The sequence below is a fragment of the Oncorhynchus nerka genome, linkage group LG14, assembly GCF_034236695.1.
Source record: "Oncorhynchus nerka isolate Pitt River linkage group LG14, Oner_Uvic_2.0, whole genome shotgun sequence".
NCBI classification, from domain to species: domain Eukaryota; kingdom Metazoa; phylum Chordata; class Actinopteri; order Salmoniformes; family Salmonidae; genus Oncorhynchus; species Oncorhynchus nerka.
The window spans coordinates 23,103,537-23,247,715 of NC_088409.1; the positions used below are offsets into that span (position 1 = coordinate 23,103,537).

The 144,179-nt window shown below is 45.8% G+C and overlaps 1 protein-coding gene across 1 annotated transcript; it reads left to right on the forward strand.

The window, feature by feature from the left end:
- Nucleotides 1-34,354: 34,354 nt before the first annotated feature.
- On the forward strand, nucleotides 34,355-87,213 carry LOC115115001 (sorting nexin-27-like). Its single transcript, XM_065027786.1, has 13 exons — nucleotides 34,355-34,787; nucleotides 41,553-41,784; nucleotides 42,189-42,381; nucleotides 50,582-50,649; nucleotides 50,990-51,094; nucleotides 52,777-52,855; nucleotides 56,230-56,393; nucleotides 57,961-58,050; nucleotides 62,045-62,194; nucleotides 62,255-62,383; nucleotides 62,499-62,558; nucleotides 80,869-80,917; nucleotides 81,045-87,213. The coding sequence occupies exons 1-13, from the start codon at nucleotides 34,462-34,464 to the stop codon at nucleotides 81,110-81,112; spliced, it is 1,713 nt and encodes a 570-aa protein (XP_064883858.1). The 5' UTR covers nucleotides 34,355-34,461; the 3' UTR covers nucleotides 81,113-87,213.
- The last annotated feature ends 56,966 nt before the right edge of the window (nucleotides 87,214-144,179 follow it).

Sequence of the window (144,179 nt, forward strand, 5' to 3'; positions counted from 1 at the left end):
CAGGTAGCCATGCCTAAACACAGCTAATACAACACCCTTCTAGTGTAACAGGTCCATGTAGCCATGCCTAAACACAGCTATATCAATACCCTTCTAGTGTAACAGGTCCATGTAGCCATGCCTAAACACAGCTATATCAACACCCTTCTAGTGTAACAGGTCCATGTAGCCATGCCTAAACACAGCTATATCAACACCCTTCTAGTGTAATAGGTCCATGTAGCCATGCCTAAACACAGCTATAGCAACACCCTTCTAGTGTAACAGGTCCATGTAGCCATGCGTAAACACAGCTATATCTACACCCTTCTAATCAATGTAACAGGTCCATGTAGCCATGCCTAAACACAGCTATATCAACACCCTTCTAGTCAATGTAACAGGTCCATGTAGCCATGCCTAAACACAGCTATATCAACACCCTTCTAGTGTAACAGGTCCATGAAGCCATGCCTAAACAGAGCTATATCAACACCCTTCGAGTGTAACAGGTCCATGAAGCCATGCCTAAACACAGCTATATCAACACCCTTCTAGTGTAACAGGTCCATGTAGCCATGCCTAAACACAGCTATATCAACACCCTTCTGGTCAATGTAACAGGTCCATGTAGCCATGCCTAAACACAGCTATATCAACACCCTTCTAGTGTATCAGGTCCATGTAGCCATGCCTAAACACAGCTATATCAACACCCTTCTAGTGTAACAGGTCCATGTTGCCATGCCTAAACACAGCTAATACAACACCCTTCTAGTGTAACAGGTCCATGTAGCCATGCCTAAACACAGCTATATCAATACCCTTCTAGTGTAACAGGTCCATGTAGCCATGCCTAAACACAGCTATATCAACACCCTTCTAGTGTAACAGGTCCATGTAGCCATGCCTAAACACAGCTATATCAACACCCTTCTAGTGTAACAGGTCCATGTAGCCATGCCTAAACACAGCTATATCAACACCCTTCTAGTGTAACAGGTCCATGTAGCCATGCCTAAACACAGCTATATCAACACCCTTCTAGTCAATGTAACAGGTCCATGTAGCCATGCCTAAACACAGCTATATCAACACCCTTCTAGTGTAACAGGTCCATGTAGCCATGCCTAAACACAGCTGTGTCAACACCCTTCTAGTGTAACAGGTCCATGTAGCCATGCCTAAACACAGCTATATCAACACCCTTCTAGTGTAACAGGTCCATGAAGCCATGCCTAAACACAGCTATATCAACACCCTTCTAGTCAATGTAACAGGTCCATGTAGCCATGCCTAAACACAGCTATATCAACACCCTTCTAGTCAATGTAACAGGTCCATGTAGCCATGCCTAAACACAGCTATATCAACACCCTTCTAGTGTAACAGGTCCATGTAGCCATGCCTAAACACAGCTATATCAACACCCTTCTAGTGTAACAGGTCCATGTAGCCATGCCTAAACACAACTATATCAACACCCTTCTAGTGTATCAGGTCCATGTAGCCATGCCTAAACACAGCTATATCAACACCCTTCTAGTGTAACAGGTCCATGTAGCCATGCCTAAACACAGCTATATCAACACCCTTCTAGTGTAACAGGTCCATGTAGCCATGCCTAAACACAGCTATATCAACACCCTTCTAGTGTAACAGGTCCATGTAGCCATGCCTAAACACAGCTATATCAACACCCTTCTAGTGTAACAGGTCCATGTAGCCATGCCTAAACACAGCTAATACAACACCCTTCTAGTGTATCAGGTCCATGTAGCCATGCCTAAACACAGCTATATCAACACCCTTCTAGTGTAACAGGTCCATGTAGCCATGACTAAACACAGCTATATCAACACCCTTCTAGTGTAACAGGTCCATGTAGCCATGCCTAAACACAGCCATATCAATACCCTTCTAGTGTAACAGGTCCATGTAGCCATACCTAAACACAGCTATATCAACACCCTTCTAGTGTAACAGGTCCATGTAGCCATGCCTAAACACAGCTATATCAACACCCTTCTGGTCAATGTAACAGGTCCATGTAGCCATGCCTAAACACAGCTATATCAACACCCTTCTGGTCAATGTAACAGGTCCATGTAGCCATGCCTAAACACAGCTATATCAACACCCTTCTAGTGTAACAGGTCCATGTAGCCATGCCTAAACACAGCTATATCAACACCCTTCTAGTGTAACAGGTCCATGTAGCCATGCCTAAACACAGCTATATCAACACCCTTCTAGTGTAACAGGTCCATGTAGCCATGCCTAAACAGCTAATAAACACCCTTCTAGGTAACATGTCCATGTAGCCATGCCTAAACACAGCTATATCAACACCCTTCTAGTGTAACAGGTCCATGTAGCCATGCCTAAACACAGCTATATCAACACCCTTCTAGTGTAACAGGTCCATGAAGCCATGCCTAAACACAGCTATATCAACACCCTTCTGGTCAATGTAACAGGTCCATGTAGCCATGCCTAAACACAGCTATATCAACACCCTTCTAGTCAATGTAACAGGTCCATGTAGCCATGCCTAAACACAGCTATATCAACACCCTTCTGGTCAATGTAACAGGTCCATGTATCCATGCCTAAACACAGGTATATCAACACCCTTCTAGTGTAACAGGTCCATGTAGCTAAGCCTAAACACAGCTATATCAACACCCTTCTGGTCAATGTAACAGGTCCATGTAGCCATGCCTAAACACAGCTATATCAACACCCTTCTAGTGTAACAGGTCCATGTAGCCATGCCTAAACACAGCTATATCAACACCCTTCTGGTCAATGTAACAGGTCCATGTAGCCATGCCTAAACACAGCTATATCAACACCCTTCTAGTGTAACAGGTCCATGTAGCTATGCCTAAACACAGCTATATCAACACCCTTCTGTTCAGTGTAACAGGTCCATGTAGCCATGCCTAAACACAGCTATATCAACACCCTTCTGGTCAATGTAACAGGTCCATGTAGCCATGCCTAAACACAGCTATATCAACACCCTTCTAGTGTAACAGGTCCATGAAGCCATGCTAAACACAGCTATGTCAACACCTTTCTAGTGTAACAGGTCCATGTAGCCATGCCTAAACACAGCTATATCAACACCCTTCTGGTCAATGTAACAGGTCCATGTAGCCATGCCTAAACACAGCTATATCAACACCCTTCTAGTGTAACAGGTCCATGTAGCCATGCCTAAACACAGCTATATCAACACCCTTCTAGTGTAACAGGTCCATGTAGCCATGCCTAAACACAGCTATATCAACACCCTTCTAGTGTAACAGGTCCATGTAGCCATGCCTAAACACAGCTATATCAACACCCTTCTGGTCAGTGTAACAGGTCCATGTAGCCATGCCTAAACACAGCTATATCAACACCCTTCTAGTGTAACAGGTCCATGTAGCCATGCCTAAACACAGCTATATCAACACCCTTCTAGTGTAACAGGTCCATGTAGCCATGCCTAAACACAGCTATCAACACCCTTCTAGTGTAACAGGTCCATGTAGCCATGCCTAAACACAGCTATATCAACACCCTTCTAGTCAATGTAACAGGTCCATATAGCCATGCCTAAACACAGCTATATCAACACCCTTCTAGTGTAACAGGTCCATGTAGCCATGCCTAAACACAGCTATATCAACACCCTTCTGGTCAATGTAACAGGTCCATGTAGCCATGCCTAAACACAGCTATATCAACACCCTTCTAGTGTAACAGGTCCATGTAGCCATGCCTAAACACAGCTATATCAACAACCTTCTAGTCAATGTAACGGGTCCATGTAGCCATGCCTAAACACAGCTATATCAACACCCTTCTAGTGTAACAGGTCCATGAAGCCATGCCTAAACACAGCTATATCAACACCTTTCTAGTGTAACAGGTCCATGTAGCCATGCCTAAACACAGCTATATCAACACCCTTCTAGTCAATGTAACAGGTCCATGTAGCCATGCCTAAACACAGCTATATCAACACCCTTCTAGTGTAACAGGTCCATGTAGCCATGCCTAAACACAGCTATATCAACACCCTTCTAGTCAATGTAACAGGTCCATGTAGCCATGCCTAAACACAGCTATATCAACACCCTTCTAGTGTAACAGGTCCATGTAGCCATGCCTAAACACAGCTATATCAACACCCTTCTAGTCAATGTAACAGGTCCATGTAGCCATGCCTAAACACAGCTATATCAACACCCTTCTAGTGTAACAGGTCCATGTAGCCATGCCTAAACACAGCTATATCAACACCTTTCTAGTGTAACAGGTCCATGTAGCCATGCCTAAACACAGCTATATCAACACCCTTCTAGTCAATGTAACAGGTCCATGTAGCCATGCCTAAACACAGCTATATCAACACCCTTCTAGTGTAACAGGTCCATGTAGCCATGCCTAAACACAGCTATTTCAACACCCTTCTAGTGTAACAGGTCCATGAAGCCATGCCTAAACACAGCTATATCAACACCCTTCTAGTGTAACAGGTCCATGTAGCCATGCCTAAACACAGCTATATCAACACCCTTCTGGTCAATGTAACAGGTCCATGTAGCCATGCCTAAACACAGCTATATCAACACCCTTCTAGTGTAACAGGTCCATGTAGCTGCCTAAACACAGCTATATCAACACCCTTCTAGACAATGTAACAGGTCCATGTAGCCATGCCTAAACACAGCTATATCAACACCTTTCTAGTGTAACAGGTCCATGTAGCCATGCCTAAACACAGCTATATCAACACCCTTCTAGTCAATATAACAGGTCCATGTAGCCATGTCTAAACACAGCTATATCAACACCCTTCTAGTGTAACAGGTCCATGTAGCCATGCCTAAACACAGCTATCAACACCCTTCTAGTGTAACAGGTCCATGTAGCCATGCCTAAACACAGCTATATCAACACCCTTCTAGTCAATGTAACAGGTCCATGTAGCCATGCCTAAACACAGCTATATCAACACCCTTCTAGTGTAACAGGTCCATGTAGCCATGCCTAAACACAGCTATATCAACACCCTTCTAGTGTAACAGGTCCATGTAGCCATGCCTAAACACAGCTATATCAACACCCTTCTGGTCAATGTAACAGGTCCATGTAGCCATGCCTAAACACAGCTATATCAACACCCTTCTAGTGTAACAGGTCCATGTAGCCATGCCTAAACACAGCTATATCAACAACCTTCTAGTCAATGTAACGGGTCCATGTAGCCATGCCTAAACACAGCTATATCAACACCCTTCTAGTGTAACAGGTCCATGAAGCCATGCCTAAACACAGCTATATCAACACCTTCTAGTGTAACAGGTCCATGTAGCCATGCCTAAACACAGCTATATCAACACCCTTCTAGTCAATGTAACAGGTCCATGTAGCCATGCCTAAACACAGCTATATCAACACCCTTCTAGTGTAACAGGTCCATGAAGCCATGCCTAAACACAGCTATATCAACACCTTTCTAGTGTAACAGGTCCATGTAGCCATGCCTAAACACAGCTATATCAACACCCTTCTAGTCAATGTAACAGGTCCATGTAGCCATGCCTAAACACAGCTATATCAACACCCTTCTAGTGTAACAGGTCCATGTAGCCATGCCTAAACACAGCTATATCAACACCCTTCTAGTCAATGTAACAGGTCCATGTAGCCATGCCTAAACACAGCTATATCAACACCCTTCTAGTGTAACAGGTCCATGTAGCCATGCCTAAACACAGCTATATCAACACCCTTCTAGTCAATGTAACAGGTCCATGTAGCCATGCCTAAACACAGCTATATCAACACCCTTCTAGTGTAACAGGTCCATGTAGCCATGCCTAAACACAGCTATATCAACACCCTTCTAGTGTAACAGGTCCATGTAGCCATGCCTAAACACAGCTATATCAACACCCTTCTAGTCAATGTAACAGGTCCATGTAGCCATGCCTAAACACAGCTATATCAACACCCTTCTAGTGTAACAGGTCCATGTAGCCATGCCTAAACACAGCTATATCAACACCCTTCTAGTGTAACAGGTCCATGAAGCCATGCCTAAACACAGCTATATCAACACCCTTCTAGTGTAACAGGTCCATGTAGCCATGCCTAAACACAGCTATATCAACACCCTTCTAGTCAATGTAACAGGTCCATGTAGCCATGCCTAAACACAGCTATATCAACACCCTTCTAGTGTAACAGGTCCATGTAGCCATGCCTAAACACAGCTATATCAACACCCTTCTAGTGTAACAGGTCCATGTAGCCATGCCTAAACACAGCTATATCAACACCTTTCTAGTGTAACAGGTCCATGTAGCCATGCCTAAACACAGCTATATCAACACCCTTCTAGTCAATGTAACAGGTCCATGTAGCCATGCCTAAACACAGCTATATCAACACCCTTCTAGTGTAACAGGTCCATGTAGCCATGCCTAAACACAGCTATATCAACACCCTTCTAGTGTAACAGGTCCATGTAGCCATGCCTAAACACAGCTATATCAACACCCTTCTGGTCAATGTAACAGGTCCATGTAGCCATGCCTAAACACAGCTATATCAACACCCTTCTAGTGTAACAGGTCCATGTAGCTAAGCCTAAACACAGCTATATCAACACCCTTCTAGTGTAACAGGTCCATGTAGCCATGCCTAAACACAGCTATATCAACACCCTTCTGGTCAATGTAACAGGTCCATGTAGCCATGCCTAAACACAGCTATATCAACACCCTTCTAGTGTAACAGGTCCATGTAGCCATGCCTAAACACAGCTATATCAACACCCTTCTAGTCAATGTAACAGGTCCATGTAGCCATGCCTAAACACAGCTATATCAACACCCTTCTAGTGTAACAGGTCCATGAAGCCATGTCTAAACACAGCTATGTCAACACCTTTCTAGTGTAACAGGTCCATGTAGCCATGCCTAAACACAGCTATATCAACACCCTTCTAGTCAATGTAACAGGTCCATGTAGCCATGCCTAAACACAGCTATATCAACACCCTTCTAGTGTAACAGGTCCATGTAGCCATGCCTAAACACAGCTATATCAACACCCTTCTAGTCAATGTAACAGGTCCATGTAGCCATGCCTAAACACAGCTATATCAACACCCTTCTAGTGTAACAGGTCCATGTAGCCATGCCTAAACACAGCTATATCAACACCCTTCTAGTGTAACAGGTCCATGTAGCCATGCCTAAACACAGCTATATCAACACCCTTCTGGTCAATGTAACAGGTCCATGTAGCCATGCCTAAACACAGCTATATCAACACCCTTCTAGTGTAACAGGTCCATGTAGCCATGCCTAAACACAGCTATATCAACACCCTTCTAGACAATGTAACAGGTCCATGTAGCCATGCCTAAACACAGCTATATCAACACCCTTCTAGTGTAACAGGTCCATGAAGCCATGCCTAAACACAGCTATATCAACACCCTTCTAGTGTAACAGGTCCATGTAGCCATGCCTAAACACAGCTATATCAACACCCTTCTGGTCAATGTAACAGGTCCATGTAGCCATGCCTAAACACAGCTATATCAACACCCTTCTAGTGTAACAGGTCCATGTAGCTAAGCCTAAACACAGCTATATCAACACCCTTCTAGACAATGTAACAGGTCCATGTAGCCATGCCTAAACACAGCTATATCAACACCTTTCTAGTGTAACAGGTCCATGTAGCCATGCCTAAACACAGCTATATCAACACCCTTCTAGTCAATGTAACAGGTCCATGTAGCCATGCCTAAACACAGCTATATCAACACCCTTCTAGTGTAACAGGTCCATGAAGCCATGCCTAAACACAGCTATATCAACACCCTTCTAGTGTAACAGGTCCATGTAGCCATGCCTAAACACAGCTATATCAACACCCTTCTGGTCAATGTAACAGGTCCATGTAGCCATGCCTAAACACAGCTATATCAACACCCTTCTAGTGTAACAGGTCCATGTAGCCATGCCTAAACACAGCTAATACAACACCCTTCTAGTGTAACAGGTCCATGTAGCCATGCCTAAACACAGCTATATCAACACCCTTCTAGTGTAACAGGTCCATGTAGCCATGCCTAAACACAGCTATATCAACACCCTTCTAGTGTAACAGGTCCATGTAGCCATGCCTAAACACAGCTATATCAACACCCTTCTAGTGTAACAGGTCCATGTAGCCATGCCTAAACACAGCTATATCAACACCCTTCTCAATGTAACAGGTCCATGTAGCCATGCCTAAACACAGCTATATCAACACCCTTCTAGTGTAACAGGTCCATGTAGCCATGCCTAAACACAGCTATATCAACACCCTTCTAGTCAATGTAACAGGTCCATGTAGCCATGCCTAAACACAGCTATATCAACACCCTTCTAGTGTAACAGGTCCATGTAGCCATGCCTAAACACAGCTATATCAACACCCTTCTAGTCAATGTAACAGGTCCATGTAGCCATGCCTAAACACAGCTATATCAACACCCTTCTAGACAATGTAACAGGTCTATGTAGCCATGCCTAAACACAGCTATATCAACACCTTTCTAGTGTAACAGGTCCATGTAGCCATGCCTAAACACAGCTATATCAACACCCTTCTAGTCAATGTAACAGGTCCATGTAGCCATGCCTAAACACAGCTATATCAACACCCTTCTAGTGTAACAGGTCCATGAAGCCATGCCTAAACACAGCTATTTCAACACCCTTCTAGTGTAACAGGTCCATGAAGCCATGCCTAAACACAGCTATATCAACACCCTTCTAGTGTAACAGGTCCATGTAGCCATGCCTAAACACAGCTATATCAACACCCTTCTGGTCAATGTAACAGGTCCATGTAGCCATACCTAAACACAGCTATATCAACACCCTTCTAGTGTAACAGGTCCATGTAGCTGCCTAAACACAGCTATATCAACACCCTTCTAGACAATGTAACAGGTCCATGTAGCCATGCCTAAACACAGCTATATCAACACCTTTCTAGTGTAACAGGTCCATGTAGCCATGCCTAAACACAGCTATATCAACACCCTTCTAGTCAATGTAACAGGTCCATGTAGCCATGCCTAAACACAGCTATATCAACACCCTTCTAGTGTAACAGGTCCATGAAGCCATGCCTAAACACAGCTATATCAACACCCTTCTAGTGTAACAGGTCCATGAAGCCATGCCTAAACACAGCTATATCAACACCCTTCTGGTCAATGTAACAGGTCCATGTAGCCATGCCTAAACACAGCTATATCAACACCCTTCTAGTGTAACAGGTCCATGTAGCTAAGCCTAAACACAGCTATATCAACACCCTTCTAGTGTAACAGGTCCATGTAGCTAGCTAAGCCTAAACACAGCTATATCAACACCCTTCTGGTCAATGTAACAGGTCCATGTAGCCATGCCTAAACACAGCTATATCAACACCCTTCTAGTGTAACAGGTCCATGTAGCCATGCCTAAACACAGCTATATCAACAACCTTCTAGTCAATGTAACGGGTCCATGTAGCCATGCCTAAACACAGCTATATCAACACCCTTCTAGTGTAACAGGTCCATGAAGCCATGTCTAAACACAGCTATGTCAACACCTTTCTAGTGTAACAGGTCCATGTAGCCATGCCTAAACACAGCTATATCAACACCCTTCTAGTCAATGTAACAGGTCCATGTAGCCATGCCTAAACACAGCTATATCAACACCCTTCTAGTGTAACAGGTCCATGTAGCCATGCCTAAACACAGCTATATCAACACCCTTCTAGTCAATGTAACAGGTCCATGTAGCCATGCCTAAACACAGCTATATCAACACCCTTCTAGACAATGTAACAGGTCTATGTAGCCATGCCTAAACACAGCTATATCAACACCTTTCTAGTGTAACAGGTCCATGTAGCCATGCCTAAACACAGCTATATCAACACCCTTCTAGTCAATGTAACAGGTCCATGTAGCCATGCCTAAACACAGCTATATCAACACCCTTCTAGTGTAACAGGTCCATGTAGCCATGCCTAAACACAGCTATATCAACACCCTTCTAGACAATGTAACAGGTCCATGTAGCCATGCCTAAACACAGCTATATCAACACCTTCTAGTGTAACAGGTCCATGAAGCCATGCCTAAACACAGCTATATCAACACCCTTCTAGTGTAACAGGTCCATGTAGCCATGCCTAAACACAGCTATATCAACACCCTTCTGGTCAATGTAACAGGTCCATGTAGCCATGCCTAAACACAGCTATATCAACACCCTTCTAGTGTAACAGGTCCATGTAGCTAAGCCTAAACACAGCTATATCAACACCCTTCTAGACAATGTAACAGGTCCATGTAGCCATGCCTAAACACAGCTATATCAACACCTTTCTAGTGTAACAGGTCCATGTAGCCATGCCTAAACACAGCTATATCAACACCCTTCTAGTCAATGTAACAGGTCCATGTAGCCATGCCTAAACACAGCTATATCAACACCCTTCTAGTGTAACAGGTCCATGAAGCCATGCCTAAACACAGCTATATCAACACCCTTCTAGTGTAACAGGTCCATGAAGCCATGCCTAAACACAGCTATATCAACACCCTTCTGGTCAATGTAACAGGTCCATGTAGCCATGCCTAAACACAGCTATATCAACACCCTTCTAGTGTAACAGGTCCATGTAGCCATGCCTAAACACAGCTATATCAACACCCTTCTAGTGTAACAGGTCCATGTAGCCATGCCTAAACACAGCTATATCAACACCCTTCTAGTGTAACAGGTCCATGTAGCCATGCCTAAACACAGCTATATCAACACCCTTCTAGTGTAACAGGTCCATGTAGCCATGCCTAAACACAGCTATATCAACACCCTTCTAGTGTAACAGGTCCATGTAGCCATGCCTAAACACAGCTATATCAACACCCTTCTGGTCAATGTAACAGGTCCATGTAGCCATGCCTAAACACAGCTATATCAACACCCTTCTAGTGTAACAGGTCCATGTAGCCATGCCTAAACACAGCTATATCAACAACCTTCTAGTCAATGTAACGGGTCCATGTAGCCATGCCTAAACACAGCTATATCAACACCCTTCTAGTGTAACAGGTCCATGAAGCCATGTCTAAACACAGCTATGTCAACACCTTTCTAGTGTAACAGGTCCATGTAGCCATGCCTAAACACAGCTATATCAACACCCTTCTAGTCAATGTAACAGGTCCATGTAGCCATGCCTAAACACAGCTATATCAACACCCTTCTAGTGTAACAGGTCCATGTAGCCATGCCTAAACACAGCTATATCAACACCCTTCTAGTCAATGTAACAGGTCCATGTAGCCATGCCTAAACACAGCTATATCAACACCCTTCTAGACAATGTAACAGGTCTATGTAGCCATGCCTAAACACAGCTATATCAACACCTTTCTAGTGTAACAGGTCCATGTAGCCATGCCTAAACACAGCTATATCAACACCCTTCTGGTCAATGTAACAGGTCCATGTAGCCATACCTAAACACAGCTATATCAACACCCTTCTAGTGTAACAGGTCCATGTAGCTAAGCCTAAACACAGCTATATCAACACCCTTCTAGACAATGTAACAGGTCCATGTAGCCATGCCTAAACACAGCTATATCAACACCTTTCTAGTGTAACAGGTCCATGAAGCCATGCCTAAACACAGCTATATCAACACCCTTCTAGTGTAACAGGTCCATGTAGCCATGCCTAAACACAGCTATATCAACACCCTTCTGGTCAATGTAACAGGTCCATGTAGCCATACCTAAACACAGCTATATCAACACCCTTCTAGTGTAACAGGTCCATGTAGCTAAGCCTAAACACAGCTATATCAACACCCTTCTAGACAATGTAACAGGTCCATGTAGCCATGCCTAAACACAGCTATATCAACACCTTTCTAGTGTAACAGGTCCATGTAGCCATGCCTAAACACAGCTATATCAACACCCTTCTAGTGTAACAGGTCCATGAAGCCATGCCTAAACACAGCTATATCAACACCCTTCTAGTGTAACAGGTCCATGAAGCCATGCCTAAACACAGCTATATCAACACCCTTCTGTCAATGTAACAGGTCCATGTAGCCATGCCTAAACACAGCTATATCAACACCCTTCTAGTGTAACAGGTCCATGTAGCCATGCCTAAACACAGCTAATACAACACCCTTCTAGTGTAACAGGTCCATGTAGCCATGCCTAAACACAGCTATATCAACACCCTTCTAGTGTAACAGGTCCATGTAGCCATGCCTAAACACAGCTATATCAACACCCTTCTAGTGTAACAGGTCCATGTAGCCATGCCTAAACACAGCTATATCAACACCCTTCTAGTGTAACAGGTCCATGTAGCCATGCCTAAACACAGCTATATCAACACCCTTCTGGTCAATGTAACAGGTCCATGTAGCCATGCCTAAACACAGCTATATCAACACCCTTCTAGTGTAACAGGTCCATGTAGCCATGCCTAAACACAGCTAATACAACACCCTTCTAGTGTAACAGGTCCATGTAGCCATGCCTAAACACAGCTATATCAACACCCTTCTAGTGTAACAGGTCCATGTAGCCATGCCTAAACACAGCTATATCAACACCCTTCTAGTGTAACAGGTCCATGTAGCCATGCCTAAACACAGCTATATCAACACCCTTCTAGTGTAACAGGTCCATGTAGCCATGCCTAAACACAGCTATATCAACACCCTTCTAGTCAATGTAACAGGTCCATGTAGCCATGTCTAAACACAGCTATATCAACACCCTTCTAGTGTAACAGGTCCATGAAGCCATGCCTAAACACAGCTATATCAACACCCTTCTAGTGTAACAGGTCCATGAAGCCATGCCTAAACACAGCTATTTCAACACCCTTCTAGTGTAACAGGTCCATGAAGCCATGCCTAAACACAGCTATATCAACACCCTTCTAGTGTAACAGGTCCATGTAGCCATGCCTAAACACAGCTATATCAACACCCTTCTAGTCAATGTAACAGGTCCATGTAGCCATGTCTAAACACAGCTATATCAACACCCTTCTAGTGTAACAGGTCCATGAAGCCATGCCTAAACACAGCTATATCAACACCCTTCTAGTGTAACAGGTCCACGAAGCCATGCCTAAACACAGCTATTTCAACACCCTTCTAGTGTAACAGGTCCATGAAGCCATGCCTAAACACAGCTATATCAACACCCTTCTAGTGTAACAGGTCCATGTAGCCATGCCTAAACACACCTATATCAACACCCTTCTAGTGTAACAGGTCCATGGTCCAACACCCTTCTAGTGTAACAGGTCCATGTAGCCATGCCTAAACACAGCTATATCAACACCCTTCTGGTCAATGTAACAGGTCCATGTAGCCATGCCTAAACACAGCTATATCAACACCCTTCTAGTGTAACAGGTCCATGTAGCCATACCTAAACACACCTATATCAACACCCTTCTAGTGTAACAGGTCCATGTAGCCATGCCTAAACACAGCTATATCAACACCCTTCTAGACAATGTAACAGGTCCATGTAGCCATGCCTAAACACAGCTATATCAACACCTTTCTAGTGTAACAGGTCCATGTAGCCATGCCTAAACACAGCTATATCAACACCCTTCTAGTCAATGTAACAGGTCCATGTAGCCATGCCTAAACACAGCTATATCAACACCCTTCTAGTGTAACAGGTCCATGAAGCCATGCCTAAACACAGCTATATCAACACCCTTCTAGTGTAACAGGTCCATGAAGCCATGCCTAAACACAGCTATATCAACACCCTTCTGGTCAATGTAACAGGTCCATGTAGCCATGCCTAAACACAGCTATATCAACACCCTTCTAGTGTAACAGTTCCATGAAGCCATGTCTAAACACAGCTATGTCAACACCTTTCTAGTGTAACAGGTCCATGTAGCCATGCCTAAACACAGCTATATCAACACCCTTCTAGTCAATGTAACAGGTCCATGTAGCCATGCCTAAACACAGCTATATCAACACCCTTCTAGTGTAACAGGTCCATGTAGCCATGCCTAAACACAGCTATATCAACACCCTTCTAGTCAATGTAACAGGTCCATGTAGCCATGCCTAAACACAGATATATCAACACCCTTCTAGACAATGTAACAGGTCTATGTAGCCATGCCTAAACACAGCTATATCAACACCTTTCTAGTGTAACAGGTCCATGTAGCCATGCCTAAACACAGCTATATCAACACCCTTCTGGTCAATGTAACAGGTCCATGTAGCCATACCTAAACACAGCTATATCAACACCCTTCTAGTGTAACAGGTCCATGTAGCTAAGCCTAAACACAGCTATATCAACACCCTTCTAGACAATGTAACAGGTCCATGTAGCCATGCCTAAACACAGCTATATCAACACCTTTCTAGTGTAACAGGTCCATGAAGCCATGCCTAAACACAGCTATATCAACACCTTTCTAGTGTAACAGGTCCATGTAGCCATGCCTAAACACAGCTATATCAACACCCTTCTAGTCAATGTAACAGGTCCATGTAGCCATGCCTAAACACAGCTATATCAACACCCTTCTAGTGTAACAGGTCCATGAAGCCATGCCTAAACACAGCTATATCAACACCCTTCTGGTCAATGTAACAGGTCCATGTAGCCATGCCTAAACACAGCTATATCAACACCCTTCTAGTGTAACAGGTCCATGTAGCCATGCCTAAACACAGCTATATCAACACCCTTCTAGTGTAACAGGTCCATGTAGCCATGCCTAAACACAGCTATATCAACACCCTTCTAGTGTAACAGGTCCATGTAGCCATGCCTAAACACAGCTATATCAACACCCTTCTAGTGTAACAGGTCCATGTAGCCATGCCTAAACACAGCTATATCAACACCCTTCTAGTGTAACAGGTCCATGTAGCCATGCCTAAACACAGCTATATCAACACCCTTCTAGTCAATGTAACAGGTCCATGTAGCCATGCCTAAACACAGCTATATCAACACCCTTCTAGTGTAACAGGTCCATGTAGCCATGCCTAAACACAGCTATATCAACACCCTTCTAGTGTAACAGGTCCATGTAGCCATGCCTAAACACAGCTATATCAACACCCTTCTAGTCAATGTAACAGGTCCATGTAGCCATGTCTAAACACAGCTATATCAACACCCTTCTAGTGTAACAGGTCCATGTAGCCATGCCTAAACACAGCTATATCAACACCCTTCTAGTGTAACAGGTCCATGAAGCCATGCCTAAACACAGCTATATTCAACACCCTTCTAGTGTAACAGGTCCATGAAGCCATGCCTAAACACAGCTATATCAACACCTTCTAGTGTAACAGGTCCATGTAGCCATGCCTAAACACAGCTATATCAACACCCTTCTAGTCAATGTAACAGGTCCATGTAGCCATGTCTAAACACAGCTATATCAACACCCTTCTAGTGTAACAGGTCCATGAAGCCATGCCTAAACACAGCTATATCAACACCCTTCTAGTGTAACAGGTCCATGAAGCCATGCCTAAACACAGCTATATCAACACCCTTCTAGTGTAACAGGTCCATGTAGCCATACCTAAACACACCTATATCAACACCCTTCTAGTGTAACAGGTCCATGTAGCCATGCCTAAACACAGCTATATCAACACCCTTCTAGTGTAACAGGTCCATGTAGCCATGCCTAAACACAGCTATATCAACACCCTTCTGGTCAATGTAACAGGTCCATGTAGCCATGCCTAAACACAGCTATATCAACACCCTTCTAGTGTAACAGGTCCATGTAGCCATACCTAAACACACCTATATCAACACCCTTCTAGTGTAACAGGTCCATGTAGCCATGCCTAAACACAGCTATATCAACACCCTTCTAGACAATGTAACAGGTCCATGTAGCCATGCCTAAACACAGCTATATCAACACCTTTCTAGTGTAACAGGTCCATGTAGCCATGCCTAAACACAGCTATATCAACACCCTTCTAGTCAATGTAACAGGTCCATGTAGCCATGCCTAAACACAGCTATATCAACACCCTTCTAGTGTAACAGGTCCATGAAGCCATGCCTAAACACAGCTATATCAACACCCTTCTAGTGTAACAGGTCCATGAAGCCATGCCTAAACACAGCTATATCAACACCCTTCTGGTCAATGTAACAGGTCCATGTAGCCATGCCTAAACACAGCTATATCAACACCCTTCTAGTGTAACAGGTCCATGTAGCCATGCCTAAACACAGCTAATACAACACCCTTCTAGTGTAACAGGTCCATGTAGCCATGCCTAAACACAGCTATATCAACACCCTTCTAGTGTAACAGGTCCATGTAGCCATGCCTAAACACAGCTATATCAACACCCTTCTAGTGTAACAGGTCCATGTAGCCATGTCTAAACACAGCTATATCAACACCCTTCTAGTGTAACAGGTCCATGTAGCCATGCCTAAACACAGCTATATCAACACCCTTCTGGTCAATGTAACAGGTCCATGTAGCCATGCCTAAACACAGCTATATCAACACCCTTCTAGTGTAACAGGTCCATGTAGCCATGCCTAAACACAGCTATATCAACACCCTTCTGGTCAATGTAACAGGTCCATGTAGCCATGCCTAAACACAGCTATATCAACACCCTTCTAGTGTAACAGGTCCATGTAGCCATGCCTAAACACAGCTATATCAACACCCTTCTTGTCAATGTAACGGGTCCATGTAGCCATGCCTAAACACAGCTATATCAACACCCTTCTAGTGTAACAGGTCCATGAAGCCATGTCTAAACACAGCTATGTCAACACCTTTCTAGTGTAACAGGTCCATGTAGCCATGCCTAAACACAGCTATATCAACACCCTTCTAGTCAATGTAACAGGTCCATGTAGCCATGCCTAAACACAGCTATATCAACACCCTTCTAGTGTAACAGGTCCATGTAGCCATGCCTAAACACAGCTATATCAACACCCTTCTAGTCAATGTAACAGGTCCATGTAGCCATGCCTAAACACAGCTATATCAACACCCTTCTAGTGTAACAGGTCCATGAAGCCATGCCTAAACACAGCTATATCAACACCCTTCTAGTGTAACAGGTCCATGAAGCCATGCCTAAACACAGCTATATCAACACCCTTCTGGTCAATGTAACAGGTCCATGTAGCCATGCCTAAACACAGCTATATCAACACCCTTCTAGTGTAACAGGTCCATGTAGCCATGCCTAAACACAGCTAATACAACACCCTTCTAGTGTAACAGGTCCATGTAGCCATGCCTAAACACAGCTATATCAACACCCTTCTAGTGTAACAGGTCCATGTAGCCATGCCTAAACACAGCTATATCAACACCCTTCTAGTGTAACAGGTCCATGTAGCCATGCCTAAACACAGCTATATCAACACCCTTCTAGTGTAACAGGTCCATGTAGCCATGCCTAAACACAGCTATATCAACACCCTTCTCGTCAATGTAACAGGTCCATGTAGCCATGTCTAAACACAGCTATATCAACACCCTTCTAGTGTAACAGGTCCATGTAGCCATGCCTAAACACAGCTATATCAACACCCTTCTAGTCAATGTAACAGGTCCATGTAGCCATGTCTAAACACAGCTATATCAACACCCTTCTAGTGTAACAGGTCCATGAAGCCATGCCTAAACACAGCTATATCAACACCCTTCTAGTGTAACAGGTCCATGTAGCCATGCCTAAACACAGCTATATCAACACCCTTCTAGTGTAACAGGTCCATGAAGCCATGTCTAAACACAGCTATGTCAACACCTTTCTAGTGTAACAGGTCCATGTAGCCATGCCTAAACACAGCTATATCAACACCCTTCTAGTCAATGTAACAGGTCCATGTAGCCATGTCTAAACACAGCTATATCAACACCCTTCTGGTCAATGTAACAGGTCCATGTAGCCATACCTAAACACAGCTATACCAACACCCTTCTAGTGTAACAGGTCCATGTAGCTAAGCCTAAACACAGCTATATCAACACATTTACATTTACATTTAAGTCATTTAGCAGACGCTCTTATCCAGAGCGACTTACAACACCCTTCTAGTGTAACAGGTCCATGTAGCTAGCTAAGCCTAAACACAGCTATATCAACACCCTTCTGGTCAATGTAACAGGTCCATGTAGCCATGCCTAAACACAGCTATATCAACACCCTTCTAGTGTAACAGGTCCATGAAGCCATGCCTAAACACAGCTATATCAACACCCTTCTAGTGTAACAGGTCCATGTAGCCACACCTAAACACAGCTATATCAACACCCTTCTAGTGTAACAGGTCCATGTAGCCATGCCTAAACACAGCTATATCAACACCCTTCTGGTCAATGTAACAGGTCCATGTAGCCATGCCTAAACACAGCTATATCAACACCCTTCTAGTGTAACAGGTCCATGTAGCCATACCTAAACACACCTATATCAACACCCTTCTAGTGTAACAGGTCCATGTAGCCATGCCTAAACACAGCTATATCAACACCCTTCTAGTGTAACAGGTCCATGTAGCCATGCCTAAACACAGCTATATCAACACCCTTCTGGTCAATGTAACAGGTCCATGTAGCCATGCCTAAACACAGCTATATCAACACCCTTCTAGTGTAACAGGTCCATGTAGCTAAGCCTAAACACAGCTATATCAACACCCTTCTAGTGTAACAGGTCCATGTAGCTAGCTAAGCCTAAACACAGCTATATCAACACCCTTCTGGTCAATGTAACAGGTCCATGTAGCCATGCCTAAACACAGCTATATCAACACCCTTCTAGTGTAACAGGTCCATGTAGCCATGCCTAAACACAGCTATATCAACACCCTTCTAGTCAATGTAACGGGTCCATGTAGCCATGCCTAAACACAGCTATATCAACACCCTTCTAGTGTAACAGGTCCATGTAGCCATGCCTAAACACAGCTAATACAACACCCTTCTAGTGTAACAGGTCCATGTAGCCATGCCTAAACACAGCTATATCAACACCCTTCTAGTGTAACAGGTCCATGTAGCCATGCCTAAACACAGCTATATCAACACCCTTCTAGTGTAACAGGTCCATGTAGCCATGCCTAAACACAGCTATATCAACACCCTTCTAGTGTAACAGGTCCATGTAGCCATGCCTAAACACAGCTATATCAACACCATTCTGGTCAATGTAACAGGTCCATGTAGCCATGTCTAAACACAGCTATATCAACACCCTTCTAGTGTAACAGGTCCATGTAGCCATGCCTAAACACAGCTATATCAACACCCTTCTAGTCAATGTAACAGGTCCATGTAGCCATGTCTAAACACAGCTATATCAACACCCTTCTAGTGTAACAGGTCCATGAAGCCATGCCTAAACACAGCTATATCAACACCCTTATAGTGTAACAGGTCCATGTAGCCATGCCTAAACACAGCTATATCAACACCCTTCTGGTCAATGTAACAGGTCCATGTAGCCATACCTAAACACAGCTATATCAACACCCTTCTAGTGTAACAGGTCCATGTAGCTAAGCCTAAACACAGCTATATCAACACCCTTCTAGTGTAACAGGTCCATGTAGCTAGCTAAGCCTAAACACAGCTATATCAACACCCTTCTGGTCAATGTAACAGGTCCATGTAGCCATGCCTAAACACAGCTATATCAACACCCTTCTAGTGTAACAGGTCCATGAAGCCATGCCTAAACACAGCTATATCAACACCCTTCTAGTGTAACAGGTCCATGTAGCCACACCTAAACACAGCTATATCAACACCCTTCTAGTGTAACAGGTCCATGTAGCCATGCCTAAACACAGCTATATCAACACCCTTCTGGTCAATGTAACAGGTCCATGTAGCCATGCCTAAACACAGCTATATCAACACCCTTCTAGTGTAACAGGTCCATGTAGCCATACCTAAACACACCTATATCAACACCCTTCTAGTGTAACAGGTCCATGTAGCCATGCCTAAACACAGCTATATCAACACCCTTCTAGTGTAACAGGTCCATGTAGCCATGCCTAAACACAGCTATATCAACACCCTTCTGGTCAATGTAACAGGTCCATGTAGCCATGCCTAAACACAGCTATATCAACACCCTTCTAGTGTAACAGGTCCATGTAAGCCTAAACACAGCTATATCAACACCCTTCTAGTGTAACAGGTCCAAACAAACAGCTATATCAACACCCTTCTGGTCAATGTAACAGGTCCATGTAGCCATGCCTAAACACAGCTATATCAACACCCTTCTAGTGTAACAGGTCCATGTAGCCATGCCTAAACACAGCTATATCAACACCCTTCTAGTCAATGTAACGGGTCCATGTAGCCATGCCTAAACACAGCTATATCAACACCCTTCTAGTGTAACAGGTCCATGAAGCCATGTCTAAACACAGCTATGTCAACACCTTTCTAGTGTAACAGGTCCATGTAGCCATGCCTAAACACAGCTATATCAACACCCTTCTAGTCAATGTAACAGGTCCATGTAGCCATGCCTAAACACAGCTATATCAACACCCTTCTAGTGTAACAGGTCCATGTAGCCATGCCTAAACACAGCTATATCAACACCCTTCTAGTGTAACAGGTCCATGTAGCCATGCCTAAACACAGCTATATCAACACCCTTCTAGTGTAACAGGTCCATGTAGCCATGCCTAAACACAGCTATATCAACACCCTTCTAGTCAATGTAACAGGTCCATGTAGCCATGTCTAAACACAGCTATATCAACACCCTTCTAGTGTAACAGGTCCATGAAGCCATGCCTAAACACAGCTATATCAACACCCTTATAGTGTAACAGGTCCATGTAGCCATGCCTAAACACAGCTATATCAACACCCTTCTAGTCAATGTAACAGGTCCATGTAGCCATGCCTAAACACAGCTATATCAACACCCTTCTAGTGTAACAGGTCCATGTAGCCATGCCTAAACACAGCTATATCAACACCCTTCTAGTGTAACAGGTCCATGAAGCCATGTCTAAACACAGCTATGTCAACACCTTTCTAGTGTAACAGGTCCATGTAGCCATGCCTAAACACAGCTATATCAACACCCTTCTAGTAAATGTAACAGGTCCATGTAGCCATGCCTAAACACAGCTATATCAACACCCTTCTAGTGTAACAGGTCCATGAAGCCATGCCTAAACACAGCTATATCAACACCCTTCTAGTGTAACAGGTCCATGAAGCCATGCCTAAACACAGCTATATCAACACCCTTCTAGTGTAACAGGTCCATGTAGCCATGCCTAAACACAGCTATATCAACACCCTTCTAGTGTAACAGGTCCATGAAGCCATGCCTAAACACAGCTATATCAACACCCTTCTAGTGTAACAGGTCCATGTAGCCATACCTAAACACAGCTATATCAACACCCTTCTAGTGTAACAGGTCCATGTAGCCATGCCTAAACACAGCTATATCAACACCCTTCTAGTGTAACAGGTCCATGTAGCCACACCTAAACACAGCTATATCAACACCCTTCTAGTGTAACAGGTCCATGTAGCCATGCCTAAACACAGCTATATCAACACCCTTCTGGTCAATGTAACAGGTCCATGTAGCCATGCCTAAACACAGCTATATCAACACCCTTCTAGTGTAACAGGTCCATGTAGCCATACCTAAACACACCTATATCAACACCCTTCTAGTGTAACAGGTCCATGTAGCCATGCCTAAACACAGCTATATCAACACCCTTCTAGTGTAACAGGTCCATGTAGCCATGCCTAAACACAGCTATATCAACACCCTTCTGGTCAATGTAACAGGTCCATGTAGCCATGCCTAAACACAGCTATATCAACACCCTTCTAGTGTAACAGGTCCATGTAGCTAAGCCTAAACACAGCTATATCAACACCCTTCTAGTGTAACAGGTCCATGTAGCTAGCTAAGCCTAAACACAGCTATATCAACACCCTTCTGGTCAATGTAACAGGTCCATGTAGCCATGCCTAAACACAGCTATATCAACACCCTTCTAGTGTAACAGGTCCATGTAGCCATGCCTAAACACAGCTATATCAACACCCTTCTAGTCAATGTAACGGGTCCATGTAGCCATGCCTAAACACAGCTATATCAACACCCTTCTAGTGTAACAGGTCCATGTAGCCATGCCTAAACACAGCTAATACAACACCCTTCTAGTGTAACAGGTCCATGTAGCCATGCCTAAACACAGCTATATCAACACCCTTCTAGTGTAACAGGTCCATGTAGCCATGCCTAAACACAGCTATATCAACACCCTTCTAGTGTAACAGGTCCATGTAGCCATGCCTAAACACAGCTATATCAACACCCTTCTAGTGTAACAGGTCCATGTAGCCATGCCTAAACACAGCTATATCAACACCATTCTGGTCAATGTAACAGGTCCATGTAGCCATGTCTAAACACAGCTATATCAACACCCTTCTAGTGTAACAGGTCCATGTAGCCATGCCTAAACACAGCTATATCAACACCCTTCTAGTCAATGTAACAGGTCCATGTAGCCATGTCTAAACACAGCTATATCAACACCCTTCTAGTGTAACAGGTCCATGAAGCCATGCCTAAACACAGCTATATCAACACCCTTATAGTGTAACAGGTCCATGTAGCCATGCCTAAACACAGCTATATCAACACCCTTCTGGTCAATGTAACAGGTCCATGTAGCCATACCTAAACACAGCTATATCAACACCCTTCTAGTGTAACAGGTCCATGTAGCTAAGCCTAAACACAGCTATATCAACACCCTTCTAGTGTAACAGGTCCATGTAGCTAGCTAAGCCTAAACACAGCTATATCAACACCCTTCTGGTCAATGTAACAGGTCCATGTAGCCATGCCTAAACACAGCTATATCAACACCCTTCTAGTGTAACAGGTCCATGAAGCAATGCCTAAACACAGCTATATCAACACCCTTCTAGTGTAACAGGTCCATGTAGCCACACCTAAACACAGCTATATCAACACCCTTCTAGTGTAACAGGTCCATGTAGCCATGCCTAAACACAGCTATATCAACACCCTTCTGGTCAATGTAACAGGTCCATGTAGCCATGCCTAAACACAGCTATATCAACACCCTTCTAGTGTAACAGGTCCATGTAGCCATACCTAAACACACCTATATCAACACCCTTCTAGTGTAACAGGTCCATGTAGCCATGCCTAAACACAGCTATATCAACACCCTTCTAGTGTAACAGGTCCATGTAGCCATGCCTAAACACAGCTATATCAACACCCTTCTGGTCAATGTAACAGGTCCATGTAGCCATGCCTAAACACAGCTATATCAACACCCTTCTAGTGTAACAGGTCCATGTAGCTAGCTAAGCCTAAACACAGCTATATCAACACCCTTCTGGTCAATGTAACAGGTCCATGTAGCCATGCCTAAACACAGCTATATCAACACCCTTCTAGTGTAACAGGTCCATGAAGCCATGTCTAAACACAGCTATGTCAACACCTTTCTAGTGTAACAGGTCCATGTAGCCATGCCTAAACACAGCTATATCAACACCCTTCTAGTCAATGTAACAGGTCCATGTAGCCATGCCTAAACACAGCTATATCAACACCCTTCTAGTGTAACAGGTCCATGTAGCCATGCCTAAACACAGCTATATCAACACCCTTCTAGTGTAACAGGTCCATGTAGCCATGCCTAAACACAGCTATATCAACACCCTTCTAGTGTAACAGGTCCATGTAGCCATGCCTAAACACAGCTATATCAACACCCTTCTAGTGTAACAGGTCCATGTAGCCATGCCTAAACACAGCTATATCAACACCCTTCTGGTCAATGTAACAGGTCCATGTAGCCATGTCTAAACACAGCTATATCAACACCCTTCTAGTGTAACAGGTCCATGAAGCCATGCCTAAACACAGCTATATCAACACCCTTCTAGTCAATGTAACAGGTCCATGTAGCCATGTCTAAACACAGCTATATCAACACCCTTCTAGTGTAACAGGTCCATGAAGCCATGCCTAAACACAGCTATATCAACACCCTTATAGTGTAACAGGTCCATGTAGCCATGCCTAAACACAGCTATATCAACACCCTTCTAGTCAATGTAACAGGTCCATGTAGTCATGCCTAAACACAGCTATATCAACACCCTTCTAGTGTAACAGGTCCATGTAGCCATGCCTAAACACAGCTATATCAACACCCTTCTAGTGTAACAGGTCCATGAAGCCATGTCTAAACACAGCTATGTCAACACCTTTCTAGTGTAACAGGTCCATGTAGCCATGCCTAAACACAGCTATATCAACACCCTTCTAGTAAATGTAACAGGTCCATGTAGCCATGCCTAAACACAGCTATATCAACACCCTTCTAGTGTAACAGGTCCATGAAGCCATGCCTAAACACAGCTATATCAACACCCTTCTAGTGTAACAGGTCCATGAAGCCATGCCTAAACACAGCTATATCAACACCCTTCTAGTGTAACAGGTCCATGTAGCCATTTCTAAACACAGCTATATCAACACCCTTCTAGTGTAACAGGTCCATGAAGCCATGCCTAAACACAGCTATATCAACACCCTTCTAGTGTAACAGGTCCATGTAGCCATACCTAAACACAGCTATATCAACACCCTTCTAGTGTAACAGGTCCATGTAGCCATGCCTAAACACAGCTATATCAACACCCTTCTAGTGTAACAGGTCCATGTAGCCATGCCTAAACACAGCTATATCAACACCCTTCTGGTCAATGTAACAGGTCCATGTAGCCATACCTAAACACAGCTATATCAACACCCTTCTAGTGTAACAGGTCCATGTAGCTAAGCCTAAACACAGCTATATCAACACCCTTCTAGTGTAACAGGTCCATGTAGCTAGCTAAGCCTAAACACAGCTATATCAACACCCTTCTGGTCAATGTAACAGGTCCATGTAGCCATGCCTAAACACAGCTATATCAACACCCTTCTAGTGTAACAGGTCCATGAAGCCATGCCTAAACACAGCTATATCAACACCCTTCTAGTGTAACAGGTCCATGTAGCCACACCTAAACACAGCTATATCAACACCCTTCTAGTGTAACAGGTCCATGTAGCCATGCCTAAACACAGCTATATCAACACCCTTCTAGTGTAACAGGTCCATGTAGCCATGCCTAAACACAGCTATATCAACACCCTTCTGGTCAATGTAACAGGTCCATGTAGCCATGCCTAAACACAGCTATATCAACACCCTTCTAGTGTAACAGGTCCATGAAGCCATGCCTAAACACAGCTATATCAACACCCTTCTAGTGTAACAGGTCCATGTAGCCATACCTAAACACAGCTATATCAACACCCTTCTAGTGTAACAGGTCCATGTAGCTAAGCCTAAACACAGCTATATCAACACCCTTCTAGTGTAACAGGTCCATGTAGCTAGCTAAGCCTAAACACAGCTATATCAACACCCTTCTGGTCAATGTAACAGGTCCATGTAGCCATGCCTAAACACAGCTATATCAACACCCTTCTAGTGTAACAGGTCCATGAAGCCATGCCTAAACACAGCTATATCAACACCCTTCTAGTGTAACAGGTCCATGTAGCCACACCTAAACACAGCTATATCAACACCCTTCTAGTGTAACAGGTCCATGTAGCCATGCCTAAACACAGCTATATCAACACCCTTCTAGTGTAACAGGTCCATGTAGCCATGCCTAAACACAGCTATATCAACACCCTTCTGGTCAATGTAACAGGTCCATGTAGCCATGCCTAAACACAGCTATATCAACACCCTTCTAGTGTAACAGGTCCATGAAGCCATGCCTAAACACAGCTATATCAACACCCTTCTAGTGTAACAGGTTCATGTAGCCATGCCTAAACACAGCTATATCAACACCCTTCTAGTGTAACAGGTCCATGTAGCCATGCCTAAACACAGCTATATCAACACCCTTCTGGTCGATGTAACAGGTCCATGTTGCTGCTATCAATTGTGAGCAGCACCTTTACCATTGTATTCAGTCTGAACCCCAGAATAAGCAGAAGGAGGAAAGCATTACATAGGTGAAAGAAAAGTACACCACAACACAGTCTAGATGTTATCCAATCAGGAGCCCAACAAGTGAAGGAAGGTTGGATTTACAGCGATAAGATAGAGAGTTAAAAGTGTCTGAAGTTGAGGGACCATGGGGCATGAAAGGCATAGTGTGGAATAAGGGGTAGCTAGAGGGATGGTTGGCCATGGAATAAACATAAAAATGGGTTTTGTGGATTCAGCACACAAGCTCTAACAGGATAACTGATACATCCTAACAGGACTTTGTCAGGTAAAGACTGACTCAAAACTAAAAAGTACTGACAGTGACTCCTCTGTTTCACCACGCTCACCACCAGGCCCGCATAGCACCAAACGGCGGGCATCACAATCACCCGGAATCGCCAACTTCAATTGCCCCATGCTACACCACAAATCACTCCTTTTGATGGTGCACTGTTCCTAAGAGCAAAGAAAGAAACCAATCTTGACCCAAGTTGCATGACACTCCCGCTCCCCCTGGTCAGAAGAGACACAAACAAATATCACAAGTCCACTACAGGTTACCTTCACTGATTCAACTGCACCCAACTCCTTTCCCACCCACCCTGAAACCACAAATGTCACTCCTACTGGACCAGATTCTTCTTGATCATGACCATCGATGCCATACTGAGGCTCAGAGCTCTTCACCACACCTTCCACCTCATTTAACTCACTTCCATTTCTCACCTCCAGCACTCGGTCTGGCGCACGGCTCACTCTGTTTGCACTTGACACCACTCTCCTCCAGGTCTCACTCTGTTTGCACTTGACACCACTCTCCTCCAGGTCTCACTCTGTTTGCACTTGACACCAATCTTCTTTGACACCCCATGTCCATTTTTATCACCATCATCCTCAAATCCAACCTCTGCTTTCCTCATTTTCTTCAACCACTTCTTCCTCTTTTTCTCCCCTCCATTATTCCTCAGAAATCCACATGTGAATACCAATTAATGTAAAACCCACAATAGCAAAGAGGACTAAATAAGATTACATAACCTTGCCTACTAGCTATACTATTGATCTGCTGTCCAGAGTGCAACAGCAATCAATGCCTTCCCGCAGTAAATTAAATTGAAAGGAAGTCACGCTTCTTGCTTAGCAAGTACCACTTCCTCCTGATTCAGCCCATACCTGGAGTGAACTCGAGACCTCTGCCTTGCTGGCACACATGACCGCCCTCCTTAAGCATCTTATCAGTCAGCACCACGCGAAAAGCGAGTTATTCACTGGCGAAAGTGGGCACACCTCAAGCTGAGGAGTAAGTTTCACACATCCCCATGTGTTACATAAGCTCACTGTTGACTCAAGATATACTAATCAGTCAGTCTCTGAAACTTCTCAAAAAGCCAGCCCAAAATAATACAGCTAGCTAGGGTAGCTACAAGTCAAGTCGGCTACTTGAAGTAGACTACTCGCCCACAGACACAAACAAGCATTATCAAGAATTCCTAGCTTCACCATCTATATTACTTAGCTAGTTACAACTAGCAAGCTAGACTGTTGGTTTATACTGTAAAAGTCAAAGAAAGCTTCATTTGTTTTTTATCAATTTGTCATGCATTTAAATGGCTAGACAAATAGACCACTAATGTAGCCATGTAGGCATCTAGCCAGGCTAATGTTGCTAACTAGCTAGCTAGATAACAGGTATTGTGTCAATTTAAAACTTGCCCAGGACAGTTCACAGAATTGTCAATTGAAACAAATGTATTAATTACTGAATTGAGCTAACATTAGATAGTTAATCCAGAGATTCTTACCTTTGCCTCGTTTCGGCAGTCTAGTCTAGATCATCATCGCCCTGGTGGGTGATGCTAATCTTGAGACAGGCATTTGTAGTTCTGTATAATAGCCACAATAGCAGCTAATTAGCTATTCATTTTTTGGGGGGGTAAATACAGGCAATTATATTTATAAAAGTCACCTTGTTCAAGAGAGAATTACACAGTTATGAAAACGTCCCGCCAGGGTAAGTCTACACGAAACACAGACCTTATTTGAAGTGTTTCTAAAATCACCTATGAGAAAAATGTATGGTAAAAAAACTATTGGAACCATCTCTGTGTTTGACTGCTAGGTTTTATGGGTATTATGACTCGTACGATGGTACTCTATCGCCACATTCACATGCTAGTCGGAACTAGGAAATGTTTAAATTTCCAACTTGCTGATTCGTTGAACGCGGCAAGTGTATAACTACAACCAGTTAGCAAGTCAGACATTTCAGAGTTTCCTAGTTCCAACAAGGACATGAACGCGGCATATGCAACACACTTTGGAAGGTGTGACCCTATGGTGTCAATATCATCTCAAATGTATTTGTGAACTCACAGCATACATTTTGTATTTATGTATCATGATCAGTACAAATAAGTACCAATCCACAAATGTAAATCACCAATCCACAAATGTAAATCACCAATCCACAAATGTAAATCACCAATCCACAAATGTAAATCACCAATCCACAAATGTAAATCTCCAATCCACAAATGTAAATCACCAATCCACAAATGTAAATCACCAATCCACAAACGTAAATCACTTTCCACAAATGTAAATCCCCAATCCACAAATGTAAATCCCCAATCCACAAATGTAAATCACCAATCCACAAACGTAAATCACTTTCCACAAATGTAAATCACCAATCCACAAACGTAAATTACTTATCACAAATCTAAATCACTTTCCACAAATGCAGTTTACTATCCACAAACAAACATAAAAAGTTCCCACGCGTATAAAAAAAAGTTCTCACATGTAGAGAGAGGTGTCGTCGTAGAAAAAAGGTTCTCACATGTAGAGAGAGATGTGTCGTCGTAGAGAAAAAGGTTCTCACATGTAGAGAGAGATGTGTAGTCGTAGAAAAAAGGTTCTCACATGTAGAAAGAGATGTGTAGTCGTAGAAAAAAGGTTCTCACATGTAGAAAGAGATGTGTCGTCGTAGAAAAAAAGTTCTCACATGTAGAGAGAGATGTGTCGTCGTAGAAAAAAAGGTTCTCACATGTAGAGAGAGATGTGTCGTCGTAGAAAAATAGTTCTCAAGCATAAAAGGTGATTTGACGCCATAGAAAAAAGTTATCACACGTAGAAAGCGATGTGTCGTCGTAGAAAAAAGGTTTGTACCCATAGAAAGTGATTTCTATAAATCGCTGGCAGCCTCTCGTTTGGCCATGTTGATGCCTTTCAACGCTGCAGAAATGACACTATGGTAAACGTAATATGTTAACCATATATGTAGCCATAGCATGTCCAATGTAAATAATCAAAACCCCACCCCTAGATTACTCCATATTTGCAACACTATTGTGGTTAGTTAACCCTAACCTTAACCGCCCAAATAGTTGAATTAGCTGGAGAGTGTGATAACACCAATACTTTTGGCAAGATATTGATTCCATACATATCCTTCACATTTAGTGGTGCTATCACACTGGCCAGCTAATTCAACCATTTGGGTGATGAACGGGTGTACACCGCAATAGTGTTGCATATATAGAGTAAACTAGGGGTGGGGTTTTGATTATTTACATTGGACATGCTATCATCCGTTGGACATCCGCTTTCTAAGTGTGAGAACTTTTTTTCTACGACTACAAATCGTTTCTACACTTGAGAACCTTTTGTCTTTATGGCAGTCATTTTACTTAAGGCCTTTGGAAATGACCTGCATATCTGCAGTTATAAAACCATTCTAATGCAATATATTGATTTACAAATTCAAATAAAAACGTGTTTGTTTGTGGATAGTGATTGCATTTGTGGATAGCGATTTACATTTGTGGATAGCGATTTACATTTGTGGATAGGGATTTACATTTGTGGAAAGTGATTTACATTTGTGGAAAGTGATTTACATTTGTGGATAGCGATTTACATTTGTGGAAAGTGATTTACATTTGTGGAAAGTGATTTACATTTGTGGAAAGTGATTTACATTTGTGGATTGGTGATTTTGTTGGAACCCCTATTACTAGTCTGTTCAACCTCTCTTTTGTATCATCTGAGATTGCTAAAGATTGGAAAGCAGTCGCGGTCATCCCCCTCACTCTTGACCCAAACTGTTATAGACCTATATCCATTCTGCCCTGCCTTTCTAAAGTCTTCAAAATCCAAGTGAACAAACAGATCACCGACCATTTCGAATCCCACCGTACCTTGTCCACTATGCAATCTAGTTTCCGAGCTGGTTACAGGTGCACCTCAGCCATGCTCAAGGACCTAAACAATATCATAACCGCGATCGATAAAAGACAGTACTGTGCAGCCATCTTCATTGACCTGGCCAAGGCTCTCGACTCTGTCAATCACCGTATTCTTATCGGCAGACTCAACAGCCTTGGTTTCTCTAATGACTGCCTCGCCTGGTTCACTAACTACTTCTCAGATAGAGTTCAGTGTGTAAAATCAGAGGGCCTGTTGTCCGGACCTCTGGCAGTCTCTATGGGGGTGCCACAGGGTTCAATTCTCGGGCCGACTCTTTTCTCTGTATATTTCAATGATGTCGCTCTTGCTGCTGATGATTCTCTGATCCACCTCTACACAGATGACACCATTCTGTATACATCTGGCCCTTCTTTGGACACTGTTTTAACAAACCTCCAAACGAGCTTCAACGCCATACAACAATCCTCCAACTGCTCTTAAATGCTAGTAAAACTAATTGCATGCTCTTCAACCGATTGTTGCCCGCACCCGCACGCCCGACTAGCATCACTACTCTGGACGGTTCTGATTTAGAATATGTGGACAACTATAAATACCTAGGTCTCTGGCTAGACTGTAAACTCTCCTTCCTGACTCACATTAAGCATCTCAAATCCAAAGTTAAATCTAGAATTGGCTTCTTATTCCGCAACAAAGTCTCCTTCACTCATGCTGCCAAGCATCCCTCGTAAAACTGACCATCCGACCGATCTTGACTTCGGCGATGTCATTTACAAAATAGCCTCCAACACTCTACTCAGCTAATTTGATGCAGTCTATCACAGTGTCATCCGTTTTTTCACCAAAGTCCCATATACTACCCACCACCGCGACCTGTATGCTCTCATTGGCTGGTCCTCCCTACATATTCATCGCCAAACCCACTGGCTCCAGGTCATCTACAAGTCTCTGCTAGGTAAAGCTCCGCCTTATCTCAGCTCACTGGTCACCATAGCAACACCCACTTGTAGCACGCGCTCCAGCAGGTATATTTCACTGGTCATCCCCAAAGCCAACATCTCCTTTGGCCACCTTTCCTTCCAGTTCTCTGCTGCCAATGATTGTAATGAATTGCAAAAATCACTGAAGTTGGAGACTTATATCTCCCTCACTAACTTTAAGCATCCGCTGTCAGAGCAGCATACCGATCGCTGCAGCTGTACATAGCCCGTCTGTGAATAGCCCATCCAACCAACTACCTACCTCATCCCCATATTTATTTTTGTTTTTCTGCTCTTTTGCACACCAGTATATCTACTTGCACATCCTCATCTGCACATATATCACTCCAGTGTAAATTGCAAAATTGTAATTACTTCGCCACTATTGTGTCACACCCTGACCATAGTTTGCTTTGTATGTTTCTATGTTTTGTTTGGTCAGGGTGTGATCTGAGTGGGCATTCTATGTTGTGTGTCTAGTTTGTCTGTTTCTGTGTTTGGCCTGATATGGTTCTCAATCAGAGGCAGGTGTTAGTTATTGTCTCTGATTGGGAACCATATTTACGTAGCCTGTTTGGTGTTGGGGTTTGTGGGTGATTGTTCCTGTCTTTGTTACACCAGATAGGGCTGTTTTCGGTTTTTCACATTTCTTGTTTTGTATATTGTTAATTTATCATCTTCATTAATGATGTATCACAATAACCACGCTGCGTTTTGGTCCGCCTCTCCTTCAACAGAGGAATCCTGTGACAGAATCACCCACCACAACAGGACCAAGCGGCGTGGTGACAGGCAGCGGCAGCAGGAGCAGCGCGAGGAGTACTGGACATGGGAGGATGAGTTGGATGGTAAAGGACCCTGGGCACAGCCTGGAGAATATCGCCGCCCCAAAGAAGAGCTGGTGGCGGCGAAGAGCTGCCAGTCTGCATGGAGCTGCCAGAGATGCCAGTCTGCATGGAGCAGCCAGAGCCGCCAGTCTGCATGGAGCAGCCAGAGCCGCCAGTCTGCATGGAGCAGCCAGAGCCGCCAGTCTGCATGGAGCAGCCAGAGCCGCCAGTCTGCATGGAGCAGCCAGAGCCGCCAGTCTGCATGGAGCAGCCAGAGCGGCCAGTCAGCATGGAGCAGTCAGTGCCGCCAGTCAGCCAGGATCCGCCAGTGCCGCCAGTCAGCCAGGATCCGCCAGTCAGCCAGGATCCGCCTGTGCCGCCAGTCAGCCAGGATCTGCCAGAGCCGCCAGTCAGCCAGGATCTGCCAGAGCCGCCAGTCAGCCAGGATCTGCCAGAGTCGTCAGCCAGTACGGAGCTGCCCCTCTGTCCCGAGCTGCCCCTCTGTCCCGAGCTGCCCCTCTATCACAAGCTGCCCCTCTGTCCCGAGCTGCCCCTCAGTCCAGTGGGGTCATTTAGAAGGGTCGCCGTGATTAGGAGGCCACGGAAGCGGACAATGTGGGGGACAAAGACTATGATGAAGTGGGGGCCACTAAGACTATGGTGAAGTGGGGGGGGGGTACTGTCACACCCTGACCATAGTTTGCTTTGTATGTTTCTATGTTTTGTTTGGTCAGGGTGTGATCTGAGTGGGCATTCTATGTTGTGTGTCTAGTTTGTCTGTTTCTGTGTTTGGCCTGATATGGTTCTCAATCAGAGGCAGGTGTTAGTTATTGTCTCTGATTGGGAACCATATTTAGGTAGCCTGTTTGGTGTTGGGGTTTGTGGGTGATTGTTCCTGTCTTTGTGTTTGTTACACCAGATAGGGCTGTTTTCGGTTTTTCACATTTCTTGTTTTGTATATTGTTCATTTATCATCTTCATTAAAGATGTATCACAATAACCACGCTGCGTTTTGGTCCGCCTCTCCTTCAACAGAGGAATCCCGTGACATATTGGCCTATTTATTGCCTTACCTCCTTACTGCATTTGCACACACTGTATACAGATTTTTCTATTGTGTTATTGACTGTACGTTTGTTTATCCCATGTGTAACTCTGTGTTTTTGTCGCACTGCTTTGCTTTATCTTGACCAGGTCGCAGTTGTAAATGAGAACTTGTTCTCAACTGGCCTACCTGTTTAAATAAAGGTGAAATAAAATAAATGTTTTACATTTGTGGATTGGTACTTATTAGTACAGATAGTGATACACAAATACAAAATGCATGCTCTGAGTTCACAATACTTTTGGCATGATATTGATCCCATACATATCCTTCACATTTAGTGGTGCTATCACACTGGCCAGCTAATTCAACTATTTGGGTGATGAACGGGTCCGCAATAGTGTTGCATATATAGAGTAAACTAGGGGTGGGGTTTCGATTATTTACATTGGACATGCTATGGCTACATATATGGTTAACATATTACGTTTACCATAGTGTAATTTCTGCAGCATTGAAAGGCAGGCATCAACATGACCGAATGAGAGGCTGCCAGCGATTTAAAGAATTCGCTTATTATGGGTACAATTTTTTTTTCTACTACTACAAATCGCTTTCTACGCATGATAACTTTTTTTCTACGCGTGAAAACTTGTAGTCTTTATGGCGGTCATTTTACTTAAGATCCTTGGAAATTACCTGCAGGTATAAAACAAATTCTAATGCAATATATCGATTTACAAATCAATTGTGGATAGTGATTGTATTTGTGGATAGCAATTTACATTTGTGGAAAGTGATTTACATTTGTGGATTGGTACTTATTTGTACAGATCATAATACACGAATACAAAATGCATGCTGTGAGTTCACAATACATTTGGCATGATATTGATCTCATAGTGACCATCGACTTGAGAAAATGTATCCACTCAAACGAGCCCAGTATCTTGATGTTGCGGATGCGCAGTCGAGACTCACTCTAACCAGACGATGGGCGGGTTCCAGGGAGGGCAGTCTCTCGAGTCAAATCGGTTTTCGTGACTTGGTCGCTCCTCCTCTCTCCATCGTTTCTAGCAAGCTAGCTAGATAACTAGGAGAGCTACCTTGAAGTGTGGGAGACTCAAAGTGGATAAGGGGGAAACAGGCTGACGGAAAATGGCAGACATCGAGGGAGAGGGAATTCATTCGGTGGCACCTCCGTTAGTTCAGCCACCCTCTCGTAACTGCTCTGGTGTCAGCCCAACGCAGGGCACCGGCAGTTGCCAAACGGTGACTACCGTTACGTCAGGCCCGCGACTGGTGCGGATAGTCAAGTCTGACTCGGGATATGGCTTCAATGTCCGGGGACAGGTTAGCGAAGGAGGACAACTACGGAGCATCAACGGGGAATTGTATGCCCCGCTACAGCATGTTAGTGCTGTTTTACCGGGAGGTGCAGCGGACAGAGCCGGTATCTCGAAAGGGGACCGGATTCTGGAAGTGTAAGTAAGAGTTCGCTTGCTATCTGGTAGCTGCTAACTACATGCGTAAGCTATCTCAATGGTAGATATTTGGTCAAGGCAGGGAAAAACAAACAGACCACAGCAAAGTTAAAAAGGACGCTAATTGTCATGTCAGCTCCTCTGCACTGCAGTTGGTTCGTGCGACAAACGTGTTCTGCTGACCCAAATTTAAGCTCGCTAGCTAACGTTAACTCCATAATGCACAAGCTGTTGTCCTCGGCTCAGTGCAACGCCATAAACGACCATAGCAAGCAACGTTAAATTACATGTTTCACTTGACCTGGAGACTAGGTTAACAAAGCCTTGCTAACTCCTGCATCAGTCTGTGCTTGTGCCAGTCTTATCGGGAGTGTACAGGGCAGAAGAGCCGGTTCATCCCAATGAAAAGACGGTCTGTGTGAGAGCATGTGATCATTACGAATTCCAGTCACACTGACTCTCTGAACTTGGATACAAGCTAACTATATTAACACCAGCACACACACAGGTTCCTTCCTTCCCTGCACATCACGTTACCAGAAAAACAGCATCTGTCATTCTTATTAACAACAGAACCAGATGATGGAAAAATGCCCATTCAATGCGTGTGCACATTAATAGTCGGCTACTATTTTTACCTACTTGCCTTGATGATGATAATAGGTATTTTAATAGTGTGCCCAAACGCTTTCTATCTAGTCTCAATTAAATTGGGACTTAACATTTCCTAATTGTAATAGATCAACAATAGCCATAGTATGCCATCTGTGTCTGGATGATGATGCTGCAATATATAGAGTGCAGTGTGTCTGTCTGGTCTTTGCGACAGGTTTAGTATGCACAGGGGTAGCTAGCTTGGTGATGTTAGGTTCTGTTGCCATGGCAAGGAGCAGGCAGCATACAGCTCAGCATCAGTACCTGTGTGTGTGTGAGCGAGGGGGGTTGCTGGATACGGGATACATAGGGCTCATCTGATTGGATGTGCTCTCAGTAATTCTCTGTTTTGATTAGTTGGCTCACCGTTTGCTGCTTTATGATTGGGTGCCGTGCAGTAGCTTGGCAGTTTGTTGACTCCAATATTGGTGTGCGTGCACGGGTGGTTGCACGCCCATTGTATGTGTGTGTGTGTCTTGAGCAACACAATTATCTATGCCAGGGAGAGACACCTGCCCATGTGCTCCATATGCTCACACACAGCAGTCCCTCAGTGTTAGCTGCAGTGCTTGTAGAGCATTTCCACTGCTCTCCAAAATACACACTCCCCAGTAACACAGTCCCAGAGAACACACACACAGTCCCAGAGAGAACACACACACAGTCCTAGAGAGAACACACACACAGTCCCAGAGAGAACACACACACAGTCCCAGAGAGAACACACACACAGTCCCAGAGAGAACACACACACACAGTCCCAGAGAGAACACACACACACAGTCCCAGAGAGAACACACACACACACAGTCCCAGAGAGAACACACACACACACAGTCCCAGAGAGAACACACACACACACAGTCCCAGAGAGAACACACACACACACAGTCCCAGAGAGAACACACACACACACAGTCCCAGAGAGAACACACACACACACAGTCCCAGAGAGAACACACACACACACAGTCCCAGAGAGAACACACACACACACAGTCCCAGAGAGAACACACACACACACAGTCCCAGAGAGAACACACACACACACAGTCCCAGAGAGAACACACACACACACAGTCCCAGAGAGAACACACACACACACAGTCCCAGAGAGAACACACACACACACAGTCCCAGAGAGAACACACACACACACAGTCCCAGAGAGAACACACACACACACAGTCCCAGAGAGAACACACACACACACAGTCCCAGAGAGAACACACACACACACACAGTCCCAGAGAGAACACACACACACACACACAGTCCCAGAGAGAACACACACACACACACAGTCCCAGAGAGAACACACACACACACACAGTCCCAGAGAGAACACACACACACACAGTCCCAGAGAGAATACACACACACAGTCCCAGAGAGAACACACGCACACAGTCCCAGAGAGAACACACGCACACAGTCCCAGAGAGGACACACGCACACAGTCCCAGAGAGAACACACACACAGTCCCAGAGAGAACACACACACACAGTCCCAGAGAGAACACACACACACACAGTCCCAGAGAGAACACACACACACACAGTCCCAGAGAGAACACACACACAGTCCCAGAGAGAACACACACACACAGTCCCAGATAGAACACACACAGTCCCAGAGAGAACACACACACAGTCCCAGAGAGAACACACACACAGTCCCAGAGAGAACACACACACACAGTCCCAGAGAGAACACGCACACACAGTCCCAGAGAGAACACGCACACACAGTCCCAGAGAGAACACGCACACACAGTCCCAGAGAGAACACACACACAGTCCCAGAGAGAACACACACACAGTCCCAGAGAGAACACACACACACAGTCCCAGAGAGAACACACACACACACAGTCCCAGAGAGAACACACGCACACAGTCCCAGAGAGGACACACACACACAGTCCCAGAGAGAACACACACACAGTCCCAGAGAGAACACACACACACAGTCCCAGAGAGAACACACACACACACAGTCCCAGAGAGAACACACACACACACAGTCCCAGAGAGAACACACACACAGTCCCAGAGAGAACACACACACACAGTCCCAGATAGAACACACACAGTCCCAGAGAGAACACACACACAGTCCCAGAGAGAACACACACACAGTCCCAGAGAGAACACACACACACAGTCCCAGAGAGAACACGCACACACAGTCCCAGAGAGAACACGCACACACAGTCCCAGAGAGAACACGCACACACAGTCCCAGAGAGAACACACACACAGTCCCAGAGAGAACACACACACAGTCCCAGAGAGAACACACACACACAGTCCCAGAGAGAACACACACACACACAGTCCCAGAGAGAACACACACACACACAGTCCCAGAGAGAACACACACACAGTCCCAGAGAGAACACACACACACAGTCCCAGAGAGAACACGCACACACAGTCCCAGAGAGAACACGCACACACAGTCCCAGAGAGAACACGCACACACAGTCCCAGAGAGAACACGCACACACAGTCCCAGAGAGAACACACACACAGTCCCAGAGAGAACACACACACACAGTCCCAGAGTCCCTTTCTGTGTGTGTGTGTTTGTCTCGGTCCAGTCTGTCTCTGTATGTCTGTGTGTGTGTGTGTGTTTGTCTCGGTCCAGTCTGTCTCTGTATGTCTGTGCGTGTATTACTACCTTAGCTGCTTTCAGTTAAACATTAGCCAGCCGAGAGACTAGTGATTAAAGGAAATGAGTCTGGGTTTTTTGACACCTGTAAGGGATACATGCAGTGATCAACATGTTTGGATGCATAACACACACAGGCCCACAGATGACAGAATGGACCTACTGTGTTCTCTACCCACACACACTGATTAGGAGTTGTGCCGGCTGTGCGCACACTGTCAGTTTCCTTGATGAAACATTGGAATGTGTGTATCTCTGTCATTGTCTGTTTGTTTAATGACCCCAGCGTCTTCCTCAGTGTTAACTGCAGTGCTTGTGGAGCATCTCCACTGCAGATGGTCTGTCTGGCAGTGTTGTGTGTTGATGCTGTAATCTTTGGCCTGCTTTCTGTTCCTCTGTCACTGATGTAACATGATAGTTAGCCTGGGTTTACTAGGCAAAGGGCTACTTTATCATTTATTTTCCTGTGAACTTATACAGAAATATCACTTTGACATCATTTGTATCCTCAATGTAGGATTGGGTTCTTCTGTATCAATAGTTTCTACTGTGTGAACTGTGAGCCTAACTATAGTTGGTAACTGTAATATTTACTATAGGCTGCTGCAGTGCAGACGTCAGCACTCCTGCTGCTTACACACACACACAGTCTCATGCCCTGACACGCTGCCATCTGAGTGGCCCTCTCTCTCACTCACTCACACACTAGAGGTCGACAAATTAATTATTATTAATTATTATTTTTATAACATTTTTGTTAAAAAAATATATACCTTTTATTTAACTAGGCAAGTCCGTTAAGAACACATTCTTATTTTCAATGGCGGCCTAGGAACAGTGGGTTAACTGCCTTGTTCAGGGGCAGAACGACAGATTTTCACCTTGTCAGCTCAGGGGTTCCAATCTTGCCACCGCACAGTTAACTAGTCCAACGCTCTAACCATTGCACTCCACGAGTAGCCTGCCTGTTACGCAAATGTAGTAGAAGCCAAGGTAAATTGCTAGCTAGCAGTAAACTTATCTTATAAAAAACAATCAATCATAATCACTAGTTATAACTACTAATCCAGTTTAGCAGGCAATATTAACCAGGTGAAATTGTGTCATTTCTCTTGCGTTCACTGCACGCAGAGTCAGGGTATATGCAACAGTTTGGGCTGCCTGGCTCATTGCGAACTAATTTGCCAGAATTGTATGTAATTATGACATGCATTTAAGGTTGTGCAATGTAACAAGAATATTTAGATTTAGGGATGCCACCCATTAGATAAAATACCGAATGGTTCAGTATTTCACTGAAATAATGAACGTTTTGTTTTCGAAATTATAGTTTCCAGATTCGATCATATTAATGACCAAAGGCTTGTACTTATGACCAAAGGCTTGTGTTATTATGTTATAATTAAGTCTGATTTGATAGAGCAGTCTGACTGAGCAGCAGCAGGCCCGTAATCATTCATTCAAACAGCACTTTCGTGCATTTTGCCAGCAGCTCTTCGCAAGCACAGCGCTGTTTATGACTTCAAGCCTATCAGCCTAATGGCTCGTGTAACCAATGTGAAATGGCTAGCTAGTTAGCTGGGTCTGCGCTAATACTGTTTCAAACGTCACTCTTTTAGATTTGGAGTAGTTATTCCCCTTGCGCTGCAAGGGCCGTGGGTTTTGTGGGGAAATGGGTAACGATGCTTTGAGTGTGGCTGTTGTCGATGTGTTCCTGGTTCGAGCCCAGGTAGGGGCGAGGAGAGGGACAGAAGCTATACTGTTACACTGGCAATACTATAGTGCCTATAAGAACATCCAATAGTCAAAGGTATATGAAATACAAATGGTGTAGAGAGAAATAGTTCTGTAAATACTATATTAACTACAACATAAAACCTCTTACCTTGGAATATTGAAGTCTCATGTTAAAAGGAACTACCAACTTTCATATGTTCTCATGTTCTGAGCAAGGAACTTAAATCGTTAGCTTTTTTACATGGCACATATTTTACATGGCACATATTACCTTTTCCAACACTTTGTTTTTGCATTATTTAAACCAAATTGAACATGTTTCATTATTTATTTGAGGCTAAATTGATTTTATTGATGTTTTATATTAAGTTAAAATAAGTGTTAATTCAGTATTGTTGTAGTTGTCATTATTACACATTTAAAAAATTTAAAAATCGTCCGATTTAATCGTTATCAGCTTTTTTGGTCCTCCAATAATCGGTATCGGCGTTGAAAAATCATAATCGGCCAACCTCTAATACACACACACACAGAGTCCCTGCAGAGGTCACAAGTCCATCTTACTAGCTCATGCTCTGACGCACAGTCATCTGAGTGACGCGACCCAACCGTGACCCCGTTGCCATGGGAGACGTCAGAGTTCCAGCTGAGGTGAACATTAGACTTGCTGACAGCCTTATCATGACGTCTACTGACTGACCCTTAATATAGGATGATCACTGTTATACAAGATGGTTTGTCCATTCACACCCAGACACACACAGACTGGTACTTAATATAGGATGATCACTGTTATACAAGAGGGTTTGTCCATTCACTCCCAAACACACACAGACTGGTACTTAATATAGGATGATCACTGTTATACAAGAGGGTTTGTCCATTCACTCCCAGACACACACAGACTGGTACTTAATATAGGATGATCACTGTTATACAAGAGGGTTTGTCCATTCACTCCCAAACACACACAGACTGGTACTTAATATAGGATGATCACTGTTATACAAGAGGGTTTGTCCATTCACTCCCAAACACACACAGACTGGTACTTAATATAGGATGATCACTGTTATACAAGAGGGTTTGTCCATTCACTCCCAAACACACACAGACTGGTACTTAATATAGGATGATCACTGTTATACAAGAGGGTTTGTCCATTCACTCCCAAACACACACAGACTGGTACTTAATATAGGATGATCACTGTTATACAAGAGGGCTTGTCCATTCACTCCCAAACACACACAGACTGGTACTTAATATAGGATGATCACTGTTATACAAGAGGGTTTGTCCATTCACTCCCAGACACACACAGACTGGTACTTAATATAGGATGATCACTGTTATACAAGAGGGTTCGTCCATTCACACCCAGACACACACACAGACTGGTACTTAATATAGGATGATCACTGTTATACAAGAGGGCTTGTCCATTCACACCCAAACACACACAGACTGGTACTTAATATAGGATGATCACTGTTATACAAGAGGGTTCGTCCATTCACACCCAGCAAGGAACGTCAACAACACAATTCATTTTAGGCAGAAAGAACCAATGCTAGTTTCTAATTATGTATGAGTGCTGCTGCTCATTTACAATGATGACTCAGTATCCCCTAGCCCAATTATGAATGAATATTCAATCTCTACCTCCCTTCATCTGCCTCTCTCTCTCCTCTCAGTAATAGTGTGAACGTGGAGGGGGCGACCCATAAGCAGGTGGTGGATCTGATCCGTGCGGGGGAGAGGGAGCTGATGCTGGCCGTGCTGTCTGTACCTCCCCAGGAGGCTGACTGTCTGGACCCTGGAGACGACGGCTCAGCCCAGTCCTGCTATGACTACAGTGACAAACAGGCCGTCCCCATCTCCGTCCCCACATACAAACACGCTGAACTCAACCAGGAGAGGTTTGTGGTGAGTAGATGGACGGAAGGAGAAAGAAAGGAAGGGGGGGTGGCGAGAGGGAAGGAGTGGTGCGAATAACCTGTCCTCATCTGTCCCAACATGCAAATACACTGAACGCAACCAGGAGAGAGAGGGAGGGAGAGATAAAATGACTGAGGAAAGATGTACATAACATGTAGGTATTGCCGCAGGTAGCCTAGTGGTTAGAGCGTTGGGCCAGTAAACCAAAAGGTTGCTTGATCGAATCCCCGAGCTGACAAGGTACAAATCTGTCGTTCTGCCCCTGAACAAGGCAGTTAACCCACTGTTCCTAGGCCGTCATTGTAAATAAGAATTTGATCTTAATTGACTTGCCTAGTTAAATTAAATAAAAATACCTAAAGTATATTTGAACTGTGTGTCTCTGTTTGCAGGTGTATAATGTGTACATGGCAGGCAGACAGCTGTGCTCTAAGAGGTACAGGGAGTTTGCTATCCTCAACCAGAACCTGAAGAGAGAGTTTGCCAACTACACCTTCCCCAAAATACCTGGCAAATGGCCTTTTTCCCTGTCTGAACAACAACTAGACGCTAGACGCAGGGGACTGGAGGAATACCTGGAGAAAGGTGAGAGGGAGGGAAAGGCCAGAGAAATATGGAACAAAAAACATTTGGAAAGGTGATAGAAAGGGTGGAAGAAGAGATTGAGGGATAACTGGAAGAAGGCTACTAAGAGAGGCTCATGGGAGTGTCTTAGAGAGGAAGTAGAGATGGTCAGGATAACAGGCTACTAAGAGAGGCTCATGGGAGTGTCTTAGAGAGGAGGTAGAGATGGTCAGGATAACAGGCTACTAAGAGAGGCTCATGGGAGTGTCTTAGAGAGGAAGTAGAGATGGTCAGGATAACAGGCTACTAAGAGAGGCTCATGGGAGTGTCTTAGAGAGGAGGTAGAGATGGTCAGGATAACAGGCTACTAAGAGAGGCTCATGGGAGTGTCTTAGAGAGGAGGTAGAGATGGTCAGGATAACAGGCTACTCATAGAGGAACTCATGGGAGTGCCTTAGAGAGGAGGTAGAGATGGTCAGGATAACAGGCTACTCATAGAGGAACTCATGGGAGTGTCTTAGAGAGGAGGTAGAGATGGTCAGGATAACAGGTTACTAAGAGAGGCTCAAGGGAGTGTCTTAGAGAGGAGGTAGAGATGGTCAGGATAACAGGTTACTAAGAGAGGCTCAAGGGAGTGCCTTAGAGAGGAGGTAGAGATGGTCAGGATAACAGGTTACTAAGAGAGGCTCATGGGAGTGCCTTAGAGAGGAGATAGAGATGGTCAGGATAACAGGTTACTAAGAGAGGCTCATGGGAGTGCCTTAGAGAGGAGGTAGAGATGGTCAGGATAACAGGTTACTAAGAGAGGCTCATGGGAGTGTCTTAGAGAGGAGGTAGAGATGGTCAGGATAACAGGCTACTCATAGAGGAACTCATGGGAGTGTCTTAGAGAGGAGGTAGAGATGGTCAGGATAACAGGCTACTAAGAGAGGAACTCATGGGAGTGTGTCAGTGAGGAGGTAGAGATGGTCAGGATAACAGGCTACTAAGAGAGGAACTCATGGGAGTGCCTTAGAGAGGAGGTAGAGATGGTCAGGATAACAGGCTACTAAGAGAGGCTCATGGGAGTGTCTTAAAGAGGAGGTAGAGATGGTCAGGATAACAGGCTACTCATAGAGGAACTCATGGGAGTGTCTTAGAGAGGAGGTAGAGATGGTCAGGATAACAGGCTACTCATCGAGGAACTCATGGGAGTGTCTTAGAGATGGTCAGGATAACAGGCTACTAAGAGAGGCTCATGGGAGTGTCTTAGAGAGGAGGTAGAGATGGTCAGGATTACAGGCTACTAAGAGAGGCTCATGGGAGTGTCTTAGAGAGGAGGTAGAGATGGTCAGGATAACGGGCTACTAAGAGAGGCTCATGGGAGTGTCTTAGAGAGGAAGTAGAGATGGTCAGGATAACAGGCTACTAAGAGAGGCTCATGGGAGTGTCTTAGAGAGGAGGTAGAGATGGTCAGGATAACAGGCTACTAGAGAGGCTCATGGGAGTGTCTTAGAGAGGAGGTAGAGATGGTCAGGATAACAGGCTACTAAGATAGGAACTCATGGGAGTGTCTTAGTGAGGAGGTAGAGATGGTCAGGATAACAGGCTACTAAGAGAGGCTCATGGGAGTGTCTTAGAGAGGAGGTAGAGATGGTCAGGATAACAGGCTACTAAGAGAGGAACTCATGGGAGTGCCTTAGAGAGGAGGTAGAGATGGTCAGGATAACAGGCTACTCATAGAGGAACTCATGGGAGTGTCTTAGAGAGGAGGTAGAGATGGTCAGGATAACAGGCTACTCATCGAGGAACTCATGGGAGTGTCTTAGAGATGGTCAGGATAACAGGCTACTAAGAGAGGCTCATGGGAGTGTCTTAGAGAGGAGGTAGAGATGGTCAGGATTACAGGCTACTAAGAGAGGCTCATGGGAGTGTCTTAGAGAGGAGGTAGAGATGGTCAGGATAACGGGCTACTAAGAGAGGCTCATGGGAGTGTCTTAGAGAGGAAGTAGAGATGGTCAGGATAACAGGCTACTAAGAGAGGCTCATGGGAGTGTCTTAGAGAGGAGGTAGAGATGGTCAGGATAACAGGCTACTAAGAGAGGCTCATGGGAGTGTCTTAGAGAGGAGGTAGAGATGGTCAGGATAACAGGCTACTAAGAGAGGTTCATGGGAGTGTCTTAGTGAGGAGGTAGAGATGGTCAGGATAACAGGCTACTAAGAGAGGCTCATGGGAGTGTCTTAGAGAGGAGGTAGAGATGGTCAGGATAACAGGCTACTAAGAGAGGAACTCATGGGAGTGCCTTAGAGAGGAGGTAGAGATGGTCAGGATAACAGGCTACTCATAGAGGAACTCATGGGAGTGTCTTAGAGAGGAGGTAGAGATGGTCAGGATAACAGGCTACTCATAGAGGAACTCATGGGAGTGTCTTAGAGAGGAAGTAGAGATGGTCAGGATAACAGGCTACTAAGAGAGGAACTCATGGGAGTGTCGTAGAGATGGTCAGGATAACAGGCTACTCATAGAGGAACTCATGGGAGTGTCTTAGAGAGGAGGTAGAGATGGTCAGGATAACAGGCTACTCATAGAGGAACTCATGGGAGTGTCTTAGAGAGGAGGTAGAGATGGTCAGGATAACAGGCTACTCATAGAGGAACTCATGGGAGTGTCTTAGAGAGGAGGTAGAGATGGTCAGGATAACAGGCTACTCATAGAGGAACTCATGGGAGTGTCTTAGAGAGGAAGTAGAGATGGTCAGGATAACAGGCTACTAAGAGAGGCTCATGGGAGTGTCTTAGAGAGGAGGTAGAGATGGTCAGGATAACAGGCTACTAAGAGAGGTTCATGGGAGTGTCTTAGAGAGGAGGTAGAGATGGTCAGGATAACAGGTTACTAAGAGAGGCTCATGGCAGTGTCTTAGAGAGGAGGTAGAGATGGTCAGGATAACAGGCTACTAAGAGAGGCTCATGGGAGTGTCTTAGAGAGGAGGTAGAGATGGTCAGGATAACGGGCTACTAAGAGAGGCTCATGGGAGTGTCTTAGAGAGGAGGTAGAGATGGTCAGGATAACAGGTTACTAAGAGAGGTTCATGGGAGTGTCTTAGAGAGGAGGTAGAGATGGTCAGGATAACAGGTTACTAAGAGAGGCTCATGGGAGTGTCTTAGAGAGGAGGTAGAGATGGTCAGGATAACAGGCTACTAAGAGAGGCTCATGGGAGTGTCTTAGAGAGGAAGTAGAGATGGTCAGGATAACAGGTTACTAAGAGAGGCTCATGGGAGTGTCTTAGAGAGGAGGTAGAGATGGTCAGGATAACAGGCTACTAAGAGAGGCTCATGGGAGTGTCTTAGAGAGGAAGTAGAGATGGTCAGGATAACAGGCTACTAAGAGAGGCTCATGGGAGTGTCTTAGAGAGGAGGTAGAGATGGTCAGGATAACAGGCTACTAAGAGAGGCTCATGGGAGTGTCTTAGAGAGGAAGTAGAGATGGTCAGGATAACAGGCTACTAAGAGAGGCTCATGGGAGTGTCTTAGAGAGGAGGTAGAGATGGTCAGGATAACAGGCTACTAAGAGAGGCTCATGGGAGTGTCTTAGAGAGGAAGTAGAGATGGTCAGGATAACAGGCTACTAAGAGAGGCTCATGGGAGTGTCTTAGAGAGGAGGTAGAGATGGTCAGGATAACAGGCTACTAAGAGAGGCTCATGGGAGTGTCTTCGAGAGGAGGTAGAGATGGTCAGGATAACAGGCTACTCATAGAGGAACTCATGGGAGTGTCTTAGAGAGGAGGTAGAGATGGTCAGGATAACAGGCTACTCATAGAGGAACTCATGGGAGTGTCTTAGAGAGGAGGTAGAGATGGTCAGGATAACAGGTTACTAAGAGAGGCTCAAGGGAGTGCCTTAGAGAGGAGGTAGAGATGGTCAGGATAACAGGTTACTAAGAGAGGCTCATGGGAGTGCCTTAGAGAGGAGGTAGAGATGGTCAGGATAACAGGCTACTCATAGAGGAACTCATGGGAGTGTCTTAGTGAGGAGGTAGAGATGGTCAGGATAACGGGCTACTAAGAGAGGCTCATGGGAGTGTCTTAGAGAGGAGGTAGAGATGGTCAGGATAACAGGCTACTAAGAGAGGTTCATGGGAGTGTCTTAGTGAGGAGGTAGAGATGGTCAGGATAACAGGCTACTAAGAGAGGCTCATGGGAGTGTCTTAGAGAGGAGGTAGAGATGGTCAGGATAACAGGCTACTAAGAGAGGAACTCATGGGAGTGCCTTAGAGAGGAGGTAGAGATGGTCAGGATAACAGGCTACTCATAGAGGAACTCATGGGAGTGTCTTAGTGAGGAGGTAGAGATGGTCAGGATAACGGGCTACTAAGAGAGGCTCATGGGAGTGTCTTAGAGAGGAGGTAGAGATGGTCAGGATAACAGGCTACTAAGAGAGGCTCATTGGAGTGTCTTAGAGAGGAGGTAGAGATGGTCAGGATAACAGGCTACTCCTAGAGGAACTCATGGGAGTGTCTTAGAGAGGAGGTAGAGATGGTCAGGATAACAGGCTACTAAGAGAGGCTCATGGGAGTGTCTTAGAGAGGAGGTAGAGATGGTCAGGATAACAGGTTACTAAGAGAGGCTCATGGGAGTGTCTTAGAGAGGAGGTAGAGATGGTCAGGATAACAGGCTACTCATAGAGGAACTCATGGGAGTGTCTTAGAGAGGAGGTAGAGATGGTCAGGATAACAGGCTACTAAGAGAGGTTCATGGGAGTGTCTTAGAGAGGAGGTAGAGATGGTCAGGATAACGGGCTACTAAGAGAGGCTCATGGGAGTGTCTTAGAGAGGAGGTAGAGATGGTCAGGATAACAGGTTACTAAGAGAGGTTCATGGGAGTGTCTTAGAGAGGAGGTAGAGATGGTCAGGATAACAGGTTACTAAGAGAGCCTCATGGGAGTGTCTTAGAGAGGAGGTAGAGATGGTCAGGATAACAGGCTACTAAGAGAGGCTCATGGGAGTGTCTTAGAGAGGAAGTAGAGATGGTCAGGATAACAGGTTACTAAGAGAGGCTCATGGGAGTGTCTTAGAGAGGAGGTAGAGATGGTCAGGATAACAGGCTACTAAGAGAGGCTCATGGGAGTGTCTTAGAGAGGAAGTAGAGATGGTCAGGATAACAGGCTACTAAGAGAGGCTCATGGGAGTGTCTTAGAGAGGAAGTAGAGATGGTCAGGATAACAGGCTACTAAGAGAGGCTCATGGGAGTGTCTTAGAGAGGAGGTAGAGATGGTCAGGATAACAGGCTACTAAGAGAGGCTCATGGGAGTGTCTTCGAGAGGAGGTAGAGATGGTCAGGATAACAGGCTACTCATAGAGGAACTCATGGGAGTGTCTTAGAGAGGAGGTAGAGATGGTCAGGATAACAGGCTACTCATAGAGGAACTCATGGGAGTGTCTTAGAGAGGAGGTAGAGATGGTCAGGATAACAGGTTACTAAGAGAGGCTCATGGGAGTGCCTTAGAGAGGAGGTAGAGATGGTCAGGATAACAGGCTACTCATAGAGGAACTCATGGGAGTGTCTTAGTGAGGAGGTAGAGATGGTCAGGATAACGGGCTACTAAGAGAGGCTCATGGGAGTGTCTTAGAGAGGAGGTAGAGATGGTCAGGATAACAGGCTACTAAGAGAGGCTCATGGGAGTGTCTTAGAGAGGAGGTAGAGATGGTCAGGATAACAGGCTACTAAGAGAGGTTCATGGGAGTGTCTTAGTGAGGAGGTAGAGATGGTCAGGATAACAGGCTACTAAGAGAGGCTCATGGGAGTGTCTTAGAGAGGAGGTAGAGATGGTCAGGATAACAGGCTACTAAGAGAGGAACTCATGGGAGTGCCTTAGAGAGGAGGTAGAGATGGTCAGGATAACAGGCTACTCATAGAGGAACTCATGGGAGTGTCTTAGTGAGGAGGTAGAGATGGTCAGGATAACGGGCTACTAAGAGAGGCTCATGGGAGTGTCTTAGAGAGGAGGTAGAGATGGTCAGGATAACAGGCTACTAAGAGAGGCTCATTGGAGTGTCTTAGAGAGGAGGTAGAGATGGTCAGGATAACAGGCTACTCATAGAGGAACTCATGGGAGTGTCTTAGAGAGGAGGTAGAGATGGTCAGGATAACAGGCTACTAAGAGAGGCTCATGGGAGTGTCTTAGAGAGGAGGTAGAGATGGTCAGGATAACAGGTTACTAAGAGAGGCTCATGGGAGTGTCTTAGAGAGGAGGTAGAGATGGTCAGGATAACAGGCTACTCATAGAGGAACTCATGGGAGTGTCTTAGAGAGGAGGTAGAGATGGTCAGGATAACAGGCTACTAAGAGAGGTTCATGGGAGTGTCTTAGAGAGGAGGTAGAGATGGTCAGGATAACAGGTTACTAAGAGAGGCTCATGGGAGTGTCTTAGAGAGGAGGTAGAGATGGTCAGGATAACAGGCTACTAAGAGAGGCTCATGGGAGTGTCTTAGAGAGGAAGTAGAGATGGTCAGGATAACAGGTTACTAAGAGAGGCTCATGGGAGTGTCTTAGAGAGGAGGTAGAGATGGTCAGGATAACAGGCTACTAAGAGAGGAACTCATGGGAGTGCCTTAGAGAGGAGGTAGAGATGGTCAGGATAACAGGCTACTCATAGAGGAACTCATGGGAGTGTCTTAGTGAGGAGGTAGAGATGGTCAGGATAACGGGCTACTAAGAGAGGCTCATGGGAGTGTCTTAGAGAGGAGGTAGAGATGGTCAGGATAACAGGCTACTAAGAGAGGCTCATTGGAGTGTCTTAGAGAGGAGGTAGAGATGGTCAGGATAACAGGCTACTCATAGAGGAACTCATGGGAGTGTCTTAGAGAGGAGGTAGAGATGGTCAGGATAACAGGCTACTAAGAGAGGCTCATGGGAGTGTCTTAGAGAGGAGGTAGAGATGGTCAGGATAACAGGTTACTAAGAGAGGCTCATGGGAGTGTCTTAGAGAGGAGGTAGAGATGGTCAGGATAACAGGCTACTCATAGAGGAACTCATGGGAGTGTCTTAGAGAGGAGGTAGAGATGGTCAGGATAACAGGCTACTAAGAGAGGTTCATGGGAGTGTCTTAGAGAGGAGGTAGAGATGGTCAGGATAACAGGTTACTAAGAGAGGCTCATGGGAGTGTCTTAGAGAGGAGGTAGAGATGGTCAGGATAACAGGCTACTAAGAGAGGCTCATGGGAGTGTCTTAGAGAGGAAGTAGAGATGGTCAGGATAACAGGTTACTAAGAGAGGCTCATGGGAGTGTCTTAGAGAGGAGGTAGAGATGGTCAGGATAACAGGCTACTAAGAGAGGCTCATGGGAGTGTCTTAGAGAGGAGGTAGAGATGGTCAGGATAACAGGCTACTAAGAGAGGCTCATGGGAGTGTCTTAGAGAGGAGGTAGAGATGGTCAGGATAACAGGCTACTAAGAGAGGTTCATGGGAGTGTCTTAGTGAGGAGGTAGAGATGGTCAGGATAACAGGCTACTAAGAGAGGCTCATGGGAGTGTCTTAGAGAGGAGGTAGAGATGGTCAGGATAACAGGCTACTAAGAGAGGAACTCATGGGAGTGCCTTAGAGAGGAGGTAGAGATGGTCAGGATAACAGGCTACTCATAGAGGAACTCATGGGAGTGTCTTAGAGAGGAGGTAGAGATGGTCAGGATAACAGGCTACTCATAGAGGAACTCATGGGAGTGTCTTAGTGAGGAGGTAGAGATGGTCAGGATAACGGGCTACTAAGAGAGGCTCATGGGAGTGTCTTAGAGAGGAAGTAGAGATGGTCAGGATAACAGGCTACTAAGAGAGGCTCATGGGAGTGTCTTAGAGAGGAGGTAGAGATGGTCAGGATAACAGGCTACTAAGAGAGGAACTCATGGGAGTGTCTTAGAGAGGAGGTAGAGATTGACAGGATAAAAGGCAACTCATAGAGGAACTCATGGGAGTGTCTTAGAGAGGAGGTAGAGATGGTCAGGATAACAGGCTACTCATAGAGGAACTCATGGGAGTGTCTTAGAGGAGGTAGAGATGGTCAGGATAACAGGCTACTCATAGAGGAACTCATGGGAGTGTCTTAGAGAGGAGGTAGAGATGGTCAGGATAACAGGCTACTAAGAGAGGAACTCATGGGAGTGTCTACAAGGGATCTGCCTTTCTCAGTGTTTCTACTTTCTCTCTCCCCTCCTTTTCACCATCCTGCTGCCCATTCTCCCTTCTCTCTTCACAGTGTGTTCAGTGAGGGTGTTTGGGGAGAGTGATGTCATGCAGGAGTTTCTGTCTGACGAGTCTGATGAGGTAAGCGTGTCATTCTGAGTGTGTTTGCTTATTCCTCTCTAAGATGTATTCTTGTTTTAGACTCTTTCTCTCTTGTTCAGATGTTCTCTCTCCTCTCATCCTATCCTCTGGGATGTGTGGTGTGTGAGTTGGGGCTGGCATCTCTGTCCTTTTTTCTTCTTTTTGGTTTCCTCTCTTCTGCTTTTCCATCTCTGTCTACACCTGAGACTTTGGCCTCACTGTGTGTGTGTGTGTGTGTGTGTGTGTGTGTGTGTGTGTGTGTGTGTGTGTGTGTGTGCGTGCATGTCTGGCCTATGAGTGGTCCTGTAAGTCATCTCTTGCCACCCCCCATTCTCCGTAGAACTATAACGGCGTATCAGATGTGGAGTTGAGGATAGCCATGCCTGATAAAACCACCGTCACAGTCCGAGTCCGCAAGAACTGTACAACTGACCAGGTCTACCAGGTAACACACCCCTAACCTCTAGTTACACATACAGCCCTCACTCCTAGTCCCCAGGACAATCAGGCCACACCCTCACACCTAGTCCCCAGGACCATCAGCCCACGGCCCTCACACCTAGTCCCCAGGACCATCAGCCCACGGCCCTCACACATAGTCCCCAGGACCATCAGCCCACGGCCCTCACACCTAGTCCCCAGGAACATCAGCCCACAGCCCTCACACCTAGTCCCCAGGACCATTAGGCCACAGCCTCACACCTAGTCCTCAGGACCATCAGGCCACACCCTCACACCTAGTCCCCAGGACCATCAGGCCACACCCTCACACCTAGTCCCCAGGACCATCAGGCCACACCCTCAAACCTAGTCCCCAGGACCATCAGGCCACAGCCTCACACCTAGTCCCCAGGACCATCAGCCCACAGCCCTCACACCTAGTCCCCAGGACCATTAGGCCACAGCCTCACACCTAGTCCCCAGGACCATCAGGCCACACCCTCACACCTAGTGCCCTGGAACATCAGGCCACACCTAGTGCCCTGGAACATCAGGCCACACCTAGTGCCCTGGAACATCAGGCCACACCTAGTGCCCTGGAACGTCAGGCCACACCTAGTGCCCTGGAACGTCAGGCCACACCTAGTGCCCTGGAACGTCAGGCCACACCTAGTGCCCTGGAACGTCAGGCCACACCTAGTGCCCTGGAACGTCAGGCCACACCTAGTGCCCTGGAACGTCAGGCCACACCTAGTGCCTTGGAATGTCAGGCCACACCTAGTGCCCTGGAACGTCAGGCCACACCTAGTTCCCTGGAACGTCAGGCCACACCTAGTTCCCTGGAACGTCAGGCCACACCTAGTGCCCTGGAACGTCAGGCCACACCCTCACACCTTGGTTACCACTTTGACCCACATTAAACAATTCTAGGCATAAATGTACACAGCACTCCTTGTTAATGCACAGGCCTGCTTGTTAATGCACAGGCCTCCTTGTTAATGCACAGGCCTATTTGTTAATGCACAGGCCTCTTAGTTAATGCACAGGCCTCTTTGTTAATGCACAGGCCTCTTTGTTAATGCACAGGCCTCTTTGTTAATGCACAGGCCTCTTTGTTAATGCACAGGCCTCTTTGTTAATGCACAGGCCTATTTGTTAATGCACAGGCCTCTTTGTTAATGCACAGGCCTCTTTGTTAATGCACAGGCCTCTTTGTTAATGCACAGGCCTCTTTGTTAATGCACAGGCCTCTTTGTTAATGCACAGGCCTCTTTGTTAATGCACAGGCCTCTTTGTTAATGCACAGGCCTATTTGTTAATGCACAGGCCTATTTGTTAATGCACAGGCCTATTTGTTAATGCACAGGCCTCTTTGTTAATGCACAGGCCTCTTTGTTAATGCACAGGCCTATTTGTTAATGCACAGGCCTCTTTGTTAATGCACAGGCCTCTTTGTTAATGCACAGGCCTCTTTGTTTATGCACAGGCCTCTTTGTTAATGCACAGGCCTCTTTGTTAATGCACAGGCCTCTTTGTTAATGCACAGGCCTCTTTGTTAATGCACAGGCCTATTTGTTAATGCACAGGCCTATTTGTTAATGCACAGGCCTCTTTGTTAATGCACAGGCCTATTTGTTAATGCACAGGCCTCTTTGTTAATGCACAGGCCTCTTTGTTAATGCACAGGCTGTGGTCATGACAGTAGGAATGGACAGCATAACGGCCAGCTACTTTGCTCTGTTTGAGGTCATCAACCACTCCTTTGGTAAGTGTGAGGGTGAGATCTTTTATTTCATTAACCTTAATCACCTGAGACTTTGGCCTCACTGTGTGTGTGTGTGTGTGTGTGTGTGTGTGTACATGCGGTCCTCTTACTACATTCAGATTGAGAGTGGACCTGAGAGCTCGGTAAAAAAGCACATTTGACTCATATACAGAGTCGTTAAAGGGACAGTTCACTCAAGTCTCAATAGTCAAGCTATAGTGTGTATGTTGTCAGTATATCCTGCTACAGTGGGTAGCATTGCTCATCTTTCCCATTAATTTGGGGTAGAGACCTGCACATTTCTCCCATGAATGTACCAACATGTAGACACCAGGATCTCTGGTGCCAGTCTCTCATTCATTTAATGAATGTGTCCACTCAGTAACATCTGTTGAGTCAGCCCTGTCCCTCTTCCATCAAAGACAGGCTAACGCCTACTCCTGTGTGTCTGTGTCTTTAATCATAGAGGCTAACGCCTACTCCTCTGTCTGTGTCTGTCTGTGTGTCTGTCTGTGTGTCTGTCTGTGTGTCTGTCTGTGTGTGTGTGTGTGTGTGTGTGTCTTTAATCATAGAGGCTAACATTCCTACCCAGGAGCTTTGTTGATTGAATCACTTCTTCATGATGTTGCTGTTGAGGGAGTTGTGGTGTCTGGTTAGTTGGGATATGAGCAAAGCATTTCTATTTGAAGCAAAACACAGTTTTGATTAGATGGTATACAGCTATGATAGGCTTTTCATAGCCGGGTTAGGAGAACTTACGCAGCAGGTTAGGATAATTAAAGTAGTGGGTTAGGAGAACTTACGCAGCAGGTTAGGAGAATTAACGTAGTGGGTTAGGAGAATTTACGCAGCAGGTTAGGATAATTAACGTAGTGGGTTAGGAGAATTTACGCAGCAGGTTAGGATAATTAAAGTAGTGGGTTAGGAGAACTTACGCAGCAGGTTAGGATAATTAAAGTAGTGGGTTAGGAGAACTTACGCAGCAGGTTAGGATAATTAACGTAGTGGGTTAGGAGAACTTACGCAGCAGGTTAGGATAATTAACGTAGTGGGTTAGGAGAACTTATGCAGCGGGTTAGGATAATTAACGTAGTGGGTTAGGAGAACTTACGCAGCAGGTTAGGAGAATTAGGTTAAGGTTAGGAAAAGGGTATGGGTTAGGTAAAATGCTACATTTTTCCTTGACTCAACTCAAACATGGAACTTTCCTACCATAGCTGTATATCATCTAGCCACAACAGGAAAACCACCGACCTAACCCTGCCGCTCTCTGTCTCTCTCCCTCCGACCTAACCCTGTCGCTCTCTCTCTCTCCCCCACCGACCTAACCCTGTCGCTCTCTCTCTCTCTCTCTCTCTCTCTCTCTCTCTCTCTCTCTCTCTCTCTCTCTCTCTCTCTCCCCCACCGACCTAACCCTGTCGCTCTCTCTCTCTCTCTCTCTCTCTCCCCCACCGACCTAACCCTGTCGCTCTCTCTCCCCACCGACCTAACCCCGTCTCTCTCTCTCCCCCACCGACCTAACCCTGTCTCTCTCTCTCCCCCACCGACCTAACCCTGTCTCTCTCTCTCCCCACCGACCTAAACCCCGTCTCTCTCTCTCCCCCACCGACCTAACCCCGTCTCTCTCTCCCCCCACCGACCTAACCCCGTCTCTCTCTCTCTCCCCACCGACCTAACCCTGTCTCTCTCTCTCTCTCTCTCCCCCACCGACCTAACCCTGTCGCTCTCTCTCTCTCTCCCCCACCGACCTAACCCTGTCGCTCTCTCTCCCCCACCGACCCTAACCCCGTCTCTCTCTCTCCCCCACCGACCTAACCCTGTCTCTCTCTCCCCCACCGACCTAACCCTGTCTCTCTCTCTCCCCCACCGACCTAAACCCCGTCTCTCTCTCTCCCCACCGACCTAACCCCGTCTCTCTCTCTCCCCCACCGACCTAACCCCGTCTCTCTCTCCCCCCACCGACCTAACCCCGTCTCTCTCTCTCTCTCTCTCCCCCACCGACCTAACCCTGTCGCTCTCTCTCTCTCCCCCCACCGACCTAACCCTCTCGCTCTCTCTCTCTCTCCCACCGATCTAACCCTGTCGCTCTCTCTCTCTCTCCCACCGACCTAACCCTGTCGCTCTCTCTCCCCCACCGACCTAAACCTGTCTCTCTCTCCCCCACCGACCTAACCCTGTCGCTCTCTCTCTCCCACCGACCTAACCCTGTCGCTCTCTCCCACCGACCTAACCCTGTCGCTCTCTCTGTATCTCTCCCACCGACCTAACCCTGCTGCTCTCTCCCACCGACCTAACCCTGTCGCTCTCTCTGTATCTCTCCCACCGACCTAACCCCGTCTCTCTCTCTCCCCCACCGACCTAACCCTGTCTCTCTCTCTCCCCCACCGACCTAACCCTGTCTCTCTCTCTCTCCCACCGACCTAACCCCGTCTCTCTCTCTCTCTCTCTCCCCCACCGACCTAACCCTGTCTCTCTCTCTCCCCCACCGACCTAACCCTGTCTCTCTCTCTCCCCCTCCCCCCACCGACCCTAACCCCGTCTCTCTCTCCCCCCACCGACCTAACCCCGTCTCTCTCTCTCCCCCACCGACCTAACCCTGTCTCTCTCTCTCCCCCCACCGACCTAACCCTGTCTCTCTCTCTCCCCCACCGACCTAACCCTGTCGCTCTCTCTCCCCCACCGACCTAACCCTGTCGCTCTATCTCCCCCCCCACCGACCCTAACCCTCTCGCTCTCTCTCTCTCTCCCACCGACCTAACCCTGTCGCTCTCTCTCTCTCTCCCACCGACCTAACCCTGTCGCTCTCTCTCCCCCACCGACCTAACCCTGTCTCTCTCTCTCCCCCACCGACCTAACCCTGTCTCTCTCTCTCCCCCACCGACCTAACCCTGTCGCTCTCTCTCTCCCACCGACCTAACCCTGTCGCTCTCTCCCACCGACCTAACCCTGTCGCTCTCTCTGTATCTCTCCCACCGACCTAACCCTGCTGCTCTCTCCCACCGACCTAACCCTGTCGCTCTCTCTGTATCTCTCCCACCGACCTAACCCTGTCGCTCTCTCTGTATCTCTCCCACCGACCTAACCCTGTCGCTCTCTCTGTATCTCTCCCACCGACCTAACCCTGTCGCTCTCTCTGTATCTCTCCCACCGACCTAACCCTGTCGCTCTCTCTGTATCTCTCCCACCGACCTAACCCTGTCGCTCTCTCTGTATCTCTCCCACCGACCTAACCCTGTCGCTCTCTCTGTATCTCTCCCACCGACCTAACCCTGTCGCTCTCTCTGTATCTCTCCCACCGACCTAACCCTGTCGCTCTCTCTGTATCTCTCCCACCGACCTAACCCTGTCGCTCTCTCTGTATCTCTCTCTGTCAGTGCGTAAACTGGCTCCTAATGAGTTCCCCCACAAGCTGTATGTTCAGAACTACACGTCTGCTGTCCCTGGGACCTGCCTCACCCTGCGCAAGTGGCTCTTCACCACCGAGGAGGAGATCCTGCTCAATGACAACCAACTGGCCGTCAGCTACTGCTTCCACCAGGTGTGTGTGTCAGGGGAATGTGCATTGTGTGTCAGGGGAATGTGCATTGTGTGTCAGGGGAATGTGCATTGTGTGTCAGGGGAATGTGCATTGTGTGTCAGGGGAGTGTGCATTGTGTGTGTGTGTGTCAGATGTGTGTGCATTGTGTGTGTGTGTGTGTGTGTCAGGTGTGTGTGTGTGTCAGGGGAGTGTGCATTGTGTGTGTGTCAGGTGTGTGTGCATTGTGTGTGTGTGTCAGGTGTGTGTGCATTGTGTGTCTGTGTCAGGTGTGTGTGCATTGTGTGTCTGTGTCAGGTGTGTGTGCATTGTGTGTCTGTGTCAGGGGAGTGTGCATTGTGTGTCTGTGTCAGGGGAGTGTGAATTGTGTGTGTGTGTCAGGGGAGTGTGCATTGTGTGTGTGTGTGTCAGGTGTGTGTGTGTCAGGGGAGTGTGCATTGTGTGTGTGGCAGGTGTGTGTGCATTGTGTGTGTGTGCATTGTGTGTGTGTGTCAGGTGTGTGTGCATTGTGTGTCTGTGTCAGGTGTGTGTGCATTGTGTGTGTGTCAGGGGAGTGTGAATTGTGTGTGTGTGTGTCAGGGGAGTGTGCATTGTGTGTGTGTGTGTCAGGGGAGTGTGCATTGTGTGTGTGTGTGTGTCAGGGGAGTGTGCATTGTGTGTGTGTGTGTCAGGGGAGTGTGCATTGTGTGTGTGTGTGTCAGGGGAGTGTGCATTGTGTGTGTGTCAGGGGAATGTGCATTGTGTGTGTGTGTGTGTGTCAGGGGAATGTGCATTGTGTGTGTGTGTGTGTGTCAGAGGAGTGTGCATTTTGTGTGTGTCAGGGGAGTGTGCATTGTGTGTGTGTGTGTCAGGTGTGTGTGTGTCAGGGGAGTGTGCATTGTGTGTGTGTCAGGTGTGTGTGCATTGTGTGTGTGTGTCAGGTGTGTGTGCATTGTGTGTGTGTGTGTCAGGTGTGTGTGCATTGTGTGTCTGTGTCAGGTGTGTGTGCATTGTGTGTCTGTGTCAGGTGTGTGTGCATTGTGTGTCTGTGTCAGGTGTGTGTCAGGTGTGTGTGTGTCAGGGGAGTGTGCATTGTGTGTGTGTGTGTCAGGGGAGTGTGCATTGTGTGTGTGTGTGTGTCAGGGGAGTGTGCATTGTGTGTGTGTGTGTGTGTGTGTCAGGGGAGTGTGCATTGTGTGTGTGTGTGTCAGGGGAGTGTGCATTGTGTGTGTGTGTGTCAGGGGAGTGTGCATTGTGTGTGTGTGTGTGTGTGTGTCAGGGGAGTGTGCATTGTGTGTGTGTCAGGGGAGTGTGCATTGTGTGTGTGTCAGGGGAATGTGCATTGTGTGTGTGTGTGTCAGGGGAATGTGCATTGTGTGTGTGTGTGTGTGTCAGAGGAATGTGCATTGTGTGTGTGTGTGTGTGTGTGTGTGTCAGAGGAGTGTGCATTTTGTGTGTCAGGGGAATGTGCATTGTGTGTGTGTGTCAGGGGAGTGTGCATTTTGTGTGTGTCAGGGGAATGTGCATTGTGTAAGGTAGAGTTCAGTTGGTTTGTCCATTATAACTCTCTCTCTCCCTCCACCTCTCTCAGGCGGTGGATGATGTGAAAAGGGGATTTATCAAGGCAGAGGAGAAGTCCTACCAGCTACAGAAATTAGCAGAACAGAAGAAGATGGCCATGGTTAGTGTCTCTCTCTGCCTCTCTTCTAGTCACTAGATGACCATGGTTAGTGTCTCTCTCTGCCTCTCTTCTAGTCACTAGATGGCCATGGTTAGTGTCTCTCTTCTAGTCACTAGATGGCCATGGTTAGTGTCGCTCTCTTCTAGTCACTAGATGGCCATGGTTAGTGTCTCTCTCTCTCCTTCTCTTCTAGTCACTAGATGGCCATGGTTAGTGTCTCTCTCTCCCTCTCTTCTAGTCACTAGATGGCCATGGTAAGTGTCTCTCTCTCTCCCTCTCTTCTAGTCACTAGATGGCCATGGTTAGTGTCTCTCTCTCCCTCTCTTCTAGTCACTAGATGGCCATGGTTAGTGTCTCTCTCTCCCCCTCTTCTAGTCACTAGATGGCCATGGTTAGTGTCTCTCTCTCCCTCTCTTCTAGTCACTAGATGGCCATTGTTAGTGTCTCTCTCTCTCCCTCTCTTCTAGTCACTAGATGACCATGGTAAGTGTCTCTCTCTGCCTCTGCTAGTCACTAGATGGCCATGGTTAGTGTCTCTCTCTCCCTCTGCTAGTCACTAGATGGCCATGGTTAGTGTCTCTCTCTCCCTCTGCTAGTCACTAGATGGCCATGGTTAGTGTCTCCCTCTCTTCTAGTCACTAGATGGCCATGGTTAGTGTCTCTCTCCCTCTCTTCTAGTCACTAGATGGCCATGGTTAGTGTCTCTCTCTCCCTCTCTTCTAGTCACTAGATGGCCATGGTTAGTGTCTCTCTCTCCCTCTCTTCTAGTCACTAGATGGCCATGGTTAGTGTCTCTCTCTCCCTCTCTTCTAGTCACTAGATGGCCATGGTTAGTGTCTCTCTCTCCTTCTCTTCTAGTCACTAGATGGCCATGGTTAGTGTCTCTCTCTCCCTCTCTTCTAGTCACTAGATGGCCATGGTTAGTGTCTCTCTCTCCCTCTCTTCTAGTCACTAGATGGCCATGGTTAGTGTCTCTCTCTCCCCCTCTTCTAGTCACTAGATGGCCATGGTTAGTGTCTCTCTCTCCCTCTCTTCTAGTCACTAGATGGCCATTGTTAGTGTCTCTCTCTCTCCCTCTCTTCTAGTCACTAGATGACCATGGTAAGTGTCTCTCTCTGCCTCTGCTAGTCACTAGATGGCCATTGTTGGTGTCTCTCTCTCCCTCTCTTTTAGTCACTAGATGGCCATGGTTAGTGTCTCTCTCTCCCTCTGCTAGTCACTAGATGGCCATGGTTAGTGTCTCTCTCCCTCTCTTCTAGTCACTAGATGGCCATGGTTAGTGTCTCTCTCCCTCTTCTAGTCACTAGATGGCCATGGTTAGTGTCTCTCTCCCTCTCTTCTAGTCACTAGATGGCCATGGTTAGTGTCTCTCTCTTCTAGTCACTAGATGGCCATGGTTAGTGTCTCTCTCTCCCTCTCTTCTAGTCACTAGATGACCATGGTTAGTGTCTCTCTCTCCCTCTCTTCTAGTCACTAGATGGCCATGGTTAGTGTCTCTCTCTCCCTCTCTTCTAGTCACTAGATGGCCATGGTTAGTGTCTCTCTCTCCCTCTGCTAGTCACTAGATGGCCATGGTTAGTGTCTCTCTCTCCCTCTGCTAGTCACTAGATGGCCATGGTTAGTGTCTCCCTCTCTTCTAGTCACTAGATGGCCATGGTTAGTGTCTCTCTCCCTCTCTTCTAGTCACTAGATGGCCATGGTTAGTGTCTCTCTCTCCCTCTCTTCTAGTCACTAGATGGCCATGGTTAGTGTCTCTCTCTCCCTCTCTTCTAGTCACTAGATGGCCATGGTTAGTGTCTCTCTCTCCCTCTCTTCTAGTCACTAGATGGCCATGGTTAGTGTCTCTCTCTCCTTCTCTTCTAGTCACTAGATGGCCATGGTTAGTGTCTCTCTCTCCCTCTCTTCTAGTCACTAGATGGCCATGGTTAGTGTCTCTCTCTCCCTCTCTTCTAGTCACTAGATGGCCATGGTTAGTGTCTCTCTCTCCCCCTCTTCTAGTCACTAGATGGCCATGGTTAGTGTCTCTCTCTCCCTCTCTTCTAGTCACTAGATGGCCATTGTTAGTGTCTCTCTCTCTCCCTCTCTTCTAGTCACTAGATGACCATGGTAAGTGTCTCTCTCTGCCTCTGCTAGTCACTAGATGGCCATTGTTGGTGTCTCTCTCTCCCTCTCTTTTAGTCACTAGATGGCCATGGTTAGTGTCTCTCTCTCCCTCTGCTAGTCACTAGATGGCCATGGTTAGTGTCTCTCTCCCTCTCTTCTAGTCACTAGATGGCCATGGTTAGTGTCTCTCTCCCTCTTCTAGTCACTAGATGGCCATGGTTAGTGTCTCTCTCCCTCTCTTCTAGTCACTAGATGGCCATGGTTAGTGTCTCTCTCTTCTAGTCACTAGATGGCCATGGTTAGTGTCTCTCTCTCCCTCTCTTCTAGTCACTAGATGACCATGGTTAGTGTCTCTCTCTCCCTCTCTTCTAGTCACTAGGTGACCATGGTAAGTGTCTCTCTCTGCCTCTCTTCTAGTCAATAGATGGCCATGGTTGGTGTCTCTCTCTCCCTCTCTTCTAGTCACTAGATGGCCATGGTTAGTGTCTCTCTCCCTCTCTTCTAGTCACTAGATGGCCATGGTTAGTGTCTCTCTCCCTCTCTTCTAGTCACTAGATGGCCATGGTTAGTGTCTCTCCCTCTCTTCTAGTCACTAGATGGCCATGGTTAGTGTCTCTCTCCCTCTCTGCTAGTCACTAGATGGCCATGGTTAGTGTCTCTCTCTCCCTCTCTTCTAGTCACTAGATGGCCATGGTTAGTGTCTCTCTCTCTCTCCCTCTCTTCTAGTCACTAGATGGCCATGGTTAGTGTCTCTCTCCCTCTCTTCTAGTCACTAGATGGCCATGGTTAGTGTCTCTCTCTCTCCCTCTCTTCTAGTCACTAGATGGCCATGGTTAGTGTCTCTCTCTCTCCCTCTCTTCTAGTCACTAGATGGCCATGGTTAGTGTCTCTCTCCCTCTCTTCTAGTCACTAGATGGCCATGGTTAGTGTCTCTCTCCCTCTCTTCTAGTCACTAGATGGCCATGGTTAGTGTCTCTCTCTTCTAGTCACTAGATGGCCATGGTTAGTGTCTCTCTCTCTCCCTCTCTTCTAGTCACTAGATGGCCATGGTTAGTGTCTCTCTCTCCCTCTCTTCTAGTCACTAGATGGCCATGGTTAGTGTCTCTCTCTCCCTCTCTTCTAGTCACTAGATGACCATGGTAAGTGTCTCTCTCTGCCTCTCTTCTAGTCACTAGATGGCCATGGTAAGTGTCTCTCTCTGCCTCTCTTCTAGTCACTAGATGGCCATGGTAAGTGTCTCTCTCTCTCCCTCTCTTCTAGTCACTAGATGACCATGGTAAGTGTCTCTCTCTGCCTCTCTTCTAGTCACTAGATGGCCATGGTAAGTGTCTCTCTCTGCCTCTCTTCTAGTCACTAGATGACCATGGTAAGTGTCTCTCTCTGCCTCTCTTCTAGTCACTAGATGGCCATTGTTGGTGTCTCTCTCTGCCTCTCTTCTAGTCACTAGATGGCCATGGTAAGTGTCTCTCTCTGCCTCTCTTCTAGTCACTAGATGGCCATGGTAAGTGTCTCTCTCTGCCTCTCTTCTAGTCACTAGATGGCCATGCTACAACAGACATTACTGTCACAACTAATGAGCAAGTACAGTACATGACTGTCAAAAAGAAAGGAGGACCGAGGCCCTCTTCAGATAATGAATTATTATTATTTGTATTGGCATGTTCAATGGAAACAAAGATTTTAAACTCTGACACGTTTCAACTGCATGGCCTTCGTCAGGGAGTACATGACTGGTCTTCCATTCTGGTTAAGGGTAGGGTTGTAATAGATGGGAATAAATGTAGCGTAAGACTTGGTATATACATGGCATAAATGACCAAATAGACATGGAACATAGGATGGTTTCTAGAAGCAGTTGTCTGACCCCCTAAATGTTCTCTCTTTCCCCCAGTATCTCAGTATGTTACGGGGCTGTGAAGGCTACAATGAGATCATCTTCCCACACTGCTCCTGTGACTCCCGACGCAAAGGCCACGTCGTCACAGCCATCAGCATACACAACTTTAAACTGCACGCCTGCACAGAGGAGGGAGCGCTAGAGGTATGGAGAACGTGTGTGTGGTTTGTGTGTGTGTGTGTTGACCCTGTCTCTCTATAACAGAACCAGGTGATCGTGTTTGAGTGGGTGGAGATGCAGCACTGGGACACTGATGAGGAGGGCATGGCCTTCTGTTTCCAGTACGCCAGGGCAGAGAAGAAACCTCGCTGGGTCAAGATCTTTACTCCCTACGTGAGTCTCACACACACTCACAGTACACACCTTTTGAGAGTCCCAACGAATGTCTGAACATGATGTATCAATGTGCAGAGAGTTAACCCTTTGTTGTGCTGTGTCCTGTGTCCAGTTCAACTACCTGCATGAGTGCGTTGAGAGAGTCTTCTGTGAACTCAAGTGGAGGAAAGAGGTGAGAAGAGGGTTGTATACTGCCATGTACTGTCTACTGGCTAACCAGCAGTCTTATACTGCCATGTACTGTCTACTGGCTAACCAGCAGTCTTATACTGCCATGTACTGTCTACTGGCTAACCAGCAGTCTTATACTGCCATGTACTGTCTACTGGCTAACCAGCAGTCTTATACTGCCATCTACTGGCTAACCAGCAGTCTTATGCTGCCATGTACTAGCTAACCAGCAGTCTTATGCTGCCATGTACTTGCTAACCAGCAGTCTTTTACTGCCATGTACTGTCTACTGGCTAACCAGCAGTCTTATACTGCCGTGTACTGTCTACTGGCTAACCAGCAGTCTTATACTGCCGTGTACTGTCTACTGGCTAACCAGCAGTCTTATACTGCCGTGTACTGTCTACTGGCTAACCAGCAGTCTTATACTGCCGTGTACTGTCTACTGGCTAACCAGCAGTCTTATACTGCCGTGTACTGTCTACTGGCTAACCAGCAGTCTTATACTGCCGTGTACTGTCTACTGGCTAACCAGCAGTCTTATACTGCCGTGTACTGTCTACTGGCTAACCAGCAGTCATATACTGCCGTGTACTGTCTACTCGCTAACCAGCAGTCTTATGCTGGCGTGTACTGTCTACTGGCTAACCAACAGTCTTATGCTGCCGTGAACTGTCTAATGGCTAACCAGCAGTCTTATGCTGCCAAGTACTGTCTACTGGCTAACCAGCAGTCTTATGCTGCCATGTACTGGCTAACCAGTAGTCTTATGATGCCATGTACTGGCTAACCAGTAGTCTTATGCTGTCATGTACTGGCTAACCAGCAGTCTTATGCTGCCATGTACTGTCTACTGGCTAACCAGCAGTCTTATGGTGGCATGTACTTTCTACTCACTAACCAGTAGTCTTATGCTGCCATGTACTGGCTAACCAGTAGTCTTATGCTGCCATGTACTGGCTAACCAGTAGTCTTATGCTGTCATGTACTGGCTAACCAGTAGTCTTATGCTGCCATGTACTGTCTACTGGCTAACCAGCAGTCTTATGGTGGCATGTACTTTCTACTCGCTAACCAGCAGTCTTATGGTGCCATGTACTGTCTACTGGCTAACCAGCAGTCGTATGCTGCCATGTACTGTCTACTCAATAACCAGCAGTCTTATGCTGCCATGTACTGTCTACTGGCTAACCAGCAGTCTTATGCTGCCATGTACTAGCTAACCAGCAGTCTTATGCTGCCATGTACTGGCTAACCAGCAGTCTTTTACTGCCATGTACTGTCTACTGGCTAACCAGCAGTCTTATGCTGCTATGTACTGTCTACTGGCTCACCAGCAGTCCTATGCTGCCATGTACTGTCTACTGACTAACCAGCAGTCTTATGCTGCCATGTACTGTCTACTGGCTAACCAGCAGTCTTATACTGCCATGTACTGTCTACTCGCTCACCAGCAGTCTTATGTTGCCATGTACTGTCTACTGGCTAACCAGCAGTCTTATGCTGCCATGTACTGTCTACTGTCTCACCAGCAGTCTTATGCTGCCATGTACTGTCTACTGTCTAACCAGCAGTCTTATACTGCCATGTACTGTCTACTGGCTCACCAGCAGTCTTATACTGCCATGTACTTTCTACTGGCTCACCAGCAGTCTTATACTGCCATGTACTGTCTACAGGCTAACCAGCAGTCTTATACTGCCATGTACTGTCTACTGGCTCACCAGCAGTCTTATACTGCCATGTACTTTCTACTGGCTCACCAGCAGTCTTATACTGCCATGTACTGTCTACAGGCTAACCAGCAGTCTTATACTGCCATGTACTGTCTACTCGCTCACCAGCAGTCTTATGCTGCCATGTACTGTCTACTGGCTAAACAGCAGTCTTATGCTGCCATGTACTGTCTACTGTCTAACCAGCAGTCTTTTGCTGCCATGTACTGTCTACTGGCTAACCAGCAGTCTTATGCTGCCATGTACTGTCTACTGGCTCACCAGCAGTCTTATGCTGCCATGTACTGTCTACTGGCTAACCAGCAGTCTTATACTGCCATGTACTGTCTACTGGCTAACCAGCAGTCTTATACTGCCATGTACTGTCTACTGGCTAACCAGCAGTCTTATGCTGCCATGTACTGTCTACTGGCTAATCAGCAGTCTTATGCTGCCATGTACTGTCTACTGGCTAACCAGCAGTCTTATGCTGCCATGTACTGTCTACTGGCTCACCAGCAGTCTTATGCTGCCATGTACTGTCTACTGGCTAACCAGCAGTCTTATACTGCCATGTACTGTCTACTGTCTCACCAGCAGTCTTATACTGCCATGTACTGTCTACTGTCTCACCAGCAGTCTTATACTGCCATGTACTGTCTACTGTCTCACCAGCGGTCTTATACTGCCATGTACTGTCTACTGGCTCACCAGCAGTCTTATACTGCCATGTACTTTCTACTGGCTCATCAGTAGTCTTATACTGCCATGTACTGTCTACTGGCTCACCAGCAGTCTTATGCTGCCATGTACTGTCTACTGGCTAACCAGCAGTCTTATACTGCCATGTACTGTCTGCTGGCTAACCAGCAGTCTTATAATGCCATGTACTGTCTAACCAGCAGTCTTATAATGCCATGTACTGTCTAACCAGCAGTCTTATAATGCCATGTACTGTCTAACCAGCAGTCTTATAATGCCATGTACTGTCTAACCAGCAGTCTTATAATGCCATGTACTGTCTAACCAGCAGTCCTATAATGCCATGTACTGTCTAACCAGCAGTCTTATAATGCCATGTACTGTCTAACCAGCCGTCTTATAATGCCATGTACTGTCTAACCAGCAGTCTTATAATGCCATGTACTGTCTAACCAGCAGTCTTATAATGCCATGTACTGTCTACTGGCTAACCAGCAGTCTTATACTGCCATGTACTGTCTACTGGCTAACCAGCAGTCTTATACTGCCATGTACTAGCTAACCAGCAGTCTTATGCTGCCATGTACTTGCTAACCAGCAGTCTTTTACTGCCATGTACTGTCTACTGGCTAACCAGCAGTCTTATACTGCCGTGTACTGTCTACTGGCTAACCAGCAGTCTTATACTGCCGTGTACTGTCTACTGGCTAACCAGCAGTCTTATACTGCCGTGTACTGTCTACTGGCTAACCAGCAGTCTTATACTGCCGTGTACTGTCTACTGGCTAACCAGCAGTCTTATACTGCCGTGTACTGTCTACTGGCTAACCAGCAGTCTTATACTGCCGTGTACTGTCTACTGGCTAACCAGCAGTCTTATACTGCCGTGTACTGTCTACTGGCTAACCAGCAGTCTTATACTGCCGTGTACTGTCTACTGGCTAACCAGCAGTCTTATACTGTCGTGTACTGTCTACTGGCTAACCAGCAGTCTTATACTGTCGTGTACTGTCTACTGGCTAACCAGCAGTCTTATACTGCCGTGTACTGTCTACTGGCTAACCAGCAGTCTTATACTGCCGTGTACTGTCTACTGGCTAACCAGCAGTCATATACTGCCGTGTACTGTCTACTCGCTAACCAGCAGTCTTATGCTGGCGTGTACTGTCTACTGGCTAACCAACAGTCTTATGCTGCCGTGTACTGTCTACTGGCTAACCAGCAGTCTTATGCTGCCGTGTACTGTCTAATGGCTAACCAGCAGTCTTATGCTGCCAAGTACTGTCTACTGGCTAACCAGCAGTCTTATGCTGCCATGTACTGGCTAACCAGTAGTCTTATGATGCCATGTACTGGCTAACCAGTAGTCTTATGCTGTCATGTACTGGCTAACCAGCAGTCTTATGCTGCCATGTACTGTCTACTGGCTAACCAGCAGTCTTATGGTGGCATGTACTTTCTACTCACTAACCAGTAGTCTTATGCTGCCATGTACTGGCTAACCAGTAGTCTTATGCTGCCATGTACTGGCTAACCAGTAGTCTTATGCTGCCATGTACTGGCTAACCAGTAGTCTTATGCTGTCATGTACTGGCTAACCAGTAGTCTTATGCTGCCATGTACTGTCTACTGGCTAACCAGCAGTCTTATGGTGTCATGTACTTTCTACTCGCTAACCAGCAGTCTTATGGTGCCATGTACTGTCTACTGGCTAACCAGCAGTCTTATGGTGCCATGTACTGTCTACTGGCTAACCAGCAGTCTTATGCTGCCATGTACTGTCTACTCAATAACCAGCAGTCTTATGCTGCCATGTACTGTCTACTGGCTAACCAGCAGTCTTATGCTGCCATGTACTGGCTAACCAGTAGTCTTATGATGCCATGTACTGGCTAACCAGTAGTCTTATGCTGTCATGTACTGGCTAACCAGCAGTCTTATGCTGCCATGTACTGTCTACTGGCTAACCAGCAGTCTTATGGTGGCATGTACTTTCTACTCACTAACCAGTAGTCTTATGCTGCCATGTACTGGCTAACCAGTAGTCTTATGCTGCCATGTACTGGCTAACCAGTAGTCTTATGCTGCCATGTACTGGCTAACCAGTAGTCTTATGCTGTCATGTACTGGCTAACCAGTAGTCTTATGCTGCCATGTACTGTCTACTGGCTAACCAGCAGTCTTATGGTGGCATGTACTTTCTACTCGCTAACCAGCAGTCTTATGGTGCCATGTACTGTCTACTGGCTAACCAGCAGTCTTATGGTGCCATGTACTGTCTACTGGCTAACCAGCAGTCTTATGCTGCCATGTACTGTCTACTCAATAACCAGCAGTCTTATGCTGCCATGTACTGTCTACTGGCTAACCAGCAGTCTTATGCTGCCATGTACTAGCTAACCAGCAGTCTTATGCTGCCATGTACTGGCTAACCAGCAGTCTTTTACTGCCATGTACTGTCTACTGGCTAACCAGCAGTCTTATGCTGCTATGTACTGTCTACTGGCTAACCAGCAGTCCTATGCTGCCATGTACTGTCTACTGGCTAACCAGCAGTCTTATGCTGCCATGTACTGTCTACTGGCTAACCAGCAGTCTTATACTGCCATGTACTGTCTACTCGCTCACCAGCAGTCTTATGTTGCCATGTACTGTCTACTGGCTAACCAGCAGTCTTATGCTGCCATGTACTGTCTACTGTCTCACCAGCAGTCTTATACTGCCATGTACTGTCTACTGGCTAACCAGCAGTCTTATACTGCCATGTACTGTCTACTGGCTCACCAGCAGTCTTATACTGCCATGTACTTTCTACTGGCTCACCAGCAGTCTTATACTGCCATGTACTGTCTACAGGCTCACCAGCAGTCTTATACTGCCATGTACTGTCTACTGGCTCACCAGTAGTCTTATACTGCCATGTACTGTCTACTCGCTCACCAGCAGTCTTATGCTGCCATGTACTGTCTACTGGCTAAACAGCAGTCTTATGCTGCCATGTACTGTCTACTGGCTAACCAGCAGTCTTATACTGCCATGTACTGGCTAACCAGCAGTCTTATGCTGCCATGTACTAGCTAACCAGCAGTCTTATGCTGCCATGTACTTGCTAACCAGCAGTCTTTTACTGCCATGTACTGTCTACTGGCTAACCAGCAGTCTTCTACTGCCGTGTACTGTCTACTGGCTAACCAGCAGTCTTATACTGCCGTGTACTGTCTACTGGCTAACCAGCAGTCTTATACTGCCGTGTACTGTCTACTGGCTAACCAGCAGTCTTATACTGCCGTGTACTGTCTACTGGCTAACCAGCAGTCTTATACTGCCGTGTACTGTCTACTGGCTAACCAGCAGTCTTATACTGCCGTGTACTGTCTACTGGCTAACCAGCAGTCTTATACTGCCGTGTACTGTCTACTGGCTAACCAGCAGTCTTATACTGCCGTGTACTGTCTACTGGCTAACCAGCAGTCATATACTGCCGTGTACTGTCTACTCGCTAACCAGCAGTCTTATGCTGGCGTGTACTGTCTACTGGCTAACCAACAGTCTTATGCTGCCGTGAACTGTCTAATGGCTAACCAGCAGTCTTATGCTGCCAAGTACTGTCTACTGGCTAACCAGCAGTCTTATGCTGGCGTGTACTGTCTACTGGCTAACCAACAGTCTTATGCTGCCGTGAACTGTCTAATGGCTAACCAGCAGTCTTATGCTGCCAAGTACTGTCTACTGGCTAACCAGCAGTCTTATACTGCCGTGTACTGTCTACTGGCTAACCAGCAGTCTTATACTGCCGTGTACTGTCTACTGGCTAACCAGCAGTCTTATACTGCCGTGTACTGTCTACTGGCTAACCATCAGTCTTATACTGCCGTGTACTGTCTACTGGCTAACCAGCAGTCTTATACTGCCGTGTACTGTCTACTGGCTAACCAGCAGTCTTATACTGCCGTGTACTGTCTACTGGCTAACCAGCAGTCTTATACTGCCGTGTACTGTCTACTGGCTAACCAGCAGTCATATACTGCCGTGTACTGTCTACTCGCTAACCAGCAGTCTTATGCTGGCGTGTACTGTCTACTGGCTAACCAACAGTCTTATGCTGCCGTGAACTGTCTAATGGCTAACCAGCAGTCTTATGCTGCCAAGTACTGTCTACTGGCTAACCAGCAGTCTTATGCTGCCATGTACTGGCTAACCAGTAGTCTTATGATGCCATGTACTGGCTAACCAGTAGTCTTATGCTGTCATGTACTGGCTAACCAGCAGTCTTATGCTGCCATGTACTGTCTACTGGCTAACCAGCAGTCTTATGGTGGCATGTACTTTCTACTCACTAACCAGTAGTCTTATGCTGCCATGTACTGGCTAACCAGTAGTCTTATGCTGCCATGTACTGGCTAACCAGTAGTCTTATGCTGTCATGTACTGGCTAACCAGTAGTCTTATGCTGCCATGTACTGTCTACTCAATAACCAGCAGTCTTATGCTGCCATGTACTGTCTACTGGCTAACCAGCAGTCTTATGCTGCCATGTACTAGCTAACCAGCAGTCTTATGCTGCCATGTACTGGCTAACCAGCAGTCTTTTACTGCCATGTACTGTCTACTGGCTAACCAGCAGTCTTATGCTGCTATGTACTGTCTACTGGCTCACCAGCAGTCCTATGCTGCCATGTACTGTCTACTGGCTAACCAGTAGTCGTATGCTGCCATGTACTGTCTACTCAATAACCAGCAGTCTTATGCTGCCATGTACTGTCTACTGGCTAACCAGCAGTCTTATGCTGCCATGTACTAGCTAACCAGCAGTCTTATGCTGCCATGTACTGGCTAACCAGCAGTCTTTTACTGCCATGTACTGTCTACTGGCTAACCAGCAGTCTTATGCTGCTATGTACTGTCTACTGGCTCACCAGCAGTCCTATGCTGCCATGTACTGTCTACTGGCTAACCAGCAGTCTTATACTGCCATGTACTGTCTACTCGCTCACCAGCAGTCTTATGTTGCCATGTACTGTCTACTGGCTAACCAGCAGTCTTATGCTGCCATGTACTGTCTACTGTCTCACCAGCAGTCTTATGCTGCCATGTACTGTCTACTGTCTAACCAGCAGTCTTATACTGCCATGTACTGTCTACTGGCTCACCAGCAGTCTTATACTGCCATGTACTTTCTACTGGCTCACCAGCAGTCTTATACTGCCATGTACTGTCTACAGGCTAACCAGCAGTCTTATACTGCCATGTACTGTCTACTGGCTCACCAGTAGTCTTATACTGCCATGTACTGTCTACTCGCTCACCAGCAGTCTTATGCTGCCATGTACTGTCTACTGGCTAAACAGCAGTCTTATGCTGCCATGTACTGTCTACTGTCTAACCAGCAGTCTTTTGCTGCCATGTACTGTCTACTGGCTAACCAGCAGTCTTATACTGCCATGTACTGTCTACTGGCTAACCAGCAGTCTTATACTGCCATGTACTGTCTACTGGCTAACCAGCAGTCTTATGCTGCCATGTACTGTCTACTGGCTAATCAGCAGTCTTATACTGCCATGTACTGTCTACTGGCTAACCAGCAGTCTTATGCTGCCATGTACTGTCTACTGGCTCACCAGCAGTCTTATGCTGCCATGTACTGTCTACTGGCTAACCAGCAGTCTTATACTGCCATGTACTGTCTACTGGCTAACCAGCAGTCTTATACTGCCATGTACTGTCTACTGGCTAACCAGCAGTCTTATGCTGCCATGTACTGTCTACTGGCTAATCAGCAGTCTTATGCTGCCATGTACTGTCTACTCGCTCACCAGCAGTCTTATGCTGCCATGTACTGTCTACTGGCTAAACAGCAGTCTTATGCTGCCATGTACTGTCTACTGTATAACCAGCAGTCTTTTGCTGCCATGTACTGTCTACTGGCTAACCAGCAGTCTTATACTGCCATGTACTGTCTACTGGCTAACCAGCAGTCTTATACTGCCATGTACTGTCTACTGGCTAACCAGCAGTCTTATGCTGCCATGTACTGTCTACTGGCTAATCAGCAGTCTTATACTGCCATGTACTGTCTACTGTCTAACCAGCAGTCTTTTGCTGCCATGTACTGTCTACTGGCTAACCAGCAGTCTTATACTGCCATGTACTGTCTACTGGCTAACCAGCAGTCTTATACTGCCATGTACTGTCTACTGGCTAACCAGCAGTCTTATGCTGCCATGTACTGTCTACTGGCTAATCAGCAGTCTTATACTGCCATGTACTGTCTACTGGCTAACCAGCAGTCTTATGCTGCCATGTACTGTCTACTGGCTCACCAGCAGTCTTATGCTGCCATGTACTGTCTACTGGCTAACCAGCAGTCTTATACTGCCATGTACTGTCTACTGGCTAACCAGCAGTCTTATACTGCCATGTACTGTCTACTGGCTAACCAGCAGTCTTATGCTGCCATGTACTGTCTACTGGCTAATCAGCAGTCTTATGCTGCCATGTACTGTCTACTGGCTAACCAGCAGTCTTATGCTGCCATGTACTGTCTACTGGCTCACCAGCAGTCTTATACTGCCATGTACTGTCTACTGGCTCACCAGCAGTCTTATACTGCCATGTACTTTCTACTGGCTCATCAGTAGTCTTATACTGCCATGTACTGTCTACTGGCTCACCAGCAGTCTTATGCTGCCATGTACTGTCTACTGGCTAACCAGCAGTCTTATACTGCCATGTACTGTCTGCTGGCTAACCAGCAGTCTTATAATGCCATGTACTGTCTAACCAGCAGTCTTATAATGCCATGTACTGTCTAACCAGCAGTCTTATAATGCCATGTACTGTCTAACCAGCAGTCTTATAATGCCATGTACTGTCTAACCAGCAGTCCTATAATGCCATGTACTGTCTAACCAGCAGTCTTATAATGCCATGTACTGTCTAACCAGCCGTCTTATAATGCCATGTACTGTCTAACCAGCAGTCTTATAATGCCATGTACTGTCTAACCAGCAGTCTTATAATGCCATGTACTGTCTACTGGCTAACCAGCAGTCTTATACTGCCATGTACTGTCTACTGGCTAACCAGCAGTCTTATACTGCCATGTACTAGCTAACCAGCAGTCTTATGCTGCCATGTACTTGCTAACCAGCAGTCTTTTACTGCCATGTACTGTCTACTGGCTAACCAGCAGTCTTATACTGCCGTGTACTGTCTACTGGCTAACCAGCAGTCTTATACTGCCGTGTACTGTCTACTGGCTAACCAGCAGTCTTATACTGCCGTGTACTGTCTACTGGCTAACCAGCAGTCTTATACTGCCGTGTACTGTCTACTGGCTAACCAGCAGTCTTATACTGCCGTGTACTGTCTACTGGCTAACCAGCAGTCTTATACTGCCGTGTACTGTCTACTGGCTAACCAGCAGTCATATACTGCCGTGTACTGTCTACTCGCTAACCAGCAGTCTTATGCTGGCGTGTACTGTCTACTGGCTAACCAACAGTCTTATGCTGCCGTGAACTGTCTAATGGCTAACCAGCAGTCTTATGCTGCCAAGTACTGTCTACTGGCTAACCAGCAGTCTTATGCTGCCATGTACTGGCTAACCAGTAGTCTTATGATGCCATGTACTGGCTAACCAGTAGTCTTATGCTGTCATGTACTGGCTAACCAGCAGTCTTATGCTGCCATGTACTGTCTACTGGCTAACCAGCAGTCTTATGGTGGCATGTACTTTCTACTCACTAACCAGTAGTCTTATGCTGCCATGTACTGGCTAACCAGTAGTCTTATGCTGCCATGTACTGGCTAACCAGTAGTCTTATGCTGTCATGTACTGGCTAACCAGTAGTCTTATGCTGCCATGTACTGTCTACTCAATAACCAGCAGTCTTATGCTGCCATGTACTGTCTACTGGCTAACCAGTAGTCGTATGCTGCCATGTACTGTCTACTCAATAACCAGCAGTCTTATGCTGCCATGTACTGTCTACTGGCTAACCAGCAGTCTTATGCTGCCATGTACTAGCTAACCAGCAGTCTTATGCTGCCATGTACTGGCTAACCAGCAGTCTTTTACTGCCATGTACTGTCTACTGGCTAACCAGCAGTCTTATGCTGCTATGTACTGTCTACTGGCTCACCAGCAGTCCTATGCTGCCATGTACTGTCTACTGACTAACCAGCAGTCTTATGCTGCCATGTACTGTCTACTGGCTAACCAGCAGTCTTATACTGCCATGTACTGTCTACTCGCTCACCAGCAGTCTTATGTTGCCATGTACTGTCTACTGGCTAACCAGCAGTCTTATGCTGCCATGTACTGTCTACTGTCTCACCAGCAGTCTTATGCTGCCATGTACTGTCTACTGTCTAACCAGCAGTCTTATACTGCCATGTACTGTCTACTGGCTCACCAGCAGTCTTATACTGCCATGTACTTTCTACTGGCTCACCAGCAGTCTTATACTGCCATGTACTGTCTACAGGCTAACCAGCAGTCTTATACTGCCATGTACTGTCTACTGGCTAATCAGCAGTCTTATACTGCCATGTACTGTCTACTGGCTAACCAGCAGTCTTATGCTGCCATGTACTGTCTACTGGCTCACCAGCAGTCTTATGCTGCCATGTACTGTCTACTGGCTAACCAGCAGTCTTATACTGCCATGTACTGTCTACTGGCTAACCAGCAGTCTTATACTGCCATGTACTGTCTACTGGCTAACCAGCAGTCTTATGCTGCCATGTACTGTCTACTGGCTAATCAGCAGTCTTATGCTGCCATGTACTGTCTACTGGCTAACCAGCAGTCTTATGCTGCCATGTACTGTCTACTGGCTCACCAGCAGTCTTATACTGCCATGTACTGTCTACTGGCTCACCAGCAGTCTTATACTGCCATGTACTTTCTACTGGCTCATCAGTAGTCTTATACTGCCATGTACTGTCTACTGGCTCACCAGCAGTCTTATGCTGCCATGTACTGTCTACTGGCTAACCAGCAGTCTTATACTGCCATGTACTGTCTGCTGGCTAACCAGCAGTCTTATAATGCCATGTACTGTCTAACCAGCAGTCTTATAATGCCATGTACTGTCTAACCAGCAGTCTTATAATGCCATGTACTGTCTAACCAGCAGTCTTATAATGCCATGTACTGTCTAACCAGCAGTCCTATAATGCCATGTACTGTCTAACCAGCAGTCTTATAATGCCATGTACTGTCTAACCAGCCGTCTTATAATGCCATGTACTGTCTAACCAGCAGTCTTATAATGATATGTACTGTCTAACCAGCAGTCTTATAATGCCATGTACTGTCTACTGGCTAACCAGCAGTCTTATACTGCCATGTACTGTCTACTGGCTAACCAGCAGTCTTATACTGCCATGTACTAGCTAACCAGCAGTCTTATGCTGCCATGTACTTGCTAACCAGCAGTCTTTTACTGCCATGTACTGTCTACTGGCTAACCAGCAGTCTTATACTGCCGTGTACTGTCTACTGGCTAACCAGCAGTCTTATACTGCCGTGTACTGTCTACTGGCTAACCAGCAGTCTTATACTGCCGTGTACTGTCTACTGGCTAACCAGCAGTCTTATACTGCCGTGTACTGTCTACTGGCTAACCAGCAGTCTTATACTGCCGTGTACTGTCTACTGGCTAACCAGCAGTCTTATACTGCCGTGTACTGTCTACTGGCTAACCAGCAGTCTTATACTGCCGTGTACTGTCTACTGGCTAACCAGCAGTCTTATACTGCCGTGTACTGTCTACTGGCTAACCAGCAGTCTTATACTGTCGTGTACTGTCTACTGGCTAACCAGCAGTCTTATACTGTCGTGTACTGTCTACTGGCTAACCAGCAGTCTTATACTGCCGTGTACTGTCTACTGGCTAACCAGCAGTCTTATACTGCCGTGTACTGTCTACTGGCTAACCAGCAGTCATATACTGCCGTGTACTGTCTACTCGCTAACCAGCAGTCTTATGCTGGCGTGTACTGTCTACTGGCTAACCAACAGTCTTATGCTGCCGTGTACTGTCTACTGGCTAACCAGCAGTCTTATGCTGCCGTGTACTGTCTAATGGCTAACCAGCAGTCTTATGCTGCCAAGTACTGTCTACTGGCTAACCAGCAGTCTTATGCTGCCATGTACTGGCTAACCAGTAGTCTTATGATGCCATGTACTGGCTAACCAGTAGTCTTATGCTGTCATGTACTGGCTAACCAGCAGTCTTATGCTGCCATGTACTGTCTACTGGCTAACCAGCAGTCTTATGGTGGCATGTACTTTCTACTCACTAACCAGTAGTCTTATGCTGCCATGTACTGGCTAACCAGTAGTCTTATGCTGCCATGTACTGGCTAACCAGTAGTCTTATGCTGCCATGTACTGGCTAACCAGTAGTCTTATGCTGTCATGTACTGGCTAACCAGTAGTCTTATGCTGCCATGTACTGTCTACTGGCTAACCAGCAGTCTTATGGTGGCATGTACTTTCTACTCGCTAACCAGCAGTCTTATGGTGCCATGTACTGTCTACTGGCTAACCAGCAGTCTTATGGTGCCATGTACTGTCTACTGGCTAACCAGCAGTCTTATGCTGCCATGTACTGTCTACTCAATAACCAGCAGTCTTATGCTGCCATGTACTGTCTACTGGCTAACCAGCAGTCTTATGCTGCCATGTACTAGCTAACCAGCAGTCTTATGCTGCCATGTACTGGCTAACCAGCAGTCTTTTACTGCCATGTACTGTCTACTGGCTAACCAGCAGTCTTATGCTGCTATGTACTGTCTACTGGCTAACCAGCAGTCCTATGCTGCCATGTACTGTCTACTGGCTAACCAGCAGTCTTATGCTGCCATGTACTGTCTACTGGCTAACCAGCAGTCTTATACTGCCATGTACTGTCTACTCGCTCACCAGCAGTCTTATGTTGCCATGTACTGTCTACTGGCTAACCAGCAGTCTTATGCTGCCATGTACTGTCTACTGTCTCACCAGCAGTCTTATACTGCCATGTACTGTCTACTGGCTAACCAGCAGTCTTATACTGCCATGTACTGTCTACTGGCTCACCAGCAGTCTTATACTGCCATGTACTTTCTACTGGCTCACCAGCAGTCTTATACTGCCATGTACTGTCTACAGGCTCACCAGCAGTCTTATACTGCCATGTACTGTCTACTGGCTCACCAGTAGTCTTATACTGCCATGTACTGTCTACTCGCTCACCAGCAGTCTTATGCTGCCATGTACTGTCTACTGGCTAAACAGCAGTCTTATGCTGCCATGTACTGTCTACTGTCTAACCAGCAGTCTTTTGCTGCCATGTACTGTCTACTGGCTAACCAGCAGTCTTATACTGCCATGTACTGTCTACTGGCTAACCAGCAGTCTTATACTGCCATGTACTGTCTACTGGCTAACCAGCAGTCTTATGCTGCCATGTACTGTCTACTGGCTCACCAGCAGTCTTATGCTGCCATGTACTGTCTACTGGCTCACCAGCAGTCTTATGCTGCCATGTACTGTCTACTGGCTCACCAGCAGTCTTATGCTGCCATGTACTGTCTACTGGCTCACCAGCAGTCTTATGTTGCCATGTACTGTCTACTGTCTCACCAGCAGTCTTATACTGCCATGTACTGTCTACTGGCTAACCAGCAGTCTTATACTGCCATGTACTGTCTTCTGGCTCACCAGCAGTCTTATACTGCCATGTACTTTCTACTGGCTCACCAGCAGTCTTATACTGCCATGTACTGTCTACAGGCTCACCAGCAGTCTTATACTGCCATGTACTGTCTACTCGCTCACCAGCAGTCTTATGCTGCCATGTACTGTCTACTGGCTAAACAGCAGTCTTATGCTGCCATGTACTGTCTACTGTCTAACCAGCAGTCTTATACTGCCATGTACTGTCTGCTGGCTAACCAGCAGTCTTATAATGCCATGTACTGTCTAACCAGCAGTCTTATAATGCCATGTACTGTCTAACCAGCAGTCTTATAATGCCATGTACTGTCTAACCAGCAGTCTTATAATGCCATGTACTGTCTAACCAGCAGTCTTATAATGCCATGTACTGTCTAACCAGCAGTCTTATAATGCCATGTACTGTCTAACCAGCAGTCTTATAATGCCATGTACTGTCTAACCAGCAGTCTTATAATGCCATGTACTGTCTAACCAGCAGTCTTATAATGCCATGTACTGTCTAACCAGCAGTCTTATAATGCCATGTACTGTCTAACCAGCAGTCTTATAATGCCATGTACTGTCTAACCAGCAGTCTTATAATGCCATGTACTGTCTACTGGCTAACCAGCAGTCTTATAATGCCATGAACTGTCTACTGGCTCACCAGCAGCCTTATAATGCCATGTACTGTCTAACCAGCAGTCTTATAATGCCATGTACTGTCTAACCAGCAGTCTTATAATGCCATGTACTGTCTAACCAGCAGTCTTATAATGCCATGTACTGGCTAACCAGCAGTCTTATAATGCCATGTACTGTCTACTGGCTAACCAGCAGTCTTATACTGCCATGCACTGTCTACTGGCTTACCAGCAGTCTTATACTGCCGTGTACTGTCTACTGGCTAACCAGCAGTCTTATACTGCCGTGTACTGTCTACTGGCTAACCAGCAGTCATATACTGCCGTGTACTGTCTACTCGCTTACCAGCAGTCTTATGCTGCCGTGTACTGTCTACTGGCTAACCAACAGTCTTATGCTGCCGTGTACTGTCTACTGGCTAACCAACAGTCTTATGCTGCCGTGTACTGTCTACTGGCTAACCAGCAGTCTTATGCTGCCAAGTACTGTCTACTGGCTAACCAGCAGTCTTATGCTGCCATGTACTGGCTAACCAGTAGTCTTATGATGCCATGTACTGGCTAACCAGTAGTCTTATGCTGTCATGTACTGGCTAACCAGCAGTCTTATGCTGCCATGTACTGTCTACTGGCTAACCAGCAGTCTTATGGTGACATGTACTTTCTACTCACTAACCAGCAGTCTTATGGTGCCATGTACTGGCTAACCAGCAGTCTTATGGTGCCATGTACTGTCTACTGGCTAACCAGCAGTCTTATGCTGCCATGTACTGTCTACTGGCTAACCAGCAGTCTTATACTGCCATGTACTGTCTACTCGCTAACCAGCAGTCTTATGCTGCCATGTACTGTCTACTGGCTAACCAGCAGTCCTATTCTGCCATGTACTAGCTAACCAGCAGTCTTATGTTGCCATGTACTGGCTTACCAGCAGTCATATGCTGCCATGTACTGGCTAACCAGTAGTCCTATGCTGCCATGTACTGGCTAACCAGTAGTCTTATGCTGCCATGTACTGGCTAACCAGTAGTCTTATGCTGCCATGTACTGGCTAACCAGTAGTCTTATGCTGCCATGTACTGGCTAACCAGTAGTCTTATGCTGCCATGTACTGGCTAACCAGTAGTCTTATGCTGCCATGTACTGGCTAACCAGTAGTCTTATGCTGCCATGTACTGTCTACTGGCTAACCAGCAGTCTTATGCTGCCATGTACTGTCTACTCAATAACCTGCAGTCTTATGCTGCCATGTACTGTCTACTGGCTAACCAGCATTCTTATGCTGCCATGTACTGTCTACTGGCTAACCAGCAGTCTTATGCTGCCATGTACTAGCTAACCAGCAGTCTTATGCTGCCATGTACTGGCTAACCAGCAGTCTTTTACTGCCATGTACTGTCTCCAATTTGTAAGTCGCTCTGGATAAGAGCGTCTGCTAAATGACTTAAATGTAAATGTAAATGTACTGGCTAACCAGCAGTCTTATGCTGCTATGTACTGTCTACTGGCTAACCAGCAGTCCTATGCTGCCATGTACTGTCTACTGGCTAACCAGCAGTCTTATGCTGCCATGTACTGTCTACTGGCTAACCAGCGGTCTTATACTGCCATGTACTGTCTACTGGCTCACCAGCAGTCTTATACTGCCATGTACTTTCTACTGGCTCACCAGTAGTCTTATACTGCCATGTACTGTCTACTGGTTCACCAGCAGTCTTATGCTGCCATGTACTGTCTACTGGCTAACCAGCAGTCTTATGCTGCCATGTACTGTCTACTGGCTCACTAGCAGTCTTATACTGCCATGTACTGTCTACTGGCTAACCAGCAGTCTTATACTGCCATGTACTGTCTGCTGGCTAACCAGCAGTCTTGTACTGTCTAACCAGCAGTCTTATAATGCCATGTACTGTCTAAACAGCAGTCTTATAATGCCATGTACTGTCTAACCAGCAGTCTTATAATGCCATGTACTGTCTAACCAGCAGTCTTATAATGCCATGTACTGTCTAACCAGCAGTCTTATAATGCCATGTACTGTCTAACCAGCAGTCTTATAATGCCATGTACTGTCTAACCAGCAGTCCTATAATGCCATGTACTGTCTAACCAGCAGTCTTATAATGCCATGTACTGTCTAACCAGCAGTCTTATAATGCCATGTACTGTCTAACCAGCAGTCTTATAATGCCATGTACTGTCTAACCAGCAGTCTTATAATGCCATATACTGGCTAACCAGCAGTCTTATAATGCCATGTACTGTCTACTGTCTAACCAGCAGTCTTATAATGCCATGTACTGTCTACTGGCTCACCAGCAGCCTTATAATGCCATGTACTGTCTAACCAGCAGTCTTATAATGCCATGTACTGTCTAACCAGCAGTCTTATAATGCCATATACTGGCTAACCAGCAGTCTTATAATGCCATGTACTGTCTACTGTCTAACCAGCAGTCTTATAATGCCATGTACTGTCTACTGGCTAACCAGCATTCTTATAATGCCATGTACTGTCTACTGGCTAACGAGCAGTCTTATACTGCCATGTACTGTCTACTGGCTAACCAGCAGTCTTATACTGCCATGTACTGTCTACTGGCTAACCAGCAGTCTTATAATGCCATGTACTTTCTACTGGCTAACCAGCAGTCTTATAATGCCATGTACTGTCTACTAGTTAACCAGCAGTCTTATAATGCCATGTACTGTCTACTAGTTAACCAGCAGTCTTATAATGCCATGTACTGGCTAACCAGCAGTCTTATAATGCCATGTACTGTCTAACCAGCAGTCTTATACTGCCATGTACTGGCTAACCAGCAGTCTTATAATGCCATGTACTGTCTACTAGTTAACCAGCAGTCTTATAATGCCATGTACTGTCTACTAGTTAACCAGCAGTCTTATAATGCCATGTACTGGCTAACCAGCAGTCTTATACTGCCATGTACTCTCTAACCAGCAGTCTTATACTGCCATGTACTGTCTGCTGGCTAACCAGCAGTCTTATACTGCCATGTACTGTCTAACCAGCAGTCTTATACTGCCATGTACTGTCTAACCAGCAGTCTTATACTGCCATGTACTGTCTAACCAGCAGTCTTATACTGCCATGTACTGTCTAACCAGCAGTCTTATAATGCCATGTACTGTCTACTAGTTAACCAGCAGTCTTATAATGCCATGTACTGTCTACTAGTTAACCAGCAGTCTTATAATGCCATGTACTGGCTAACCAGCAGTCTTATACTGCCATGTACTCTCTAACCAGCAGTCTTATACTGCCATGTACTGTCTGCTGGCTAACCAGCAGTCTTATACTGCCATGTACTGTCTAACCAGCAGTCTTATAATGCCATGTACTGTCTAACCAGCAGTCTTATACTGCCATGTACTGTCTAACCAGCAGTCTTATACTGCCATGTACTGTCTAACCAGCAGTCTTATGCTACACATTTCACTGGCTAATACCTTTGGAATGTTGTCCACTGATATTGTTTAATGAGAATGTTGTGTAATATTGTGTGTCTCCAGGTGGAAGAGGAGACTGTGGATAAGGACAATAAGAACTGCAGTAAAGAAGGTATGTGTAGCAAGGTAAGGCTTTGCCTGCCTCTGGGCCTGTGCGTGTGTGTGTGTGTATGTCTGTCCATGTCCATTTTTGCCAGCCTGCGCATGTTGTTGTTTCCTGAGCCGTGTGTCTGTTTCAGAATATCTTCCAGCTGTTGAGACACAGAACGGATGGAGGCACCTAGGAGGAGAGATCATCACCTCATAAACATGCTCTCCTCCATCCGTCCCTCTGGTCTGGTTCGGCCCGGAACTACCACCACTACCTGTCCTCACACAACTACTACTACACCAACTACAAACTACAACTTCTACATACCATTAACAGCAACTACAGATCAACAACCACCACACACCATCAAACTACAATTGAACAACTTCTGGACTGACTGAAGGAGAAACAATGACGCACACTGCAACTTAAGCTGTTATTCACCATGAACCCTTGAATACAACCCAAGCACACAATATAAACACAAGCCAACAGGAAGCTACAGTAGAAACATACAGCAGGTTTGTACAGGTGAATAACTAACTCTAAAAACGTAGATACATGCCTTCATACATCGCATCACCTCTTTGGTCAAAACTCCATGGAGACCTGTGACTATTGGCTAAGGAGGCTGACTGCTTTTGGTGGGCTTGGATGAAGGAGATGGTTCTCTGGGACGATATTGGACAAGGGATTTGACACGTGCAAGGCCATTGGGTGCTCTGGACTGGAACAGAGTGCAGTGGAAGAAAAGAACAAAAGAGGGATACAGATGCTGGAACAGAACCTGTTCTAAAAGAGGAAATGGCTGGTGGTGTTGGAACAGAACCTGTTCTAAAAGAGGAAATGGCTGGTGGTGATGGAACAGAACCTGTTCTAAAAGAGGAAATGGCTGGTGGTGATGGAACAGAACCTGTTCTAAAAGAGGAAATGGCTGGTGGTGTTGGAACAGAACCTGTTCTAAAAGAGGAAACGGCTGGTGGTGATGGAACAGAACCTGTTCTAAAAGAGGAAACGGCTGGTGGTGATGGAACAGAACCTGTTCTAAAAGAAGAAAGGCTAGTGGTGATGGAACAGAACCTGTTCTAAAAGAGGAAATGGCTAGTGGTGATGGAACAGAACCTGTTCTAAAAGAGGAAATGGCTGGTGGTGATGGAACAGAACCTGTTCTAAAAGAGGAAATGGCTGGTGTTAGAACAGAACCTGTTCTAAAAGAGGAAACGGCTGGTGGTGATGGAACAGAACCTGTTCTAAAAGAGGAAACGGCTGGTGGTGATGGAACAGAACCTGTTCTAAAAGAAGAAAGGCTAGTGGTGATGGAACAGAACCTGTTCTAAAAGAGGAAATGGCTAGTGGTGATGGAACAGAACCTGTTCTAAAAGAGGAAATGGCTAGTGGTGATGGACTGAGGAGACGCATCTGAAAAGTTCTAAAACAGGAACTGTGTGTGTGTGTCGACTGATTATGGACAGCTGTGAGAGTCTAGGTTGGAACCCTGGAGGTAGAAACAACCCTTCTCTCTGACTCTGAACTGAACTCCCAGAATGAGTCTAGATAGACAGACGGAGGGAACCGGCCACATGATACAAGAGACTGGACTCATATGAACCACACAGACCGATTGACATATGGATATTATCTCCTGTTTGTAGCCACTATCTCCATTTCAAAGAGATCTACTGAAGAGACTATTACAGAGAGAGAGAGAGAAACCATACATTTCCTTTATTTGTGACTATTGGGCCGAGCAGAACCAAGGGTAGCATGTGTGTTTCAGCTGCTGGTTCTGTTTCGGTTTTCAGATGCAGAAATTGCCCTGAAGCCATTTTTGAATACACAAACCTTCTCATTAAAAACACACACACACACAGAATGCTCATCATGTAGGAATTGGATCCCAGGAAAGTATTCTGCCATCTTGACAGATACCTGAACAAGGAACATGTTTACTTCACCTGTGTGTTTTGTGTACCTCCTAAAGACATATAAATATAATTTTTAATGTGGACATTTCATACATTGGACAGAATAGCACAAAAATAACCCTGTAAGATGTTGACCACGTTAAGCTCAATATGTATTCATTCTATGCTAAGTTTTCTGTTTTGCTGATGCCTAACCGTGGGTTTATAACACTGAACTCAGAAGTGCATCTCGATTTACATGTTTTGTGTCTTTCTGTTCTTGAGAAAAGGTGTGATGCTTTAGAAACACACTGTAATTGTCAGTCTGTAGGATATGTCTATGGTGTTGGTTTAGGTGAGTCTTTGGTTCAATTGATATATTGGTCCTTGTGTATCTGAAGAAGCTGCAGTACTCAGAACGACCTGCAGGGGACTCCCTCCCACTGAGAAACACTAGATCAGTTCCTATAGAACAGGGCTGGCCAGTATTCTAACAGAGGGCCTGTGGGTGCAGGCTTTTGCCCCAGCCAAGCAGTAACACACCTGATTCAATATCTGGTGGATGTTATCATTGGATGCTGATGCAACACCACACACATCTTTAAATGCAGTGTTAACCTACAGCAGGGTTTCCCAGTGGTGTAGTAGGAGCTACACGGAGGTATACGCCCTAAACCCCACAGAGGTTTAAACAGTGGTGTAGGAGGTATACGCCCTAAACCCCACAGAGGTTTAAACAGTGGTGTAGTAGGTATACGCCCTAAACCCCACAGAGGTTTAAACAGTGGTGCAGTAGGAGCTACATGGAGGTATACGCCCTAAACCCCACAGAGGTTTAAACAGTGGTGTAGTAGGAGCTACACGGAGGTATACGCCCTGAACCCCACAGAGGTTTAAACAGTGGTGCAGTAGGAGCTACACGGAGGTATACGCCCTAAACTCCACAGAGGTTTAAACAGTGGTGCAGTAGGTATACGCCCAAACCCCACAGAGGTTTAAACAGTGGTGTAGGAGGTATACGCCCTAAACCCCACAGAGGTTTAAACAGTGGTGTAGTAGGAGCTACACAGAGGTATACGCCCTAAACCCCACAGAGGTTTAAACAGTGGTGCAGTAGGAGCTACACAGAGGTATACGCCCTAAACCCCACAGAGTTTTAAACAGTGGTGCAGTAGGAGCTACACGGAGGTATACGCCCTAAACTCCACAGAGGTTTAAACAGTGGTGTAGTAGGTATACGCCCAAACCCCACAGAGGTTTAAACAGTGGTGTAGTAGGTATACGCCCTAAACCCCACAGAGGTTTAAACAGTGGTGTAGTAGGAGCTACACGGAGGTATACGCCCTGAACCCCACAGAGGTTTAAACAGTGGTGCAGTAGGAGCTACACGGAGGTATACGCCCTAAACCCCACAGAGATTTAAACAGTGGTGTAGTAGGTATACGCCCAAACCCCACAGAGGTTTAAACAGTGGTGTAGGAGGTATACGCCCTAAACCCCACAGAGGTTTAAACAGTGGTGTAGTAAGAGCTACACGGAGGTATACGCCCTGAACCCCAGAGAGGTTTAAACAGTGGTGCAGTAGGAGCTACACGGAGGTATACGCCCTAAACCCCACAGAGGTTTAAACAGTGGTGTAGTAGGTATACGCCCAAACCCCACAGAGGTTTAAACAGTGGTGTAGTAGGAGCAACACGGAGGTATACGCCCTGAACCCCACAGAGGTTTAAACAGTGGTGTAGGAGGTATACGCCCTAAACCCCACAGAGGTTTAAACAGTGGTGTAGTAGATATACGCCCTAAACCCCACAGAGGTTTAAACAGTGGTGTAGTAGGTATACGCCCTAAACCCCACAGAGGTTTAAACAGTGGTGTAGTAGGAGCTACACAGAGGTATACGCCCTAAACCCCACAGAGGTTTAAACAGTGGTGCAGTAGGAGCTACACAGAGGTATACGCCCTAAACCCCACAGAGTTTTAAACAGTGGTGCAGTAGGAGCTACACGGAGGTTTAAACAGTGGTGCAGTAGATATACGCCCTAAACCCCACAGAGGTTTAAACAGTGGTGTAGTAGGTATACGCCCTAAACCCCACAGAGGTTTAAACAGTGGTGCAGTAGGAGTTACACTGAGGTATACGCCCTAAACCCCACAGAGGTTTAAACAGTGGTGTAGTAGGAGCTACACAGAGGTATACGCCCTAAACCCCACAGAGGTTTAAACAGTGGTGCAGTAGGAGCTACACAGAGGTATACGCCCTAAACCCCACAGAGTTTTAAACAGTGGTGCAGTAGGAGCTACACGGAGGTATACGCCCTAAACTCCACAGAGGTTTAAACAGTGGTGCAGTAGATATACGCCCTAAACCCCACAGAGGTTTAAACAGTGGTGCAGTAGGAGTTACACTGAGGTATACGCCCTAAACCCCACAGAGGTTTAAACAGTGGTGTAGGAGGTATACGCCCTAAACCCCACAGAGGTTTAAACAGTGGTGTAGGAGGTATACGCCCAAACCCCACAGAGGTTTAAACAGTGGTGTAGTAGGTATACGCCCAAACCCCACAGAGGTTTAAACAGTGGTGTAGTAGGAGCTACACGGAGGTATACACCCTAAACCCCACAGAGGTTTAAACAGTGGTGTAGTAGGAGCTACACGGAGGTATACACCCTAAACCCCACAGAGGTTTAAACAGTGGTGTAGTAGGAGCTACACGGAGGTATACGCCCTAATCCCCACAGAGGTTTAAACAGTGGTGTAGGAGGTATACGCCCAAACCCCACAGAGGTTTAAACAGTGGTGTAGTAGGAGCTAAACGGAGGTATACGCCCTAAACCCCACAGAGGTTTAAACAGTGGTTTAAACAGAGGTTTAAATAAAGGTTCAGTAAAATAAATATGCACAAAACCCACTTTTTGTTCAGTTGACATTGGGTATAGTCACTTCTTAATTCCCACTGATCCGTATCAAAGTAGTGTAGTGGTGGTATAAACGGTATCAAGTATGTGGTACAATAGAGAAAGTAGCCTACACAATCGTAAAGCACGTGTAATATATTCGCGTGCGCTGCACACAGCCAAGTTTCAGCTGAATATCATGGCAGTAAGAGCCGCAGCTGGTTGTCCCATGGAGCAGCTCACAGCTGGTAGGGTAGGTAGGACTTGCCTAGTTAAAGGTTCAATGAATCAAATCAAGAAACAATGGGTAAGCAAACCAGGTATTGAAACAGTTTGGTCCAAAGTCTTGGTTGAATCTTTGCAGTGCTCAATTCAGTCATTATGTGCTGTTTTGAATGAACATTTCCAAATGCTTTCCCAAGGAAAACTTCCAAATGAAAGCTGCAATATGTAACTTTGCAACCAAACAATTTCACATAGAAATGTCACTGTCATCATTGAAAGCAAGTCTAATAAGTGGTAGATCTATTCTATGTGCACTATTTCTATGCTTCGCCATTCTTAAGTTTAGTTTTTGCATCTTTTATTTTGTTTTGTACACCAGTTTCAGACGGCTGAAAATACAATCGTTTTGGTTATGGAAAATGTATTGCAGAGGTTGAGATTGTACAAAGACTACAATTACTTATTGTTTTGTCACAAACTGAAATTAGGCGAACTTCAAATTTTAGCAACCAGGAAATGGCGGAGCTATTTCTGTATAGTGCATCTTTAAATGTTGACTACAAATTGGGCCTACATGATATAATTATGATTTGTATCAATCTGGAGGGCATTTCTTTTGAAAACTCTGCAATCACATGTACTCTACTCTAGGCCTACATTGTAGAGTACAGACACTGCGAGCCACATGGTATTTGGCTATTTGCTTAATTATTTTAAAGGGCAACTAGACCCTCCCAAAAATATTATTTTATATTTTTCCCAGACCTAAAAAATGGTCTCCTTGTGCGGTATAAGCATTGATGTGGGCTTAACATGCATTTGTTGTTTTTCTATGAAAGATTTTCTGGCAAAATGATGGTGTACTCACTTCTCCAGGCATCGCTACACCAATGGGTTTTCCTGTATCTGTGAGTGATTTGATGTGGGACCTGAATCTCCAACAGGCTTAGGCTGTTTACGCAATGGATCATCATGTCTCACTCCCATAGGCTGCTTCACTTGTCAATCATGTCTCTGCTATCTCACCCTGTAATCTGTGATAGCTCTCTCTCAAACACTCCTCTGTCCCTCGTCGTCAACTCTTTATTTAATTAAGATATTAAGCTCTACTTCTCATATCCTACAGTATCTTCACCTGTCTGACAAATCAAGCAAATGAGAAAATAAAACAATCTGAAGAGAACCACACAGGGTTGAATTGATGAAAGCTGAAGTCATTTAGTAATTTAACTTGTTGACTTATTGTAATGAATTGTAATATTATTTTAAATGAAATGATTTATTAATGCAAAACATTGATGTCTTCTCTCCTTTGGTGTCTCCAACTCTAATCTCAATTACCTAGTTTCTAGTGCCCAAGAATGAAAAGTGTGTGTGTGTGTGGGGGGCACTTGACACCAGACTGTGATTGTGTTTGTCCATCGACTATTTCATTGATAAACACCCTGGTAGATATCAGGTGATGAAGAGATAATAATGTATTGTTCCACTGAAGCCAAATAGAATCTAAGAGAAGTAGGTTTTCTGCTGCATCCAGAATGGACCATTTACACTATTACACCATTTTCTACACATCTTAAATCAGAATGGACATATTACCACCCCCAGCTGCTCTCTCTTCCTCTCTCTCTTCCTCTTCTCTGCCTTTCCTCCCCCTCTTTCTCTTTTCCTCTAATGAGAGTGGTAAGACAATTATCTGCTGGACAGAAAGTGTCTCCTTATCGACCCACAGAGAGCCATCTACAACCACTAATCAAGCCGTATTGATTAGAGGGGTTGTTGATATCACATACCACTATCTGACTGACACAGAGAGCCATCTACAACCACTAATCAAGCCATATTGATTAGAGGGGGTGTTGATATCACATACCACTATCTGACTGACACAGAGAGACACTAACTATACACTCTGTTTTGAAACACAGACTTGAAAAGTTGTCTCTCAACTCTAAACAGAAAAGATTCCGTTGACATGTCTTTGGGTCCTTTAGCCCAGGAGAAATCCAACCTGAACGTCCCTATAACAGGGCTAGAACATATTTTCAATGCGACTATAAATCATTATTTATCTTCAGTCATTCATTCTTTTCCCTCTTTTCTTATTTTCCAACTGAGCAGACACAAAATCTGACAGCATTGCACAAAGAGGTGGGTGTGTCTGTATGTATGTGGGTGGATGCATCCCTGTGTGAAGTGCGACAGGACAGAGGACTTGCTGCAGTCACATCCTGGCACTGTGTTACTAGTGGTCCTGTGTGTGTGCATGTTCACATCTGCATGGACAGGGCCTTCAGAAAGTGTTCACATTCCTTGACTTTTCCCACATCTTGTTACATTACAGCCTTATTCTAAAATGTATTAAATAGAGATTGTTTTGTCACTGGCCTACACACAATACCCCATAATGTCAGAGGAATTGTGTTTTTCCACATTTTTCCTAATTACCTAAAAATGAAAACCTAAAATGTCTAGAGTCAATAAGTATTCAACCCCTTTGTTATGACCAGCCTAAATAAGTTCAGGAGTACACATGCTCTTAACAATTCACGTAAGTTCCGTTGACTCACTCTGTGTGGGATAATAGTGTTTTAACACGGTTTTTGAATAACTACCTCATCTCTGTACCCCACACACACAATTATATTTAAGGTCCTTCGTTCAACCAATGAATTTAAAACACAGATTCAACCACAAAGACCAAAGAGGTTTTCCAATGCCTCATGGAGAAGGGCACCTATTGGTAGATGGGTAAAAATAAAAAGTAGACATTTGTATTTGTATTTATTAAGGATCCCCATTAGCCAAAGCAGCAGCAGCTTCTCATTCTGGGTTCCAGAACATTCAAAAAGATTACCTTAAATGACATTACATTTCATTACACTGTTCACAACATATTAAGTGTGTTCCCTCAGGTCACAACTCTACTATCACATATCTACAATACAACATCCATATGTACGTGTGTGTAGAGTGTGTGTATCTTCACAGTCCCTGCTGTTCCATAAGGTGTATTATCTGTTTTTTAAATCTAATCCTACTGCTTGCATCAGTTACCTGATGTGGAATAGAGTTGTAGCCATGGTTCCATGTACTGTAGTACCGTGTGCCTCCCATTGTCTGTTCTGGACTTTGAATATCCCTTTGAGCAGGGTGAAGTTATTAATTACACTTTGGATGGTGTATTAATACACCCAGTCACTACAAAGATACAGGCGTCATTCATAACTCAGTTGGTGGAGAGGAAGGAAACCATTCAGAGATTTCACCATGAGGACAATGGCGACTTTAAAACAGTTACAGAGTTTAATGGCTGTCATAGGAAAAAACTGAGGATGGATAAACAACATTGTAGTTACTCCACAATACTTATTTAATTGACAGGGGGACAAGAAGGAAGCCTGTACAGAATTTAAAACATCCAAAACAAGTGTCCTGTTAGCAACAAGCTGCTAAAGTAATACTGCAAAAATGGAATGTGGCAAAACAATGAACTTTTTGTCCTGAATGTTTGGGGCAAATCCAATAGAACACATTACTGGGGGCTGGTGGTTCAGGAGAAAAACAGAAACTGAATGAAGCTAAGCACAGGAAAAATCCTAAAGGAAAACCTGTTTCAGTCTGTTTTCCACCAGACACTGAGACATGAATTCACCTTTCAGCAGGACAATAACCTAAAACACATGGCCAAATATACACCAATGTTTCTGAGTAGCCGAGTTACAGTTTTGATTTAAATCGACTTGAAAATCTATGGCAAGACCTCAAAATGGTTGTCTAGCAATGATCAACAACCAATTTGACAGAACTTGAAGAATTGAAAAGAATAATCCAGGTGTGGAAAGCTCTTAGAGACTTACCCAGAGAGACTCACAGCTCTTAGAGACTTACCCAGAGAGACTCACAGCTCTTAGAGACTTACCCAGAGAGACTCACAGCTCTTAGAGACTTACCCAGAGAGACACACAGCTCTTAGAGACTTACCCAGAGAGACTCACAGCTCTTAGAGACTTACCCAGAGAGACTCACAGCTCTTAGAGACTTACCCAGAGAGACTCACAGCTCTTAGAGACTTACCCAGAGAGACTCACAGCTCTTAGAGACTTACCCAGAGAGACTCACAGCTCTTAGAGACTTACCCAGAGAGACACACAGCTCTTAGAGACTTACCCAGAGAGACTCACAGCTCTTAGAGACTTACCCAGAGAGACTCACAGCTCTTAGAGACTTACCCAGAGAGACTCACAGCTCTTAGAGACTTACAAAGAGAGACTCACAGCTCTCAGAGACTTAAAAAGAGAGACCTACAGCTCTTAGAGACTTACAAAGAGAGACTCACAGCACTTAGAGACTTACCCAGAGAGACTCACAGCTCTTAGAGACGTACCCAGAGAGACTCACAGCTCTTAGAGACTTACAAAGGGTGACTCACAGCTCTTAGAGACTTACAAAGAGAGACCTCACAGCTCTTAGAGACTTACAAAGAGAGACTCACAGCTCTTAGAGATTTACCCAGAGAGACTCACAGCTCTTAGAGACTTACAAAGAGAGACTCACAGCTCTTAGAGATTTACCCAGAGAGACTCACAGCTCTTAGAGACTTAGAAAGAGAGACTCACAGCTCTTAGAGATTTACCCAGAGAGACTCACAGCTCTTAGAGACTTACAAAGAGAGATGCACAGCTCTTAGAGACTTACAAAGAGATACTCACAGCTCTTAGAGACGTACCCAGACAGACTCACAGCTCTTAGAGACGTACCCAGAGAGACTCACAGCTCTTAGAGACGTACCCAGAGAGACTCACGGCTCTTAGAGACGTACCCAGAGAGACTCACGGCTCTTAGAGACTTAGAAAGAGAGACCCACAGCTCTTAAAGACTTACCCAGAGAGACTCACAGCTCTTAGAGATGTACCCAGAGAGACTCACATCTCTTAGAGACGTACCCAGAGAGACTCACAGCTCTTAGAGACGTACCCAGAGATACTCACAGCACTTAGAGACTTACCCAGAGAGACTCACAGCTCTTAGAGACTTAGAAAGAAAGACCCACAGCTCTTAGAGACTTACCCAGAGAGACTCACAGCTCTTAGAGACGTACCCAGAGAGACTCACAGCTCTTAGAGACTTACCCAGAGAGAATCACAGCTCTTAGAGACTTACAAAGGGAGACTCACAGCTCTTAGAGACTTACAAAGAGAGACCTCACAGCTCTTAGAGACTTACAAAGAGAGGCTCACAGCTCTTAGAGATTTACCCAGAGAGACTCACAGCTCTTAGAGACTTACAAAGAGAGATGCACAGCTCTTAGAGACTTACAAAGAGATACTCACAGCTCTTAGAGACGTACCCAGACAGACTCACAGCTCTTAGAGACGTACCCAGAGAGACTCACGGCTCTTAGAGACGTACCCAGAGAGACTCACGGCTCTTAGAGACGTACCCAGAGAGACTCACAGCTCTTAGAGACTTAGAAAGAGAGACCACAGCTCTTAGAGACTTACCCAGAGAGACTCACAGCTCTTAGAGATGTACCCAGAGAGACTCACAGCTCTTAGAGACGTACCCAGAGAGACTCACAGCTCTTAGAGACTTACCCAGAGAGACTCACAGCTCTTAGAGACGTACCCAGAGATACTCACAGCACTTAGAGACTTACCCAGAGAGACTCACAGCTCTTAGAGACTTAGAGAGACCCACAGCTCTTAGAGACTTACCCAGAGAGACTCACAGCTCTTAGAGATGTTGCCAGAGAGACTCACAGCTCTTAGAGACGTACCCAGAGAGACTCACAGCTCTTAGAGACTTACCCAGAGAGACTCAAAGCTCTTAGAGACTTAGAAAGAGAGACCCACAGCTCTTACAGACTTACCCAGAGATACTCACAGCTCTTAGAGACTTACAAATGGTGACTCACAGCTCTTAGAGACTTACAAAGAGAGACCTCACAGCTCTTAGAGACTTACAAAGAGAGACTCACAGCTCTTAGAGATTTACCCAGAGAGACTCACAGCTCTTAGAGACGTACCCAGAGAGACTCACGGCTCTTAGAGACGTACCCAGAGAGACTCACGGCTCTTAGAGACGTACCCAGAGAGACTCACAGCTCTTAGAGACTTACAAAGAGAGACTCACAGCTCTTAGAGATTTACCCAGAGAGACTCACAGCTCTTAGAGACGTACCCAGAGATACTCACAGCTCTTAGAGACGTACCCAGAGAGACTCACAGCTCTTAGAGACTTACAAATGGTGACTCACAGCTCTTAGAGACTTACAAATGGTGACTCACAGCTCTTAGAGACTTACAAAGGGAGACTCACAGCTCTTAGAGACTTACAAATAGAGACTCACAGCTCTTAGAGACTTACAAAGAGAGACTCACAGCTCTTAGAGATTTACCCAGAGAGACTCACAGCTCTTAGAGACTTACAAAGAGAGACTCACAGCTCTTAGAGACTTACAAAGAGAGACTCACAGCTCTTAGAGATTTACCCAGAGAGACTCACAGCTCTTAGAGACTTAGAAAGAGAGACTCACAGCTCTTAGAGATTTACCCAGAGAGACTCACAGCTCTTAGATACGTACCCAGAGAGACTCACGGCTCTTAGAGACGTACCCAGAGAGACTCACGGCTCTTAGAGACGTACCCAGAGAGACTCACAGCTCTTAGAGACTTAGAAAGAGAGACCCACAGCTCTTAGAGACTTACCCAGAGAGACTCACAGCTCTTAGAGATGTACCCAGAGAGACTCACAGCTCTTAGAGACGTACCCAGAGAGACTCACAGCTCTTAGAGACTTACCCAGAGAGACTCACAGCTCTTAGAGACGTACCCAGAGAGACTCACAGCTCTGAGAGACTTACCCAGAGAGACTCACAGCTCTTAGAGACTTACAAAGAGAGACTCACAGCTCTTAGAGATTTACCCAGAGAGACTCACAGCTCTTAGAGACGTACCCAGAGAGACTCACGGCTCTTAGAGACGTACCCAGAGAGACTCACGGCTCTTAGAGACTTACAAAGAGAGACTCACAGCTCTTAGAGATTTACCCAGAGAGACTCACAGCTCTTAGAGACGTACCCAGAGATACTCACAGCTCTTAGAGACGTACCGAGAGAGAATCACAGCTCTTAGAGACTTACAAATGGTGACTCACAGCTCTTAGAGACTTACAAAGAGATACTCACAGCTCTTAGAGACGTACCCAGACAGACTCACAGCTCTTAGAGACTTACCCAGAGAGACTCACAGCTCTTAGAGATGTACCCAGAGAGACTCACAGCTCTTAGAGACGTACCAGAGAGACTCACAGCTCTTAGAGACTTACCCAGAGAGACTCACAGCTCTTAGAGACTTACAGAGAGAGACTCACAGCTCTTAGACTTAAAAAGAGAGACTCACAGCTCTTAGAGACTTACAAAGAGAGACTCACAGCACTTAGAGACTTACCCAGAGAGACTCCCAGCTCTTAGAGACTTACAAAGGGAGACTCACAGCTCTTAGAGACTTACAAAGACAGACCTCACAGCTCTTAGAGACTTACAAAGAGAGACTCACAGCTCTTAGAGACTTACAAATAGAGACTCACAGCTCTTAGAGACTTACAAAGAGAGACTCACAGCTCTTAGAGATTTACCCAGAGAGACTCACAGCTCTTAGAGACTTACAAAGAGAGACTCACAGCTCTTAGAGACTTACAAAGAGAGACTCACAGCTCTTAGAGATTTACCCAGAGAGACTCACAGCTCTTAGAGACGTACCCAGAGAGACTCACAGCTCTTAGAGACGTACCCAGAGAGACTCACAGCTCTTAGAGACGTACCCAGAGAGACTCACAGCTCTTAGAGACGTACCCAGAGATACTCACAGCTCTTAGAGATTTACCCAGAGAGACTCACAGCTCTTAGAGACTTACCCAGAGACACTCACAGCTCTTAGAGATGTACCCAGAGAGACTCACAGCTCTTAGAGACGTACCCAGAGAGACTCACAGCTCTTAGAGACTTACCCAGAGAGACTCAAAGCTCTTAGAGACTTAGAAAGAGAGACCCACAGCTCTTACAGACTTACCCAGAGATACTCACAGCTCTTAGAGACTTACCCAGAGAGACTCCCAGCTCTTAGAGACTTACAAAGGGAGACTCACAGCTCTTAGAGACTTACAAAGACAGACCTCACAGCTCTTAGAGACTTACAAAGAGAGACTCACAGCTCTTAGAGACTTACAAATAGAGACTCACAGCTCTTAGAGACTTACAAAGAGAGACTCACAGCTCTTAGAGATTTACCCAGAGAGACTCACAGCTCTTAGAGACTTACAAAGAGAGACTCACAGCTCTTAGAGACTTACAAAGAGAGACTCACAGCTCTTAGAGATTTACCCAGAGAGACTCACAGCTCTTAGAGACGTACCCAGAGAGACTCACAGCTCTTAGAGACGTACCCAGAGAGACTCACAGCTCTTAGAGACGTACCCAGAGAGACTCACAGCTCTTAGAGACGTACCCAGAGATACTCACAGCACTTAGAGACTTACCCAGAGAGACTCCCAGCTCTTAGAGACTTACAAAGGGAGACTCACAGCTCTTAGAGACTTACAAAGACAGACCTCACAGCTCTTAGAGACTTACAAAGAGAGACTCACAGCTCTTAGAGACTTACAAATAGAGACTCACAGCTCTTAGAGACTTACAAAGAGAGACTCACAGCTCTTAGAGATTTACCCAGAGAGACTCACAGCTCTTAGAGACTTACAAAGAGAGACTCACAGCTCTTAGAGACTTACAAAGAGAGACTCACAGCTCTTAGAGACGTACCCAGAGATACTCACAGCACTTAGAGACTTACCCAGAGAGACTCACAGCTCTTAGAGACTTAGAAAGAGAGACCCACAGCTCTTAGAGACTTACCCAGAGACACTCACAGCTCTTAGAGATGTACCCAGAGAGACTCACAGCTCTTAGAGACGTACCCAGAGAGACTCACAGCTCTTAGAGACTTACCCAGAGAGACTCAAAGCTCTTAGAGACTTAGAAAGAGAGACTCACAGCTCTTAGAGACTTACAAAGAGAGACTCACAGCTCTTAGAGACTTACAAAGAGAGACTCACAGCTCTTAGAGATGTACCCAGAGAGACTCACAGCTCTTAGAGACGTACTCAGAGAGACTCACAGCAGAGAGACTCACAGCTCTTAGAGACTTAGAGAGAGACTCACAGCTCTGAGAGACTCACAGCTCTTAGAGACTTACCCAGAGAGACTCACAGCTCTTAGAGACTTAGAAAGAGAGACCCACAGCTCTTAGAGACTTACCCAGAGAGACTCACAGCTCTTAGAGATGTACCCAGAGAGACTCACAGCTCTTAGAGACGTACCCAGAGAGACTCACGGCTCTTAGAGACGTACCCAGAGAGACTCACAGCTCTTAGAGACTTACAAAGAGAGACTCACAGCTCTTAGAGATTTACCCAGAGAGACTCACAGCTCTTAGAGACTTACAAAGAGAGACTCACAGCTCTTAGAGACTTAAAAAGAGAGACTCACAGCTCTTAGAGACTTACAAAGAGAGACTCACAGCACTTAGAGACTTACCCAGAGAGACTCCCAGCTCTTAGAGACTTACAAAGGGAGACTCACAGCTCTTAGAGACTTACAAAGACAGACCTCACAGCTCTTAGAGATTTACCCAGAGAGACTCACAGCTCTTAGAGACTTACAAAGAGAGACTCACAGCTCTTAGAGACTTACAAAGAGAGACTCACAGCTCTTAGAGATTTACCCAGAGAGACTCACAGCTCTTAGAGACGTACCCAGAGAGACTCACAGCTCTTAGAGACGTACCCAGAGAGACTCACAGCTCTTAGAGACGTACCCAGAGAGACTCACAGCTCTTAGAGACGTACCCAGAGAGACTCACAGCTCTTAGAGACGTACCCAGAGATACTCACAGCACTTAGAGACTTACCCAGAGAGACTCACAGCTCTTAGAGACTTAGAAAGAGAGACCCACAGCTCTTAGAGACTTACCCAGAGACACTCACAGCTCTTAGAGATGTACCCAGAGAGACTCACAGCTCTTAGAGACGTACCCAGAGAGACTCACAGCTCTTAGAGACTTACCCAGAGAGACTCAAAGCTCTTAGAGACTTAGAAAGAGAGACCCACAGCTCTTACAGACTTACCCAGAGATACTCACAGCTCTTAGAGACGTACCCAGAGAGACTCACAGCTCTTAGAGACTTACAAATGGTGACTCACAGCTCTTAGAGACTTACAAATAGAGACCTCACAGCTCTTAGAGACTTACAAAGAGAGACTCACAGCTCTTAGAGATTTACCCAGAGAGACTCACAGCTCTTAGAGACTTACAAAGAGAGACTCACAGCTCTTAGAGATTTACCCAGAGAGACTCACAGCTCTTAGAGACTTACAAAGAGAGACGCACATCTCTTAGAGACTTACAAAGAGATACTCACAGCTCTTAGAGACTTACCCAGAGAGACTCACAGCTCTTAGAGACTTACCCAGAGAGACTCACAGCTCTTAGAGACTTACCCAGAGAGACTCACAGCTCTTAGAGACGTACCCAGAGAGACTCACAGCTCTTAGAGACGTACCCAGAGAGACTCACAGCTCTTAGAGACGTACCCAGAGAGACTCACAGCTCTTAGAGACGTACCCAGAGAGACTCACAGCTCTTAGAGACGTACCCAGAGAGACTCACAGCTCTTAGAGACGTACCCAGAGAGACTCACAGCTCTGAGAGACTCACAGCTCTTAGAGACTTACCCAGAGAGACTCACAGCTCTTAGAGACTTAGAAAGAGAGACCCACAGCTCTTAGAGACTTACCCAGAGAGACTCACAGCTCTTAGAGATGTACCCAGAGAGACTCACAGCTCTTAGAGACTTACCCAGAGAGACTCACAGCTCTTAGAGACTTACCCAGAGAGACTCACAGCTCTTAGAGACTTACAAATGGTGACTCACAGCTCTTAGATACTTACAAAGAGAGACCTCACAGCTCTTAGAGACTTACAAAGAGAGACTCACAGCTCTTAGAGATTTACCCAGACAGACTCACAGCTCTTAGAGACTTAGAAAGAGAGACTCACAGCTCTTAGAGACTTACAAAGAGAGACTCACAGCTCTTAGAGATGTACCCAGAGAGACTCACAGCTCTTAGAGACGTACCCAGAGAGACTCACAGCTCTTAGAGACGTACCCAGAGAGACTAACAGCTCTGAGAGACTCACAGCTCTTAGAGACTTACCCAGAGAGACTCACAGCTCTTAGAGACTTAGAAAGAGAGACCCACAGCTCTTAGAGACTTACCCAGAGAGACTCACAGCTCTTAGAGATGTACCCAGAGAGACTCACGGCTCTTAGAGACGTACCCAGAGAGACTCACGGCTCTTAGAGACGTGCCCAGAGAGACTCACGGCTCTTAGAGACGTACCCAGAGAGACTCACAGCTCTTAGAGACTTACAAAGAGAGACTCACAGCTCTTAGAGATTTACCCAGAGAGACTCACAGCTCTTAGAGACTTACAAAGAGAGACTCACAGCTCTTAGAGACTTACCCAGAGAGACTCACAGCTCTTAGAGACTTACAAAGAGAGACGCACAGCTCTTAGAGACTTACAAAGAGATACTCACAGCACTTAGACTTACCCAGAGATACTCACAGCTCTTAGAGACTTACCCAGAGAGACTCACAGCTCTTAGAGACATACAAGGAGAGACTCACAGCTCTTAGAGACGTACCCAGAGAGACTCACAGCTCTTAGAGACGTACCCAGAGAGACTCACAGCTCTTAGAGACGTACCCAGAGAGACTCACAGCTCTTAGAGACGTACCCAGAGAGACTCACAGCTCTTAGAGACGTACCCAGAGAGACTCACAGCTCTTAGAGACTTACAAAGAGAGACTCACAGCTCTTAGAGACTTAAAAAGAGAGACTCACAGCTCTTAGAGACTTACAAAGAGAGACTCACAGCTCTTAGAGATTTACCCAGAGAGACTCAGCGCTCTTAGAGACGTACCCAGAGAGACTCACGGCTCTTAGAGACGTACCCAGAGAGATTCACGGCTCTTAGAGACGTACCCAGAGAGACTCACAGCTCTTAGAGACGTACCCAGAGAGACTCCCAGCTCTTAGAGACTTACAAAGGGAGACTCACAGCTCTTAGAGACTTACAAAGACAGACCTCACAGCTCTTAGAGACTTACAAAGAGAGACTCACAGCTCTTAGAGACTTACAAATAGAGACTCACAGCTCTTAGAGACTTACAAAGAGAGACTCACAGCTCTTAGAGATTTACCCAGAGAGACTCACAGCTCTTAGAGACTTACAAAGAGAGACTCACAGCTCTTAGAGACTTACAAAGAGAGACTCACAGCTCTTAGAGATTTACCCAGAGAGACTCACAGCTCTTAGAGACGTACCCAGAGAGACTCACGGCTCTTAGAGACGTACCCAGAGAGACTCACGGCTCTTAGAGACGTACCCAGAGAGACTCACGGCTCTTAGAGACGTACCCAGAGAGACTCACAGCTCTTAGAGACTTACAAAGAGAGACTCACAGCTCTTAGAGATTTACCCAGAGAGACTCACAGCTCTTAGAGACTTACAAAGAGAGACTCACAGCTCTTAGAGACTTACCCAGAGAGACTCACAGCTCTTAGAGACTTACAAAGAGAGACTCACAGCACTTAGAGACTTACCCAGAGAGACTCCCAGCTCTTAGAGACTTACAAAGGGAGACTCACAGCTCTTAGAGACTTACAAAGACAGACCTCACAGCTCTTAGAGATTTACCCAGAGAGACTCACAGCTCTTAGAGACTTACAAAGAGAGACTCACAGCTCTTAGAGACTTACAAAGAGAGACTCACAGCTCTTAGAGATTTACCCAGAGAGACTCACAGCTCTTAGAGACGTACCCAGAGAGACTCACAGCTCTTAGAGACGTACCCAGAGAGACTCACAGCTCTTAGAGACGTACCCAGAGAGACTCACAGCTCTTAGAGACGTACCCAGAGAGACTCACAGCTCTTAGAGACGTACCCAGAGATACTCACAGCACTTAGAGACTTACCCAGAGAGACTCACAGCTCTTAGAGACTTAGAAAGAGAGACCCACAGCTCTTAGAGACTTACCCAGAGACACTCACAGCTCTTAGAGATGTACCCAGAGAGACTCACAGCTCTTAGAGACGTACCCAGAGAGACTCACAGCTCTTAGAGACTTACCCAGAGAGACTCAAAGCTCTTAGAGACTTAGAAAGAGAGACCCACAGCTCTTACAGACTTACCCAGAGATACTCACAGCTCTTAGAGACGTACCCAGAGAGACTCACAGCTCTTAGAGACTTACAAATGGTGACTCACAGCTCTTAGAGACTTACAAATAGAGACCTCACAGCTCTTAGAGACTTACAAAGAGACTCACAGCTCTTAGAGATTTACCCAGAGAGACTCACAGCTCTTAGAGACTTACAAAGAGAGACTCACAGCTCTTAGAGATTTACCCAGAGAGACTCACAGCTCTTAGAGACTTACAAAGAGAGACGCACATCTCTTAGAGACTTACAAAGAGATACTCACAGCTCTTAGAGACTTACCCAGAGAGACTCACAGCTCTTAGAGACTTACCCAGAGAGACTCAGAGAGACTCACAGCTCTTAGAGACTTACCCAGAGAGACTCACAGCTCTTAGAGACGTACCCAGAGAGACTCACAGCTCTTAGAGACGTACCCAGAGAGACTCACAGCTCTTAGAGACGTACCCAGAGAGACTCACAGCTCTTAGAGACGTACCCAGAGAGACTCACAGCTCTTAGAGACGTACCCAGAGAGACTCACAGCTCTTAGAGACGTACCCAGAGAGACTCACAGCTCTGAGAGACTCACAGCTCTTAGAGACTTACCCAGAGAGACTCACAGCTCTTAGAGACTTAGAAAGAGAGACCCACAGCTCTTAGAGACTTACCCAGAGAGACTCACAGCTCTTAGAGATGTACCCAGAGAGACTCACAGCTCTTAGAGACTTACCCAGAGAGACTCACAGCTCTTAGAGACTTACCCAGAGAGACTCACAGCTCTTAGAGACTTACAAATGGTGACTCACAGCTCTTAGATACTTACAAAGAGAGACCTCACAGCTCTTAGAGACTTACAAAGAGAGACTCACAGCTCTTAGAGATTTACCCAGACAGACTCACAGCTCTTAGAGACTTAGAAAGAGAGACTCACAGCTCTTAGAGACTTACAAAGAGAGACTCACAGCTCTTAGAGATGTACCCAGAGAGACTCACAGCTCTTAGAGACGTACCCAGAGAGACTCACAGCTCTTAGAGACGTACCCAGAGAGACTAACAGCTCTGAGAGACTCACAGCTCTTAGAGACTTACCCAGAGAGACTCACAGCTCTTAGAGACTTAGAAAGAGAGACCCACAGCTCTTAGAGACTTACCCAGAGAGACTCACAGCTCTTAGAGATGTACCCAGAGAGACTCACGGCTCTTAGAGACGTACCCAGAGAGACTCACGGCTCTTAGAGACGTACCCAGAGAGACTCACGGCTCTTAGAGACGTACCCAGAGAGACTCACAGCTCTTAGAGACTTACAAAGAGAGACTCACAGCTCTTAGAGATTTACCCAGAGAGACTCACAGCTCTTAGAGACTTACAAAGAGAGACTCACAGCTCTTAGAGACTTACCCAGAGAGACTCACAGCTCTTAGAGACTTACAAAGAGAGACGCACAGCTCTTAGAGACTTACAAAGAGATACTCACAGCACTTAGACTTACCCAGAGATACTCACAGCTCTTAGAGACTTACCCAGAGAGACTCACAGCTCTTAGAGACATACAAGGAGAGACTCACAGCTCTTAGAGACGTACCCAGAGAGACTCACAGCTCTTAGAGACGTACCCAGAGAGACTCACAGCTCTTAGAGACGTACCCAGAGAGACTCACAGCTCTTAGAGACGTACCCAGAGAGACTCACAGCTCTTAGAGACGTACCCAGAGAGACTCACAGCTCTTAGAGACTTACAAAGAGAGACTCACAGCTCTTAGAGACTTAAAAAGAGAGACTCACAGCTCTTAGAGACTTACAAAGAGAGACTCACAGCTCTTAGAGATTTACCCAGAGAGACTCAGCGCTCTTAGAGACGTACCCAGAGAGACTCACGGCTCTTAGAGACGTACCCAGAGAGATTCACGGCTCTTAGAGACGTACCCAGAGAGACTCCAGCTCTTAGAGACGTACCCAGAGAGACTCCCAGCTCTTAGAGACTTACAAAGGGAGACTCACAGCTCTTAGAGACTTACAAAGACAGACCTCACAGCTCTTAGAGACTTACAAAGAGAGACTCACAGCTCTTAGAGACTTACAAATAGAGACTCACAGCTCTTAGAGACTTACAAAGAGAGACTCACAGCTCTTAGAGATTTACCCAGAGAGACTCACAGCTCTTAGAGACTTACAAAGAGAGACTCACAGCTCTTAGAGACTTACAAAGAGAGACTCACAGCTCTTAGAGATTTACCCAGAGAGACTCACAGCTCTTAGAGACGTACCCAGAGAGACTCACGGCTCTTAGAGACGTACCCAGAGAGACTCACGGCTCTTAGAGACGTACCCAGAGAGACTCACGGCTCTTAGAGACGTACCCAGAGAGACTCACAGCTCTTAGAGACTTACAAAGAGAGACTCACAGCTCTTAGAGATTTACCCAGAGAGACTCACAGCTCTTAGAGACTTACAAAGAGAGACTCACAGCTCTTAGAGACTTACCCAGAGAGACTCACAGCTCTTAGAGACTTACAAAGAGAGACGCACAGCTCTTAGAGACGTACCCAGAGAGACTCACAGCTCTTAGAGACGTACCCAGAGAGACTCACAGCTCTTAGAGACGTACCCAGAGATACTCACAGCACTTAGAGACTTACCCAGAGAGACTCACAGCTCTTAGAGACTTAGAAAGAGAGACCCACAGCTCTTAGAGACTTACCCAGAGACACTCACAGCTCTTAGAGATGTACCCAGAGAGACTCACAGCTCTTAGAGACGTACCCAGAGAGACTCACAGCTCTTAGAGACTTACCCAGAGAGACTCAAAGCTCTTAGAGACTTAGAAAGAGAGACCCACAGCTCTTACAGACTTACCCAGAGATACTCACAGCTCTTAGAGACGTACCCAGAGAGACTCACAGCTCTTAGAGACTTACAAATGGTGACTCACAGCTCTTAGAGACTTACAAATAGAGACCTCACAGCTCTTAGAGACTTACAAAGAGAGACTCACAGCTCTTAGAGATTTACCCAGAGAGACTCACAGCTCTTAGAGACTTACAAAGAGAGACTCACAGCTCTTAGAGATTTACCCAGAGAGACTCACAGCTCTTAGAGACTTACAAAGAGAGACGCACATCTCTTAGAGACTTACAAAGAGATACTCACAGCTCTTAGAGACTTACCCAGAGAGACTCACAGCTCTTAGAGACTTACCCAGAGAGACTCACAGCTCTTAGAGACTTACCCAGAGAGACTCACAGCTCTTAGAGACGTACCCAGAGAGACTCACAGCTCTTAGAGACGTACCCAGAGAGACTCACAGCTCTTAGAGACGTACCCAGAGAGACTCACAGCTCTTAGAGACGTACCCAGAGAGACTCACAGCTCTTAGAGACGTACCCAGAGAGACTCACAGCTCTGAGAGACTCACAGCTCTTAGAGACTTACCCAGAGAGACTCACAGCTCTTAGACTTAGAAAGAGAGACCCACAGCTCTTAGAGACTTACCCAGAGAGACTCACAGCTCTTAGAGATGTACCCAGAGAGACTCACAGCTCTTAGAGACTTACCCAGAGAGACTCACAGCTCTTAGAGACTTACCCAGAGAGACTCACAGCTCTTAGAGACTTACAAATGGTGACTCACAGCTCTTAGATACTTACAAAGAGAGACCTCACAGCTCTTAGAGACTTACAAAGAGAGACTCACAGCTCTTAGAGATTTACCCAGACAGACTCACAGCTCTTAGAGACTTAGAAAGAGAGACTCACAGCTCTTAGAGACTTACAAAGAGAGACTCACAGCTCTTAGAGATGTACCCAGAGAGACTCACAGCTCTTAGAGACGTACCCAGAGAGACTCACAGCTCTTAGAGACGTACCCAGAGAGACTCACAGCTCTGAGAGACTCACAGCTCTTAGAGACTTACCCAGAGAGACTCACAGCTCTTAGAGACTTAGAAAGAGAGACCCACAGCTCTTAGAGACTTACCCAGAGAGACTCACAGCTCTTAGAGATGTACCCAGAGAGACTCACAGCTCTTAGAGACGTACCCAGAGAGACTCACGGCTCTTAGAGACGTACCCAGAGAGACTCACGGCTCTTAGAGACGTACCCAGAGAGACTCACAGCTCTTAGAGACTTACAAAGAGAGACTCACAGCTCTTAGAGATTTACCCAGAGAGACTCACAGCTCTTAGAGACTTACAAAGAGAGACTCACAGCTCTTAGAGACTTACCCAGAGAGACTCACAGCTCTTAGAGACTTACAAAGAGAGACGCACAGCTCTTAGAGACTTACAAAGAGATACTCACAGCACTTAGACTTACCCAGAGATACTCACAGCTCTTAGAGACTTACCCAGAGAGACTCACAGCTCTTAGAGACATACAAGGAGAGACTCACAGCTCTTAGAGACGTACCCAGAGAGACTCACAGCTCTTAGAGACGTACCCAGAGAGACTCACAGCTCTTAGAGACGTACCCAGAGAGACTCACAGCTCTTAGAGACGTACCCAGAGAGACTCACAGCTCTTAGAGACGTACCCAGAGAGACTCACAGCTCTTAGAGACTTACAAAGAGAGACTCACAGCTCTTAGAGACTTAAAAAGAGAGACTCACAGCTCTTAGAGACTTACCCAGAGAGACTCACGGCTCTTAGAGACGTACCCAGAGAGATTCACGGCTCTTAGAGACGTACCCAGAGAGACTCACAGCTCTTAGAGACGTACCCAGAGAGACTCACAGCTCTTAGAGACGTACCCAGAGAGACTCACAGCTCTTAGAGACATACCCAGAGAGACTCACAGCTCTGAGAGACTCACAGCTCTTAGAGACTTACCCAGAGAGACTCACAGCTCTTAGAGACTTAGAAAGAGAGACCCACAGCTCTTAGAGACCTACCCAGAGAGACTCACAGCTCTTAGAGATGTACCCAGAGAGACTCACAGCTCTTAGAGACGTACACAGAGAGACTCACAGCTCTTAGAGACTTACAAAGAGAGACTCACAGCTCTTAGAGACTTACCCAGAGAGACTCACAGCTCTTAGAGACTTACAAAGGGAGACTCACAGCTCTTAGAGACTTACAAAGAGAGACCTCACAGCTCTTAGAGACTTACCCAGAGAGACTCACAGCTCTTAGAGACTTACCCAGAGAGACTCACAGCTCTTAGAGACTTACCCAGAGAGACTCACAGCTCTTAGAGACTTACCCAGAGAGACTCACAGCTCTTAGAGACGTACCCAGAGAGACTCACAGCTCTTAGAGACGTACCCAGAGAGACTCACAGCTCTTAGAGACGTACCCAGAGAGACTCACAGCTCTTAGAGACTTACCCAGAGAGACTCACAGCTCTTAGAGACTTACAAATGGTGACTCACAGCTCTTAGATACTTACAAAGAGAGACCTCACAGCTCTTAGAGACTTACAAAGAGAGACTCACAGCTCTTAGAGATTTACCCAGACAGACTCACAGCTCTTAGAGACTTAGAAAGAGAGACTCACAGCTCTTAGAGACTTACAAAGAGAGACTCACAGCTCTTAGAGATGTACCCAGAGAGACTCACAGCTCTTAGAGACGTACCCAGAGAGACTCACAGCTCTTAGAGACGTACCCAGAGAGACTCACAGCTCTTAGAGACGTACCCAGAGAGACTCACAGCTCTGAGAGACTCACAGCTCTTAGAGACTTACCCAGAGAGACTCACAGCTCTTAGAGACTTAGAAAGAGAGACCCACAGCTCTTAGAGACTTACCCAGAGAGACTCACGGCTCTTAGAGACGTACCCAGAGAGACTCACAGCTCTTAGAGACTTACAAAGAGAGACTCACAGCTCTTAGAGATTTACCCAGAGAGACTCACAGCTCTTAGAGACTTACAAAGAGAGACTCACAGCTCTTAGAGACGTACCCAGAGAGACTCACAGCTCTTAGAGACATACCCAGAGAGACTCACAGCTCTGAGAGACTCACAGCTCTTAGAGACTTACCCAGAGAGACTCACAGCTCTTAGAGACTTAGAAAGAGAGACCCACAGCTCTTAGAGACCTACCCAGAGAGACTCACAGCTCTTAGAGATGTACCCAGAGAGACTCACAGCTCTTAGAGACGTACACAGAGAGACTCACAGCTCTTAGAGACTTACAAAGAGAGACTCACAGCTCTTAGAGACTTACCCAGAGAGACTCACAGCTCTTAGAGACTTACAAAGGGAGACTCACAGCTCTTAGAGACTTACAAAGAGAGACCTCACAGCTCTTAGAGACTTACCCAGAGAGACTCACAGCTCTTAGAGACTTACCCAGAGAGACTCACAGCTCTTAGAGACTTACCCAGAGAGACTCACAGCTCTTAGCGACTTACAAAGAGAGACTCACATCTCTTAGAGACGTACCCAGAGATACTCACAGCTCTTAGAGACGTACCCAGAGAGACTCACAGCTCTTAGAGACTTACAAATGGTGACTCACAGCTCTTAGAGACTTACAAATGGTGACTCACAGCTCTTAAAGACTTACAAAGGGAGACTCACAGCTCTTAGAGACTTACAAAGAGAGACCTCACAGCTCTTAGAGACTTACAAAGAGAGAATCACAGCTCTTAGAGACTTACAAATAGAGACTCACAGCTCTTAGAGACTTACAAAGAGAGACTCACAGCTCTTAGAGATTTACCCAGAGAGACTCACAGCTCTTAGAGACTTACAAAGAGAGACTCACAGCTCTTAGAGACTTACAAAGAGAGACTCACAGCTCTTAGAGATTTACCCAGAGAGACTCACAGCTCTTAGAGACGTACCCAGAGAGACTCACGGCTCTTAGAGACGTACCCAGAGAGACTCACGGCTCTTAGAGACGTACCCAGAGAGACTCACAGCTCTTAGAGACTTAGAAAGAGAGACCCACAGCTCTTAGAGACTTACCCAGAGAGACTCACAGCTCTTAGAGATGTACCCAGAGAGACTCACAGCTCTTAGAGACGTACCCAGAGAGACTCACAGCTCTTAGAGACTTACCCAGAGAGACTCACAGCTCTTAGAGACGTACCCAGAGAGACTCACAGCTCTGAGAGACTTACCCAGAGAGACTCACAGCTCTTAGAGACTTACAAAGAGAGACTCACAGCTCTTAGAGACTTAAAAAGAGAGACTCACAGCTCTTAGAGATTTACCCAGAGAGACTCACAGCTCTTAGAGACGTACCGAGAGAGAATCACAGCTCTTAGAGACTTACAAATGGTGACTCACGGCTCTTAGAGACGTACCCAGAGAGACTCACAGCTCTTAGAGACGTACCCAGAGATACTCACAGCTCTTAGAGACGTACCGAGAGAGAATCACAGCTCTTAGAGACTTACAAATGGTGACTCACAGCTCTGAGACTGAGATACTCACAGCTCTTAGAGACGTTCACAGCTCTTAGAGACTTAGAGAGACTCACAGCTCTTAGAGATGTACCCAGAGAGACTCACAGCTCTTAGAGACGTACCAGAGAGACTCACAGCTCTTAGAGACTTACCCAGAGAGACTCACAGCTCTTAGAGACTTACAAAGAGAGACTCACAGCTCTTAGAGACTTAAAAAGAGAGACTCACAGCTCTTAGAGACTTACAAAGAGAGACTCACAGCACTTAGAAACTTACAAAGAGAGACTCACAGCTCTTAGAGATTTACCCAGAGAGACTCACAGCTCTTAGAGACTTACAAAGAGAGACTCACAGCTCTTAGAGACTTACAAAGAGAGACTCACAGCTCTTAGAGACTTACAAAGAGAGACTCACAGCTCTTAGAGATTTACCCAGAGAGACTCACAGCTCTTAGAGACGTACCCAGAGAGACTCACAGCTCTTAGAGACGTACCCAGAGAGACTCACAGCTCTTAGAGACGTACCCAGAGAGACTCACAGCTCTTAGAGACGTACCCAGAGATACTCACAGCACTTAGAGACTTACCCAGAGAGACTCACAGCTCTTAGAGACTTAGAAAGAGAGACCCACAGCTCTTAGAGACTTACCCAGAGAGACTCACAGCTCTTAGAGATGTACCCAGAGAGACTCACAGCTCTTAGAGACGTACCCAGAGAGACTCACAGCTCTTAGAGACTTACCCAGAGAGACTCAAAGCTCTTAGAGACTTAGAAAGAGAGACTCAAAGCTCTTAGAGACTTAGAAAGAGAGACCCACAGCTCTTACAGACTTACCCAGAGATACTCACAGCTCTTAGAGACGTACCCAGAGAGACTCACAGCTCTTAGAGACTTACAAATGGTGACTCACAGCTCTTAGAGACTTACAAAGAGAGACTCACAGCTCTTAGAGATTTACCCAGAGAGACTCACAGCTCTTAGAGACTTACAAAGAGAGACGCACATATCTTAGAGACTTACAAAGAGATACTCACAGCTCTTAGAGACGTACCCAGAGAGACTCACAGCTCTTAGAGACGTACCCAGAGAGACTCACAGCTCTTAGAGACGTACCCAGAGAGACTCACAGCTCTTAGAGACGTACCCAGAGAGACTCACAGCTCTTAGACGTACCCAGAGAGACTCACAGCTCTGAGAGACTCACAGCTCTTAGAGACTTACCCAGAGAGACTCACAGCTCTTAGAGACTTAGAAAGAGAGACCCACAGCTCTTAGAGACTTACCCAGAGAGACTCACAGCTCTTAGAGACTTACCCAGAGAGACTCACAGCTCTTAGAGACTTACCCAGAGAGACTCACAGCTCTTAGAGACTTACCCAGAGAGACTCACAGCTCTTAGAGACTTACCCAGAGAGACTCACAGCTCTTAGAGACTTACCCAGAGAGACTCACAGCTCTTAGAGACTTACAAATGGTGACTCACAGCTCTTAGATACTTACAAAGAGAGACCTCACAGCTCTTAGAGACTTACAAAGAGAGACGCACATATCTTAGAGACTTACAAAGAGATACTCACAGCTCTTAGAGACGTACCCAGAGAGACTCACAGCTCTTAGAGACGTACCCAGAGAGACTCACAGCTCTTAGAGACGTACCCAGAGAGACTCACAGCTCTTAGAGACGTACCCAGAGAGACTCACAGCTCTTAGACGTACCCAGAGAGACTCACAGCTCTGAGAGACTCACAGCTCTTAGAGACTTACCCAGAGAGACTCACAGCTCTTAGAGACTTAGAAAGAGAGACCCACAGCTCTTAGAGACTTACCCAGAGAGACTCACAGCTCTTAGAGACTTACCCAGAGAGACTCACAGCTCTTAGAGACTTACCCAGAGAGACTCACAGCTCTTAGAGACTTACCCAGAGAGACTCACAGCTCTTAGAGACTTACCCAGAGAGACTCACAGCTCTTAGAGACTTACAAATGGTGACTCACAGCTCTTAGATACTTACAAAGAGAGACCTCACAGCTCTTAGAGACTTAGAAAGAGAGACTCACAGCTCTTAGAGACTTACAAAGAGAGACTCACAGCTCTTAGAGATGTACCCAGAGAGACTCACAGCTCTTAGAGACGTACCCAGAGAGACTCACAGCTCTTAGAGACGTACCCAGAGAGACTCACAGCTCTTAGAGACGTACCCAGAGAGACTCACAGCTCTGAGAGACTCACAGCTCTTAGAGACTTACCCAGAGAGACTCACAGCTCTTAGAGACTTAGAAAGAGAGACCCACAGCTCTTAGAGACTTACCCAGAGAGACTCACAGCTCTTAGAGATGTACCCAGAGAGACTCACAGCTCTTAGAGACGTACCCAGAGAGACTCACGGCTCTTAGAGACGTACCCAGAGAGACTCACGGCTCTTAGAGACGTACCCAGAGAGACTCACGGCTCTTAGAGACTTACAAAGAGAGACTCACAGCTCTTAGAGATTTACCCAGAGAGACTCACAGCTCTTAGAGACTTACAAAGAGAGACTCACAGCTCTTAGAGACTTACCCAGAGAGACTCACAGCTCTTAGAGACTTACAAAGAGAGACGCACAGCTCTTAGAGACTTACAAAGAGATACTCACAGCACTTAGACTTACCCAGAGATACTCACAGCTCTTAGAGACATACCGAGAGAGACTCACAGCTCTTAGAGACTTACCCAGAGAGACTCACAGCTCTTAGAGACTTACCCAGAGAGACTCACAGCTCTTAGAGACATACAAGGAGAGACTCACAGCTCTTAGAGACGTACCCAGAGAGACTCACAGCTCTTAGAGACGTACCCAGAGAGACTCACAGCTCTTAGAGACGTACCCAGAGAGACTCACAGCTCTTAGAGACTTACAAAGAGAGACTCACAGCTCTTAGAGACTTAAAAAGAGAGACTCACAGCTCTTAGAGACTTACAAAGAGAGACTCACAGCTCTTAGAGATTTACCCAGAGAGACTCAGCGCTCTTAGAGACGTACCCAGAGAGACTCACGGCTCTTAGAGACGTACCCAGAGAGATTCACGGCTCTTAGAGACGTACCCAGAGAGACTCACAGCTCTTAGAGACGTACCCAGAGAGACTCACAGCTCTTAGAGACGTACCCAGAGAGACTCACAGCTCTTAGAGACATACCCAGAGAGACTCACAGCTCTGAGAGACTCACAGCTCTTAGAGACTTACCCAGAGAGACTCACAGCTCTTAGAGACGTACACAGAGAGACTCACAGCTCTTAGAGACTTACAAAGAGAGACTCACAGCTCTTAGAGACTTACCCAGAGAGACTCACAGTTCTTAGAGACTTACAAAGGGAGACTCACAGCTCTTAGAGACTTACAAAGAGAGACCTCACAGCTCTTAGAGACTTACAAAGAGAGACTCACAGCTCTTAGAGATTTACCCAGAGAGACTCACAGCTCTTAGAGACTTACAAAAGAGAGATGCACAGCTCTTAGAGACTTACAAAGAGATACTCACAGCTCTTAGAGACGTACCCAGACAGACTCACAGCTCTTAGAGACGTACCCAGAGAGACTCACAGCTCTTAGAGACGTACCCAGAGAGACTCACGGCTCTTATAGACGTACCCAGAGAGACTCACAGCTCTTAGAGACTTAGAAAGAGATACTCACAGCTCTTAGAGACGTACCCAGACAGACTCACAGCTCTTAGAGACGTACCCAGAGAGACTCACGGCTCTTATAGACGTACCCAGAGAGACTCACGGCTCTTAGAGACGTACCCAGAGAGACTCACAGCTCTTAGAGACTTAGAAAGAGAGACCCACAGCTCTTAGAGACTTACCCAGAGAGACTCACAGCTCTTAGAGATGTACCCAGAGAGACTCACAGCTCTTAGAGACGTACCCAGAGAGACTCACAGCTCTTAGAGACTTACCCAGAGAGACTCACAGCTCTTAGAGACTTACAAAGAGAGACTCACAGCTCTTAGAGACTTACCCAGAGAGACTCACAGCTCTTAGAGACTTACAAAGGGAGACTCACAGCTCTTAGAGACTTACAAAGAGAGACCTCACAGCTCTTAGAGACTTACAAAGAGAGACTCACAGCTCTTAGAGACTTACCCAGAGAGACTCACAGCTCTTAGAGACTTACAAAGAGAGACTCACAGCTCTTAGAGATTTACCCAGAGAGACTCACAGCTCTTAGAGACTTACAAAGAGAGACTCACAGCTCTTAGAGACTTACAAAGAGAGACTCACAGCTCTTAGAGACTTACCCAGAGAGACTCACAGCTCTTAGAGACTTACAAAGAGAGACTCACAGCTCTTAGAGACTTACCCAGAGAGACTCACAGCTCTTAGAGACTTACAAAGGGAGACTCACAGCTCTTAGAGATTTACCCAGAGAGACTCACAGCTCTTAGAGACTTACAAAGAGAGACTCACAGCACTTAGAGACTTACCCAGAGAGACTCACAGCACTTAGAGACGTACCCAGAGAGAATCCCAGCTCTTAGAGATGTACCCAGAGAGACTCACAGCTCTTAGAGACGTACACAGAGAGACTCACAGCTCTTAGAGACTTACAAAGAGAGACTCACAGCTCTTAGAGACTTACCCAGAGAGACTCACAGCTCTTAGAGACTTACAAAGGGAGACTCACAGCTCTTAGAGACTTACAAAGAGAGACCTCACAGCTCTTAGAGACTTACAAAGAGAGACTCACAGCTCTTAGAGACTTACAAAGAGAGATGCACAGCTCTTAGAGACTTACAAAGAGATACTCACAGCTCTTAGAGACGTACCCAGACAGACTCACAGCTCTTAGAGACGTACCCAGAGAGACTCACAGCTCTTAGAGACGTACCCAGAGAGACTCACGGCTCTTATAGACGTACCCAGAGAGACTCACGGCTCTTAGAGACGTACCCAGAGAGACTCACAGCTCTTAGAGACTTAGAAAGAGAGACCCACAGCTCTTAGAGACTTACCCAGAGAGACTCACAGCTCTTAGAGATGTACCCAGAGAGACTCACAGCTCTTAGAGACGTACCCAGAGAGACTCACAGCTCTTAGAGACTTACAAAGAGAGACTCACAGCTCTTAGAGATTTACCCAGAGAGACTCACAGCTCTTAGAGACTTAGAAAGAGAGACTCACAGCTCTTAGAGACTTAGAAAGAGAGACTCACAGCTCTTAGAGATTTACCCAGAGAGACTCACAGCTCTTAGAGACGTACCCAGAGAGACTCACAGCACTTAGAGACGTACCCAGAGAGACTCACAGCTCTTAGAGACGTACCCAGAGAGACTCACAGCTCTTAGAGACGTACCCAGAGATACTCACAGCACTTAGAGACTTACCCAGAGAGACTCACAGCTCTTAGAGACTTAGAAAGAGAGACCCACAGCTCTTAGAGACGTACCCAGAGAGACTCACAGCTCTTAGAGACTTACCCAGAGAGACTCACAGCTCTTAGAGATTTACCCAGAGAGACTCACAGCTCTTAGAGACTTACAAAGAGAGACGCACAGCTCTTAGAGACTTACAAAGAGATACTCACAGCACTTAGAGACTTACCCAGAGATACTCACAGCTCTTAGAGACGTACCGAGAGAGACTCACAGCTCTTAGAGACTTACCCAGAGAGACTCACAGCTCTTAGAGACTTACCCAGAGAGACTCACAGCTCTTAGAGACGTACCCAGAGAGACTCACAGCTCTTAGAGACGTACCCAGAGAGACTCACAGCTCTTAGAGACGTACCCAGAGAGACTCACAGCTCTGAGAGACTCACAGCTCTTAGAGACTTACCCAGAGAGACTCACGGCTCTTAGAGACTTAGAAAGAGAGACCCACAGCTCTTAGAGACTTAACCAGAGAGACTCACAGCTCTTAGAGATGTACCCAGAGAGACTCACAGCTCTTAGAGACGTAACCAGAGAGACTCACAGCTCTTAGAGACTTACCCAGAGAGACTCACAGCTCTTAGAGATGTACCCAGAGAGACTCACAGCTCTTAGAGACGTACCCAGAGAGACTCACAGCTCTTAGAGACTTACAAAGAGAGACTCACAGCTCTTAGAGATTTACCCAGAGAGACTCACAGCTCTTAGAGACTTAGAAAGAGAGACTCACAGCTCTTAGAGACTTACAAAGAGAGACTCACAGCTCTTAGAGATTTACCCAGAGAGACTCACAGCTCTTAGAGACGTACCCAGAGAGACTCACAGCTCTTAGAGACGTACCCAGAGAGACTCACAGCTCTTAGAGACGTACCCAGAGAGACTCACAGCTCTTAGAGACGTACCCAGAGATACTCACAGCACTTAGAGACTTACCCAGAGAGACTCACAGCTCTTAGAGACTTAGAAAGAGAGACCCACAGCTCTTAGAGACGTACCCAGAGAGACTCACAGCTCTTAGAGACTTACCCAGAGAGACTCACAGCTCTTAGAGATTTACCCAGAGAGACTCACAGCTCTTAGAGACTTACAAAGAGAGACGCACAGCTCTTAGAGACTTACAAAGAGATACTCACAGCACTTAGAGACTTAACCAGAGATACTCACAGCTCTTAGAGACGTACCGAGAGAGACTCACAGCTCTTAGAGACTTACCCAGAGAGACTCACAGCTCTTAGAGACTTACCCAGAGAGACTCACAGCTCTTAGAGACTTACCCAGAGAGACTCACAGCTCTTAGAGACGTACCCAGAGAGACTCACAGCTCTTAGAGACGTACCCAGAGAGACTCACAGCTCTTAGAGACGTACCCAGAGAGACTCACAGCTCTGAGAGACTCACAGCTCTTAGAGACTTACCCAGAGAGACTCACGGCTCTTAGAGACTTAGAAAGAGAGACCCACAGCTCTTAGAGACTTAACCAGAGAGACTCACAGCTCTTAGAGATGTACCCAGAGAGACTCACAGCTCTTAGAGACGTAACCAGAGAGACTCACAGCTCTTAGAGACTTACCCAGAGAGACTCACAGCTCTTAGAGACTTACAAAGAGAGACTCACAGCTCTTAGAGACTTACCCAGAGAGACTCACAGCTCTTAGAGACTTACAAAGAGAGACTCACAGCTCTTAGAGACTTACAAAGAGAGACCTCACAGCTCTTAGAGACTTACAAAGAGAGACCTCACAGCTCTTAGAGACTTACAAAGAGAGACTCACAGCTCTTAGAGACTTACCCAGAGAGACTCACAGCTCTTAGAGACTTACAAAGAGAGACTCACAGCTCTTAGAGACTTACAAAGAGAGACTCACAGCTCTTAGAGACGTACCCAGAGAGACTCACAGCTCTTAGAGACGTACCCAGAGAGACTCACAGCTCTGAGAGACTCACAGCTCTTAGAGACTTACCCAGAGAGACTCACAGCTCTTAGAGACTTAGAAAGAGAGACCCACAGCTCTTAGAGACTTACAAAGAGAGACTCACAGCTCTTAGAGACTTACAAATAGAGACTCACAGCTCTTAGAGACTTACAAAGAGAGACTCACAGCTCTTAGAGATTTACCCAGAGAGACTCACAGCTCTTAGAGACTTACAAAGAGAGACTCACAGCTCTTAGAGACGTACCCAGAGAGACTCACAGCTCTTAGAGACGTACCCAGAGAGACTCACAGCTCTTAGAGACGTACCCAGAGATACTCACAGCACTTAGAGACTTACAAAGAGAGACGCACAGCTCTTAGAGACTTACAAAGAGATACTCACAGCACTTAGAGACTTACCCAGAGATACTCACAGCTCTTAGAGACGTACCGAGAGAGACTCACAGCTCTTCGAGGCGTACCCAGAGAGACTCACAGCTCTTAGAGACTTACCCAGAGAGACTCACAGCTTTTAGAGATTTACCCAGAGAGACTCACAGCTCTTAGAGACTTACAAAGAGAGACGCACAGCTCTTAGAGACTTACAAAGAGATACTCACAGCACTTAGAGACTTACTCAGAGATACTCACAGCTCTTAGAGACGTACCGAGAGAGACTCACAGCTCTTAGAGACTTACCCAGAGAGACTCACAGCTCTTAGAGACTTACCCAGAGAGACTCACAGCTCTTAGAGACTTACCCAGAGAGACTCACAGCTCTTAGAGACGTACCCAGAGAGACTCACAGCTCTTAGAGACGTACCCAGAGAGACTCACAGCTCTTAGAGACGTACCCAGAGAGACTCACAGCTCTGAGAGACTCACAGCTCTTAGAGACTTACCCAGAGAGACTCACAGCTCTTAGAGACTTACAAAGAGAGACTCACAGCTCTTAGAGACTTACCCAGAGAGATTCACAGCTCTTAGAGACTTACAAAGAGAGACTCACAGCTCTTAGAGACTTACAAAGAGAGACCTCACAGCTCTTAGAGACTTACAAAGAGAGACCTCACAGCTCTTAGAGACTTACAAAGAGAGACTCACAGCTCTTAGAGACTTACAAAGAGAGACTCACAGCTCTTAGAGATTTACCCAGAGAGACTCACAGCTCTTAGAGACTTACAAAGAGAGACTCACAGCTCTTAGAGATTTACCCAGAGAGACTCACAGCTCTTAGAGACTTAGAAAGAGAGACTCACAGCTCTTAGAGACTTACAAAGAGAGACTCACAGCTCTTAGAGACGTACCCAGAGAGACTCACAGCTCTTAGAGACGTACCCAGAGAGACTCACAGCTCTGAGAGACTCACAGCTCTTAGAGACTTACCCAGAGAGACTCGCAGCTCTTAGAGACGTACCCAGAGAGACTCACAGCTCTTAGAGACGTACCCAGAGAGACTCACAGCTCTTAGAGACGTACCCAGAGAGACTCACAGCTCTGAGAGACTCACAGCTCTTAGAGACTTACCCAGAGAGACTCACGGCTCTTAGAGACTTAGAAAGAGAGACCCACAGCTCTTAGAGACTTAACCAGAGAGACTCACAGCTCTTAGAGATGTACCCAGAGAGACTCACAGCTCTTAGAGACGTAACCAGAGAGACTCACAGCTCTTAGAGACTTACCCAGAGAGACTCACAGCTCTTAGAGACTTACAAAGAGAGACTCACAGCTCTTAGAGACTTACCCAGAGAGACTCACAGCTCTTAGAGACTTACAAAGAGAGACTCACAGCTCTTAGAGACTTACAAAGAGAGACCTCACAGCTCTTAGAGACTTACAAAGAGAGACCTCACAGCTCTTAGAGACTTACAAAGAGAGACTCACAGCTCTTAGAGACTTACCCAGAGAGACTCACAGCTCTTAGAGACTTACAAAGAGAGACTCACAGCTCTTAGAGACTTACAAAGAGAGACTCACAGCTCTTAGAGACGTACCCAGAGAGACTCACAGCTCTTAGAGACGTACCCAGAGAGACTCACAGCTCTGAGAGACTCACAGCTCTTAGAGACTTACCCAGAGAGACTCACAGCTCTTAGAGACTTAGAAAGAGAGACCCACAGCTCTTAGAGACTTACAAAGAGAGACTCACAGCTCTTAGAGACTTAAAAAGAGAGACTCACAGCTCTTAGAGACTTACAAAGAGAGACTCACAGCTCTTAGAGACTTACCCAGAGAGACTCACAGCTCTTAGAGACTTACAAAGAGAGACTCACAGCTCTTAGAGACTTACAAAGAGCGACTCACAGCTCTTAGAGACTTACAAATAGAGACTCACAGCTCTTAGAGACTTACAAAGAGAGACTCACAGCTCTTAGAGATTTACCCAGAGAGACTCACAGCTCTTAGAGACTTACAAAGAGAGACTCACAGCTCTTAGAGACGTACCCAGAGAGACTCACAGCTCTTAGAGACGTACCCAGAGAGACTCACAGCTCTTAGAGACGTACCCAGAGATACTCACAGCACTTAGAGACTTACAAAGAGAGACGCACAGCTCTTAGAGACTTACAAAGAGATACTCACAGCACTTAGAGACTTACCCAGAGATACTCACAGCTCTTAGAGACGTACCGAGAGAGACTCACAGCTCTTCGAGACGTACCCAGAGAGACTCACAGCTCTTAGAGACTTACCCAGAGAGACTCACAGCTTTTAGAGATTTACCCAGAGAGACTCACAGCTCTTAGAGACGTACCCAGAGAGACTCACAGCTCTGAGAGACTCACAGCTCTTAGAGACTTACCCAGAGAGACTCACAGCTCTTAGAGACTTACAAAGAGAGACTCACAGCTCTTAGAGACTTACCCAGAGAGATTCACAGCTCTTAGAGACTTACAAAGAGAGACTCACAGCTCTTAGAGACTTACAAAGAGAGACCTCACAGCTCTTAGAGACTTACAAAGAGAGACCTCACAGCTCTTAGAGACTTACAAAGAGAGACTCACAGCTCTTAGAGACTTACAAAGAGAGACTCACAGCTCTTAGAGATTTACCCAGAGAGACTCACAGCTCTTAGAGACTTACAAAGAGAGACTCACAGCTCTTAGAGATTTACCCAGAGAGACTCACAGCTCTTAGAGACTTAGAAAGAGAGACTCACAGCTCTTAGAGACTTACAAAGAGAGACTCACAGCTCTTAGAGACGTACCCAGAGAGACTCACAGCTCTTAGAGACGTACCCAGAGAGACTCACAGCTCTGAGAGACTCACAGCTCTTAGAGACTTACCCAGAGAGACTCACAGCTCTTAGAGACTTACAAAGAGAGACTCACAGCTCTTAGAGACTTACCCAGAGAGATTCACAGCTCTTAGAGACTTACAAAGAGAGACTCACAGCTCTTAGAGACTTACAAAGAGAGACTCACAGCTCTTAGAGATTTACCCAGAGAGACTCACAGCTCTTAGAGACTTACAAAGAGAGACTCACAGCTCTTAGAGATTTACCCAGAGAGACTCACAGCTTTTAGAGACTTAGAAAGAGAGACTCACAGCTCTTAGAGACTTACAAAGAGAGACTCACAGCTCTTAGAGATTTACCCAGAGAGACTCACAGCTCTTAGAGACTTACAAAGAGAGACACACAGCTCTTAGATACTTACAAAGAGATACTCACAGCACTTAGAGACTTACCCAGAGATACTCACAGCTCTTAGAGACGTACCGAGAGAGACTCACAGCTCTTAGAGACTTACCCAGAGAGACTCACAGCTCTTAGAGACTTACAAAGGGAGACTCACAGCTCTTAGAGACTTACAAAGAGAGACCTCACAGCTCTTAGAGACTTACAAAGAGAGACTCACAGCTCTTAGAGATTTACCCAGAGAGACTCACAGCTCTTAGAGACTTACAAAGAGAGATGCACAGCTCTTAGAGACTTACAAAGAGATACTCACAGCTCTTAGAGACGTACCCAGACAGACTCACAGCTCTTAGAGACGTACCCAGAGAGACTCACAGCTCTTAGAGACGTACCCAGAGAGACTCACGGCTCTTATAGACGTACCCAGAGAGACTCACGGCTCTTAGAGACGTACCCAGAGAGACTCACAGCTCTTAGAGACTTAGAAAGAGAGACCCACAGCTCTTAGAGACTTACCCAGAGAGACTCACAGCTCTTAGAGATGTACCCAGAGAGACTCACAGCTCTTAGAGACGTACCCAGAGAGACTCACAGCTCTTAGAGACTTACCCAGAGAGACTCACAGCTCTTAGAGACTTACAAAGAGAGACTCACAGCTCTTAGAGACTTACCCAGAGAGACTCACAGCTCTTAGAGACTTACAAAGGGAGACTCACAGCTCTTAGAGACTTACAAAGAGAGACCTCACAGCTCTTAGAGACTTACAAAGAGAGACTCACAGCTCTTAGAGACTTACCCAGAGAGACTCACAGCTCTTAGAGACTTACAAAGAGAGACTCACAGCTCTTAGAGATTTACCCAGAGAGACTCACAGCTCTTAGAGACTTACAAAGAGAGACTCACAGCTCTTAGAGACTTACAAAGAGAGACTCACAGCTCTTAGAGACTTACCCAGAGAGACTCACAGCTCTTAGAGACTTACAAAGGGAGACTCACAGCTCTTAGAGATTTACCCAGAGAGACTCACAGCTCTTAGAGACTTACAAAGAGAGACTCACAGCACTTAGAGACTTACCCAGAGAGACTCACAGCACTTAGAGACGTACCCAGAGAGAATCCCAGCTCTTAGAGACTTACAAAGAGAGACTCACAGCTCTTAGAGATTTACCCAGAGAGACTCACAGCTCTTAGAGACTTAGAAAGAGAGACTCACAGCTCTTAGAGACTTACAAAGAGAGACTCACAGCTCTTAGAGATTTACCCAGAGAGACTCACAGCTCTTAGAGACTTACAAAGAGAGACGCACAGCTCTTAGAGACTTACAAAGAGATACTCACAGCACTTAGAGACTTACCCAGAGATACTCACAGCTCTTAGAGACATACAGAGAGAGACTCACAGCTCTTAGAGACTTACCCAGAGAGACTCACAGCTCTTAGAGACTTACCCAGAGAGACTCACAGCTCTTAGAGACATACAAGGAGAGACTCACAGCTCTTAGAGACGTACCCAGAGAGACTCACAGCTCTTAGAGACTTAGAAAGAGAGACTCACAGCTCTTAGAGACTTACAAAGAGAGACTCACAGCTCTTAGAGATTTACCCAGAGAGACTCACAGCTCTTAGAGACTTACAAAGAGAGACGCACAGCTCTTAGAGACTTACAAAGAGATACTCACAGCACTTAGAGACTTACCCAGAGATACTCACAGCTCTTAGAGACATACAGAGAGAGACTCACAGCTCTTAGAGACTTACCCAGAGAGACTCACAGCTCTTAGAGACTTACCCAGAGAGACTCACAGCTCTTAGAGACATACAAGGAGAGACTCACAGCTCTTAGAGACGCACCCAGAGACTCACAGCTCTTAGAGACTTAGAAAGAGAGACTCACAGCTCTTAGAGACTTACAAAGAGAGACTCACAGCTCTTAGAGATTTACCCAGAGAGACTCACAGCTCTTAGAGACTTACAAAGAGAGACGCACAGCTCTTAGAGACTTACAAAGAGATACTCACAGCACTTAGAGACTTACCCAGAGATACTCACAGCTCTTAGAGACGTACCGAGAGAGACTCACAGCTCTTAGAGACTTACCCAGAGAGACTCACAGCTCTTCCAGACGCACCCAGAGAGACTCACAGCTCTTAGAGACGTACCCAGAGAGACTTTCAGCTCTTAGAGACGTACCCAGAGAGACTCGCAGCTCTTAGAGACTTACCCAGAGAGACTCGCAGCTCTTAGTGACGTACCCAGAGAGACTCACAGCTCTGAGAGACTCACAGCTCTTAGAGACGTACCCAGAGAGATTCACAGCTCTTAGAGACGTACTCAGAGAGACTCCCAGCTCTTAGAGACGTACCCAGGAGACTCACTGCTGTTTTCACTCTGTCATTATGTGTGTAAATGGGTGAGAAAATATATTTTGAATTCAGGGTGTAACATAACAAAATGTGGAAGTCGTCAAGGTGTTTGTATACTTTCTGAAGGCACTGTGTGTGTTTATGCATGTATTTTCTCTGTCCACTCAATAAGGCCCTGTCTCACTCATAATGCTACATTGAAGCTCTTTAGTACTGCTGTCAGATATCGAATCGCCAATCACCCTCTCCCCCGCCCCCTCCTCCATTAACGACCAATCAGTTAAAACCCTGTTTCTCTACCACTTGTGTTGTCAGCACTTTCCTCTACCCCCATTTCTCCCCTCTACATATCTCTCTCTCTCGTCCTCTCCCTAACTTACTATGTATCACTCAATCTCTCTCTGCCTATCTCTATCCCATATCTCTCTCCAACTCTCCCTCTGCATCTCTCCCTCTCCTCTCCTTCCTCCACCTCTCCCTCTGCATCTCTCCCTCTCCTCTCCTTCCTCCACCTCTCTCTCTGCATCTCTCCCTCTCCTTCCCTTCCTCCACCTCTCCCTCTGTGTCCCTGTTAACTACTCTCTGTCTCTGCATCTCTCCCTCTCCTTCCCTTCCTCCACCTCTCCCTCTGCGTCCCTTTTAACTACTCTCTGTCTCTGCATCTCTCCCTCTCCTTCCCTTCCTCCACCTCTCTCTCTGCCTGTCTCTCTCTCCCTCTGCATCTCTCCCTCTCCTCTCCTTCCTCCACGTCTCCCTCTGCATCTCTCCCTCTCCTCTCCTTCCCTTCCTCCACCTCTCCCTCTGCATCTCTCCCTCTGCGTCCCTGTTAACTACTCTCTGTCTCTGCATTTCTCCCTCTCCTTCCCTTCCTCCACCTCTCCCTCTGCGTCCCTGTTAACTACTCTCTGTCTCTGCATCTCTCCCTCTCCTTCCCTTCCTCCACCTCTCCCTCTGTTAACTACTCTCTCCCTCTGTGTCCCTGTTAACTACTCTCTGTCTCCTCATCTCTCCCTCTCATTCCCTTCCTCCACCTCTCCCTCTGTGTCCCTGTTAACTACTCTCTGTCTCCTCATCTCTCCCTCTCCTTCCCTTCCTCCACCTCTCCCTCTGTTAACTACTCTCTGTCTCTGTTAACTACTCTCTCCCTCTGTGTCCCTGTTAACTACTCTCTGTCTCCTCATCTCTCCCTCTCCTTCCCTTCCTCCACCTCTCCCTCTGCATCTCTCCCTCTGTGTCCCTGTTAACTACTCTCTGTCTCCTCATCTCTCCCTCTCCTTCCCTTCCTCCACCTCTCCCTCTGTGTCCCTGTTAACTACTCTCTGTCTCTGCATCTCTCCCTCTCCTTCCCTTCCTCCACCTCTCCCTCTGTTAACTACTCTCTGTCTCTGTTAACTACTCTCTGTCTCTGCGTCTCTGTTAACTACTCTCTGTCTCTGCGTCTCTGTTAACTACTTTCTCCCTCTGCGTCTCTGTTAACTACTCTCTCCCTCTGTTAACTACTCTCTGTCTCTGCGTCTCTGTTAACTACTCTCTGTCTCTGCGTCTCTGTTAACTACTCTCTGTCTCTGCGTCTCTGTTAACTACTCTCTGTCTCTGCGTCTCTGTTAACTACTCTCTGTCTCTGCGTCTCTGTTAACTACTCTCTGTCTCTGCGTCTCTGTTAACTACTCTCTGTCTCTGCGTCTCTGTTAACTACTCTCTGTCTCTGTTAACTACTCTCTCCCTCTGCGTCCCTGTTAACTACTCTCTGTCTCTGCATCTCTCCCTCTCCTTCCCTTCCTCCACCTCTCCCTCTGCGTCTCTCCCTCTGCGTCCCTGTTAACTACTCTCTGTCTCTGCATTTCTCCCTCTCCTTCCCTTCCTCCACCTCTCCCTCTGTTAACTACTCTCTGTCTCTGTTAACTACTCTCTGTCTCTGCGTCTCTGTTAACTACTCTCTGTCTCTGCGTCTCTGTTAACTACTTTCTCCCTCTGCGTCTCTGTTAACTACTCTCGGTCTCTGTTAACTACTCTCTGTCTCTGCATCCCTGTTAACTACTCTCTGTCTCTGTTAACTACTCTCTGTCTCTGCATCCCTGTTAACTACTCTCTGTCTCTGTTAACTACTCTCTGTCTCTGTTAACTACTCACTGTCTCTGCGTCTCTGTTAACTACTCTCTGTTTCTGCGTCCCTGTTAACTACTCTCTGTCTCTGTTAACTACTCTCGGTCTCTGTTAACTACTCTCTGTCTCTGCATCCTTGTTAACTACTCTCTGTCCCTGCGTCTCTGTTAAAACTTGTTATGGAGCATGCGAATTTTCGCAGTCTTTAAAAAAAAATCGCGCAACATTTCAGGGCCCTGCTATTCATGCCAGGAATATGGTACGTTCATTTGGTTAGTTTGTGTGGAAAGAAAACAGTCAGACCTTTCCAAAAGTGTTTCAATCACGCCTGTGCCATTTACAGAACGTGCGTTTCGGTCGAATAGGTCATGAAAATCTGTTCACTGAAAATGTAAAAATATATTCTTCCGCGCCTGCAGGCAATTGTTTACAGAGAACAGAATTAAATAGAGCCGAGTTCTCATTGGCTACAGCTTCCCCATGCTGTCTAGAGTTACGTCATTAGTTTCGCAATTGATTCTTGGTCTAACCCAAACAAGGGAACTACTTTCCTACTGCCACCGCCCAGATTTTCGAGCGACCATTTTCAAACATGTTTTTCTCCACGGACCAGCTAACGATTTCACACCGTCTCCTGAGGTATTTTATCGCTTATTAACGTGTACTAATACCTAAAGTAGCATTACAAAAGTATTTCGAAGTGTTTTGTGAAAGTTTATCGTCGACTTTTGGCATTTTAAAAAATGACGTTACATTATAAAATGCAAATTTTTTCCTCCAATTCCAAGGTATTCCTAGCTCGATATCTAGGCTATATATAGACCGATTTAATCGAAAAAAGACCCTAAATGATGTTTATGGGACATCTAGGAGTGCCAAGAATGAAGCTCGTCAAAGGTAAGGAATGTTTTATATTTTATTTCAGCCTTTTCGTTTGCGAGCGCTAACGAAAAATCTGTCGTTTTTGTGATGTTGCATTTATGTGAGGCTGCATGGTACAGATAATAACGTCTCATGCTTTCCCCGAAAAGCATTTTACAAATCTGACTTGGTGAATAGATTCACAACGAGTGTAGCTTTAATTTGGTATATTGGATGTCAATTTTTATGACATTTTGATTTTTATCATAAACTATGCGTGGTGCACTTGAAATTTCAGAAAATTCGATTCCCAATGGGGAAGCGCTTCCATAACAAGTTTTAACTACTCTCTGTCTCTGCGTCTCTGTTAACTCCTCTCTGTCTCTGCGTCTCTGTTAACTACTCTCTCCCTCTGTGTCTCTGTTAACTACTCTGTCTCTGGGTCTCTGTTAACTACTCTCTCCCTCTGCGTCTCTGTTAACTACTCTCTGTCTCTGCATCCCTGTTAACTACTCTCTGTCTCTGCATCCCTGTTAACTACTCTCTGTCTCTGCGTCTCTGTTAACTACTCTCTCCCTCTGCGTCTCTGTTAACTACTCTCTGTCTCTGTGTCCCTGTTAACTACTCTCTGTCTCTGTGTCCCTGTTAACTACTCTCTGTCTCTGCATCTTTGTTAACTACTCTCTCCCTCTGCGTCTCTGTTAACTACTCTCTGTCTCTGTTAACTACTCTCTCCCTCTGTTAACTACTCTCTGTCTCTGCGTCTCTAACTACTCTCTGTCTCTGCGTCTCTGTTAACTACTCTCTGTCTCTGCGTCTCTGTTAACTACTCTCTCCCTCTGTTAACTACTCTCTGTCTCTGTGTCTCTGTTAACTACTCTCTGTCTCTGCGTCTCTGTTAACTACTCTCTGTCTCTGCGTCTCTGTTAACTACTCTCTGTCTCTGCGTCTCTGTTAACTACTCTCTGTCTCTGCGTCTCTGTTAACTACTCTCTGTCTCTGTTAACTACTCTCTCCCTCTGCGTCCCTGTTAACTACTCTCTGTCTCTGCATCTCTCCCTCTCCTTCCCTTCCTCCACCTCTCCCTCTGCGTCTCTCCCTCTGCGTCCCTGTTAACTACTCTCTGTCTCTGCATTTCTCCCTCTCCTTCCCTTCCTCCACCTCTCCCTCTGTTAACTACTCTCTCCCTCTGTGTCCCTGTTAACTACTCTCTGTCTCTGCATCTCTCCCTCTCCTTCCCTTCCTCCAACTCTCCCTCTGTTAACTACTCTCTGTCTCTGCGTCTCTGTTAACTACTTTCTCCCTCTGCGTCTCTGTTAACTACTCTCTGTCTCTGCGTCTCTGTTAACTACTCTCTGTCTCTGTTAACTACTCTCGGTCTCTGTTAACTACTCTCTGTCTCTGCGTCTCTGTTAACTACTCTCTATCTCTGTTAACTACTCTCTGTCTCTGCATCCCTGTTAACTACTCTCTGTCTCTGTTAACTACTCTCGGTCTCTGTTAACTACTCTCTGTCTCTGTTAACTACTCTGTCTCTGCGTCTCTGTTAACTACTCTCTGTCTCTGTTAACTACTCTCTGTCTCTGTTAACTACTCTCTGTCTCTGTTAACTACTCTCGGTCTCTGTTAACTACTCTCTGTCTCTGTTAACTACTCTCTGTCTCTGTTAACTACTCTCTGTCTCTGTTAACTACTCTCTGTCTCTGCGTCTCTGTTAACTACTGTCGGTCTCTGTTAACTACTCTCTGTCTCTGTTAACTACTCTCGTTCTCTGTTAACTACTCTCTGTCTCTGCGTCTCTGTTAACTACTCTCTGTCTCTGTTAACTACTCTCGGTCTCTGTTAACTACTCTCTGTCTCTGCGTCTCTGTTAACTACTCTCTCCCTCTGCATCCCTGTTAACTACTCTCTGTCTCTGCATCCCTGTTAACTACTCTCTGTCTCTGCATCTCTGTTAACTACTCTCGGTCTCTGTTAACTACTCTCTGTCTCTGCATCTCTGTTAACTACTCTCTGTCTCTGCGTCTCTGTTAACTACTCTCTGTCTCTGTTAACTACTCTCTGTCTCTGTTAACTACTCTCTGTCTCTGTTAACTACTCTTTGTCTCTGCGTCTCTGTTAACTACTCTCTGTCCCTGCGTCCCTGTTAACTACTCTCTGTCTCTGTTAACTACTCTCGGTTTCTGTTAACTACTCTCTGACTCTGCATCCCTGTTAACTACTCTCTGTCTCTGCATCTCTGTTAACTACTCTCGGTCTCTGTTAACTACTCTCTGTCTCTGCGTCTCTGTTAACTACTCTCTGTCTCTGTTAACTACTCTCTGTCTCTGTTAACTACTCTTTGTCTCTGCGTCTCTGTTAACTACTCTCTGTCCCTGCGTCCCTGTTAACTACTCTCTGTCTCTGTTAACTACTCTCGGTCTCTGTTAACTACTCTCTGACTCTGCGTCTCTGTTAACTACTCTCTGTCTCTGCGTCCCTGTTAACTACTCTCTGTCTCTGTTAACTACTCTCGGTCTCTGTTAACTACTCTCTGTCCCTGCGTCCCTGTTAACTACTCTCTGTCTCTGTTAACTACACTCGGTCTCTGTTAACTACTCTCTGTCTCTGCGTCTCTGTTAACTACTCTCTGTCTCTGCGACCCTGTTAACTACTCTCTGTCTCTGTTAACTACTCTCGGTCTCTGTTAACTACTCTCTGTCTCTGCATCCCTGTTAACTACTCTCTGTCTCTGTGTCCCTGTTAACTACTCTCTGTCTCTGCATCTTTGTTAACTATTCTCTCCCTCTGCGTCTCTGTTAACTACTCTCTCTCTTCGTCTCTGTTAACTACTCTCTGTCTCTGTTAACTACTCTCTCCCTCTGTTAACTACTCTCTGTCTCTGCGTCTCTGTTAACTACTCTCTGTCTCTGCGTCTCTGTTAACTACTCTCTGTCCCTGCGTCTCTGTTAACTACTCTCTGTCTCTGTGTCTCTGTTAACTACTCTCTGTCTCTGCGTCTCTGTTAACTACTCTCTGTCTCTGCGTCTCTGTTAACTACTCTCTGTCTCTGCGTCTCTGTTAACTACTCTCTGTCTCTGCGTCTCTGTTAACTACTCTCTGTCTCTGTTAACTACTCTCTCCCTCTGCGTCCCTGTTAACTACTCTCTGTCTCTGCATCTCTCCCTCTCCTTCCCTTCCTCCACCTCTCCCTCTGCGTCTCTCACTCTGCGTCCCCGTTAACTACTCTCTGTCTCTGCATTTCTCCCTCTCCTTCCCTTCCTCCACCTCTCCCTCTGTTAACTACTCTCTCCCTCTGTGTCCCTGTTAACTACTCTCTGTCTCCTCATCTCTCCCTCTCCTTCCCTTCCTCCACCTCTCCCTCTGTGTCCCTGTTAACTACTCTCTGTCTCTGCATCTCTCCCTCTCCTTCCCTTCCTCCAACTCTCCCTCTGTTAACTACTCTCTGTCTCTGCGTCTCTGTTAACTACTTTCTCCCTCTGCGTCTCTGTTAACTACTCTCTGTCTCTGCGTCTCTGTTAACTACTCTCTGTCTCTGCGTCTCTGTTAACTACTTTCTCCCTCTGCGTCTCTGTTAACTACTCTCTGTCTCTGCGTCTCTGTTAACTACTCTCTGTCTCTGTTAACTACTCTCGGTCTCTGTTAACTACTCTCTGTCTCTGCGTCTCTGTTAACTACTCTCTGTCTCTGTTAACTACTCTCTGTCTCTGCGTCCCTGTTAACTACTCTCTGTCTCTGTTAACTACTCTCGGTCTCTGTTAACTACTCTCTGTCTCTGTTAACTACTCTGTCTCTGCGTCTCTGTTAACTACTCTCTGTCTCTGTTAACTACTCTCAGTCTCTGTTAACTACTCTCGGTCTCTGTTAACTACTCTCTGTCTCTGTTAACTACTCTCTGTCTCTGTTAACTACTCTCTGTCTCTGTTAACTACTCTCTGTCTCTGCGTCTCTGTTAACTACTCTCTGTCTCTGTTAACTACTCTCGTTCTCTGTTAACTACTCTCTGTCTCTGCGTCTCTGTTAACTACTCTCTGTCTCTGTTAACTACTCTCGGTCTCTGTTAACTACTCTCTGTCTCTGCGTCTCTGTTAACTACTCTCTGTCTCTGTTAACTACTCTCTCCCTCTGCGTCCCTGTTAACTACTCTCTGTCTCTGCATCTCTCCCTCTCCTTCCCTTCCTCCACCTCTCCCTCTGCGTCTCTCCCTCTGCGTCCCTGTTAACTACTCTCTGTCTCTGCATTTCTCCCTCTCCTTCCCTTCCTCCACCTCTCCCTCTGTTAACTACTCTCTCCCTCTGTGTCCCTGTTAACTACTCTCTGTCTCTGCATCTCTCCCTCTCCTTCCCTTCCTCCAACTCTCCCTCTGTTAACTACTCTCTGTCTCTGCGTCTCTGTTAACTACTTTCTCCCTCTGCGTCTCTGTTAACTACTCTCTGTCTCTGCGTCTCTGTTAACTACTCTCTGTCTCTGTTAACTACTCTCGGTCTCTGTTAACTACTCTCTGTCTCTGCGTCTCTGTTAACTACTCTCTATCTCTGTTAACTACTCTCTGTCTCTGCATCCTGTTAACTACTCTCTGTCTCTGTTAACTACTCTCGGTCTCTGTTAACTACTCTCTGTCTCTGTTAACTACTCTGTCTCTGCGTCTCTGTTAACTACTCTCTGTCTCTGTTAACTACTCTCTGTCTCTGTTAACTACTCTCTGTCTCTGTTAACTACTCTCGGTCTCTGTTAACTACTCTCTGTCTCTGTTAACTACTCTCTGTCTCTGTTAACTACTCTCTGTCTCTGTTAACTACTCTCTGTCTCTGCGTCTCTGTTAACTACTGTCGGTCTCTGTTAACTACTCTCTGTCTCTGTTAACTACTCTCGTTCTCTGTTAACCACTCTCTGTCTCTGCGTCTCTGTTAACTACTCTCTGTCTCTGTTAACTACTCTCGGTCTCTGTTAACTACTCTCTGTCTCTGCGTCTCTGTTAACTACTCTCTCCCTCTGCATCCCTGTTAACTACTCTCTGTCTCTGCATCCCTGTTAACTACTCTCTGTCTCTGCATCTCTGTTAACTACTCTCGGTCTCTGTTAACTACTCTCTGTCTCTGCATCTCTGTTAACTACTCTCTGTCTCTGCGTCTCTGTTAACTACTCTCTGTCTCTGTTAACTACTCTCTGTCTCTGTTAACTACTCTCTGTCTCTGTTAACTACTCTTTGTCTCTGCGTCTCTGTTAACTACTCTCTGTCCCTGCGTCCCTGTTAACTACTCTCTGTCTCTGTTAACTACTCTCGGTTTCTGTTAACTACTCTCTGACTCTGCATCCCTGTTAACTACTCTCTGTCTCTGCATCTCTGTTAACTACTCTCGGTCTCTGTTAACTACTCTCTGTCTCTGCATCTCTGTTAACTACTCTCTGTCTCTGCGTCTCTGTTAACTACTCTCTGTCTCTGTTAACTACTCTCTGTCTCTGTTAACTACTCTCTGTCTCTGTTAACTACTCTTTGTCTCTGCGTCTCTGTTAACTACTCTCTGTCCCTGCGTCCCTGTTAACTACTCTCTGTCTCTGTTAACTACTCTCGGTCTCTGTTAACTACTCTCTGACTCTGCGTCTCTGTTAACTACTCTCTGTCTCTGCGTCCCTGTTAACTACTCTCTGTCTCTGTTAACTACTCTCGGTCTCTGTTAACTACTCTCTGTCCCTGTCCCTGTTAACTACTCTCTGTCTCTGTTAACTACACTCGGTCTCTGTTAACTACTCTCTGTCTCTGCGTCTCTGTTAACTACTCTCTGTCTCTGCGACCCTGTTAACTACTCTCTGTCTCTGTTAACTACTCTCGGTCTCTGTTAACTACTCTCTGTCTCTGCATCCCTGTTAACTACTCTCTGTCTCTGTGTCCCTGTTAACTACTCTCTGTCTCTGCATCTTTGTTAACTATTCTCTCCCTCTGCGTCTCTGTTAACTACTCTCTCTCTTCGTCTCTGTTAACTACTCTCTGTCTCTGTTAACTACTCTCTCCCTCTGTTAACTACTCTCTGTCTCTGCGTCTCTGTTAACTACTCTCTGTCTCTGCGTCTCTGTTAACTACTCTCTGTCCCTGCGTCTCTGTTAACTACTCTCTGTCTCTGTGTCTCTGTTAACTACTCTCTGTCTCTGCGTCTCTGTTAACTACTCTCTGTCTCTGCGTCTCTGTTAACTACTCTCTGTCTCTGCGTCTCTGTTAACTACTCTCTGTCTCTGCGTCTCTGTTAACTACTCTCTGTCTCTGTTAACTACTCTCTCCCTCTGCGTCCCTGTTAACTACTCTCTGTCTCTGCATCTCTCCCTCTCCTTCCCTTCCTCCACCTCTCCCTCTGCGTCTCTCACTCTGCGTCCCCGTTAACTACTCTCTGTCTCTGCATTTCTCCCTCTCCTTCCCTTCCTCCACCTCTCCCTCTGTTAACTACTCTCTCCCTCTGTGTCCCTGTTAACTACTCTCTGTCTCCTCATCTCTCCCTCTCCTTCCCTTCCTCCACCTCTCCCTCTGTGTCCCTGTTAACTACTCTCTGTCTCTGCATCTCTCCCTCTCCTTCCCTTCCTCCAACTCTCCCTCTGTTAACTACTCTCTGTCTCTGCGTCTCTGTTAACTACTTTCTCCCTCTGCGTCTCTGTTAACTACTCTCTGTCTCTGCGTCTCTGTTAACTACTCTCTGTCTCTGCGTCTCTGTTAACTACTTTCTCCCTCTGCGTCTCTGTTAACTACTCTCTGTCTCTGCGTCTCTGTTAACTACTCTCTGTCTCTGTTAACTACTCTCGGTCTCTGTTAACTACTCTCTGTCTCTGCGTCTCTGTTAACTACTCTCTGTCTCTGTTAACTACTCTCTGTCTCTGCGTCCCTGTTAACTACTCTCTGTCTCTGTTAACTACTCTCGGTCTCTGTTAACTACTCTCTGTCTCTGTTAACTACTCTGTCTCTGCGTCTCTGTTAACTACTCTCTGTCTCTGTTAACTACTCTCTGTCTCTGTTAACTACTCTCTGTCTCTGTTAACTACTCTCTGTCTCTGTTAACTACTCTCGGTCTCTGTTAACTACTCTCGGTCTCTGTTAACTACTCTCTGTCTCTGTTAACTACTCTCTGTCTCTGTTAACTACTCTCTGTCTCTGTTAACTACTCTCTGTCTCTGCATCCCTGTTAACTACTCTCTGTCCCTGCGTCTCTGTTAACTGCTCTCTGTCTCTGCGTCTCTGTTAACTACTCTCTCCCTCTGCATCTCTGTTAACTACTCTCGTTCTCTGTTAACTACTCTCTGTCTCTGCGTCTCTGTTAACTACTCTCTGTCTTTGTTAACTACTCTCGGTCTCTGTTAACTACTCTCTGTCTCTGCATCCCTGTTAACTACTCTCTGTCTCTGCATCTCTGTTAACTACTCTCGGTCTCTGTTAACTACTCTCTGTCTCTGCATCTCTGTTAACTACTCTCTGTCTCTGCGTCTCTGTTAACTACTCTCTGTCTCTGTTAACTACTCTCTGTCTCTGTTAACTACTCTCTGTCTCTGCGTCTCTGTTAACTACTCTCTGTCCCTGCGTCCCTGTTAACTACTCTCTGTCTCTGTTAACTACTCTCGGTCTCTGTTAACTACTCTCTGACTCTGCGTCTCTGTTAACTACTCTCTGTCTCTGCGTCCCTGTTAACTACTCTCTGTCTCTGTTAACTACTCTCGGTCTCTGTTAACTACTCTCTGTCCCTGCGTCCCTGTTAACTACTCTCTGTCTCTGTTAACTACTCTCGGTCTCTGTTAACTACTCTCTGTCTCTGCGTCTCTGTTAACTACTCTCTGTCTCTGCGTCCCTGTTAACTACTCTTTGTCTCTGTTAACTACTCTCGGTCTCTGTTAACTACTCTCTGTCTCTGCATCCCTGTTAACTACTCTCTGTCCCTGCGTCTCTGTTAACTGCTCTCTGTCTCTGCGTCTCTGTTAACTACTCTCTCCCTCTGCATCCCTGTTAACTACTCTCTGTCTCTGCATCCCTGTTAACTACTCTCTGTCTCTGCGTCTCTGTTAACTACTCTCGGTCTCTGTTAACTACTCTCTGTCTCTGCATCCCTGTTAACTACTCTCTGTCTCTGCATCCCTGTTAACTACTCTCTGTCTCTGCGTCTCTGTTAACTACTCTCTGTCTCTGTTAACTACTCTCTCCCTCTGCGTCTCTGTTAACTACTCTCTGTCTCTGCATCTTTGTTAACTACTCTGTCCCTCTGCGTCTCTGTTAACTACTCTCTCTCTTCGTCTCTGTTAACTACTCTCTGTCTCTGTTAACTACTCTCTCCCTCTGTTAATTACTCTCTGTCTCTGCGTCTCTGTTAACTACTCTCTGTCTCTGCGTCTCTGTTAACTACTGTCTGTCTCTGTTAACTACTGTCTGTCTCTGTTAACTACTCTCTGTCTCTGTTAACTACTCTCTGTCTCTGTTAACTACTCTCTGTCTCTGCGTCTCTGTTAACTACTCTCTGTCTCTGCGTCTCTGTTAACTACTCTCTGTCTCTGTTAACTACTCTCTGTCTCTGTTAACTACTCTCTGTCTCTGCGTCTCTGTTAACTACTCTCTGTCTCTGTTAACTACTCTCTGTCTCTGTTAACTACTCTCTGTCTCTGCGTCTCTGTTAACTACTCTCTGTCTCTGTTAACTACTCTCTGTCTCTGTTAACTACTCTCTGTCTCTGTTAACTACTCTCTGTCTCTGTTAACTACTCTCTGTCTCTGTTAACTACTCTCTGTCTCTGTTAACTACTCTCTGTCTCTGTTAACTACTCTGTCTCTGTTAACTACTCTCTCCCTCTGCGTCTCTGTTAACTACTCTCTGTCTCTGTTAACTACTCTCTGTCTCTGCGTCTCTGTTAACTACTCTCTGTCTCTGTTAACTACTCTCTGTCTCTGCGTCTCTGTTAACTACTCTCTGTCTCTGTTAACTACTCTCTGTCTCTGCGTCTCTGTTAACTACTCTCTGTCTCTGTTAACTACTCTCTGTCTCTGTTAACTACTCTCTGTCTCTTTTAACTACTCTGTCTCTGTTAACTACTCTCTGTCTCTGTTAACTACTCTCTGTCTCTGCGTCTCTGTTAACTACTCTCTGTCTCTGCATCTCTCCCTCTCCTTCCCTTCCTCCACCTCTCCCTCTGCATCTCTGTTAACTACTCTCTCCCTCTGCGTCTCTGTTAACTACTCTCTGTCTCTGTTAACTACTCTCTGTCTCTGCGTCTCTGTTAACTACTCTCTGTCTCTGTTAACTACTCTCTGTCTCTGTTAACTACTCTCTGTCTCTGTTAACTGCTCTCTGTCTCTGTTAACTACTCTCGGTCTCTGTTAACTACTCTCGGTCTCTGTTAACTACTCTCTGTCTCTGTTAACTACTCTCTGTCTCTGTTAACTACTCTCTGTCTCTGTTAACTACTCTCTGTCTCTGCGTCTCTGTTAACTACTCTCGGTCTCTGTTAACTACTCTCTGTCTCTGTTAACTACTCTCTGTCTCTGCGTCTCTGTTAACTACTCTCTCGTTCTCTGTTAACTACTCTCTGTCTCTGCGTCTCTGTTAACTACTCTCTGTCTCTGTTAACTACTCTCGGTCTCTGTTAACTACTCTCTGTCTCTGCATCCCTGTTAACTACTCTCTGTCCCTGCGTCTCTGTTAACTGCTCTCTGTCTCTGCGTCTCTGTTAACTACTCTCTCCCTCTGCATCTCTGTTAACTACTCTCGTTCTCTGTTAACTACTCTCTGTCTCTGCGTCTCTGTTAACTACTCTCTGTCTTTGTTAACTACTCTCGGTCTCTGTTAACTACTCTCTGTCTCTGCATCCCTGTTAACTACTCTCTGTCTCTGCATCTCTGTTAACTACTCTCGGTCTCTGTTAACTACTCTCTGTCTCTGCATCTCTGTTAACTACTCTCTGTCTCTGCGTCTCTGTTAACTACTCTCTGTCTCTGTTAACTACTCTCTGTCTCTGTTAACTACTCTCTGTCTCTGTTAACTACTCTCTGTCTCTGCGTCTCTGTTAACTACTCTCTGTCCCTGCGTCCCTGTTAACTACTCTCTGTCTCTGTTAACTACTCTCGGTCTCTGTTAACTACTCTCTGACTCTGCGTCTCTGTTAACTACTCTCTGTCTCTGCGTCCCTGTTAACTACTCTCTGTCTCTGTTAACTACTCTCGGTCTCTGTTAACTACTCTCTGTCCCTGCGTCCCTGTTAACTACTCTCTGTCTCTGTTAACTACTCTCGGTCTCTGTTAACTACTCTCTGTCTCTGTTAACTACTCTGTCTCTGTTAACTACTCTCTCCCTCTGCGTCTCTGTTAACTACTCTCTGTCTCTGTTAACTACTCTCTGTCTCTGTTAACTACTCTCTGTCTCTGCGTCTCTGTTAACTACTCTCTGTCTCTGTTAACTACTCTCTGTCTCTGCGTCTCTGTTAACTACTCTCTGTCTCTGTTAACTACTCTCTGTCTCTGTTAACTACTCTCTGTCTCTTTTAACTACTCTGTCTCTGTTAACTACTCTCTGTCTCTGTTAACTACTCTCTGTCTCTGCGTCTCTGTTAACTACTCTCTGTCTCTGCATCTCTCCCTCTCCTTCCCTTCCTCCACCTCTCCCTCTGCATCTCTGTTAACTACTCTCTCCCTCTGCGTCTCTGTTAACTACTCTCTGTCTCTGTTAACTACTCTCTGTCTCTGCGTCTCTGTTAACTACTCTCTGTCTCTGTTAACTACTCTCTGTCTCTGTTAACTACTCTCTGTCTCTGTTAACTACTCTCTGTCTCTGTTAACTACTCTCGGTCTCTGTTAACTACTCTCGGTCTCTGTTAACTACTCTCTGTCTCTGTTAACTACTCTCTGTCTCTGTTAACTACTCTCTGTCTCTGTTAACTACTCTCTGTCTCTGCGTCTCTGTTAACTACTCTCGGTCTCTGTTAACTACTCTCTGTCTCTGTTAACTACTCTCTGTCTCTGCGTCTCTGTTAACTACTCTCGTTCTCTGTTAACTACTCTCTGTCTCTGCGTCTCTGTTAACTACTCTCTGTCTCTGTTAACTACTCTCGGTCTCTGTTAACTACTCTCTGTCTCTGCATCCCTGTTAACTACTCTCTGTCCCTGCGTCTCTGTTAACTGCTCTCTGTCTCTGCGTCTCTGTTAACTACTCTCTCCCTCTGCATCTCTGTTAACTACTCTCGTTCTCTGTTAACTACTCTCTGTCTCTGCGTCTCTGTTAACTACTCTCTGTCTTTGTTAACTACTCTCGGTCTCTGTTAACTACTCTCTGTCTCTGCATCCCTGTTAACTACTCTCTGTCTCTGCATCTCTGTTAACTACTCTCGGTCTCTGTTAACTACTCTCTGTCTCTGCATCTCTGTTAACTACTCTCTGTCTCTGCGTCTCTGTTAACTACTCTCTGTCTCTGTTAACTACTCTCTGTCTCTGTTAACTACTCTCTGTCTCTGTTAACTACTCTCTGTCTCTGCGTCTCTGTTAACTACTCTCTGTCCCTGCGTCCCTGTTAACTACTCTCTGTCTCTGTTAACTACTCTCGGTCTCTGTTAACTACTCTCTGACTCTGCGTCTCTGTTAACTACTCTCTGTCTCTGCGTCCCTGTTAACTACTCTCTGTCTCTGTTAACTACTCTCGGTCTCTGTTAACTACTCTCTGTCCCTGCGTCCCTGTTAACTACTCTCTGTCTCTGTTAACTACTCTCTGTCTCTGCGTCTCTGTTAACTACTCTCGGTCTCTGTTAACTACTCTCTGTCTCTGTTAACTACTCTCGGTCTCTGTTAACTACTCTCTGTCTCTGCATCCCTGTTAACTACTCTCTGTCCCTGCGTCTCTGTTAACTGCTCTCTGTCTCTGCGTCTCTGTTAACTACTCTCTCCCTCTGCATCCCTGTTAACTACTCTCTGTCTCTGCATCCCTGTTAACTACTCTCTGTCTCTGCGTCTCTGTTAACTACTCTCGGTCTCTGTTAACTACTCTCTGTCTCTGCATCCCTGTTAACTACTCTCTGTCTCTGCATCCCTGTTAACTACTCTCTGTCTCTGCGTCTCTGTTAACTACTCTCTGTCTCTGTTAACTACTCTCTCCCTCTGCGTCTCTGTTAACTACTCTCTGTCTCTGCATCTTTGTTAACTACTCTGCGTCTCTGCGTCTCTGTTAACTACTCTCTCTCTTCGTCTCTGTTAACTACTCTCTGTCTCTGTTAACTACTCTCTCCCTCTGTTAACTACTCTCTGTCTCTGCGTCTCTGTTAACTACTCTCTGTCTCTGCGTCTCTGTTAACTACTCTCTGTCTCTGTTAACTACTGTCTGTCTCTGTTAACTACTCTCTGTCTCTGTTAACTACTCTCTGTCTCTGTTAACTACTCTCTGTCTCTGCGTCTCTGTTAACTACTCTCTGTCTCTGCGTCTCTGTTAACTACTCTCTGTCTCTGTTAACTACTCTCTGTCTCTGTTAACTACTCTCTGTCTCTGTTAACTACTCTCTGTCTCTGCGTCTCTGTTAACTACTCTCTGTCTCTGTTAACTACTCTCTGTCTCTGTTAACTACTCTCTGTCTCTGTTAACTACTCTCTGTCTCTGTTAACTACTCTGTCTCTGTTAACTACTCTCTCCCTCTGCGTCTCTGTTAACTACTCTCTGTCTCTGTTAACTACTCTCTGTCTCTGCGTCTCTGTTAACTACTCTCTGTCTCTGTTAACTACTCTCTGTCTCTGCGTCTCTGTTAACTACTCTCTGTCTCTGTTAACTACTCTCTGTCTCTGCGTCTCTGTTAACTACTCTCTGTCTCTGTTAACTACTCTCTGTCTCTGTTAACTACTCTCTGTCTCTTTTAACTACTCTGTCTCTGTTAACTACTCTCTGTCTCTGTTAACTACTCTCTGTCTCTGCGTCTCTGTTAACTACTCTCTGTCTCTGCATCTCTCCCTCTCCTTCCCTTCCTCCACCTCTCCCTCTGCATCTCTGTTAACTACTCTCTCCCTCTGCGTCTCTGTTAACTACTCTCTGTCTCTGTTAACTACTCTCTGTCTCTGCGTCTCTGTTAACTACTCTCTGTCTCTGTTAACTACTCTCTGTCTCTGTCAACTACTCTCTGTCTCTGTTAACTACTCTCTGTCTCTGTTAACTACTCTCTGTCTCTGTTAACTACTCTCTCCCTCTGCGTCTCTGTTAACTACTCTCTGTCTCTGTTATCTACTCTCTGTCTCTGTTAACTACTCTCTGTCTCTGTTAACTACTCTCTCTCTCTGCGTCTCTGTTAACTACTCTCTCTCTCTGCGTCTCTGTTAACTACTCTCTGTCTCTGTTCACTACTCTCTCCCTCTGCGTCTCTGTTAACTACTCTCTGTCTCTGTTAACTACTCTCTCCCTCTGCGTCTCTGTTAACTACTCTCTGTCTCTGCATCTCTCCCTCTCCTTCCCTTACTCCACCTCTCCCTCTGCGTCTCTGTTAACTACTCTCTGTCTCTGCGTCTCTGTTAACTACTCTCTGTCTCTGCGTCTCTGTTAACTACTCTCTGTCTCTGTCTCTGTTAACTACTCTCTGTCTCTGTCTCTGTTAACTGTCTCTGCGTCTCTGTTAACTACTCTCTGTCTCTGCGTCTCTGTTAACTACTCTCTGTCTCTGTCTCTGTTAACTACTCTCTGTCTCTGTTAACTACTCTCTCCCTCTGCGTCTGTTAACTACTCTCTGTCTCTGCATTTCTCCCTCTCCTTCCTTCCTCCACCTCTCCTCTGTTAACTACTCTCTCCTCTGTGTCCCTGTTAACTACTCTCTGTCTCCTCATCTCTCCCTCTCCTTCCTTCCTCCACCTCTCCCTCTGTTAACTACTCTCTGTCTATGTTAACTCTGTGTCCCTGTTAACTACTCTCTGTCTCCTCATCTCTCCCTCTCCTTCCCTTCCTCCACCTCTCCTCTGTGTCCCTGTTAACTACTCTCTGTCTCTGTTATCTCTCCCTCTCCTTCCCTTCCTCCAACTCTCCCTCTGTTAACTACTCTCTGTCTCTGCGTCTCTGTTAACTACTTTCTCCCTCTGTCTCTGTTAACTACTCTCTGTCTCTGTTAACTACTCCCTGTCTCTTCCCTTCCTTCTCTCTGTCTCTGTTAACTACTCTGTCTCTGCGTCTCCTTTAACTACTCTCTGTCTCTGTTAACTACTCTCGGTCTCTGTTAACTACTCTCTGTCTCTGCGTCTCTGTTAACTACTCTCTGTCTCTGTTAACTACTCTCTGTCTCTGCGTCCCTGTTAACTACTCTCTGTCTCTGTTAACTACTCTCGGTCTCTGTTAACTACTCTGTCTCTGCGTCTCTGTTAACTACTCTCTGTCTCTGTTAACTACTCTCTGTCTCTGTTAACTACTCTCTGTCTCTGTTAACTACTCTCGGTCTCTGTTAACTACTCTCTGTCTCTGTTAACTACTCTCTGTCTCTGCGTCTCTGTTAACTACTCTCTGTCTCTGTTAACTACTCTCTGTCTCTGTTAACTACTCTCTGTCTCTGTCTCTGTTAACTACTTCTCTCTCAACTACTCTCTCTCTGTTAACTACTCTCTGTCTAACTACTCTCTGTCTGTTAACTACTGCTGTCTCTGTTAACTACTCTCGTCTCTGTTAACTACTCTCTGTCTCTGTTAACTACTCTCTGTCTCTGTTAACTACTCTCTGTCTCTGTTAACTACTCTCTGTCTCTCTGTCTCTGTTAACTACTCTCTGTCTCTCTGTTAACTACTCTCGTCTCTGTTAACTACTCTCTGTCTCTGTTAACTACTCTCTGTCTCTGTTAACTACTCTCTGTCTCTGTTAACTACTCTCGGTCTCTGTTAACTACTCTCTGTCTCTGTTAACTACTCTCTGTCTCTGTCTGTTAACTACTCTCGGTCTCTGTTAACTACTCTCTGTCTCTGTTAACTACTCTCTGTCTCTGCGTCTCTGTTAACTACTCTCGGTCTCTGTTAACTACTCTCTGTCTCTGTTAACTACTCTCTGTCTCTGTCTCTGTTAACTACTCTCGTCTCTGTTAACTACTCTCTGTCTCTGTTAACTACTCTCTGTCTCTGTTAACTACTCTCTGTCTCTGTTAACTACTCTCTGTCTCTGTTAACTACTCTCTGTCTGTCTCTGTTAACTACTCTGTCTCTGTCTCTGCTGTCTCTGTTAACTACTCTCTGTCTCTGCGTCTCTGTTAACTACTCTCTGTCTCTGTTAACTACTCTCTGTCTCTGTTAACTACTCTCTGTCTCTGCTCTCTGTTAACTACTCTCTCGGTCTCTGTTAACTACTCTCTGTCTGTCTGTTAACTACTCTCTGTCTCTGCGTCTCTGTTAACTACTCTCTGTCTCTGTTAACTCTCCTGTTAACTACTCTCTGTCTCTGTCTGTCTCTGTTAACTACTCTCTGTCTCTGTTAACTACTCTCTGTCTCTGTTAACTACTCTCTGTCTCTGCGTCTCTGTTAACTACTCTCTCTGTCTCTGTTAACTACTCTCTGTCTCTGTTAACTACTCTCTGTCTCTGTTAACTACTCTCTGTCTCTGTGTCTCTGTTAACTACTCTCTGTCTCTGTTAACTACTCTCTGTCTCTGTTAACTACTCTCTGTCTCTGCGTCTCTGTTAACTACTCTCTGTCTCTGTTAACTACTCTCTGTCTCTGTTAACTACTAACTACTCTCTGTCTCTGCGTCTCTGTTAACTACTCTCTGTCTCTGTTAACTACTCTCTGTCTCTGTTAACTACTCTCTGTCTGTCTCTGTTCTGTTAACTACTCTGTCTCTCGTCTAACTGTTAACTCTCTCTCTGCATCTCTGTTAACTACTCTCTGTCTCTGTTAACTACTCTCTGTCTCTCTCTGTTAACTACTCTCTGTCTCTGTTAACTACTCTCTGTCTCTGCGTCTCTGTTAACTACTCTCTGTCTCTGTTAACTACTCTCTGTATCTGCGTCTCTGTTAACTACTCTCTGTCTCTGTTAACTACTCTCTGTCTCTGTTAACTACTCTCTGTCTCTGTTAACTACTCTGTCTCTGTTAACTACTCTCTCCCTCTGCGTCTCTGTTAACTACTCTCTGTCTCTGTTAACTACTCTCTGTCTCTGCGTCTCTGTTAACTACTCTCGGTCTCTGTTAACTACTCTCTCTGTCTCTGTTAACTACTCTCTGTCTCTGTTAACTCTCTGTTAACTACTCTCGGTCTCTGTTAACTACTCTCTGTCTCTGTTAACTACTCTCTGTCTCTGCGTCTCTGTTAACTACTCTCGGTCTCTGTTAACTACTCTCTGTCTCTGTTAACTACTCTCTGTCTCTGCGTCTCTGTTAACTACTCTCGGTCTCTGTTAACTACTCTCTGTCTCTGTTAACTACTCTCTGTCTCTGCGTCTCTGTTAACTACTCTCTGTCTCTGTTAACTACTCTCTGTCTCTGTTAACTACTCTCTGTCTCTGTTAACTACTCTCTGTCTCTGTCTCTGTTAACTACTCTCTGTCTCTGCTCTCTGTTAACTACTCTCGTCTCTGTTAACTACTCTCTGTCTCTGTTAACTACTCTCTGTCTCTGCGTCTCTGTTAACTACTCTCGTCTCTGTTAACTACTCTCTGTCTCTGTTAACTACTCTCTGTCTCTGCGGCTCTGTTAACTACTCTCTGTCTCTGTTAACTACTCTCTGTCTCTGTTAACTACTCTCTGTCTCTGTTAACTACTCTCTGTCTCTGCGTCTCTGTTAACTACTCTCTGTCTCTGTTAACTACTGTCTGTCTCTGTTAACTACTCTCTGTCTCTGTTAACTACTCTCTGTCTCTGTTAACTACTCTCTGTCTCTGCGTCTCTGTTAACTACTCTCTGTCTCTGTTAACTACTCTCTGTCTCAGTTAACTACTCTCTGTCTCTGTTAACTACTCTCTGTCTCTGTGTCTCTGTTAACTACTCTCTGTCTCTGTTAACTACTCTCTGTCTCTGTTAACTACTCTCTGTCTCTGTTAACTACTCTCTGTCTCTGTTAACTACTCTCTGTCTCTGCGTCTCTGTTAACTACTCTCTGTCTCTGTTAACTACTCTCTGTCTCTGTTAACTACTCTCTGTCTCTGTTAACTACTCTCTGTCTCTGCGTCTCTGTTAACTACTCTCTGTCTCTGTTAACTACTCTCTGTCTCTGTTAACTACTCTGTCTCTGTTAACTACTCTCTCCCTCTGCATCTCTGTTAACTACTCTCTGTCTCTGTTAACTACTCTCTGTCTCTGCGTCTCTGTTAACTACTCTCTGTCTCTGTTAACTACTCTCTGTCTCTGCGTCTCTGTTAACTACTCTCTGTCTCTGTTAACTACTCTCTGTATCTGCGTCTCTGTTAACTACTCTCTGTCTCTGTTAACTACTCTCTGTCTCTGTTAACTACTCTCTGTCTCTTTAACTACTCTGTCTCTGTTAACTACTCTCTGTCTCTGTTAACTACTCTCTGTCTCTGCGTCTCTGTTAACTACTCTCTGTCTCTGCATCTCTCCCTCTCCTTCCCTTCCTCCACCTCTCCCTCTGCGTCTCTGTTAACTACTCTCTCTCTGCACTCTCCCTCTCCTTCCCTTCCTCCACCTCTCCCTCTGCGTCTCTGTTAACTACTCTCTGTCTCTGTTAACTACTCTCTGTCTCTGCGTCTCTGTTAACTACTCTCTGTCTCTGTTAACTACTCTCTGTCTCTGCGTCTAACTACTCTCTGTCTCTGCGTCTCTGTTAACTACTCTCTGTCTCTGTTAACTACTCTTTCCCTCTGCTCTGCGTCTCTGTTAACTACTCTCTGTCTCTGTTAACTACTCTCTCCCTCTGCGTCTCTGTTAACTACTCTCTGTCTCTGTTAACTACTCTCTGTCTCTGTTAACTACTCTCTCTGTCTCTGTTAACTACTCTCTGTCTCTGTTAACTACTCTCTGTCTCTGCGTCTCTGTTAACTACTCTCGGTCTCTGTTAACTACTCTCTGTCTCTGTTAACTACTCTCTGTCTCTGCGTCTCTGTTAACTACTCTCTGTCTCTGTTAACTACTCTCTGTCTCTGTTAACTCTCTGTCTTAACTACTCTCTGTCTCTGTTAACTACTCTCTGTCTCTGTTAACTACTCTCTGTCTCTGTTAACTACTCTCTGTCTCTCTCTCTGTTAACTACTCTCTGTCTCTGCGTCTCTGTTAACTACTCTCGGTCTCTGTTAACTACTCTCTGTCTCTGTTAACTACTCTCTGTCTCTGCGTCTCTGTTAACTACTCTCTGTCTCTGTTAACTACTCTCTGTCTCTGTTAACTACTCTCTGTCTCTGCGGCTCTGTTAACTACTCTCTGTCTCTGTTAACTACTGTTAACTACTCTCTGTCTCTGTTAACTACTCTCTGTCTCTGTTAACTACTCTCTGTCTCTGTTAACTACTCTCTGTCTCTGCGTCTCTGTTAACTACTCTCTGTCTCTGTCTCTGTTAACTACTCTCGGTCTCTGTTAACTACTCTGTCTCTGTTAACTACTCTCTGTCTCTGCGTCTCTGTTAACTACTCTCTCTCTGTCTCTCTCTGTCTCTGTTAACTACTCTGTCTCTGCGGCTCTGTTAACTACTCTCTGTCTCTGTTAACTCTCTCTGTCTCTGTTAACTACTCTCGGTCTCTGTTAACTACTCTCTGTCTCTGTTAACTACTCTCTGTCTCTGCGTCTCTGTTAACTACTCTCTGTCTCTGTTAACTACTCTCTGTCTCTGTTAACTACTCTCTGTCTCTGTCTCTGTTAACTACTCTCTCTCTGTTAACTACTCTCTGTCTCTGTTAACTACTCTCTGTCTCTGCGTCTCTGTTAACTACTCTCTGTCTCTGTTAACTACTCTCTGTCTCTGTTAACTACTCTCTGTCTCTGTTAACTACTCTCTGTCTCTGCGTCTCTGTTAACTACTCTCTGTCTCTGCGTCTCTGTTAACTACTCTCTGTCTCTGTTAACTACTCTCTGTCTCTGTTAACTACTCTCTGTCTCTGCGTCTCTGTTAACTACTCTCGGTCTCTGTTAACTACTCTCTGTCTCTGTTAACTACTCTCTGTCTCTGCGTCTCTGTTAACTACTCTCTGTCTCTGTTAACTACTCTCTGTCTCTGCGTCTCTGTTAACTACTCTCTGTCTCTGTTAACTACTGTCTGTCTCTGTTAACTACTCTCTGTCTCTGTTAACTACTCTCTGTCTCTGTTAACTACTCTCTGTCTCTGCGTCTCTGTTAACTACTCTCTGTCTCTGTTAACTACTCTCTGTCTCAGTTAACTACTCTCTGTCTCTGTTAACTACTCTCTGTCTCTGTGTCTCTGTTAACTACTCTCTGTCTCTGTTAACTACTCTCTGTCTCTGTTAACTACTCTCTGTCTCTGCGTCTCTGTTAACTACTCTCTGTCTCTGTTAACTACTCTCTGTCTCTGTTAACTACTCTCTGTCTCTGTTAACTACTCTCTGTCTCTGCGTCTCTGTTAACTACTCTCTGTCTCTGTTAACTACTCTCTGTCTCTGTTAACTACTCTCTGTCTCTGTTAACTACTCTGTCTCTGTTAACTACTCTCTCCCTCTGCATCTCTGTTAACTACTCTCTGTCTCTGTTAACTACTCTCTGTCTCTGCGTCTCTGTTAACTACTCTCTGTCTCTGTTAACTACTCTCTGTCTCTGCGTCTCTGTTAACTACTCTCTGTCTCTGTTAACTACTCTCTGTATCTGCGTCTCTGTTAACTACTCTCTGTCTCTGTTAACTACTCTCTGTCTCTGTTAACTACTCTCTGTCTCTTTTAACTACTCTGTCTCTGTTAACTACTCTCTGTCTCTGCGTCTCTGTTAACTACTCTCTGTCTCTGTTAACTACTCTCTGTCTCTGCGTCTCTGTTAACTACTCTCGGTCTCTGTTAACTACTCTCTGTCTCTGTTAACTACTCTCTGTCTCTGCGTCTCTGTTAACTACTCTCTGTCTCTGTTAACTACTCTCTGTCTCTGTTAACTACTCTCTGTCTCTGCGTCTCTGTTAACTACTCTCGGTCTCTGTTAACTACTCTCTGTCTCTGTTAACTACTCTCTGTCTCTGCGTCTCTGTTAACTACTCTCGGTCTCTGTTAACTACTCTCTGTCTCTGTTAACTACTCTCTGTCTCTGCGTCTCTGTTAACTACTCTCTGTCTCTGTTAACTACTCTCTGTCTCTGTTAACTACTCTCTGTCTCTGTTAACTACTCTCTGTCTCTGCGTCTCTGTTAACTACTCTCTGTCTCTGCGTCTCTGTTAACTACTCTCTGGTCTCTGTTAACTACTCTCTGTCTCTGTTAACTACTCTCTGTCTCTGCGTCTCTGTTAACTACTCTCGGTCTCTGTTAACTACTCTCTGTCTCTGTTAACTACTCTCTGTCTCTGCGGCTCTGTTAACTACTCTCTGTCTCTGTTAACTACTCTCTGTCTCTGTTAACTACTCTCTGTCTCTGTTAACTACTCTCTGTCTCTGCGTCTCTGTTAACTACTCTCTGTCTCTGTTAACTACTGTCTGTCTCTGTTAACTACTCTCTGTCTCTGTTAACTACTCTCTGTCTCTGTTAACTACTCTCTGTCTCTGCGTCTCTGTTAACTACTCTCTGTCTCTGTTAACTACTCTCTGTCTCAGTTAACTACTCTCTGTCTCTGTTAACTACTCTCTGTCTCTGTGTCTCTGTTAACTACTCTCTGTCTCTGTTAACTACTCTCTGTCTCTGTTAACTACTCTCTGTCTCTGTTAACTACTCTCTGTCTCTGTTAACTACTCTCTGTCTCTGCGTCTCTGTTAACTACTCTCTGTCTCTGTTAACTACTCTCTGTCTCTGTTAACTACTCTCTGTCTCTGTTAACTACTCTCTGTCTCTGCGTCTCTGTTAACTACTCTCTGTCTCTGTTAACTACTCTCTGTCTCTGTTAACTACTCTGTCTCTGTTAACTACTCTCTCCCTCTGCATCTCTGTTAACTACTCTCTGTCTCTGTTAACTACTCTCTGTCTCTGCGTCTCTGTTAACTACTCTCTGTCTCTGTTAACTACTCTCTGTCTCTGCGTCTCTGTTAACTACTCTCTGTCTCTGTTAACTACTCTCTGTATCTGCGTCTCTGTTAACTACTCTCTGTCTCTGTTAACTACTCTCTGTCTCTGTTAACTACTCTCTGTCTCTTTTAACTACTCTGTCTCTGTTAACTACTCTCTGTCTCTGTTAACTACTCTCTGTCTCTGCGTCTCTGTTAACTACTCTCTGTCTCTGCATCTCTCCCTCTCCTTCCCTTCCTCCACCTCTCCCTCTGCGTCTCTG

Bases quoted from the DNA above. Each gene is read 5' to 3' on its own strand.
- LOC115115001 (XM_065027786.1), top strand. From the start codon at position 34,462: ATGGCAGACATCGAGGGAGAGGGAATTCATTCGGTGGCACCTCCGTTA. The intron at 41,785-42,188 runs GTGAGTAGATGG...CTCTGTTTGCAG, and splicing joins TCAACCAGGAGAGGTTTGTG to GTGTATAATGTGTACATGGC. The intron at 58,051-62,044 runs GTTAGTGTCTCT...TCTTTCCCCCAG, and splicing joins AACAGAAGAAGATGGCCATG to TATCTCAGTATGTTACGGGG.